At 35.0% G+C, this 112,106-nt stretch overlaps 3 protein-coding genes and 1 pseudogene across 3 annotated transcripts in view; 2 read left to right on the forward strand and 2 right to left on the reverse strand.

The window, feature by feature from the left end:
• The first annotated feature begins 1,392 nt into the window (after positions 1-1,392).
• On the forward strand, positions 1,393-65,999 carry LOC111514830 (serine protease persephone). The gene is made up of 11 exons (XM_074186782.1): positions 1,393-1,825; positions 6,509-6,712; positions 11,092-11,177; positions 29,975-30,087; positions 35,474-35,897; positions 36,893-37,067; positions 49,017-49,214; positions 50,023-50,102; positions 52,192-52,304; positions 60,124-60,544; positions 65,756-65,999. The coding sequence occupies exons 1-11, from the start codon at positions 1,747-1,749 to the stop codon at positions 65,936-65,938; spliced, it is 2,076 nt and encodes a 691-aa protein (XP_074042883.1). The 5' UTR covers positions 1,393-1,746; the 3' UTR covers positions 65,939-65,999.
• On the reverse strand, positions 14,841-16,026 carry LOC141487610 (serine/threonine-protein kinase MARK1 pseudogene; annotated as a pseudogene).
• An 18,438-nt stretch (positions 66,000-84,437) lies between the features above and the next one.
• On the reverse strand, positions 84,438-93,214 carry LOC111513095 (phenoloxidase-activating factor 2). The gene is made up of 2 exons (XM_023169254.2): positions 92,771-93,214; positions 84,438-85,451 (listed from the first exon to the last, which is right to left on the reverse strand). Exons 1-2 carry the CDS (start codon positions 93,064-93,066, stop codon positions 84,497-84,499), a joined length of 1,251 nt encoding a protein of 416 aa, XP_023025022.2. The 5' UTR covers positions 93,067-93,214; the 3' UTR covers positions 84,438-84,496.
• An 18,336-nt stretch (positions 93,215-111,550) lies between these two features.
• The window catches only part of LOC111505328 (serine protease snk), a 12,998-nt gene continuing 12,442 nt past the window's right edge, over positions 111,551-112,106 (forward strand). The window contains exon 1 of the mRNA XM_074169725.1: positions 111,551-111,824. The gene's annotated coding sequence lies outside the window, so the exon portion shown is untranslated. The remainder of the gene's footprint in view (positions 111,825-112,106) is intronic.

Raw genomic sequence — 112,106 nt, forward strand, 5'->3', positions numbered from 1 at the left:
GCCAAACTAACTGAGTTTTATAAGAAAACAAGTATAGCTGAGGCACCAGTCAATCTAATAGTAACACTGATGATCTTCAAACATGACTCAACTATCAGATCACTATTATAATCTTCATGCAGTCATTGTTGAATCTGGTCATTATTACGCATTGGTCTAAGACGAAACGGACTGGTTAAGGTTTGACGATAGTTGTTTCATTAAATATTCTAGTGATAGCTTGAATTTATTGAAGCCTCTAGAGACACCCCACGTTTTGTTTTATGAGATAAAGGACATTGGTAGACCAAGATCTTCAGATGATGTGGTGCTGCAGGTTTTTCCGGGTTTTTCTGCAGCTGAAAAAGCAAATGCGCCACTGGAATCAATGAAGTCGCCCCGGAGCGCCAATTAATTTTTATTGTTTCATAATGTCATGATTTGCATCACTTTCTTCTTTGATATCGATACGGATTTCCGCTAAACGTACTCGCTTGCGCTTAGTTCTGTTTTCAAAAACAGAAACATAAAACTTGTTTTAGTTTCGAAAACAAACCCGAATTCCACCAAACAGACAAAAATGAGTCTGAGTCGCGTATTTTGTTGTGAATTGTTTATTATAGTTTCCACTATAAGAACAGTTTTTATCATGCCTTCTGTCTAGGCTATGTTTTTTTAATGGGATGCGATTGTCAATAATCGAATATTTTGAGTGAAAGAAGCGAAAGCAAAAAAAAAATAAAATACTGGATGAAATAGGTCATTGTTCAGAAGACGAGTAGATTATGGAACGGAGAAAATTGTGGCAGATTTGATAAATGATGACATAGTAATGAATGGAACTGAAATCATCGTTTCGTAACTTTTTGAGAATGTCCCATCACGAATTTGAGAACTTGTTAATTACACTGGGACAAAAAATGTTCAAACAGAATATAAAGATATGTTATATCTGAATAGTTGCTTGTTGTTGTCGTCGACTGTTTCGACATTGCTAACTCAGTTTACAAAAACACAGACAAAACACCGACACCTTTTGATCTTTCCGCCAGCTGAAGGGACATTTCGTTGTTGACAAAAACAATCGCCCGCGATACAAAGTCTTCAAAATGTTTCTTACTCTGATAACTCAAGTTTTTGTTTTGTTAAAATGGACACAGTTGCAGTTTCCTAGTGGTTTCGTCCGTTTGATGGAAATCCGCCTTAAGATTCAAATTCGTGCTCAGGTTATGGAAAACAATAATAAAATATGCTGTTCAACCGGTTCAACCTGATTGAGAGCGAATCTAAACGTTTTGGTGTTCTGTCTGTGTTTTTGTAAACAAACGGTCGGCGACAACAACTACTCAGATATAACATATCTGTAATTTGTATTCTGTTTGAAAATTTTTGGTCCCAGTACAATTAACAAGTTCGCCGTTTCACACTTGTGGCAGCGAACTGACCAGATCCGAAAACGAACCGAGCCGAATAGAATTGCATATATGAGAAACAGCTCCAACCAACAGGCTATCGTCCGACGGCATAACGCAAAAAATTATTTAATTTATCAATTGGCTGACCTGGTGTGTACACAACACTATATCAAACAGGTTTTATATATAAACATCAGTTATGCATACTCAATTAACTTATCTATGAGCATACTGTTTCATCTGAATCTTTTTAATAATCCCATTACTAATTGGCACTCGGGAAATACCAGACGAACCACTTTTCTGGCAAAGGATAAGTTCACTTGATGAGTACGTTGATCACGATCCGAAGATGCAGTCAGTGAAGTGGAGTTTACTCAATTTGTGTCTTTTTTCAATAAGTTTGACAAAAACTATTAGTGCCTTGGAAGGTATGTATCAAATAATTCAGTTAAAATTGGAAGCATTCGTTCCTTTCAATAAGTAAATGTAGGGTATGTTATAACAAACTAATGTAGTATTCATGAATTGGGATATACAAGATCATATTTTGTCTGAATACAACAAGAAATTAATCACAGACGTAATTTATTAAAATTTCTATTGAAGAGATGTAATATAGGCCGTTTTTTTTATCATGTGGTAACATTGCTATATTCTAAACCGTAACAGATCGGGTATAGATGAAATACCTGTTTTTATTATAAAAAAAATGTTGCACATCATTATTGAAGCAGTTACATATATAGTGAATCTCTCTTTACTAACTGGTACTTTTCCAACGGTTCTGAAAGTTGGAAAAGTAATTCCTATTCAAAAAAAACAAAAAACTATCATCCATAGAGAATTTCAGACCAATCACTATTTCCCAGAGCTTCTCTAAGGTTTTCGAGTACGCGTTTTTGGATCGTTTAATGAAATTAATAAATTTTGTGATCAGCTAGTATCCAAGTTAAGCTCAGTAACTTATATGTTCAGAAATTTGAGGGTTGTTCTTAGTAAATACCAACTAATGAAGGTTCAATATGCTCAGAGGTTGGTTACGAATCCAAGTTACGTTACGGTGTTTGCTTGTGGGGCAACTCAACAATGAGCAAGAATGTTTTTATTGCACAAAAAGCAATACTTCGATGTATATTTAATATTTCTCAGAGAGATTCCTGTAAAATAATTTTTAAAAGATATATACTTTTAACTCTACTGTGTATATATATTTTTGAGTTATGCGTTTATGTGTTTACGAAGAAAACCGATTTCATCCTGAAAAGTGATATCCAAAAGGGACTAATATACACTAAGACCCCTAAATATAAAATTACTCAAAATTCTCCTAAATTAATGGGACCTAAAATTTTCAATCAATTACCAAATATAATAAAAACCACCAAAAACCCAACGAAATTCAGAAATAGACTGAAGTCGTTTCTGTTCGACCATTGTTTTTATACATTGTTTTTGTTTTTTGAATGGAACTGTTATTTCGAAAAATATCAAAAAATGGAAAAGGAAAATGGTATTGTATCCGAAGTACACTATGACGAAGTAATAATAAATATTCGATGAAACGTTTCGTATCAACATGGCCATCATCAACTTTTTTTTAAATACGAACCTGTCTTATTTATTACAAATATTAATAATGCGATAAACTCACAATTCAAGGGTATATCACAATTGATATTTTTATAGCGCCATTTTATTTACAGTCCAGGAGGCTGAGATTTTTATTCCGAATTTAACACTCGTAGGCAAGGCGACGAACATCTTTTGGGGAGTATCCATAGAAGATTGATGCCATTTGTAGCAAATAGTTTTTTGAAGAATCTTCTAACTCGGGAGAAAATATCTGCCTTGATGTTGCATAACTTATTGAAGGAACAACTCTTTCAGACTCCGATTTATTAATAAATCTGGTCAAAGTCATTCACTTGATGCCAAATCCCTTGGCGGCGGCATGTACACTTTTTCCTTCTTTGACAGCATTAGCAGCATCATTTAACTGTTGAGTTGAGTATACACCTCTTGAAGTTTTCCTTTCATACGTCCGCATTCTAAAACGAGAGAAAGTTACTATCTACTATCTACTAATATAAGTCACTATCATTTTAAATCACGGGGTAAGTTGAGCAATAGTTGCTCAACATACCCCACCCCGAGTATTTGAATTTAAAATGAAGTTATGAAGAAACTGTATTAGTTTAAACAAAATCCATAATAGATATCAAAAATACATGAAATTAATGAAACTTTAACACTCACTTGAGTGAAAATGGATAATATTTGACCTGTTCAGAAGAAGTATACACAGACATATTTTTTTTTACTTTTTGTTCGCAAAATAAACAAAGCGCTCGCGTGCTCTGTTCCCCTCCCGCGCCCTCCGCATTTCTTTCATTTGACGTGCTAGCGTCCGATGTACAGTTTCGGAGATATGTTGATTGCCCAACTTACCCCAATGCTCAACTAGCCCCGCCCTACCTTTATATTTGCTTACTCATAACATTTATTTGATTTCTCTCACTTCCAGTAACCACACATTTTCTTTTTTTTTCTGTCAAATGCACCATAGTCCCTCAAATTTCTTTCTAATAGTCTAAACATTTGGATTTCCGGAATACGACAATTCGGGTACATACCTGCCGAATTTATTGGGTTGTCTGAGTTATATTTTAAAGAAATCGAAACAATTCACAAAAGAAATAACGACAGGACCGTAATTTAAAATTGTTGTCACTGATGATGATAGTTATTTCAAATGAAACGCTATAAAAATATCAAAAGTGATATACCCTTGGACTGTAAATTTATTGCTTCATCAATATCTGTAATAATAAAGACAGGTCCGTATTTAAAAAAAGTTGATGGTGACTATGTTGACACGAAACGTTTTATCGAATATTTATCATTTCTCCGAAATAACAATTCCATTCAAAAAAACAGCATTTTTGGTTTTCCCCGTATAATTTGAGAAAGGCGAGAGTTCCCGTATTTTCTTCGACCATTCTATTGTTCCCGATGACAGTTACATTTTTTTTTCATTTTAATCGTCTTCGTATCTGTTACGGTTTAGAATATAGCAATGTTACCAATGTTACCTTATATGAAAATAAAACAAAATATATTAAACGGTTTTATTGAAAAAAAAAAGATGATAATGTTGTAGATAACGTACTGAAAGCTAAAAAATAATTCGAAAGGTCCTAGGTAGCAGTCTTTACACCACTCTCCTCAGCAATCTACGGAATTGATCAGATAAAAAATAATAGAGTCTTTGGGTGTGGTATTTATATATTTACTGAGGTTATCCTCCCCCAACGATATTATAATTTTTTTATCTGATCAATACCGTAGATTGCTGAGGAGAGTGGTGTGATGACTGCTAACTAGGACCTTCCGACTTATTCCGACCGTTTGAAATATTTTTTTTTTACTTATTTCATTTTTGTTTGTTTTGACTTGGGTGGGAGATCCATGCTTGTATGCCGATTCTGAGTTGACAAAATTCTTTGTATAGATTATATTGGATCTATATCTTTTTATAGTGTACTACTAAAGTACTAGTCAAGCCATGTCATTTGATACCCATATTAAGGTAGTTGTGGAATAATATGTAATCCGCCATTTTGTAGCTGCAGCCATCTTGAATTTGCATCTTTTTAAAAGTATGCTACAATTCTACTAGTCAAGCCCTGAGCCCATATTGAGATAGTTGTGAAAAAATATGTAATCGGCCATCTTGGATTTACAGTTATACAAAATTTATTGAATTGTATTGTCATCAAAACTAAATTTGTGTACAGATGTAAGATGGAAATGTCTTCAGTTGATATGAAAATAGAATAAATTTAAAGTTTGAGAAAAATAAAATAGAGAAGGGATGAAATTGGAAAATTCATATTTTTTTAAAGTACCTACTCATTTTTGGCAAAAATCCTGAAATAAATTGATTCATAGTTCCGAATGTTGATTATTGAGAGATTATATTACAAGTTTTCAAGAATAAATAAATATAAATTATCTAATATCTCATTTGAAATATTTTTAATCACTGATTAATGTTTCGTACAAAGTGAACAAAAGTTAGTATTTCGTTTCAGTTCATGAAATTTGTCGATAATAACAACAAACACCCAACAAGAAAAACCTGTGGAGGTGTAACATTTGATTCACAAGGTAACATACAAAAACATAATAAATGACTGAAATAAATATAATGATAATCAGTAAAACCAAACAGAGGTGGTTATACAAGATGCAATGAAGGTAGTGGTCAGTAGCCGGGCGGTTCGACATGAGTGCTCACTCTCTCAATCAACCGATGTGTGAGTCAGTGGTTCAAGACGCAGGCTGAACGATCGATTTTCACTTGCTATCGTCCAACTCGTGTTAGGAATCACACGTTAAAAGGTAAGACCTCGTTAGTCCTTAGCTCGCACATGTTTCGACTTCTGAGGATTGTCGTTCGCAGGGGTGCGACAGCTGGTTAACAGAAAAAATATTTCTTTTTTTTTTGTTGAAATTCATGGAAATATTTAAAAAAGTGTTCTTTTCAAAAAAAGAAACGTGAACAATGTTCTGGTTGTGATAAACCCTGAATGCAGGAAAGTATCATCTGTGTAGATTAACAACTCGATAAGGATAATCTCAATATCCTCATGATTTTTTGTTAAATTGTGCATCTATTCAACCAAAATTTACGTTTCGTTCTTCGAATAATCGATAAAAATTATAAAAGTGATGATGACGTAACCACCTCTATCGGAAATTCAAAGAGTGTTTAGGGGCAATTATTGATAGTCATAGGTCATTATCAAGCTAAGTATTTTTTTCGACAAAAAAAAACTTTATCAACGCATGAAATTCCTTTTCAATTCATTTCCTTCAAACTAACAAAACTTGCTTCACTTAAAATATTCTATCACACAAACGAATAGTCCCATAGCTGTGAAATTTGTACACGTGTCTTTTAATTTAATACTTGTAATGACATCTGTGTGTAATGGATGAAACAAATACCCCTACTACGAAGCAAAAAAATAGTCCGTATTATAACATACCCTTCATTACATAAATTTTATATTGTATATCAAAATATTTTATATATTTCATTGTAGATGGGGATGATTGTACGCTAGTTGATGGAAAGAGAGGAATATGTAAAAATATAAAAAATTGCACATACGCTACTACTATCCTGAAGGCCGGAAAGAAACCAGAAATTTGTGGATTTAACACGCTTGATCCAATTGTTTGTTGTCCAAATGGTTATTTGTACCTCCATGGTACTCTTATTGAAAGAAGGCGAACCAGTGATGAGAGTGAGTATTATTTTGAGAGTTCATTTTATATTCGACTAGTTGTTGCCCGCGACTTCGCCCGCGTAGAATTTAATGTGTCGCATTAAGTTTTGTGACAGACCATTTCAAACAAATAGTTACAATATTTTTTTAATAACCCAAAACTTCAGGTTTGAACACCTACTTTCTCTCTTAGGGTGGAAATTTCTGATTCCCTTTCTTGATGCTTATTTACGCTATACAAAGAACCTACCTGCATATTTAAAGATTCTGGGTTCAGTAGCTTCGGCTGTATGTTAATGTAAGAACGGGCACTTGAAAAATACAGTAACTGAAAAAATATGCAAACTGCACTAAGTAATGAAAGCTTCGCAAATCGAATCATGTTACCTGAAGAAATTTGCAACACTAACACAACCGTCAACGACGCGACGTCTTCCCTCACGCGTCTGCCGCGTTCTCGGCGATAAGGCTTCATTGCTTAGACCACTCCTCTACCCCCGCGCATCGTCCTCCGTCGTCTTACAGTAGACGCGACGCGTAATGGCTCACTGTGTTGCGTCAAGTTGATCCCATCGTGATAACTTTCAAACGATTCGTCCAAATAACTTAGTGTGAAAATAGTTTACCTATATTAAATATTTAAAACGACAATTTTATCAATTTTTTATAAGAATTTGACAGATATTCTAAATTGTGCACTGTAAAAAAAGTATCCAATTTAATCGTATTTATGGCTCAGTATTTTGCATATAGTGGCTACCACATAAGGGATAGATATATGCTCTCGTAGTTTTTTATTTAGAACTATTTGAGATAAACAATCCTACATTATCCTACATTATCTGCATGTAACTCAAACGGTATAAGCACCGTATATAAGTAAACACAAGTAAATTCACTCCCGTCGGCCTTTTTGATATTTCGGGTCGAGATTTTATTTTTTGCTTGGCATATGGCGGGGCAGGAGGGTGTAGGCAAAGAGCTGTTGTGCACCTCTGCACGAGATTCGATCAAAAAATATGTTACAATTTTCTGACTTCATCATTGCAACGAGGTGCTCCCAATAAATGTCTCATATGATTCTGAACTGTTTAGGAATTGATAAGAAATAAGACAAGGTGGTGAAATAAACGTATAATGTATATAGTAAGATAATACAATTAAGGTCAAAAACTTATGCTAATCTATTCTAAAGGTTTTTCAGAATGATTAGTTTTTGTTTTTTTTTTAACATTGGTTTTCAAATTTCTATTGGAAAATTTCAAAGTATAATACATTCTTACCCTTGTGAAAAGAGAACATCAATGATCCAAAGGAAAATTATCACAAGGGTGAAAAATGTTGATTTTTGAAAACATTGTTTGATCTGGTTGCCTATGCAATCAGTGGCACATAAATTGCTGAAATGATCAAGAAATTTTGTCTCTAGATGAATGATACATTGTAAAAATGAATCTGGAGACATATATAAACTTCCAAACTATTTGGATACTATATTACTATCTGCCTTGAAATAACTATATACATTTGTTCCATTCAATGTGGTACTAGCCGCCGTGGCAAAATTTGTACATACTTCACATGAATGTTTTCTTAAACATTTTCTCAAAAGATATCCACAAACATAGCCCAAGCTGTTGCCTTCTGGAGTGGCTAGAGTTTTATAATCATTTGTCTCTACTCTCAAAAGTTTATAGGGATTTTTTGGAACTTTCAAAAGAATCTTCATTCTATTAATGTCAGCATTTGTAAAACTAGATAGAATCTCACTTATCTCAATAACCAGTATTTGACACTGATTTATCTTCATATTTGTAAGCTTTTTCCAAACTTGGAGCTTCGTCATCTAATCCAAGTTCCATCGTCAATAGTTCCATATCAGTTTCCTCATCAAAATATTTCTCGATTATACAGATTTCTGATTCTTCTTAAAGTTCACCCTGATGTTGGGGTTTCACGTGCCCGCTTGTATGAGCATTTCCCGATATGAAAATGTGGCACTCGAAATTTCCTTGACCTTATAGATCTCAATAGTCATTAGCCCAAAAACTGTTCATATTTGGGAAGATTATCTCATATTATAATAATAGAATTATAATCTCTTGAGACTGAATTGAAGGAATTTCCAAGGTCGTTATCGTTGTTCGATTTATTGAGAACCGTTATGCTTACCTGAACAAATTGTGGGGATTGCATCTTTGTATTTCATCAGTTCGGACTTCCATTGTCTAATATTATATAAATTGATTTGAAATCCCTGAAAAAAAAATTAAAAATGAATAACCGAAAATAACAATTTTATCAAACAAAAAACTGAAATTACAAAGAAATAACATACAAGCAACAACCAAAAAATAAAAAATTGAAATATTAATAAAAGCTGAAAATTAAAAAAAATTAAAAATATTATTGACAAAAAATTAAAAATAAAAATTAAAAGATTCCAAACCAAGTTACGTCACGACGTTTCGATTGTTAGTATCCACAATCGTCTTCGGGTGATAACGATTGTGGATACTAACTATCGAAACATCGTGATAATGGAAGTTCGAACACTATGAAACATTGTCAACCACCTTCAAACAAAGATTGCATCTTTATTTAGGCGGTATTTTCTGGTTGATGTAAAATATTTCTCATCGAAGTGAATATGGACACAATCTCATGTTTTTGTGACATTTTTCCGGAAGAACATCACCAACAAACTCCACGAATTTCTTCCACTGCATGCATCTAGAAAATATATAAATATAAATAACAATAATCTTTATTGGCCCCAAGAAACATTTAGTGTGTACAGTAAGGATCTTGACCAATTGAAAAATACAAATGAATATTGGTACTAAATAGATTGAAGCAGAATTTGATGAGACAAAAAGAGGTAGTTTAGCAAACGTTTATTTCATTTTGTTTTGAATCGTTTTTCTGATTTTTTTTTTATTATTATTGGGTTGGTTGTTGTGAACCAAAACTTCAGTATCAAATACAGATTTCTTAGTTTTGGGTTGCCTAGTTTGCTAATTATAAAGTGTGTCAATCAAATGAAATTCTAATGTTTTTTGTTATTGAAGACAGAATCTAAGAAAAGACATATTTGCTATTTATAGTAGATTATCTGGAACATATAAATGGAAAGTAGGCTCTAAAAAAGTTTATTTGAATATACATTTGATACTTTGGTTTTGCAAAGATTTCAGTGGAGGTAATTGTTTTCTTACAGATACAAATAAAAACTTGATGTGGTTCAACAATTATTTTCCTTTGTGGATTTCCAGTGGAACTGGAGGCATTTACTATTCGTAAAGTTCAATTTCATCAAATTGAATTCATAATAAAAAGTCTGCATATTAATGACTTCACTATATATGGTCTATAACAATTTGTTTTATGATTTTCGTTATATGTTCATTACTCCAATCTTACATAATGAATAATAAAAAAACATACTTTTTTCCGTCAATTAGAAATCGAAAAAAATCAATACCGACATCACCCTGTACATTACAGCAACCCACAGCTCGACACTTGCTCATTTTGAAACTAGACACAAATTTTTCACCAATACAAAACCACCACTTACAACGACTCACTCTGTAATAATATTCCATGCCTCAGTTTGACTCGCTTGGTAAACGCCTTAGATTCAGTCGGTTGCGGTGTTGTTCAGCCGCACATAAAATTCGAGGTGGGAAATCTTGACCAAAATATGGTGGAGAGTGAACTTACTTGTGTTTACTTCTATACGGTGGTTAAGGCAGCGCACACCAAAATAATTCTCAGGGAGCAAGAATTTTTCCGACTTACTTAATACTTATCGTTATATTTTGACCAAAATTAAACAAAACCTTTGTGAATTGTAGCCTATTCTGATGTGTAAGCTATATTTATGTAAAGTTTCATCTGAATCCGTTCAGTCGTTTAGGCGTGAAAGAACCACAACAAACATACATACATCTATCCTCACAAACTTTCACATTTATATTAGTATAGTATAGATAGGTTAATTGACACGACATTCAATCATTCCATAATACTGATTCACTACATAAGTACATAAATAAATCTAGACATGATTTTTTGAAAACTTGGTAATTTGAGAACATTCCAAGGTCGTGTATATTTTGAAATTTGGTAGAGATTGTAAGTTCTGAATATTATTAAGTTATCATGTGCCAGTACATTTTTTAGAGATTTTTGTGTATGATTTCTGAATTAAAATATTGATATGATCGATATAAAAGTCAACGAATCAGAATTCCTTGGCCAAAATGGGCTTCTTATTGAAATTTTTTTGTCCAAATAATATTTCAATAAACAGATTTCTTTGCTACCCAAAAGTATTATTAATTTTTTTACGGGTGATAAAAAGTTATTATCAAAAATACTTGAATTTCTAGGGTGTCATAGCTTTTACCCATATCCAGTTTACGCTGTTCTGATACCAGGCGGAAAACCTGCTGGTGTTGCAGAATTCAAACACATGGTAAGTTTTCGAATTTACTGCTAGGAATCGCATGTGGAAACGTAAGACCCCATTAATTCCTAGCTCGCACAAGTTTCGACTTCTGAGGGTTGTCGTTCGTAGGGAGAGGTAGCTGGTTAACGGAAAAACATATAGATACATTTATTTGATCATGTTATGTGTAAATTACATTTATGACAAGTCAGAGAAATAAATAGTTACAAGATACAAAGTTTTGTATACATAAAAAAAACTTATGACGCATTGTTTGGAAACTTTGGTGTAGTAATGAGTATTACTGGAGTTTTTTTCCCAATACAAACCCGTTATTTCAACACCTCGGCACGTGTTTCGATAACCAAGTGATCATCTTCAAAAGAAAGATGATCACTAGGTGATCGAAACACGTGTTGAGGTGTTGAAATAATGGTTTGGTGTTGAGATAAAACTCCAGTAATATTAAAAAAAACAGTAAAATTTGTAACGGTACAGCACAACATCTCAAGCAACAAAATCTTAAAATCATTCTGTATATGTGCAGTTCATGTAATTTTTTAAATTATAAAAAAACACTTTTTTTAAGATATTTTTTCACCCTTCTCTTGAATACATCCATGCTCAACAACACGATCAGAAGGCAAATTATTGTAAAGTTTCATATCCAGTGAATTGCGCACTGACACTTCCAACTTGACCTAGGGTTGTATCAGTTTTTGTGCATGTCTGTTAGTGTAATTGTGGTTGTCTGAATGGAAAGAATATATACTTTCATTCTTGTGAATATGAAGCAGTATGTGGTAGATGAAAATACAAGGCAATGGCATGATTTTCAATTTTACAAAACGTGGTTGGCAATGTTCCTTAAGTTGGACAATTGCTGTAATCCTGAGAGCTTTTCTGCATACGAAATGCTCTGAGACGATAGGAAGACCTACCCCAAAGGAATACAGCATATGTTACGTGAGTATAGAATAGTGAATGATTAGGGTTTGGGTGCTCAGACCTCTCTTCAGCCTACGAAGTTGATAAAGTTGGCTGGATAGTTTTTTACACAAAATTTCAATGTGATTTTTCCATTTGAGTGAATCGTCGACAGTTATACCGAGCAGTTTAACATGATTTTTATTTGTTTTTCATGTTCAACTTTCGTTGAACATGAAAAAGAATATGGACACATTTTTTATTTTGATGATCTAGATGTTCAACCATATTTATCAAATAGACTTGAGCGAAATGATACGTATCATCAAATGCGATAGTGTTAACACTAGAAGAGATGTCAATGGCCTTGATACTGCATATTTCAATTTGATACGTAAAATACCTGAATAATTTACACTTATTTCATTCTTTTTCTTTCTGCCATTGATTAAAAAAAAAACACCACCTCATCAGAATCACAGATAAAGCCATTCGTTTGTTTCATGTCGTTTTGTGTTGGTGTTGTCTCGGAAATTTGTTGTTGCAATGTTTTTTATTTTTTAAATACGTATCTAATATGCCTGATGGTTTTTAAAACAGTATTATCATCAACACGAAAAAACTACTTTTCGGTGAGTAATTTAATTAAGAACTCATTATTTCTTGTAAGATTTAAACGATAATAATCGTATAAGTTTTGCGGAAGGTATATTTATGAAAATTCATTGTTACAGAGCCCTGAAGAAGAATTTAATTAAATTGGAAACGTCGGCAGGAATACAATTATTTTTTAAGAAAAAATTGATCCTGTTACCCAACCCTTTTTCAGAGAGATATAATAATATTTTGGGTTTTATCCCTATTTAGTAGTGATGTTTCGAGTCGCTGTTTTGATGGATGGAGTCGACTCGAGTCAGTTTATACGGTATTCGAATCATGACTCGATTCCCTGATTCGAGACCAGTACTCGAATTCTATGTTTGGTATTCAGCTGGACTCGAGTCTAGAAATTCGAGTCCAGAATTCGAGTCTGAAAATTCTAGTCCAGAACTAGAGTCCGATTTTAGAACAAAAGGGAAAAATGAAAAGGGGTTAACTTCAAACAGCGTGTAGGTTAGGTTAAGCATAATGACACAACAATAATAAATCAATAATTTTTAATGAAAGATAATCATAAACATTAAATGAAAAAATCGATATATGATCCTAGAGCGATCTAATATCGTTTGTATTATAATGACGTATCATAACCTCGAAGTAAGAGTTTAATTGCGTGGGGAACCCCGGTATCATCGATAAGTTATGGAGTTTTAAAAATATTGGATGCGTTCTTAAAAATACGAAAAAAGTTTAAAGCTTGTTCAAGTTTAAAAATGGTTGGATGAGTGCAATATGAAAAAAAAACAACTGTAGATTGTTAATGATTTTGTATATCGACAAATAAAATTATTCGGATATTATCTTCTCATTTTATTCTAATATTTGAAAATACCGTATATTTTGCGTACAATTAGGAATACACGATCGTACGGTGGGCAGCCCATCAAGTTGCCACAAACTGTCAAATTTTCCCAAACGGAAATCAACCTTATTATTTCGCTATAAAGTTCAAAATCAATTACAGAAATTTGACAGATTTGTATAGCTTGACGTGCTGGCGACTGTACATCATACCAAAGCCAAAAAGGTCGTATAAATACCATTTAAATAGTACGGTTAGCAACGATTGTACGAGCGAGTTAACCAAATTCGAATACGAGACTCGAGTCAGTTGGACTCGCATAAATAGAATCGAGTTAGCGAGTACGAATCGATTATTCCTGACTCGAGTACCGGAATCGACTCCGGCGTACTCGATTCAAAATAAATTGGTATTCGAGTAGGCGAGTTTCAAACCAGAAAACGAGTCTGACTCGAGTCAAGCCGTACTCGGCACATCGCTACTATTTAACTTCAACTTGTTCCGTGAGAACCATTTCTCTGCCTTTTCTTCCAGTTCTTGGTTTACTTTTAATAGCACGTCAATATCGGAACTTTCATTCAACATCGTTGTATCGTCTGCAAAGCATATTATTGTTTTGGGAAGCATAATAATAGATTCGAAATCGTCATTTATCTAGATAACAAATAATGCAGGTCCCAGATGTAACATATACACTAATTTCAGTAGAATTATTAATAAAAATCTCCAACAGAAACAAAAAATTCAACATACCATTCATGTCACGGTTCAAAATTATTCATCCTAATAATTGTCAAAACACATGGCTTTGAGTTATAGTAAAGGCTTATATAACCCTATACTGGATACTACTAATATTCAGTGAGAGGCTTAATTATGGAACAAATTCGTTAAATCACAAGCAATGTACATTTTACAAAAATCCTGAAATAGGTAACTTTTTAAATTGAAATGTCGAGCATTGATATGATATGTTTGTACTGAGTGAGCAGTAAGGGGAATAACCCCACAACTAACAAAATACAACAGTTAAATGAAATGTGCAAAATGCCATCCACCAGTCATTAGACAATGAGCACATCAACGGACATAAGAGAAAATCTAGTGGCTTCAGACCTGATTGAGACTATATCTACTCACCTATTGAAAACTAGGAAAATAGGTATGTAATTGTGATATTTCGCAAAACAAATGGTTCACAGGCAGCCAAAACATAATTTTATTACTATAATTCAGTCATTAGAAAGAGTAACGATATAATACATGATATTGAAGGCACAACGATAAATAACATCCACTAACACTGGTAACTCATTTAGCAAAAAAATTACTTGAGATTGAGAGTTTCTTCTACGGTACCTTCCCGGTCTGACTTTTTACAGGTTTCGAATTTGACTCATTTCATTTCGGAACTGTGTTCTTCGTTTCTATTAGCAAATACGTAGCGAACGCATCGTCATACTTCTGAGAATGTAGGGAGTTTTTGACATCTTGGCTTTGGAAACCTAACCTTACTAGAGCCTTCATCTTCTTCTTATCACTCATATTCTGTTTGGTCTCTACATAGGGTTCAATTTCGCCGTTTGCATATCCTTGGTTCAACCACTTATCTTTCCTGATGGTTTCTAAGCTAGCTCTCTTTGAAGGATTTTGAGCCAGAAGCTTCTTTAGGAGAGTTTCACAGTCAGTGCTTACATGAATTGGCATCCAACACTTGCCACTAAGCACTCGGATCCTCAGTTCTTGTAATGTTGAACCTCGAAAGGGTAAAGTACCCGTCACGAGCATGAATAACAAGATGCCTAATGACCAGACATCTACTGCAGGTCCATCATACTTCATTCCCAGAAATAACTCAGGTGCTGCAAAGTGTGGACTACCACAAAATGTATCTAAGTTGTTTCCTGGAGTGAATTCATTTGATAATCCGAAATCCGCGATTTTTATGTTCATATCACTATCCAATAATAAGTTTTTACCTTTTAAATCTCTGTGAATGACCCCCTTCCGGTGGCAGTAGTCTACCGCAGAGACAATTTGCCTGAACTTCGCCTTTGCTTCCTCTTCTTCCATCCTACCATGCCGGTCAATATATTCAACCACTTCGCCACCTGAGGCGTATTCCATAACCATGTAAAAAGTTGTCTCCGTTTCGACCACTTGAAATAATTTCACTATGTTCGGATGGTCTAACATTTTCATTATTCTTGCCTCTCTATATAATTTCCGTAGCGAATCAGGCGTTAGTGTAGTCTTGTCGATGATTTTAATCGCAACCTTCTTACCGGTGGGTTCGTGAATAGCCAGTTTAACTTTCGCCAAGCTTCCTGTGCCAATGGTCTCGAGTAATCTGTATTTATCAATTGGATCCTTATTCTGCATCGAGATGTCACTTGTAGATGCTGAGTCGCTCTTAGTCGATTCGACTGCACTGTTATTTCTCCAAATTGAACGAAAGTGCCTCAACACGCTCCAAGTTCTCTTCATTTCGAGATTCAATTATAACTGTACGACGTTATTTTGTACAAGAATCTTCTCTTCACTATGGACCAAATATTTTCTGCTTATACACAAACAATAATTTCATTCACACAACTGGTTGATTATATAATGAATGATAAACACTACTTCACTACTGGTAGGTACGCTGTAGCACGAGATTGAATCTGAACTAAATCTAATCATACGACCAACTACCTGCACAGGTATCTGGAACTAGGTAGTAGATACTACATGATCAGTTACCTGTAAATGGGTGGTATATCACTACCTGATCAGGTAGTAAATTCTGAAGAATTACAATTGAAAATCTCATTTCTGAAAATTTTCGCATAAATTACTGGAATACAATCTACTGTCTAATGATTGGAAACTTGCTCAAATTGAATTACACAAATTCCCTAATTATTGGCTAGTAAAATGATGGACCAAGCACATACAAGAGTTTCTGAATATCCGACGAATTTTTCAAACTTTGAAAAGATTAGTTTTTGATGTATATAGTTCGAGTGCGAAGTCAGTTGACGGACAACTGTTCACACTTGAAATCACACTTGAAATCTGACCCAAGTTTAGATAAGCCCTGCGACAATATTTTGAGTTGAAAATATCACGCTAATGCAGGCCTTCTTAAACTATGGGTCGCGGCCCCAAATGGGGTCCCGTAGCAAAATTGTAAGGTCACGAGAGATTGCAATGTCAAATATCCGCTCATGTTCAAATCTCTGTAAGGGTACGGATTTCAACTACACAACTTTATTATTACATGCAGAAGTAAGATGGTTGTCGAGAGGTCAAAGTTTAAGTATATTATTGTTATTAAAGGACGAAATCGAAATATTTTTAACCGAACGAAAATGTGAACTTGCTGCTTTTTTTCAAAATGATTAATGTATATCCAAGCTGTGTTATTTGTCAGGTGTCTTTGAGAAATTAAACGATCTTAACTTGTCTCTTCAAGGAAAAATTGCTATATATTTACTTCGGATGATAAAATTGAAAGTTATATTAAAAAGATCATCATTTTGAGAACTAGGGTAAAAAAAAATTCGTTTGAAATGTTTTCCAGTGTCGACAATTTTATAATGGTAATTTTTGGTGAATCAGTGGTATAATCCGATTATCTCCATCATTAAGGAAAATTTATTCAACTGACCATTTGCGTTCTCAAAATTCACCTAAATTAAATAAATAAAACGATTTTGTTGCTGAAAACGAGCCACAAAAGAACGAGGCAAAATACTGTAGCAATCTTCTTTGTAAGCAAGAGACCGAAAGAAACTGAAAGTTATTTCAGTAGATTCAGTAGATGCGTGTAGATGCTTGTGAAATTTTTCAAAATATAACCACTATAACTGTAATTCCAAAATAGTAGGAACTAAATTCTCAGAAATGACATTGTTGTCTTAATCCGTCTGTTGCAGTGGCGTACGTTTACAAAATGCTTAAACATGTAGCTAAAAGCCTAGGCACTGAATTCATATGGATAAAACTTCTGCCATTCAACACATGGCAAATTTAAATGCGTACCATTTGATAGTCCAGTCATTTAAGCTCAAATTACGTAAGAATCTCGGAATTCGAGATACCCAGCTGTAAGTCTGCAAATACTTATATATTGACACCCTAAAAGTTGTACGCAACTATTAAATTTCAAGGTCAAAGGTCACAAAATCGGTTTTTTGCACTTTTTTTGTAAATATTTCATTTCCTATGGGTTTTTTGCTATTCGTATTCATTGTCAATATTGTGGAATACAAAAGTATCTACAAATTTTGTTTAAAAAAATGTTTCATACGGTGAACCGTTTTCGAGATAGAGTGCGGAGAGCGCGCGGTTACAGGATCACTTCAGGTCAACCGGTGCTCCCGGTTGAAAACGCGCCATATATGGTTGATATGTAATGATTATAAATATTTGTCGATTTTTATTAACTAGTATATTATATTTTACCATTTTCTTCATGCATTAAATCTATATCTATTCAATAATACCGATAACCGTTTCCTAAAATTAAAAAATAATTAAGGGGAAAACTTAAATCATCATGTTGTATGGAGCAGAGAAGATACTTTTTCTATTATTTTTGATAAATACAGGAATTATTTACAAAGGCAGTACAGTTCCAACATAATTGTTGTATTTCACGGATATTCAGACTACAGTAAGAACGTAAAAGCTATGGAGCAGCAGAGAAGAACTGCTGCACATTCAAAAACGTATGGAGTCTGTTTGGATGAAACAATGGTTGTACCAGTTACTCAATAAAAATTCTTATCAAATAGAAACAACAAAAATATCCTCATTAATTTGTTAATTGAAAACTTACAAGCTGCAAATATTACTACTAAACAAGCCAGAGATAATGTGGATGTTCTTATTGTTGAAACTGCAATCGAAGAATCAAAGTCTGAAAAAACTGCAGTTATAATAGGACAAGATATTGACTTACTTGTCATTTCAATTGGGCGTACACTGCCTCACGAACAAGAAATTTTCTTTAAAAAAGTTGGAAAAGGAAATGTAAAAACGGAGATATACTCGAATAAAAGTTTTGATTATTATACTCACTCCAAAACACATATTTTAGTTCTGCACGCATTAAGTGGCTGTGACACAACTTCTGCGCTATTCAAAATGGGAAAAAATCATTCTTAAAAGTTTTTGAGAAACTGACAAATTTGGATGAACTAGCTGCAGCATTTGAGGAAGAAAATTGTTCGGCCCAGAAATTATTAGAGAGTGGAACTCAAACCTTATTGGCAGTCTATAATGCTCCGAAATCTGTGAAGTCTCGATCATCTTTGTTATATGCATTACGTCAAGTCTACAAAACTTAATAAACCTGTGCAGCTTTCAAATATTCCACCGACAAGTGCAGCTGCTCATCAACATTTCAAACGTATATATTATCAAGTTCAAACTTGGTTAGGGCATGATTTGGAACCCCAGGTATGGGGTTGGGCAATGCGAAACGATTTTCTGAAGCCTTATCATGACAATTTTACCACCTGCTCCAGAAGATTTGCTACAATTTTCTGCAACTGAAAGAGTGGTTGTGGTTTGCGATGCAGGAAAGCGGGTATGCGCTGCTCTTTAGCTTGTGGCCAATGTAATGAGCAAGCTTGGACCGATGCTCTACCACATCAGAGAGACATTAACGAAAATGGAACCTTTGACTCCGATATCATGGAAGAACTTGAGACAAATGTCGTTGAAGACGATAATGAGGACCAGCTTGAAATTTACCAGCAGCAGCCGGAAAACGACGATGGAGAGGAAGAAGATGATTAAAATTATAAATTGTAGTTTTTGTACCCTTCATTCCATTTTTTTACTTTTAATGAAAATAAATGTATTGAATGATATTTTTTAATAAAAAGATTTATTCATAATTTATTTGGTTTTTTTCATCATGTAAGAAGCTATTAATAAGGTTAAAATGCAAATATAATTCCTATATTTTCATTAACAATTCTGCAATTACATGGGCAGGTAAGTGTTGTTAAATAAATTAATACTGAATAAAAAGTGGATAGGTTAGGAAAAAAATGATAAAATGTAATATAATAGTTTATGAAAATTGACAAATAAGTATTTGTCATCATTGATAGTTCATCAATTATATATGGCGCGTTTTCCACCGGAGGCACCAGTTGACCTGAAGTGATCCTGTGATCGCGCGCTTTCCGCCCTCTGTCTGGAAAACGGTTCACCGTATGAAATTTTTTTTTTAATTTGTAGAGAGTTTTGTATTCTACAATATTGATAACAAATACAAATAGCAAAGAGCCCATAGGAAATGAGACATTTACAAAAAAAAGCGCAAAAAACCGATTTTTGTGACCTTTGATTTTGAAATTTAGTTGCGTTCACCCTACCATATGTAGGTTTTGAGACAACTTTTAGGGTGTCAATATACAAGTATTTACAGACTTACAGCCGGGTATCTCGAATTCCGAGGCGAACTTACTATAATGACTGGACTATGAAGGGGACGTACTCGTCTGAAAGTACGATACCACAACTCAGACAATAGGATAACACAATTGAATACATTTTATTCAAAATTACAATTACATTACAATTACATGAGACATGACATATCTGCTATTCAGTATCTTTCCCTTCCCATTCTATCCCTGCTATGGTGAGTTCGGCTTGAAAGCTCATTTTCTTCCTTGGGAGGGGGCTTCAAACTACGAGGAGAACTATCTTCACGCTCGCAATCCGTATCGGATGGACAGAAACTTTTCAGATTTTCAGGTGAACGGGTTCTCGGTTCATCGTAGGACATGGTTTTATCCCTGCCTTGACGGGTATCCTTGGAATAATCATTTTCTTCTGTGAAAAATCTTCCTGAAGTTTGAGGAGCATTGCCTTCACAAGTGCGACGCTCTTTGGGCGAAGGAGAAATTTTTGGAGAAGGTGAACGAAGATACCCCTTCCTCGAAAACATGCTTTCATCGCCGTAATAGTTTCCAGGGTAAGAAATATCCCTCTCCTTTTTAGGAGTAGGTCTAGAACTTTGTTGATAACCATCTGAATGTTCGCGATACTTTCCAGGTGGAGGTGATTTTGGACATCTCCCGAAAGTAGGTGACCGAGCAGGTCTTTTATCTCCTCCATATGAATTGCGGTTAGCCTCGTAACAGTTCCCGGGGTTAGAAAAATTATCCATCTCCTTCTTGGGAGAAGGCCTGGAACTTCGGAGATAACCGCCTGAATGTTCGCGATACTTTTCAGGTGAAGGCGATTGTCTTGGACATTTTCTGAAAGTAGGTGACCAAGCAGGCCTCTTCTCCTCTCTATGAGAAACATTTTCATCCTCGTAACATATTCCAGGATTAGAAAAAATATCCTTCTTCTGAGGAGAACGTCTGAAACTTTGGAGATAATCGCCCGAATACTTTTCAAGTGGAGGCGACCTTCTAAAAGTAGGTGACCAAGCAGGCCTTTTCTCTTTTCTATAAAAAATGCTTCCATCTCCGTAACAGTTTCCAGGGTTAGCAATATCCCTCTTCTTTTTGGGAGAACATTTGAAACTTCCGAGATAATCGTCTGAATGTTTGCGATACTTTTCAAGTGGAGGCGACCTCCTAAAAGTAGGTGACCATGCAGGTCTTTCATGTTTTCTATAAGAAATGCTCTCATTCCTGTAATAGTTCCCAGGGTTAGCAATATCCCTCTCCTTCTTGGGAGAACGTCTGAAACTTCGGAGATAATCGGTTGCATGTTTGCGATACTTCTCAGGTGGAGGCGATCTTCTTGGACATCTTCTGAAAGTAGGTGACCAAGATGGCCTTTCATCTTCTCTATAAGAAATGATTCCATCCCCGTAACAGTTCCCAGGTTTAACAATGTCCCTCCCCTTCTTGGGAGAACGTCTGGAACTTTGGAGATAATCATCTGAATGTTTGCGATACTTTTCAGGTGAAGGCGACCTTCTGAAATAAGGTGACCGAGTAGGTCTTTCCTCTTCTCTATAAGAAATGCTTCTATCCCTGTTTTGATGTCTCCTGCTCTCATGATGCTCCGATGGTCCATCAAATGCGACGGTTTCATATTTTACAGTCGACTTTAACTTGTAATGCACAAACATGTTTCTATCCTTCCTATGAACTGGACAATTGAACAGAACTCGTCAACTACATACAGTATAATGATGTCACTGAACTGTTATTGAGATGTATATGTTCAGATGGATCTTAGGTAATTTATAGCGGACGGCCGACATTACTCGATCGTTTGTAATACTCAGGTAACTTTTTGTTACCTGGGACGTTTGTAATACCCAGGTAACTTTTGGTAAATCAGACGTATATTCGGATTATGTCCATCACTGAGGAAAATGTATTCAACGGACCATTTGCGTTCTCAAAATTCGACTAAATTAAATTAATAACAGATATTTTTGCAGAAGATGTGCGGCAAAAAAGGCAAAATACTCTGCACGTTCATGTATTGTGGAACTTTGGAATGATAATAATACTATGGAAAATTGGAAAGAAGGTTCATTGATGAACTATTTGCTTCGATTCACGATCATAAAAAAAATATTCAAAACAACTATACTCATTTTTGGAAAAGAAAGTTTTTTGCTTTCTGCTACTCTATCTTGATACAAAAATGTGGGAATCTTCTAAAGAAAGGAAGGAAGCAATCAATTTTGAAAGAAGTAACTTTATATTCCCTCCAGAAGGGCTTCTTCTTTCAGTTTGTGTCTGAAATTTACTTCTTTGCATGATCTACACATCTAGGTATAAAGTTATATTTTTTTTGTATCAAAATAGAGTAGTAGAAAGCCAAAAATTCTCTTTCGTGAAGATTAGTCACTCCTAAAAATATAACCCTTTCAATTTAAACTATGCTCATGTGCTGTAGTCACGGAAAACCGAACCGAAACGTAATTCTCTATATCCCCTATATAACTGGCCTATGTGGCCAGTTATATGGGAATATAACTGGCCTATGTGGCCAGTTATATTCCCATCGTATATGCTTCATTACAAATAACTTCATTAGTAATTTCCGATCTCGATCGGGAAAATAGTCGCCTTTTCATTTACATTACAGTAAAAATTTTTAATTTCAAAATGAAATTCAAAAATTGTGTTATGGGTCACCGAATAGAAACTATTTATGAGAGTAAAATACATATTTATTGATAGTTCCCTTCCCTCTTCGAGAGAATAACTTGACTTCTAGGAAGAACTGTCTCAAGCTCTCTGGCTGTAGAAATTTTTATTAAATATTATTTGATCCGGCGTGTTTTTTCATTTTTCTGCAAGACATGATTCTATCTTTGCTAATGTCTTCTACTCAGAGACAGTAAAATATATTTCGATTTTACTGCCTTGAAACCAGAATCCATATACTTATCACTTTTAACATTTCAAGGAAAAAGTACATTGTTAACTTATAAATGTAAAATAATTAACTTGTTTCAGTAGTTGAAGACAGATCAATGTCTTCAAATATGTTTTTATGATCTCATTCTTAAAATCTATGATAGATACAAATTTCGTCATTCATAAATATGTAAAAAAAAATTTGTTTTTCCGTTAATCAGCTATAGCCCCCATACGAACGACAACTCTCAGAAGTTGAGAAACTTGTGCGAGCCAAGTACTAACGAGGTCCTAACACGTGTGATTCCTAACACGGGTTATCCATAACTGTTATTACATGAATCTGGACTTTAAACTGCACAGAACAACTAGTTAATGATAATGAAACTTTAGATACCCAAAATGTAGAGAATGTAAAATACAAAATATTAATTTCTGGAAGTGTTGAAATTCAAAATGAATTATACTTGTGTACCTTTCTTGTCGTTTCAATTACTGAGAACTATAGTCCGTTCATAATTTGTTGATAGCTCACTGCAAGTTTGACCCTCATTAGAGAACTGAAATACAGAGAGGACAGCTAATATGATATAATAACAAAAATCAAACTAAAACTGGCAGTTTAAGATGTTTTCGACTAACCCACCTTGTATCTGAAGAAATACAATACAGCTATAAAACTTTTAATCCGATTATGTAGGTATTTTGAGTGGAAATGAGTGACCAGTGTCGTAGAGTATATGATTAAAACATTAGTTACTTTAAATAAATAAATATATTAATATTCTTAAACTGTAGGTACTGTAAACTGTATTTTTATTTTAAAAAAATGTCTTTATTTTATTCAAAAATAATAAGTTACTTGCAATTTGTAAAAGATACATTTATTTAATTAATACCTATTTTTAAATGATATAAACTACGATTACTTACAAAACTATTCAAATTCAAAATAAACAGGATCATGTTCGGAATCCGAGTCGTCTTGCAGGTTAATAATTAGCGGTCGTGTCTCTACAGTTGCATCAATTATATTGTCAAGATCCCACATTTTTTGTTCTTCTTCTATTGCATGTCTTACTGCATCTCGCCAATTTTGTTCTGTAATATGTTGTAAAGACTCATATAACAATTCACGTACAGCTTGTATTTTATATGACGTATTTTTTCTAGCCACATAGCTTTTCATTTGTGCCCAAATGAGTTCAATTGGATTTAATTCGCAGTGGTAGGGTGGAAGTCTAAGGACTGTGATGTTTCGTCTTTCCGCCATTTTGTCAACTACGTATTTCTTGAAGTTAGATTTGTGTTGCCGGGCAATTTTTAAAAGTTCTGCTTTAACCATTCCATCTTCGTAAGGCAGGGACTTATTCCGCAGACAGTCAATGATATCCTGTTTCTTCCACGCAGTCGTTGGAAGTCTTTCAACTAGTCGTGAATGATAAGGTGCATTATCTAATACTATAATTGAGTTTGGTGGTATATATTCAATCATCTGCTCAAAATACTCTTCGAAAACATCAGCTGTCATCTCCTCGTGATAGTCTTTTGTGCTTTTGGATTCAAATTCCAACAAACCATGCTTAGCACATCCTTTTTCACTGCCAATGTGAGAAACTATTAATCTACTGCCTTTACCAGAGGGTGGGGAAATACCAGTAGACCAACCTTCCATAAAGGCTTGCCTGGAGCTTGATATATTTTTATCTGTCCAAATTTTTGTGAGAGTATGACCTGCGTTTACCCACGTTTCGTCCTGATAGTAAATTGGCCTTCCTTCAGCTCGAAATTTTCGTATAGATCTTAGATACTTTCTTCTCCAACATATTATCTCTTCCCGGTCAATCAAAAGTGATTTTCGGTCTGATTTCTCCCACCGGAAATTTAATTCTTTTAAAACTTGCCACAATTTGGTTCGTCCGACATGAGGCAAATCGGGTCGTCTTTAACTTCTTGTTAAATTTTGTTTAAGTTGGGTATTTCTTTTTTGTAAAAAAATTCGTGAATTTTCCTTCGAATACCATTTTTGGCAAATTCATCAATTTCAATAGGTTTTCTCCCCCTCTTTAAGTATTCGTTTGTATTTGGGTTAGCTATACCTTTTTTTTTCTTTCTGATAGGAACCTATATATTGTTGACTCCCCTACGCCCGTCATGTTGGCACAACTCTTGATTATGTTCTGAACAGTGTTTGTGGGATTCTGAGAAACCAGAGCATCGTGAACGTTCAAAACAATAGCCTTCTCTCTTGGTGAATAGACAGACTTACTGACTGTACGCAACAGTACCGGTGTAAAACTTGATGATGTTGATGATGATGATGACGAAGCCATCGCAAGCAATCAAACAAAACAAGCAGGAACGAAAGGTACGTATATGTTTGTAGGAATATGAAAAAAAGTTACTCACGCACTGCACAAAATTCGCAAAATAAATATTAGAGACGTTAATTACTGCCGTAGACGCCGAAACACCAACGAGCCGTAAATTAAATGCGATTAAAAAATGTACTAAACCAAAAATTATTTTCGTTCGTAACAACTTCACCCTTTCAAGGCAAGTTTCGAATATAAACTGAAGCTTTATATTTAATGAATAAACACCTCAGGAACCTCCGCCTATGATTTTACGAGTTTTACGACCGTTTTATGACTTGGGCCCTCATTTTGTGCTATCGACAAATTATGAACGGACTATAAATATATTCGATTTAATTCAATTCTACAATATGATGTCTTTATTTACCTGAAACAAGATTTGTATGACCTATTATTATCGTTCATTCAGCAAAATATCCTTCAATTAAAACCAAATGAAAGTTTATTCGGAGAAATTTTGTAAACACTCATAATATGCAGTTTCCTAATAGCAGGTTTTTAATCGGATTGGATTTCAAAGATGTGATTCATTATCACCTAGAAATCTGTAGCACAAAACGTAAGTAGAATGGACTATAATCCTAAAAATGTCTGCAGTCAGAAGATTGCATATCATTGTGTTTGATAACTATCCTTCAATAAGCCTTCATATAGTATCAATCGAGAGTCGATCCTCATAACATTTTTCTGGTGCTCTATAATATTTTGCTCTGTTGTGCTCTGAGTTTACAAAACGGGACTATCTTCAAACTTGATTTACAGATCAGATAAATGGAGATCATCAATTTGTTTATTTTGTTTATCTTGTGATAGACAATTGACTTATTTCATGTTTCAGTAATTAAAATTACAATAAAATCATACGAAATTCATACTTCCATGTTTCGCTAAAACATTAGCTTTTTCAAGTGATTTATACATCAAGTTGTTCTTACATTAATATTTATATACTACAGGTAACCATAATTGAGACTACCTCCAAGAAATTACCTGAACCTCTACCTAACGTACCTGTTCAATTATGATCACCTGAAGCATATTACCTCACATCTACATCAATAATAATTCTTTCTTGGTTTTTAAGAGAACAAGTTCAATAATGGTGATCTATTCAAATCTAGTTGGTCATTCATTAGAATGTTTGAATTTTTAAGTTTATTAATTTCCGTTGCTTCCAAATGATTCATTTTCAAACTTTTATTTTCTATGTGTAAAATTTCGAACTCTTCGTTGAAGATATGATTTTCTTCTAGAAGATGATTTGAATATGTTGAATTTGTTTTCTTATTCACATAGCTCGTATGATGTTCCTGGATTCGATTCCTAAAAATCCTGCAAATTTGACCAATATATACCTTAGGGCATGTTCCACACTTTAATTTATATACTCCTGATTTCTCGAATTTGGATGTTTTGTCTTCATTATTTTTAACTAACTTTCCCAACGTATTACTTGTTCTATATGCAATTTTAATATCTCGATTCCTCAAAAATGAAGCAACTTTTTCCGTTAGTTGTCCAAAATAAGTTAAAGCTCTATAATTTTGATTATCTACCTTATCAATAGGAAAAATGTCTCGAATCGCTTTTGTGTAGACTTTCTTAGCGAGTATTTTGTTTATTAATTCGGCTTTAAACCCATTGTTAACCGCAATTTGCTCGATGATATTAAGTCCTTTATCGATATTATCTATTGAAAGAGAAACATTGACTAATCTGTGAATCATGCTATTATAGGCTGCTACTTTGTGTTGATAAGGATGGGTAGAATACAATTGAACAGCAATCCACATAATTTTCAGTAAAATTTTATTATGGTAATTCTTTATACAAAGTTGATTCAAACAGTGAATTTCAAAAATAATATATATTTGAAATTGTTACAGTTATGATGGAAATATTACGACTCAAAACGTGAGAGGCAGAAAAATAGAAAAAAAGCATCATTGTAACTGTAACGGACTATTATCAAGAATGAATTCTATTACTGAATATAAATGAATCAAGAACGATCCTTTGTGAAATTTTCATTGGGACGATGTATTTTTCAGACACAAACTAGAAGAAAATACCTCTGGAAACAGCTACTTTCATATTTGTATCTATAGAGTAGGGAGGGTGAGTGTAAGCCCACATCACTTAGGCCACATGTGGATAGGTCACTGGGAGACATCTCCTTTATATAGCCAGGTGTAGGCCAAGACTCACCGAACACACACTCTTATCTTCCTGTTCACACATCCTGCATAGAGGTGTGTCCACTAGCTCCATATTATGGAGGTGTTTCCTCAATTGACAGTGGCCAGTCAGCAGACTGTCAGGTATGTCCTAAGCACTCGCTCAGGACATGCCCAACAGTCTCATCTTCCCGTTCACACGACCTGCATAGAGGTGTGTCCACTAGCCCCATATTATGAAGGTGTTTCCTTAGTTGACAGTGGCCAGTCAGAAATCCTACTGTTAAGCGTAGATTTTTCCTTGTCATCGCCAGATATTTCTTCGGCGCCAGCTTCCCAGGGTCGCCCAAGATGATCCTGGCAAGATTGTATCCTTTGATTCCATCCCTAGTTCCATGGCTAGTTCCGTAATTGTCGAAGTCATCAGACCGTAGGTGCCACTGGGTCCTAAAATTCTTAGTCCAGCCGCTTCCTTGGCTAAAGAGTCGGCAATGCGATTACCTTTACTCCTGTCGTGCCTTTTAACCCACCTCAGGATAATGTTATTAACTACCGGTGATCTGGAGTACACTCCACATCCTGAGCCTTCTTTGGTTTTTGAGCCGTCTGTATATATGCGTATTGCACTTGTAGCGTCTGACTCTTGTGTTCTGTTTTATTTGTATTTTGTAGGGTTTACTTAACACAAATATGGATTCAATTGCATCACTGGTTGCCTGCAGCAGAGGTTGCGCAGTAAGCGATTCTCGCCATAGGCCCATTAACCATGGTCATTAACGCAACCTCCATAACGTGCAGATCCAGAGGGGTCAGACCCGTAATTAATTCCATTGCCGCAGTTGGTGTTGTTCTAATGGCTCCTGTGATGTTTAAACAAGCTATTCGCTGTATTTTATACAATTTTTGGATGGCCGTTGCTTGTAGAACTCTCGGTTCTCATGCAATGGCTTCGTACGTTAACATAGGTCTTATTATTGAAGTGTAGATCCAGGTGACCACACGAGGTGACAGACCCCATGCGCGTCCCACTGTCCGACATTGCTCATAAGCCACATATGCTATTTTTGTTCTACTCTGTAGGTGAGAGTTCCATGTTAGCTTCCTGTCGAATATTGTTCTGAGGTATTTCACCTCTTCAGAGATGTTTAGTTTGCTTTTCGAAGATTTCGGGAGGTTTTGAGCCCGATAAACTCCTTTTCCTGGTGAAAAGGACCATCTCAGTCTTCTTGGGATTGATAGACAGTGACTGTTCCTCACACCATGTTTCTATTAATTTTAGCCCATCCTGCGCTCTACCGCACATGCCGGTCTGCATAGTTATCTGCTTATGTCATCTGCATATGCAATTGCATAGAATTCATTATTGTTGAGGTGATTAATTAGGGTATCCAGAAGTGGTGATAAGACCCTTTGTGGACATCTCCTCATCACCAGTCCTCTCACCGTGATTTCTTCTACATTGATACTTATGTCTCTACTAGAGAGCATCTTGAGTATCCATTCTCCTACTACCAGGAGTACATTCCTGAAGTGTAGTTGCTGGTTAATTGTTGGAAAGGTTGTTTCATCAAACGCTCCCTCAATATCTATGAATATACCCCAGAGTGGATTCTTTGTTGTTCACTTTCATATAAAAATTGAATTACAGAAAACAGTTTTCTCTATTCTGTTTGTATTCCAAACTTTCATTATGGAATCTTGTGAATGATATCTGATTCAATTCCATAATGAATGTTTGGAATACAATCTGAATAGAGAAAGGTGATTTTTGTATAATACAGTGTTCATATAAAAGTATTTTCCTTTCGTGCAATTCAATGTTTATATGAAAATAGTTGTTTCGAGAAGGCTTTTTCTTCCAGTTTGTGTTTCAAAATTACTTTTTTGCATGATCCACACATCTTTGTATAGAGTAACTTTTTTGAAATTGATTGCCTCCTTTCTTTCTTTGGAAGATTCCCACATTTTTTTTATCAAGATGGAGTAGTAGAAAGCCATAACCTCTTTCCCAAAAATTAATCTCTCTTAAACATATACCGCTTTCCATTTAGACAATGTATCGTTTTGACGCTTGCATAACCTATCTATTCAACTACCATGAATGGCATTGTTACCTATAAAGTAATACTTTCCACTAACGACTTTTGTTCCAAGTATGAGCTTCAGGTACCAGGGACCATTTAATCAAAATTCCAGACCATAAACAAGAAACTGGAAACACTGTAACAATAATAATAAATAACTGTTACAAATGACAGGGTGACTTGTCGAGAACAAAAAAAATAAGACTTGAACCTAATAAGCAACCTTGAAAGGCTCAAAACTCAAAATAAGTTTGATCGAATTCCGACGAAAAAACTTTTACAACGCAAATCACTGCTGTTCATTGCCTTAAAGTTCAACTTACAATCATTTTGTAAAATTCCATTTGAAGAACAGCGTGGAATGTACTTCCGACAAAGTTTTTCCAGACCAATATTAATTGCTTTTTTCGCACAGTATATATACATAATTTTTTTGAAAATTTCAGGCTCTCGTGGGTTATGGACGTCAGGGGAATGACATCCAGTGGCTGTGCGGTGGTTCCTTAGTGAGTCTCCAGTTTGTACTAACTGCTGCCCATTGTCTGAATGCTGGGATCTAGTAAGTATCAGCTTGGATGCATGTTAAATCGAAAATATATGTATAAAATCAGCAATACATTCGATATCGATATCCTTCAAAACGTTTCGTAGATACTCCTCAATATTCTAGTATAACTGCACTAGGTAGCAATCGAATATTGTATTAATGAAGCTTTATTTCAATAATCCCAGTTCGGGGATTTAATGTTTCCAGCACATGAAGCTTATCACATATTTCTTACTTTCTTGAGTTGTCTCTTCCAAAAATGCAATGCTGGACTCTTGAATATCATTCAACTAAAATACGGTTCGTATTTCTCTGTTTTATCAATCATAACAATTTCTTGTGACAGAACCCTTCATATTACATGAAGTAGTAGAACAAGAAATACCGATTCCTTATCTTATATTATCTCACTGTAATTCCTAGTGTGTTCTAACGTCTTCATCTGTTCTTTCTATGTGCAACCTCTCAGAATTCAATATGTGGAAAATGCCTGATACAGAATTTTTGCAAAATCCCATCACTAGAGTGAATAATTTATCCCAAAGCAGTCTCCAAAATAATAATGAAAAAGCAGTGTTTTTGAAAGAGGTAGACGTCAAAAACTTTGAAAACAATTTAAAATGACATTCTGAAGGGGAGTTCCGTTTCCGATATGGTGGTGGATGGACATGTCGATAGCGAGCGTCCCCAAAGAAGGTACGCGGACGCCTTTGTTGGAGACGGAATTCATTTCGTGTTGTGAATGTCCATCGTTATATAACGAGCCAGCATCAATTAAATAAAAAGTGTTGAGGGTTAAAATAAATATGTAGTACTCCCATTCACGCCGGTCGGAAGCCAGGGTGGACCAGATGTCCACGTGGAAGTGCTAAAGCAGTATAAATTTATATAATACCTGCTTCCATTCACGCCGGTTGAAGGCCGGGGTGGGCCGGATGTCCACGTGAGAGTGGTAAAGCGGAATAAATTCATATAATATCTGCTCCCATTCACGCCGGTTGGAGACTGGGGTGGACCGGATATCCACGTGTGAGTGCTGAAGAGGAATACATTTATATAATACCTGCTCCTATTCACGCCGGTTGGAGGCCGGGGTGGATCGGATGTCCACATGGGAGTAGGATCGCAACAATAATCTTTATGAAGCAGACAATAGTTTATATCCAAGCACAGTAGACCCTATTTAGGACACAGAATTGTGAGCTGCAAGACAGTCTTTGTCCCTCTGCACGTCGTCTTGAGTTCAATCAGGATGGAGCCCAGCTCCCTTCCCCTTTCGGCTGGCTTTTGTTGAAGAAGGGCAAATATGTTCATGACTGAGGGGATGGCGGTATATGAAGTCCTTAGACATCAGTACCGCCCTTCACGGGATACCCCTACCTGGCTGGGGTGGGATGGATGAAAAAGCTGTTCGTCCGTTAATGGGGGACATGGGGGCCTAGAGTGTCGGGGCCTTCTATTTTCGTATTGCTTGGCGCAAGCGGCGCATAACGTGAAGATACTACTCTTCATAGACCATATGACCATGTTGCAAGAGCTACCGATGAACTACGCCAAGGTAATCGAAGAAAACAGAGAGCAAAACTTTAACATTTGATAGAACTTGGAATGCTTTTATGGTCATGGCTCCTCTGGGCTCTTCCATTGGAATGATTGGATATTGGTTTCGATCTCATAACCATATACTTATGATTCGTCATCCTATGAAGCAAATCTGGATCGCAGTTGACGTGATTCAACAATTACTGAGCGATTCTCATGCGACAGTTTTTTGGTCAACCGACATGCCGATATCCTCAGCAACTCCTCTTATAGTTATTATACGATTCTCCATAACAATTCTCTTCACTTTCTCAACATTTTCTTCGATTGTTGATGTGCCAGGGCATCCAGGGCGATCGCCGTATGCCACTGTCAACATTTCAAGTGTTTTTGAGCACCGAATTCCATTTTCGACACAAAATTTGATGCAAATTCGTTGATCAATTTTTTTCGATAGCAGTGAATCGCCGAACACGCAAAACACATCTAACTTTCATGCCTCTCACCAACAAACTAAACATGTTGAACAGTTTTATTATGAACATATGTTCGAGAAGAGTGTGCCAACATAAAAAATGAAATATGCGTAGCCCACGAAATTTGAACATTGAAAAAAACCCATTGTTTTCTTGCCGACGTTTCGAATTTAATTAAATTCTTCTTCAGGGCTCGAAAAGTAGTTTTTTCGGCATGAAACAAACGTTTGTTTCATGTCGTTTTGTGTTAGTGTTGCCTCAGAAATTTGGTTGTTGGAATGTTTTTTTTTTTTTAAATCTGTATCTAATATGTCTGATGGTTTTTAAAAAATACTATTATCAACACGAAAAAACTATTTGTTTGAAGGTGATTGACAATGTTTCGTGATGAATTTCACTAGTTCGGACTTCCATTGTCTACTATATAAAATGATTTGAAATCCAAGTAAATATAATAATTGAATAAATAAATATTAAAGGAATGAAAAAAGAAAATAATAAAAAAATAAAAAAGTGTAGAGATTCCAAGTCACGTTAGTTCACGACGTTTCGATTGTTGGTATCTACAATCGTCTTCGATTGTATTGATCACCCGAAGACGATTGTAAATACCAACAATCGAAACGTCGTGAACTAACGTGACTTGGAATCTCTACACTTTTTATTTTTTTATTATTTTCTTTTTTCATTCCTTTAATATTTATTTATTCAATTATTATATTTACTTGGATTTCAAATCATTTTATATAGTAGACAATGGAAGTCCGAACTAGTGAAATTCATCACGAAAAAACTACTTTTTGAGCCCTGAAGAAGAATTTAATCAAATCCGAAACGTCGGCAAGAAAACAATTGTTTTTTAAGAAATAATTAATCCTGTTACCCAACCTTTTTTCAGATAAATCTTTTCTTTCTTCCTTTGAAAGATTCCAACATGTTTTTGTATAAAGATGGAGAAGTAGGAAGCCATAACCTTCCTTTTCCAGTATTTGTTATTTTGTTATAATGAGCGAGTACAAACATTTTGTAAATACTTCGCCCAGATCATATCTGTAGACGTTATTATACCGTATACATTTTTACATATTAACATATTCATCAGTATTATTCATCAATATTAAGTGAAGCTTTCCTCCTAAGATGAGTCTGATATTGTTATCAATTAAATTATTCTGCTCATATTTTCAATCTTGTCACTTACACGTCCTTGGCAGGATCAAACTCTCATATATGATTGGAGGTCAAGCGATATTTCTTTTCAAGGTCATTATGTTATTCAAATTTGATGAAGTAAATATTAATAAACAAGCTATACAAATCTGGAAATGAACCAAACTTTTTTTCTATTTTGTTACCAGATTTTTATTGCACAGCTAGTGTACTCGTCAACAAGAATTGCTTCATGTGCTTGTTTGAAATTTTTATTTGGAATCTTGGAATCCATTATTTTCATCTTCTGTTAAATGAGCAGAAGTGGTGCATACCTAATGTACATTTTATTCATTCAAATCCAGTGTCTCACATTATTCTGATCGGTAATATTTTGGCTTCTTATTTTACTCACTATTCTCTGTTCAACTCTCGAACAAATATCGACAATTAAACTTCACTGTGGAAAATGCGGTTATATTACAACACAGTTGTTCAGTATACAAAATGAATGCACATGTTAACTGGAAATAGTTCACTGAACTCGGTTTGGAAAGACAGGGTGGAGAAAGCATTTCATCAGTTCGGACTTCCATTGTCTAATTTAATGTAAATCGATATGAAATCCCTGAAAGAATCTGTAAAAAAAATAAAAAGAATAACTGGAAAATAACAATTTTATTGAACAAAAAACTGAAATGACAAAGAAATAACATAGAAGCAATAACAAAAAATTAAAAAAATTGATTTATCAATACAAACTGAAAATTAAAAAATTAAAAAATATCAACAAGAAATGAGAATGGAAAATTAAAAATTCCAAACAAAGTTATGTCACGACGTTTCGATTTTTAGTATCAACAATCGTCTTCGGGTGATAACTGAACTTATTCGTCCGAGATCTGACTATTTATACGTCATTCAAGTGCATTCACCTATCCCCGCTTTCCTCTCTCCGCTTCATTGGTTTTAGCGGGAGATGACCGTTTGGCGGGAGTTGGTCGTTTTCCGCTTGATTGGAGGTTTCCATACGTTACGTATCTCCACGCTAGCTTGGCTAAATGCGTTGTTGGACAACATATACGCGGCTTCTTTGATTTTTCTCCTAAACCAGTGTTCCTTGTGGATGATTTCAGCTTGAGCCTATGCTCTGCTATTCCGGATTTGCTGGTTTCTCCTCGCTGTGTGTGTTTTTTGTGCTCAGCAATGCGAACTTTCAATGGCCTCTTAGTTTCACCCATGTATGATTCTCCGCACTCGCGGGGTAACCGGTAAATGCAATTCTTGGAATCGCAGTCCGCGTTTGGTGGCCTGGTTTTCGTGAGGCTGCTACGGATAGTGTGTCCAGATCTGAAACAGGTCCTGATATTATACTTGGACCCAGTCCTTCTTATCCTTTCCGATAATCCTTTAATGTAGGGAAGTACAAGTACTGGTTATGGCGGCTTCTCTTCCTTGTGGAGCTCTTGCTGTCTTCTAGCTGAAGCGTGTTCTATCATCACCCTGGAGTAACCATTCCGTTGAAGCTCATTTTTCGACTTTGTCGATTGATGTTGGTTGGATTTCTGGTCCTGTGTGAGTGGATTTTCGATATACAGATGTTTCCCTTTTAGTGTCGGTCCTCTTCACCAATACGTGTAAAAAAGGCAATTCGTTGTGGACTTCCTTCTCCAATGTGAAAGTGATGATGTGCTTCAGGAAAATGTCTAGTTCTGCAAACCCAGGTTCCATATTATGAAGGTGTCGTCTACGTATCTCAACCAGACTCGGGGTTTCTTGTGGGCTTCTTTAATAGCCAGAGTTTCAAATCACTCCATATATATATTGGCTATAACAGGTGGAAGTGGCGATCCCATTGGAGTCCCTCGCCAGGAAGTCCTAACTGATGAAATACACCACGAAACATTGTCAACCACCTTCAAACAAATGGAGAAAGTAATCTACAAAACTTGATATTTTGGGCCACATCAATACTGACCCTACGTTGAATACAATGAAAATATCTACAGTTTCTATCATAAACCGTACAAACAGTCGAATAATTTCGAATCTTATAGATTTCACTGGTATAAAATAAGAGGATTGAATCTTAACCCATCGTAGTGATACAAATGATAATAAACTAAAATTCCACGACTTCATTTCTCAACGTCATCTATGGAAAATCGGTTTTATTTCCTTTACATTAACTCATAACTAAAAACCTTTGAGATATCACAAATCATTTTCAGTGGTCCTGCTAGATGGGTACGACTCGGAGACTTAGATATATCAACCAACACCGATGGCACAGAATATCAACAAATCCGTGTCAAGAGAGTTATACCCCATCCAAAATACAGAAGCCCCTCCAAATATCATGATATAGCATTGTTGGAGTTAGTAACCCCAGCAAAGTGGACGAATTTCGTAGCACCAGCTTGTCTGGACAGTAATCGAACTCACGACGAAACAAAAATGATAGCAACCGGTTGGGGTAAAACAAGTTTCGCAGGTGAATTCAGTAATCATCTCCTAAAAACCAACCTAGATGTGGTACCAGTTGAGCAGTGTCGGGAATCATTCAAAAATATTAACAGAAGTGAGCTGCCAAACGGAATCGATGATGAATTGCAAATATGTGCTGGTGGAGGTCCTATTCATGACACCTGCCAGGTTGGTACTATGGTATCGATGATTGTCATCTCAAGAATTGTTATCCATATCTTCCAAATAACTGGTTTTGAGTATTTTATAAGAGCAACTTGTCTAGTTCTTCAAATATTTCAACACTTTCAGTGCTTTTAGGAACTTGCGAAAAAATTAATAAGTTGAAACAACACATTTCAGATAGAACAGAACGGACAGTGAAGATCCTTCAACTACAGATGACCCAGTTTCTTTTGTTGCAGGCGAAAGTGCTAGTTCTGTTTGAAGGGTCTCTGTTATAAGTTTATGCCTCTACAGGTCCGGGTATAGTTTACAATAGTTTTGTGTGGTTGACTTCACACAATTTTTCTCATTCTTCATCAGTTCTACATTGATCATAATAATAATTCATTAATTTTTTTCGGGCAGTGAAAATCTATCAATAGGGTTGTTGAAGAAAATGCTTTTTACTTTGAAGTTGCTTATTGAAGTCGGTGTTGCTACTATTTGATCAAATTTAAGATGATTGAGAGGATAGGATTGAAAGTTACATAAACAAATGCAAATTTCAAAATGAAAATCAACGTATCCGAATATTTTTGGAAATATTTTCATCAACAATCTTATGGAATTTATACAGTACAGTGTTGAACTGTTTTTCTGTTTTTTCGGTCGTGGTCTGTAGATATTTATGATTGACAGTTCTTCTGCAATTGAGGTATATATTATCTAAGACGAAGAAGTGCTCTAGTTATCCTCACAGTACGAATCAATATGTATGATTTGATCTCACAGCACAAACTCGGCATATACATAGCTCATAGTATGATGTGCCGTCAGGCATAAAAACTTGTAGACCACGGCCACCAAACTTGGAAAATAATTTTGACAGGGTTATTTCAGGCGATGGAAATTTGCACTCTTCGATAATCCATTACTCTGCGGAAGCATTCTGTTGAACACAACAGAGTATGTTTATTGAATAACTCAGGAATACCTAGTGATACCCATATTATTTTCAGGGAGATTCTGGAGGACCGCTTCAAGTTATCAGCAAACACAAAACTGTAGAAACAGTATACGTTGTAGTAGGAGTTACTTCTTTTGGAAAGGCGTGTGGTATCTCACCAAGTCCAGGTGTTTATACACGAGTTTACAGTCATTTATCTTGGTTAGAGCAGACCATATGGCCATATGGTTAGAAAACCCACCGGAAGTAATTACAAGAAGGACGATCTTGTGATGATTTTCAAGATGGCTTTGAAAATGATATGATTTTGAATAAAGATAATTCCCGGATGATGTGATTTTATTCTTAATACCAATTCGAAATCTTTTGCAAGATTATGTGTATCTTTTAAAGGCTGAATCCTGAATATTGTTTTATATTTCGTCATAAATCGCATTTATCAAAACATTGAAAACTGCATCGATACTATATTATTTGGTTTTTTGGGTCTTTCGGTTCTGGAAGCTTTGGTTTTATCAAATTCTTCTCGGGTTTAAACCTTCTTTAATTTTTTTTCACGAATTGCTTTCAAAAAGCATTTATGGTGCCAGTACTGGTGCCAGAAAATAGTTGTGATGCCGAACTGGAATGAAATGGATTCTCACATACGAGACCTAAAGTACAACACTATAAAAACACAAAAGATGAGCAATATACAGGAATTTGATATTGTTACGAGGGATTTAAAAAATAAATCATTCAGAATTTTCCACACAAATATTCGAAGTATCTCGAAAAATATAGATGAAATTAATGTCCTTTTAGAACAATTCAATGAAAAAGTTGATTTATTGCACTCACAGAAACGTGGAAAATTCCGAACTTGAAATTATATGAAAGGCAAGGATATAAACTCTTTTATAATCAGGGAGATCTGAACCAGAATGATGGTGTAGTTATTTACTTACGGGCAGAATATGATTGTTTGACTACCACAGAGAATATAGGAAATATTAAAGTTTTGAAGTTTGTGTTGACTTTGAATAACTCAAAAACCAAAATGAAAGTCATTGTTATTCAATGACCAGTTTAATTTAGACTTGTCGAACTATCTAGAAAATCAGCAACAGGAACGAAATATTGAAACAACTATGATCATTGGAGACATGAATATTAACATCCTTTCAGATGCAGATTTTTCACAGCACTATTTGAATATAATGAGTACAAAGGGTTATAGTTCATATATTAATGGAAATACAAGAGTGAGCGAAATTAGCACTTCTTGTATCGATCATATATTCATCAAAACAAAAATTGACTCTGAAAACTTTATATCTCTTATTTTCGAAACAGAAACCACATACCACTACTCCACAATGATAAATATGAAGCTCAGTGAAAACAAAGATGATTCAGAACTTAAAAATGAATATAAGAAATATAAGACTTATTTGGATTACAAAAATCTGAAAAAAGATCTTGATAACGAAAACTGGGATATTCTTACAACAGTTCATGAAGTTGAAGAAATCGCTGAAATAATAATACAGAAAATCAAGTCAATTACAAGTAAACACACAAAACTAGTTGAATTGAAGGATTCTGATAAAAAGAAATATTGGATAACAAAGGCAATCATTGTATCGGTGAACAAAAAAAACCACCTGTGTAAACAAGCAAAACGTAATCCAAATAACGAAGATATTAAAAACACTTATAGAAAATATAGAAACAAGCTGAATCTGCTAATTAAAATGCAAAAATGCAATATTCTGATAAAGAAATACAACGGAATAAGGGATCTTCAAAAGGCCTGTGGGAAGCTGTAAAAAAATTTGTAGCGAAAATAAAAACTCTCAGACAATAGAAAAAAACATCAGATAATGTCATAATAACTGACAAAACAGGCATTTCCAATGCTTTCAATAAACACTACTTGAATGTAGGAAAAAATCTCGCGACAAAAATATCCCCTCCGGATAATTACACCGAAGATACAAACTTAATAAATGAAACAAGCTTCCTATTTCCAACTAATCCCTTTGAAGTGAAATCAATAATTTAATCCCTGAAATCAGGAAAAGCGCCTGGATACGACAGTATAACATCAGAATTACTAAAAGAAAACTGTGATAACTTATCTAAACCTCTGAGTTATCTTACTAATGAAATTTTTCAATGTGGCCAGTTTCCACAACTAAAAATTGACATAATTAAACCACTTTACAAAAATGGACATAAAGAAACTATAATTAACTATAGGCCAATTACACTTATATCTTGTATCGCCAAAGTCATCGAAAAAATCATAAAAACAGAATGGACAGCTTCTTGAAGAAAAAAATATAATATCTGATAGACAATATGGTTTTAAATTAGGCAAATCTACCCAAGACGCTATAGCTCAAGTAACAAAAATTATATAAGTACGAAAATTTAGACGATAGTAAACCAACTTTAGGTATCTTTGTCGACCTAGGTAAAGCCTTTGATATAGTTTACCATACTAGACTATTGAAAAAACTAGAGCAAGTTGGCTTTCGAGGAAGAGCACTATAGCTTATGAGAACATGTCTCACTAATCGTATACAATATGTTCAAATTGATGAGACCAGGAGTGACGCAGGGATAATAGAGCACGGCGTCCCCCAGGGCACCGTGCTGGGACAAATTTTATTTAACCTATATCTGAACAATCTACTCAATATATCTAAAAACTGTAAAATAACAAGTTTTGCAGATGCTATTATAGTTATCTACAGCGCCAACTTTTGGGAAAAATTGAAGGAAACCTCCGAGAAAGGCTTTCAGCTGATACAAAATTGGTTTGTTGCGAACATCCCCAAGGTGAATGTCGATAAAACCAAATACCTTCCGTTTACAACTTATAAAAATCAGTTACCAAATTCGACTCACTAATAATAAACAGAAACCGAAATGAAGTAGGTAATCACGCTCGAGGAAGCAGCTAGCATGAAGTACCTTGGCATTATAATAGATAGGCATTTCAGATGGAATCTGCAAATAAAATACTTGATTAACAAACTAAGGATGCTACTACCGAAGTTCAAACTTCTTAAACAATTTTTAACTTTGCCTCAACTGAAAATTCTTTATTACTCACTCATCCAATCACAGCTCAGCTACGGTATGATAAGATGAAGAAGTGTCAACAGAACTCACCTGAAGAACCTCAAAGTTTTACAGAAGTGGTTACTTAAAATTATATTTAATACACCAAAAACCTACTCGAGTGAACAACTACTTATAGCAGGAATCTGGCATGTTAGACATTAGGCAAATTTGCTGTCGATTTCTACTGATTCACCAGTTCAAAAATAAAAACGATATTCGATATGGAAAACATAGCTATGAGACAAGGAATAAAACCAAAGTAACAATGAAGAAATCCATTAAAAATTCAATAGATTCTAGAAATCATTGTTATACGGCACTAAAAGTTCATGCCCTTCTTCCATAAAACTCAAGTCATAAAATGGCTCCGTGCGACTCCCCGTATTACTATTCATCGAACGATTGAAACATAACCGGGCGCCAATCAAATTAATATCAATTCTCGAACAAATCATCTTCGTAGTCAAACCTTGTGTGTTCTTCATCCAGTGTTGGCATATGTAAAACTAAAACTTTTATTAACAATACATATCCAGGTACTCAGGAAATAAATATAACCTACCTATATATAGATACTGCATATTTAAAAAATTAATCAATACAGTTTATTGTATGATTTTCACTATAAAAAAGATGTTTACAAAAACCGCGACACGTGTTTCGCTATACAATAGCTTCTTCAAGCATAAACTGAGAGTTACTTCTAAATTACATCATTTCATACTCTAACCTATTCACCTACCTAAATAATAAATCTACCTGGAAAGGTTAGGAATGAATTCATTAACAATATCAATACATTTTTCGAAAGTATACCTGGAAATATACCTGACTATTTTTACCTGCAAATGAACAGATTCAATAATGGCGAATTATTCAATTCAGTTTGATCGTTCATGTTGAGAGTTTTTGAATTTGTTTATTTCCATACTCTCCAACCTTTCTTCTGGAAATGGAGGGGTAGAATTGGGGTCCCAATTCGAAGAGAAGAGGATAAAAGTTATGGAACCTTATCCTACTTAGGCCAACCCACTACAAATATTTCAGATTTTCTGCACAGCAAAGGTGTAAATACTTCTTTCAAACCCAAAAACAACTTAGGCATGGACATAAACAATAACAAAGATAAAAGTTAGTTTCAGAAAAATCAGGAGTATATAAATTATCGTGTGGGTCATGTTCGATATTTTAAATTGGTCAAACTGGAAGAACGGTCAAAGCCCGCATAAAGGAACACAAATATAGTTTTCAAAATGGAAAAATAAATTCCACATATGTCATTCATTTAATCTCAGAGGGATATGAGTTCAACCATGAATATAAACCCCTCCATTTCCAGAAGAAAGGTTTGAAACTTAACCTGTTGGAGAATATGGAAATAAACAAATTCAAAAACTCTCAACATCTCATGAACGATCAAACTAAATTGAATAATTCGCCATTATTGAATCTGTTCATTTGCAGATAAAAATAGTCAGGTATATTCACAGGTATACTTTCGAAAACTGTATTGATATTGTTAATGAATTCATACCTGGTCTTTTCAGGTAGATTTATTATTTAGGTAGGCGAATAGGTACTAGGTTAGAGTATGAAATGGTGTAATTTAGAAGTAACTCTCAGTTTATACTTGAAGAAGCTATTGTATAGCGTGTCGCGGTTTTTGTAAAACTCTTTTATAGTGAAAATCATACAATACTCTGTATTGATTAGTTTTTTCATATGGATTTTCATCAAGTATCTGCCAGTTCTATTCAATTATTGCATATTTGTTATTCACACATCATTAGGAACATTATATACATTATATTCAATGAAAGATATTTGCTGCAGACCTAGCATTACTCACTCACTCTCTGATGCTTACATTGTCAACTGTTTAATCTCTTTACTTTATGTATCAAGACATGTAATTACTCAAAAACCTACAAGTACTTCGTACTTTCGGTTTTCAAATAGTTTCATCGCAAACTAGACAATCATAATATGTTACCTATTCAATATTATATTGTATATTTTTGAATAAACTATTATTATATATTATACTTTATGAATTCGGTAATAATACATAATCTGGAATTCAATCAAAAATATTTGAGAAGATATTGAAGATTGGAAGATACCGTAAATCATACGGTTCTTCTCGAAACATTTCAGAGCCTGATGCTTTGGCCGATTATTCTGAAATTTTCATTTGAAAATGGAGAGATGTGCGTGAGCGTTAATTGCGAAAGAAGCGGATTCAGAAATACTGATTATGGATTACCACAAGGAATCATATAGGGGCCACTTTTTTTCTATATTTATACGAACAAACTATTGAATTCACTGACAAATGGAGACACAATTAGCTTCGCGGATGAGGCTGCAGTGTTCTGTGAATCTGAAACATGGACACACGTTGAAAGGTAAGTCCTCGTTAGTCCTTAGTTCGTACAAGTTTCGACTTATGAGAGTTATCGTTCGTGCGACAGCTGGTTAACGAAAAAACAGATTTTAAAAGATTTTTTTAACAGAACGTCGTTGACCAGGCAATCATTCTCAACGGGAAGAACTGTAGGTCGATGAAAATCAACTCCTTTTGGCCTCAGTTGGATGATCTGGACGCTACGTGCCACCCGGCTCATGCCACATGTGAACTGGCCACCAAGATCGTGCGATTTGACCCCGTTAGACTTTTTCTTGTGGGTTTTTTTCAAGTCGCAGGTGTATGGAAATAAGCGGTCCTTAAACCCAATATAACTCATGCCATCGGTCTAATTCAGCCTAATTTATGCGCCATAGTCATGGGAAAAATACAACGGCAACTCCGGCATTTGAACTATAACGAAGTTTCTGCGAAATATTTAAAATTATGCCGCTCTACTTTTCTTTGGTACATCATTCATCATATGGAATAAATACTTGGGACGGTCTCAGAAATAATCATCACGTAAATATTGAAGTGACTCAAAAATGGATTCTAGAAATATTGCTGGCTAAACCGTATCGGTACTCAAGCGATAAATTTTTCCTGAAATATGGAGCTTTCGATATTAGGCAAATATATTTTTAAGCATTACAAAAACCACAATTCAAAAATAGATACAGACAAAATAAAATTGTGCATCAGCACAACACACGATACTGGTCTGTCCGTATTACCTATGATTAGAAAAACTGTTGGCCAAAGAGGTCATATTTTTCTTGCACCAAAACTGTATAACATGCTACCGAGTGAGTTGAATTCATTTGAAATATTCAAGAATAAATAGAGAAAATGGATATCACATTTTGGAAGAAATGGAATAACGTGAATGTTAAACTTGAAGAATGATAATTGAACTTCGGTAATCTGAACGCTACTTTGCTATCACCTATGAAATTGAGAGTGAATTGATAGAAATCATATCCATCTTCGTTTTTCGAATTCTGTTTAAAAATCTGTTTTTCCGTTAACCAGCTGTCGCACCCCTACGAACGACAACCCTCAGAAGTGCGAGCTAAGGACTAACGAAGTCTTACCTATTAACGTGTGATTCCTAACACACATATATTTATTTGAAGTGGTTAACAATGTTTCATAGTGAATTTCATTAGTTCGGACTTCCATTGTCTTATATGATTTGAAATCTCTGAAATAACAAATTGAAATTGAAAAATTAAAAAAGAATAGCTGAAAATAACAATTGTATAAAGCAAAGAACCCTGAAATAAAATTACAATAAATCAAGAATTAGGCAAATAATTGAAAACTGAACAACTAAAATGAAATTTAAATAAAAAATTAATAGATTTCAAGCCGAGTTACTTCACGACGTTTCGATTGTTAGTATCCACAATCGTTTTCGGGTGATGACTTTTATTATAATTTCATTTCAGAGTTTTTTGCTTAATATAATTGTTATCATTTTCATTTGCTATTTCAGAGATTTGAAATCACATCATATTAGACGATGGAAGTCCGAACTGATAAATTCAACATACATTCAATTGAAACAACTATACCAAATTTATGATGCACTGTTTGGAACCTTTGGTGTAGTAATGAATATTACTGGAGTTTTTTCCCAACACCAAATCGTTATTTTTAACACCTCGACACGTGTTTCGATCACCAAGTGATCATCTTTAAAGAGAAAGATTAAAACTAGGAACTAGTGCGAGCTAATCCTATCGATGCAGTTTTCTTTAGATATATTTCTAATTTTCATTCCAAAGTATATGTATCTTATTTCTCATAACATAAGCCTATTGCCTCGGTCTTACAATCAACCACACTAATTAGTGATGTATCCGATAATAAAAATAATAAATAGAAATAAAATAACCTGTTCAAAAATGAAAACCCATAAAAATTAAAATATCTGTAGAAAATTAATATATGTATATATACTGTTATAAAAAGACTCAATAACAACAGTGGATGGATATATTCACAACATCTCAGGATACAGCATACATACATAAAGAAATACAGCTAGATCAACCTGTACATGTCTAAAAATGCACAGACTCGACATGAAATAAGAATGAAAGAGCGGGAAATACAAAATTCAATATTTGTGTACCAAAATGTATTGATTTTCATAAAAGAAACAACTGACAGAGATTGTAAATTAATGTCAAATGAAAACAAAATGATATCTGTAAAATAAAATTGGAAGAGACATCATAAACTTGTTGTAAATAGTTAGAAATGATGAGAAGTTTTGATATTTATTGTTGTACACCATTTCCCTAGTTACGGGCATGAAATGATGCTTATGAAAAATTTATATATTAAGCCACAAGTGAGGTTAAACATCTATCTTCATGAATGTTAAGGAAATATGTATCTAAATTTTGAAATAAGTAGCAAACTGGCAAAGGAAATAGTTTTTGAGATAATAAAGTTGGAAATTTGAAGTTACAAACATTTATAGATGGTAACTAAGGAAAGTGGAAGATTTTCATCTTTTTTATCAATAAAACATTCTTCTCGAAGCGACGAAAGTGGACACCACGAAAAATTATTTTCTCCTAGAATTGAAATCAATTTGATAGAGAAGTTAGTGAAAATTGTATAATTATATAGAATAATAATAATTGAATGAAGTTATAACAAAATTAACCTGTATAAGCCAAATCCAATCAAGAAATTCAGTACGTGGAGAATTTCCAGCACAGCAGAGAAGGATCCGGTGAATACGAAAATTTAACTGCACAACAAAACACTGAAGGAAAATAAGGTATTGACCTCTTTCAATACCGAGTATAAAATATTTGCATATATATATATATATATATATATATATATATATATATATATATATATATAAATAATGTGTCCAAGAACAAAGACTGAACAATTGAATAAAAACATTAAATCCAGAATTTGCATTGAGTATAAAACTTCTGAGTGTCAAGGAGTTTAACTGTCATTTCATAAACTGTTAGTGCCTTCCGTAATTCACGTTACTTACTTTGGTATAGCATAAAACATTTCAGAATTATTTGCTGTTTTCATTAGTTAATTTATATTTAGGAGTTAGTTTTTACATTTTATTAAACTGTTTTACATTTTCCTATATTCAGTTTTGTCTTTCCCAAATTTATTTACAAATACCTACACCTGACATTCAGATTATTTTTGGGTAAGTAATATTTGTATTTGAGCCTGAATCCACCTGAGGTGTTGAGAAAAATGTCTATACATTGGGTTATAGGGATTTCAACTCAACATAAGAGTTTAGCCGAATCAAAATTATAATTTCATTGAAGAAAAAACAACAATAAAAGCAATAATAATAACTATAATATAATAACAAATCCCACTTCACATTTCATAATAATACATATAGGAAAAGAAGTTTCACTTCAGTCGTGTGGTCTAAAACATGTTATTAAAATCTATTAAAATAAAATAACTATATTTTGAAATTACATTGGCATTTCAAATTAATATTGGAATTATCGAACTAGGAATTATTTGAAATTTTCAAACATCTTATTCAATTTTTCAAATGGTGTACCACACATGGTATATTGCTATTCGAAATAAGTTGAGAAGGGAGCTGGAGGCGTACAGAGGATTAAGTTACGAGTGTCACTTGAGCACTAATAAAAGTCCCTGAAAACTTTTTGTTACAGATCTGGTAAATTTTTTATATTTCTGTTCGTTTTGGAGAATGCCAAATTATCATTGGAAACCCCTGTTTTTAAAGGTAGGTAGTACATGTAGGTAGAAATTACGCGCAAATTCAACTAAGCTTGTTTATTTAAAGAAACTCGGATCGGTTAGACTATTGAACTCTTTGGAAATTCCGTCTTGTGAATAAAACCAGACCTGCAGGTATTCAGTATGAAAACAGGTGAGCTACACACGTACAGTGGCCCACGATCATGCGAAGTTTCTTGTTAATTACTTTCAGTCTCCTCCCCATTATAGCAAGAGGTGAGTACTAACATCACGTATCGTCTATTCACGATTTCGTCTTCGTAAAATTATATTTCAAAAAAATTCATATGGGTACTGTAAAAGGTGAGATGAATATTTAAGACATTATAATCCAAATAATCAGTTGAAAAATTAAATATAGGCCACTAAAGTGCAAGAAAAAACAAGTTACTTCAACACAAAAAATTAAAAAACATTCTCATTTTCTACATATTGGTTTTAGGACTTACTGTACTGTATTTACATTCTTTTACTAGATAATGTAATGATTGTATCCGATCATTTCAGGTGATTGAAACTACACAAGATTTAATTATCTGATCGTAGATCATGGTAATGTTTTTAGAATATAAAATGTTTCAATCTGATATTACCAACTGAGTAAAGAATGTAATACCATAAGATGGTTGACTTTGTGGGTAAGCTCATTTTTTAAGACAATTTTTCTCAAATTGGCATATTTTTCACGTACAACTATGTAACATAAGGGTAACGCCCTGTTACCTTGTTACCAAGCCCTCTAAATATGTGAGTTAGTTTATATAAATTCAATAACATTATTCAATTCAGAATCACAAATGAACACTGTACTTTCATTACACTTCATGAATATCACGCTAAGTTGACCTGTTTTGCTCTATAAGTACTCAGTTGTAGTTCTTGGTGAAATGATAGTCTCAAACCTCAAGATCATATGATGAGATGTGGAGAGTGGTCACCAAATACTATACGATATTAAAAACTCTAGACTTACAAAATGATAAAGTGTTCTCTATAATATTTTCATTTTATTAGGTTAGGTCAAAAGTGGGTGGATCTATTCGACTCTCCACCGCAAACTGCAAGGGTTTATTGTGGCTCACACAAATTCAGACTCGACCAAATAAAGCCAGCTTCTAAACGAAGGCGAAACGTTTATATGATGAGTTATCTTTCAGGTCAGATGGTTAAGAGTGCGGCTCTGCCTAACTCTGAAAACCTGATTCTGTCCGCAGTGGGGCAGGTACAAAGTATGTGCTCTGCTTTTTCATCTTTCTCCAAACAGAGGCGACATACACTGTCTTCCGACAGTCTGAATCTCGGCATCTAATGATTCAAATGATCTGTGAGAAGGTGTTTTTGATCCATCTGTGAACCAACAACTATCTACTCTTAATATTTTCTTCTCCCGGAGGATGCAGTCCTCTCTACTCGGGAACAATATTTTATAAGACAGTTCGTAGTTGACAGTTGGACGCATACAGTCAGAGATCATTTCCAGAATGCTGTGACTTCCAGTGTCAACCGACAGTCTATTGCACTGTGCATTAAATTGATTTGTGCGATTGGCAATGTGCACAAGTCTATATGCAGTCCATCTAGCCTCTCTCTCCAGAAAAATATGGAGAGGAGGTAGACCTAGAAGAATCTCCATGGCCGCTGATGGTGTGGTAGTGATGGCACTACTGATGGCCAGACAAGTCTGTCCCTGTATGCCAGAGAGCTTCGCCTGAGCCGTTTTCTGTAAAGCCTTCAGCCACCAGGCAATTGTTCCATAAGTGACAATCATTACATACATCCATTGGATTTGTTTGGAACCTAAACCCAAGTTCTATCACAAATCCTTCGACATTCCATAAGGATAGTCTGGCTTTGTGTAAAACTTTTTTCAAGTGGGCGTTCTAGGTGAGTTTTTTATCAAGGACAATTCCAAGATATTTCACCTCATTTCCAAAGGAATGACCTCATCATTGAGGGAATGTGGCGTTAAAAGGGTGGAGGGGATTATCACAGTTTTGCTGGGGTTGACAGACATCTGCTCCCTCAGGCGCCAACTGTGAACAACGTCCATCGTGCTTTGGAGCATATTACTAGCTACCCTTCCCAACGTGGACCTTGCAAAGATGTCGAGGGCATCTGCATAAGCTTGCAGATTTACTCTTCCTCTGTCGAAGGTATCAAGCAGAGCGACCACAGAAGGGGAGATAGTACCCCACCTTGAGGGCAGCCTCTGATGACCCTGAACCTAATGGTCTCGCCTATGCCAGCATGGCATAGATCCAGCCAGTTATGGTCGATTCTATACCTTTCTATACCGATTCTATACCGCAATCTCTACTGTAGTCGAACAGCTGTTTGGTTTCAACCTTCGAAGGGTGAATGAACGCCTTGGAGTAAATCAATCCTGGACTCGCCATCCAGGTGTTCAATATTTTTTTGGCAAAGCCTAAAGCGATGCCAATGTCAGGTTCTGGCCGATGAAGCTGCTTGCAGCAAACTCCTCTACAAGGGAGTCAGCATCCTCATGCCTTCCAAGCCAGTATGGCCAGGAATCCAGACCAGAGACAATCTGTTATGTCTTCCTATCGAGGAGAGTCGTTTTTGGCCATTTGCTACCAATTTAGACGTTGCTCGGTGGGAGCCAAGAGCTTTCGCAGCTGCTTAACTATACGAAAATTTTTTTATTGACTTGTGCATGAGGTTGGATTCTACCAAAATTTCCGTTCACCATTCAATAGCATAGATTTCCGCTTGAAATACAGTCGCATAGGTCCCAAGGCAGGTTGATATATCTGTCCTGGGTCCGCGACTGAAAACACCTGCACAGAACCACATTAATCAACCCAATAAAATGATCAATCATGAGTAATTTAATTTTCAGAATCAGAACCTTGCACTCTAACGACAGGCATAAATGGAAAATGTATAAGTATTCAAGAATGTGACTATGCAATATCTCTGTTACAAAGAGGACAGCGTCCTGAAATATGTGGCTTCGATGGTAACAATCCCCGTGTCTGCTGTCCCGAACTTGTATCCAACGCAGGAGGTAGAAAACCAGGGGAATTGAGTGACTTGAGTAAGTAATATACAACCGTTCATATAATGAATATACGCTGTTATTTATGAAAAATTAATTTGATAATCAATGACTAAATGTAGAAAAAAAACAATGTGAGCCAATGAAAACGAAAAATACTCATACACTCACTCAGAAATTTGTATTTTTCATTTCGAGGGGTCAATATTCTGCGCATATTTTTGCTTGTTCCAAAAAGAAGATATAAGGAAATTCACTGGGGAATAGGGATGAGGCATCGGGAAGAATGATCCCCAGAATTCTCAATAACTCAAAAACTACGATATCTAATGAAAATGTTCTCAAATTGGATCATTCTACAAAACACTCTAAAAAAAATGGTTTTCAGACCTTCTTACCAGGACCATTACTCAAAGAGAAGCGAATGGAAGAAAATGGGAAAAAAATCAAAACATTATTTTCTTCAAATCGATAAAGTAATGAAAAAATTGCAGGCTAGGCTACTCAAAACAGAATTTTACAGCGAAGAGAATATTTGTAAAGATGTACATAAAACTCTTTACAAAAAATGTAATTTGCAGCTTTTCGCCAGGACCAATACTCAAGGAGAAGCGGAGGGAAGAAAATGGGAAAAAATTCAACAGATTGTTTTTTTTATTATTTCCTTCAAACCTATGGGTATTTCATTAACTTTAATATTACCAAGAAAAATCATTTGAATGAAATAATGAAATTGAACTAAATTTTAACAGTCTTCGAGCAATAACTGAAATTCCATTGCTTCATTAGAAATTTCATTTTAAAATTGATTACATTGATTTTTTGAATAATGTCACTTCATTTCCAGAATGTCAGGAATATTATTCATATTTTGGTATAACTGTGTTTGGAGGAGAGGTTTCGAAAGCAAAAGAATTTCCACATATGGTGAGTATATCTTCGAATATAAGGTAATGTCCCCAAAAAAAGTGTGAGATGCAACCTGATGTCGTACATATGAGATTTTGTTGGTCAATCAAACTGTATTGTGCTACCTACATACCTACATGTATACTATATATCCTAGTAATAGTTAGTATCCACTCATTCTGTTCAACACAGAAGTATGGGACAGGTCACATTGTTGTCATGTATCCAATTTGATAATGAAGTTTCCGGTGTCAATGAAAGTACTGTACACAGAATTTGGAAGTAAATAGAAACACAGCTTTTCACTAGAACTGCAACTGCACGATGTCATCATTCATAAGATAATTATAACCTTGCAGATTCAGCCGATATTTTCTGTACTGTGTTCATTCGAAGGGTTCAAGGGTGATGGATTGGCTAGTGAGGTATTTTGAAACGGCCTTCTAGATCATCCGATTACAGTCAGATTTTTTTGGCTGACATCTGAAAACCACTATCTACCAAAAATTCCGAATCCGTTGAGGAAATAGTAAAAATAACTATTGAATAGTGTCGTTCAATAACGCTAAAATGTTGTCTAATGAACACAGTTGTTTTGGAGATCAACTGTATGTGGGTTGAATGAAGTCATGTAATGAAATACATCCTTTCAAAGAGTTGTCCTCCTAGGTCATCGCCCATCTTGTCCTTTCCAGACAGGTGGACAGGTCACTAGGAGACACCTCCTTTATATTGGCAGGTGTAGGCCAAGTCTCGCCAAACACACTGTCTTTGGCAACCTTGAGGTGTCTCACGGTGGAGAAGATTTTGGAAGATGGAGCGATATTACTGTCGTTGCGCGGCGTCTTCAACCTTCTTGGGGTTCCCTCCGTGTGTGTGCACAAGTGGGGAAGCTTTCCTGCAGGGGCAGCCGGTTCCTTGCCTTTATTCAAGGCGGAGCTCTTAGAGCCTGCCGCAGGAAAGCACTTGTGGAGGTGATCTGCTATATCCAGCCTCATTCCAGGCGATAGATTAGAGTATTCCAAGCGATAGATTGAAGTGGACATTTCTGTTCATCCCCAGCCACCGCCTTAGATTGAGGTGAGCACTTCTGTCCAGCCTCGGGATTAGTTTCTGTTTTTGCTGTTTCTGTTGTTTCATTCATGTGTGTTTCCACGAGTAGCAAGGGAAGAGTTGGAGACCTCTGGCAGATCCCCGCATTACCAGAGATAGACTGATTACAATGAGATTTCGCCCAGTTCCCCAAAGGGATCGTTCGTGACCGCATATCACCCTGCGGCCATTCAGCTCACATTCCTTACAACTTAGCTTGGGTAGGCTGGTCCACAGTGGAATGTTTTGCAAAGGTTTGTGGGAGGTTTTAGTTCCCCTCACCCTACTTATTTCTGCCACTGACCAGGAGTCCGGCGACCCCGTCCATAAGGCCACATTGGCTTTCCAGGCAGGGCCTCCAGTCCCCTTGCCGTTCCCCTATCCGCCACCTGGGGAGGTGCCCGATAGGTAGCCCAACTTACGGGCCGTCGACTACTTTTCCTGGTTGAAAGAAATTTGAGGTGGTGCCAGAAGATAGGGAGAGTAAGTGGAGAAAATGCTATAACATTTTCCCTCTTGACATAAGTTTGGGCTTGTATTTTCGTCTGGAAAATTCGGTAACAATTAAACAGAACAAAATTCGTGCTGGTGGCCATGTTCGAATGAAACCTGAAATGCCGAATGTGTCGTCTGCTATTGCGGCAGACATCATCAGTGGCAGGTGCTCTGACTACGTGGTGTCATTCCACCACGGCCTACCAGCTTGGATTTTATTGTACTTAATCGCGACTTCGGTCATGAATACCTATTTTCTTATTATAGTGTATTGACAGTTTTTGGAGAGTAAAATGTATGTTATGCTATTTATGAATACATGAATAACTTCCAAAACGATTATTTAATGTAATTATATTATTTATAGTTTCTAATCATTCACCCAAACCTGTTTTCAATTATAATTTATTGGGAGATTGTTCCGTTCTCTCGTGAAACAGTAACATTTATATCCATTATTCACTTCGGCAATCTATGCTTTATAAATGTTTCTGTTTTTGCATTAAACTCAATGTTTTAGGCACTCATAGGCTTCAAAGGAGATGATGGAGAAATTAAATGGCTTTGTGGCGGTTCGCTGATCAGCCCTACATTTGTTTTGACAGCAGCACACTGTTTGAATTCATTCACTTAGTGAGTATTGCATTGTTTCACGGAAAGGTTTATACAGTGTGTCAATTTTAAAACTTACAATGGGCTATATCTCACGAAGGAAAGCTGATATCGAAAAATGCTTGAAACCGTTTCTAGGATAGTGAGGGGGAACTAAAGTGACTCACCCCATCATCCCCCTGGGCCCCACCTACCAAAATTCAAAAAGTTTAAATTGCAAACCCCTACTTGTGATACATCATTGAAAATACTATACAAAATGCTATCTAATGGTATAAATAATAATTGTACAGGGCGAAGCAATAATTGTGAAACTTTGGTTTAAATGGAATATTTAATGAGGTTTTTGTTGAACTAAAAATTTATTAAAAATATCAATTAAGTAAATATTCAAAGTGGGTTCCGTTGTTGTGTAAACAATGATACAGCCTTTGTCAAAGTCTGCACGAACTTTAATATCAGCCGGCTTACTATGACTTTTTTATTTGTAATGATACCTCCGGACTATTATTTTAAATGATAAGTGTCCGTCGATACTTTTTTGTTAAATAAAAACTTAATTTGCCGTTTTTGCAAAACAAGTTGGAAAGATATGTTTTTTGGGTTCTACCAGAGTCAAAAATTTTTGGTTTGTTTGAGACTTTTGAATGTCATTAGTTTTCATCATTTTTACGATCTGTACTGTCATTCAGCTGTAGTTGTCACGATGGTTTACTCTATACCTGAGCGCGTGGAGATAATTTTCATATTTGCCTCCCAGAACCAGTGTTATTTAAAAACTGCTCAAATAGTTCATGAAAGGCATCCGGACAAAAATGTAAGTCACGTGTACATCCGTTTCAGTGATGATGTACTTTCATGCTGAATGGTAATGTGAAAAACAAAACTGTCGGTACTGGAGTGATGCGCATCGATTCAGAGAAGGTCACACTCAATATCCTGAAAAACTGAATGTTTGGGCAGGAATATTAGGCGATGTTATAATTGGTCCCTTGTTCATACCAGACAATTTAAGTGGCGACATTTATCTAAATATGCTGGAAAACACCATCGAACCTTTAATTGTGCATAAATTAGAGAACCAAAGGGACGTCCAAGGCAACCTAGCTGTAGACGAAGATTTGCTGCACTTCCAACAAGACGGAGCACCTCCTCTCTATGCAGCTCCAGTTAGGAACTGGTTGGATACTAATTATCCGAATAAATGGATTGGAAGGAGAGGTCTCATTGAATGGTCACCGAGGTCACCTGACTTTTTTCTGTGGGGTCACCTCAAGTCAGTTGTTTATAAAACTCAACCTGCATCACTTGGGGAATTGCGAGAAAGAATTACGCAAGCATTTCGCGCCATTACTAGAACAACATTTGACAAAGTTCGTGCAGAATTTGAAAATAGTCTGTATTATTGTTTACAAAACAACGGAACCCACTTTGAACATTTACTTAACTGACATTTTTAATAAATTTGCAGTTCAACAAAAACCTCATTAAAAATTCATTCAAGCCAAAGTTTCACAATTATTGCTTCACCCTGTACAATTATTATTTATAGATAGATAGATTTATTCGACTGTTTTACAATAAGTTTACATCATGTCATATATCAAAAATGGTCATAGAGAGACGTGGTATATATAAATCAATAAAAAACTTTTTGTTGCATTTAGTTTAAAAAGGACAGCACAATATGGTATAGCGTACACATTAAAAATATGTTGTAAAGTAACATACTTCACAAATATGAATATGTCAGTGAAGGATTATTGTTCAATAGATTATTAGCTACTTGAAAATTTATTAATACAATAAAAACAGTAGCCTAAAAGTACATTTCTAATAGCCCTTTTGAATTCAGAATTTTTCAGTGATCGCATCTCTGAAGGCAACTTGTTGAAAAGTTTTCAAATTTATGGAGTTCGTTTTGGATTTTGTTAAACGGAATCTCGGCAACGCTATTCTTTTATTTTCGTGTATTTCACAGACAGTTTGTAAAATGTAAATACATGGAAGCGTCATTATTCTCAGTTTCATAAATAAGTCACGGCAGTCCTCTCTAGGACCTACTCCGGTTATCAGGCGTATGGCCTTTTTTTGTGACCTGAAAATTTTTGCGGCATGGCAGGAATTACCCCATAATATTGTGCCATAACTAATTCGGGAGTGAAATAAACCAAAATATGTATTTCTCAAAATGTCTGGATTGACAATACATCGTAGCCTTCTTAGAAAAAACAAGATACTGAATAGACCTTTATTTAAATTTTCTGTATGCATGTACCACCAATTGAAAGAGTCATCAATTGTAATACCAAGAAGTTTACAATATACACCTGTTGTATAGTTGTTGTTTTTTGAAATGATTAATTTTTGAGTCTTCTGATCATTTAATTGCATGAAGTTGGCGGAAAACCAATCTTTTACATTGTGAATGGATTCATCTGCCATTTGTAAAAGTGTAGATAGATTTGTAGAGGTGTTGATAAAATAAGTATCGTCAGCAAAGAGAATAGTAGAAGTATTATTAGTAGTATGTAGACAGATGTCGTCTATATATATGATGAACAATAACGGTCCAAGTACCGAGCCTTGGGGAACTCCATATTTGGTGGTTCGAAGATCAGAAAAATTTGTACCTATTTTTACTAGCTGTTGTCTGTTATTTAGATAGGATGATAATAGTTTGAGAGGTACACCTCTGATACCGTGACGCTCTAACTTAAGCAACAGAAGGTCATGTGAGACGCAGTCGAACGCCTTGGTCAAATCGCACATGGTGATAATTGCATGTTGCTTGATCTCAAGACCTTCGACAATATCTCCATTGATCTTCAGTAAAGCCCTTATTGTTGATTTGTTCTTTCGGAAACCATATTGGGTGTTTGATATAAACTTATTTTTTTCGAAATAATCTGTCAGCCTATCTTCCAACAATACCTCGACTATTTTTGAAAAAATATTTATGATTGAAATTGGGTGAAAGTTGTTAAAAATATTGGGATCATCTTTTTTAAATATCGGTAACACTCTAGATATTTTAAATATGTCAGGAAAAACTCCTGAGGTGAAGCACTAATTGACTAGAAGTGTTAAAAGTTCAAGCAGTAATTCCGATGTCTACTTAACGAGCAATGCATTCATTTCATTGGATAGCATTTTTTATAGTCTTTTCAATGATGTATCACAAGTAGGGGTTTGCAATTCAAACTTTTTGTGTTTTGGTGGGTGGGGCCCTAGGGGGTTGATGGGGGTGAGTTCTCTTTCATGTCACTTTAGTTCCCCCTACTATCCTAGAAACGGTTTCAAGCATTTCTCGATATCAGCTTTCGTTCGTAAGATATAGCCCATTGTAAGTTTTAAAATTGACACACTGTAATTCAACAACAAGGCAAAATAATGCTGAATTTCACGAAATAAACGTTCGGACCACATACCAATCCCAGAAATGATAGTTTAGTTATAGGACGTTATAGGACGAAAATATTCTGATGAGTTGAGTCAGTAATATCAAAATACACCCCCTGCATTGGCATCAATGAAAGAAATGAGCATTCACTACAATTTCTTATAAAAGGTGAAACTGAAAACTGCGGCGTGGAATAAATCCAAAAACAAATACTTTTCCCAATCAGCTGAACTTCAATACTTTTTTTGAAGTGCGTTTCACCGATAAAGTTGGCGTCTTCAAGAGATGAATGAATCCCTCGAAGTTCTGTTGATTGAAGAGTTTTTCGACAGTTTCTTATGGTAAACAATTCATACATTTCAACATTAGGTAATACATAAAATAAGTTACTACGTTCAGAAATGGGGCGTGTCTAATGAGGAAAGTTGTTTGGATCATCGGCACTTTGAAATCGGTGAGTCACATACCTCGAGTCACATACAGGACGTTCCAATGAAAACTTGACTCCCCCCCTGTAAGTCAGAAACGGACGTGTAATCGAAAATTTCAAAGAACACGTCACTTTTTATTTCTAGGGGGACTAATTCTGATGTGGAGATCATACCCGAAACTTCACCCCTGCGATCAGCAACTACCCCCCTATTTTTTTCAACGGCATGGGGGGTCGAGTGATACATCATTTGAAAGATCTTTTGGCCACCTATTACTTCGGTAATTTTCTTCGAAATTGGTTCATTCGTTATTGAGAAATTGAATGTTGAACGTTTAATTTAAGAAAAAACAGAAAATTTACTGTCGTTCATTTTAATTAGGAAATCAACAACAAATAATATCAGTGGAAACAGAATCAACGGATGAATTGTTGATAACCTAGTTACGAAGTAGAGTACACTTTCGACTTCAGGTGTCCCTACAGAAAGAAGTCCATCGGTGTGTACCTGAGGTGATCTAGCTGGCCACATAACTGGACCCCTTCTGCCGATCCAAGGCATTTGTGAAATTATAGGATTTACCTACACAGTCTTGTGATAGATCCAAGTATGTATCTTCATTGTGATAACTTTCAATGAAGAATGGTCCAACAATATGATTACCAAGAATGCCGACCCAGACATTCAATTTTTGTGGAGTTTGTGAATGTCTTTCCATCACCAAATGCGGATTCACATCGCTCCAGTAACGACAATTATGTCTTTTCACTTCACCATTCAACATGAAGAAACTTTTGTCTGAAAAACATGTATTGTATAATGGGTTGGGGTTATTGGTCACTTTCTCGCTAATCACCTCATAAAACTGAAATAGACGATCAGAATCATCTTCGTTTAATTCCTGAACTAGCCTTATTTTGAAAGGATGGAATTGGTTGGCTTTCAAAATCCGGAAAAAATTAAGTACCTAATACACCAGACGCTCTAACTACTTGTCTGATAGATTGTCGATTATTCATTTGTACATGTCCTAAAACTGCAACTTCAACTCCGTAATTTCTGACAGGACGGGATACTTCATGGTTTCTGTTTTGAACAGAACCCGAAGTTCGTATAGAACTGTTCAACGTATAGATGGCTCACGTTGTGGTCTGGATGATTCGTATTATAAATTCTGGCAGCAGCTTCAGCACATTCATTATTTCGATAATAGGTTGCAGCAGTGGCCAACTATCTACTTTTTGTTCTGCGACAACTAGATTCAACAAAAACTACCAGTGCAGAAAAAACTAACAGTGTCGTCCATTTCAAAACGTTTACTACTAATTAAATGAATCCTACAAATCTAGAAGATCTGCGATAGAGAATTGTTCGGGAATGCCGATTTCTGACTCCGGACATTTCCAATACTGTAAGGAACGCTTTCAAGAGTAGACTGTATTATTGTATGGAACTAGATGGAGGTCATTTTGAACACTTCATCCGTTGATTGTGTTGTCATTAATATTACTTTTGTTGATTTCCTCAATAAAATGAGCGACAGCGAATTTTTTGTTTTTTCTTAAATAAAACGTTCAACATTTGATTTCTCAATAACGAATGAACCAATTTCGAAAAAATACAGAAATAATAGAGGGACAAAAGACCTTTCAAATGATGTATCACTCAAACCCCCATGCCATTGAAAGAAATAGGGGGGGATAGTTACTTACCGCAGGGGAGTAAAGTTTCGGGTATGATTTCCATATTAGAATTAGTCCTCCTAGAAATGAAAAATGACGTGTTCTTTGGAATTTTCGATTACACGTCCGTTTCTGACTTACAGGGGAGGTCAAATTTTCGTTGGAACGCCCTGTATGATGGAATTGGCCGATAATTGATGAAAATCCATGACTAACGTATTCAAGAAACACTTTATTTTGAAATTTTCACTGAAGACTAAACAGTGAAAATCTCACAATAAAGTGCCATTTGAATACTCGAGTCACATAAATGAAAAACAAACGAGATAGTCTATAAGTCAGACTTGAAAACTTGTTTAGACCGAAAGAGTTTCAAAATAGATAATATACATACTAAAAGTTGGCAGCAGACCGATTACTGGGGACTATTATCCATACAATGAATATTTTCCCATAGTCAACCAGGAATTTTCCTTGGTGAATTGAAGATTTGGCATGGATAATGAAACAAACTAGAAAATCCTTTGAAAATGCGAGAAAATTAAGTATATGGGATTAATACAGAAGGTCTCCAAGTGGCATGAAGGTTTACTGGTCAAACTTTGATGCTATGGCTTGTCGGATCATTTCTGTGTATGTCTCTTCAGCTTCCTGAAAGAACGTTCCCTGCAAATGGCCGTCGATGGATATCTCTCGAATACTTTCACCGTCAACACTGGTGTTCCCCAGGGATCCATATTGTCTCTAGTCCTCTTTTTATTGTTGGGATTGAAATGGACACCAATATGTCTTGGCACAATCATGTCGCTCATCGTTTTGATGTTCAACTCGGTACACCTCTAACTTCACTGTTTAAGAACTTTATCTGGAGAACTGCGTTTATGAGAAATAAACTTCCTGGGAACGTTTTCCCAAAAAGATTTAATCTCCAGCGATTCCAATCGCTGCGATGTGAATCGCTACTTTCGCACAAGCACCGCTCTGAGAGCGCCTTAAGAATTTTCCTGTAGTGCTTGTGTTTTGTCCTTAAAAAAAAGTTAATACAACAAGGCTCTGAAAAAATACAAGAGGAATACATAGGGAAGACTGCGAGGAGTTCGAATAGTCCCAGTATGCGCCAATCTCTATAAGATTCTCTCGAAAGGATCTCAGGATCTCAAAATTAAATACCGAAGAGTACACAAAAACAGGAAAAGAGAATTCAAAAGAGTTTTTTCGGGTGTACTTTCCCGCGTCAGAAATTATAAAAACACCGGAGTCCAGCACAAACTCAGATCTAAAGCCCCTAACCGGGCGTTCTGGGATGATTGGCTGTTCTGAAATTGAGTGACATATTTGGAGAAAATTGAATGGGCCGTAAATTAATTCCAATCAGATAGGACGCAGGAAGTAAATGATATTCATCCAGTAATGTTACAAATAGGACTGTAACGTCAATAAAAAAATTATAGTCCTCAGAGCACGTTCGGCTCTTTGATACATACTGGAAATATGGAGACTGATTTGGGCCACCTTCATTTCGAAACCAGGTGTTATCTACCCAAAGGTTGTAAGCATGAACCATCGGGCGTCACTTCAGCATCTTTCCGATTTGCATGTTGTACAGTGTTTGGAGGACTATCGTTGTAGTTAGATCAGATTAGATTGTTGGGGAGCTAGCCCATGGCCTGATTCACTGCGGCCTTTTCAGATCTATTGTGATGCTTCTTGGTTGTTAAAGCTCATTGTCTAGCTTGATATTTTTGTTGAGACTCCATAGCCTTGACACTGACCCCTTCATATAGCTGGCAGCCTCTGGTTTCTCTTCCCCGCATCTTGCGTGTCTCAGCCTTGCCATCGCTTCGCATTTACAGAGCACATGCAGTGCGGTTTCTTCCTCTTCTCCACAGAACCTGCATTGGATTTCTTCTGTCAGACTCATGTTGCTCGTACGTTTCTTGAGTCAGCTATGCCCCGTTAGTAGACCCACCACTACCATTACAACCTTACGATTGTTGTTTAGCAGGTCTTCCGTGAATCTGGGCGATGGTTTCTGTCGTTGTAGTTAGTACGAGTTGTTACTCATGTGTATAGTTGTTGAGTTAGAAATGAAAAACCACCAGGAAAAAATGGACAGTACTCGGAGAAAACTGAAATCAGTCTCAAGTTTTCGCACTAAAGACTTGACAGGCTCAATTTTTTTCATGTTTCAATCTTGCCTAATTTTTAGTTATTCAGTTTCTTTCAGTAATCAATTCAATTTACTTTTCCTTTCATTACGCCTACTGTACTTATACAGCCCAATAACTTGAATATTCACTATTACCAACATCAAATTCTTTCAGTGGATCTCCGAAACACGTTAGACTTGGTGACTTGGACCTCTCGACTGACACTGATGAGGCAGATCCCCAACAATTCACAATAAAAAGAAGCATTCCTCATCCAAGGTATGAACCTCCGTCGAAATACCACGACATTGGTCTAGTTGAACTGGATAGGCCAATAAACAAAACGGAATACGTATCCATGGCGTGTCTGCTCACTGAGAGACAACACGAGGAAAACGTCATGTTAGCTACCGGATGGGGAAAAGTGGAATTCCAAGGAGATTCAAGTAATATTCTCTTGAAAGCTAATTTGACAATTGCACCACATGATAAGTGTCAAGCTGCCTATAAGTCTTCCAATAAACTTCTTTTGGCTAGAGGGATTGTGGATGATATGATGATTTGCGCTGGGGATAATCAAACTGACACTTGCCAGGTAATATGCATTTGTATTTGGCACAATTTTAACATTTCCAACGATAAAACCAAAATATAGCGTGATACTGGATTTATTTAAAACAAAAATGAAGTAACTGTGAACATGCCCACCATAACAAAAATGCTGTAAAAGTTAGTTTCTCTGTTCAGATATCGCTGCAAAAAATATCGATTTCAAAAGAAAAATTTCAATTTTGTCACGAACGAATTTTATTTTATGGAGCTTGATTTGAAAACAAGCAAGTTTCAAAATTATTTCAATCAGTTTTCGATCATTTATAGCCAATTCTTTTTTTGGAATTGACTCAAACTGAAAACTGTTTCTCCAGTAAATCATCACCAATATCACTTTCTTCAAAAAATTAATCTTTAGAATTTGGATTATAAAATCACCTATGAACAATAATTCAGAAGAACTGTCAGAAAATTTCTATTTTTATTTCATACAAAGGCTTCAAGTAATTTCAGAAATAAATGAGTTACTCTATAATAATAACAAAATGTTGATAACCCAAAATTGACTGAGATAAGGTAAACTTGCATTTCTTTAATGTCCCCCTCTTCTATTTTTTGAACGGGTCAATCAAAAAATTAAAATTTGAGATAATGAAATTAATGCTTGAATACTTTACTTTAAAGTGAAATTGACAGATATCGCCCAGTCGCCATCGGGGAAAAAAATTAAATGGAAAGGGGGTTCTTGTGACATATATTTTTGAAGCTCCTGACAAATGCTTCACAACCCTAGAATATAATGTCAATATCTTCAATTACTACAAAATGGCGGAACTTTAAATAATTGCCTGAAAACATTGACATTTAACTACATATTATGAGGTAATAAGCTTGAGGTCAGTTCAGAAGATGCTCGAAATGGTTGCCTTGAACTTATTGATATCTGATATTTCACGCCGAACATCTTCGAACACAGTAACGTCAATATCTCTACAAATAATCATTATTCTCTACTGTATATCCGATATTGAAGCAGGTTCAGTTTGTGGGGATTCAAATAGTCACATAAAAAAATCCAAAGGTGTCAATTCTGGCGAGCGGACTGGCGATTCTGTACGACCTCGACGGCCAATCCAACGACCGGAAAAAGTAGTATCCAAATAGTTTTTTACTTATCTGGAGTAATGTGGTGGTACTCCATCTTGTTGGAATACAATATCTATATCGAGTTCATTAGGATTCGCTTCGACGATTTCAGTGATGAGAGGGTCAACAGTAGTTTCCGGTATACTCAAATACAGTTTTCCTGTTGAATTTTGAGCAATAAATAGAAGTCCTACAATATGGTTTCTCAATATTTCTGTCCAAACGTTAATTTTTTCTGGATATTGGGTATGTATTTCCCGGAAAACGTGAGGGTTGGTGTCATTCGTCACTGAAACAAATATTTTGGAGATAGGTAGGATGCCTTGCAATGGTATCTGTCATGATTTCACAGAATTCTGTTTTCCGATCAGGGTCATATTCAGTTAATTGGTGTACCATTTTAATTTTGTATGAATGATATCTAATCCTCTTCAAAAGTCTCCACACACTAGAAGGGGACACCTCACAAACATTCGCGACAGAATAAGTAAACTGTTCAGGATTTACTACCGTTTCACCAATTATTTGCACTTGCTTTTCTTCCGGAATGGATGGACGTTGTGAATTTGGATACTAATAGGACGATTCGGAAAACGTTTATTGAGAATCCTTTCGGTCTCGTGAAAGTTATGCATCGCACCGTAAATAAAAATCGCTTCAATTTTTTCTTCCAATGGACGAGAATTTGCCATTTTAGAGATTGTTGACGTGGTACCTTTCTACTAGTGAAACCGAAAACTAAATGAGAACATTCCAATGATGTCCATTGTCGTACTGACATTTCTTATCGTTTTTATAATGAAAAAATAATTTAACAAACCTTATCGGGTCGTTGTAATTGCCATATGGCAGATAAAAAGGAATATTTCTAGAAATATTAATATTGATGTGTTTGCCTTCAGAAAATTATTAAATGTTTCGCCATTTTATAGTAGGTGAAGATATTGACTTCAAATTCTAGGGTTGTGAGGTATTCGACAGGAGATTCAAAATGATGTCACAAGACACCCTTTCCATTTAATTTTTTTTCCTAGATGGTATCCAGTCGCCATTTCGAAAGCTTCATCTGTCAATTTCACTTCAAAATAAAGTATTCATGCATTAATTACATTATCCCAAGTTTTAATTTTTTTTGAGTTGACCTGTTCAAAAACTAAAAGAGGGTGTGAGATTAAAGAAATGCACTGGAAAGACAAGAAATGAAAATAGCATAAAAGATATGGAAGTAACCTCGATGGGAGTGTCAAGTCAAAAGATAACTGATTCTTCCGGAGGAGAATAACGATACTCCCTCCTCGTGATCGAAAGCTTTCTGTGGACATTCTACGAAGACATGAAGGAATAATTCCGATAATGATAATAACGGTTTATTTCTCCAAGAAACGCTCATGTTTGTAGTAGGGACAGAAAACAATAATTCGGAACTATAACCTAACAAAATACGAAATGAATGCCATAAAAGATGAATTGGAACTGATAGATGATTGAATATACTTACTGGATCAACTGTTAAATTATTGAAATAGAGTGACTAGAGTCACAGGATAAAGAAAAGTTAAAAGGTTGGTTACCTTATCATTGAGGTTTCCTGATTTGGACAAAAATAACTCAAGATTAGTAGGTACTCCAGACAGTGGTCTGGCTGCACCACCAAAACTGCAGAATACTTGTTTCGCGAAAGACAAGGTCTCTTTTATATGTATGATGGAATTGGCCGATGCTTGATGAAAATCCATAACTAACATATTCAAAAAATACTTTATTGTGTGATAGTCACTTAATGATTTCACAATAACGCAACAGGTCTTTCGCCATACAATGGCTTCTTCGGGCGTGTCTTTACTAATTCTACATATTCAATGCCTAATATACCTTATTTTACAATTTGAAGTACCTACATTTCAAGTACCTGAGTCTTCGAATGCCAGGTACAACCCCCAAGTTTTCAATTGGGAAGTATAGGTTTGTGATATATCGTTTCAAAGGTATCTTCATTCTCTATTGAAAAATGTTATCGCTCTCAAGTTTATTGAAACAATTAAGATAATATAAATTAAAATCATGTGTTTACCGAAATTCAATAAAATACAGTCAAAAACTCAAATGTAATGCAAAACGTAATGAAATGTAGAATACGAAAGAGAACTATGGATGTTAACGAGGCAGATGTTCAAAATGTTCACCGCGAACGTCTTGGCAACATTCTAATCTCAAATAAAACTGTCTTCTAACAGTATTTAACATATCAGGCGTGACCGACCTATTGGTCGGTCATTCAAATCTGAAGGTTTGGTTTTGTACACATTGCCTATCCACCGATTGGGAAATGTTGTATCGAGGTATTGCCTGACATAAACTTGGTAATGTGGTGGTGCTCCACTCTGCTGAAACCATATCGTATTCACTGGAACATGAGGGTTTCCTGGATCAGGATATAAATTTGCTAAACTTGGAGTGACTTCATTTTGAAGTAGTGGCAAATAATTATCGTTATTCAAGTTGCCCTCAATGAATAAGGATCAATGATGTAGTTTTCTACAATCCCTGCCCAAACATTAACCTTTTGAGGGTATTGCGTGTGTTCTTCTCTCATCCAGGATGAATTTTCCGTTGACCGGTATCGGCAGTTTTGCCGATAAGCATGACCGTTAAGAGACAAAATACACTCATCAGAAAACATAACGTCTTCTAATTAGATGATATTGTTATCTGACATGTCCATCATTTGCTGACAAAAATAAGTTCTTCAATAAAAATCGTCTTCCATGAGCTCCTGAGTACTGAGTAGTTATCATTTTATAGGGATGCATTTTATTTTCTTTTAATATGTTTACTATCTATGTATGGCTAACATTGAATGTAGTAGATGCCTGTCTACTCGATATATGTGGGTTTTCCTCAAACTCAAGCATCACATCTAATTTTGGTTCATCACTCATTGCATTGGCAGCTGCTTTTTTCATCTGCCCCACATGACCAAGCTCGCGGAACTGCTTCTCTATTTTGCTTATTGTTCCTTGAGATATGGGCGGTGAATTAGGAAATTACTCATGAAATAGGCGAGCTACTTCCTGTTGTGTTCAGGTTTTATCTCCGTAACCAATCATTTGTAAAATTGTTATTTTATGCATTTCCGTTAATCTAAGCATTTGTCAGACTTGAAGTTAACGAACTTCAAACTTGAATTGAAATAACAACAACTATTGTTGTAACATACAAAACAAGTTGACAAGGCGTTTCAAACTAACGTTGCCACGGAAATTATTTACAGTTTTTTAAAGGATACCATCTAAAAAAACATTGCTATGGTTTTGGCTCACTTTCTTATTATCAATACCTCAACATAAAATAAGTTTTGAGTAAATTGCAATAAGTTTTGAGTATATTTTATCGAATTTCGGTAACCACATGATTTCAATTCATTTTATTGTTATAATAAACTTTAAAGCGGCAACATTTTTGAACAGAAAATGAAGAAATCTTTTGAAAGACATATCACAAGCTTTTACTTCCCGTTCAAAATATTGGGGGTTGTACCTGTCATTCGACGGGGTTTGAAGGTAGGGGTAGCATTTTTCCGTTGAAGTATGTCAAATTATAATTTAACCGTAACCGAAATAATGAATTTATTCCATTTGGCTTTTACACACTGTATAACAGTAGTTACAGAACTTAATTAGTAAATAATGAGAGTTCTGGTCGAATATGCAGATTTCGAGAATAAATGAGTACCATACAATACTAATTCTAGGTAAACAGGTAAAAAGTGGTTATTAGAGAATAATTCTCGAAATTTTAATGAAACTAAGTTTCCTGTTTTCGTAAGAATTTTTTCTAGGTGTATTTTGACAAGAAAGAAACGGTTGCCTTACTAGGCACACGTCTAAATCAAATCCAGGAGAATCAATCACCTCCTTGAATTAAGACAACCGTTTTTGATTTGTCGATAGTTCAATAAAGATTTGACATATTAATGTCCAAAATGTTTTTAATATAATTTCAGGACACTGCCAGAATTGATCTGTTTCTAGTATGTGAGGACTATGTATTTCAAAATTCACACCAAGTTTTTATTTATTTTTTTAATATTAGTATCTTTATATTTTAGGGAGATTCCGGAGGACCTTTGCAGCTTCCGAATCGAGTTGTTCGTACTAAAATAAAAGTTTATAACATAATCGGTGTTACATCGTTCGGGAAAGTATGTGGAATCTCGAATTCACCAGGAGTATACACCAGAGTATTTCACTATCTGGATTGGATTGAAAAGACTGCTTGGCCCAACGAATAAATAGTTTCAACTTGAAAATGTCACAAATTCAACTTTTAATAATAATACACATTTTTTCGAATGAGTTATTTCACTTCGAGATTTTCCTGCATGAATGAAATAAGCTACACTTGGATCGGAAACAATATATAGACTCAACTGAGGGGTAATTTGTTCTATCGGTAGTTCTAATAACAAAAAAACAAGCCCAAAGTGAGTTTTTCATCATAGTTTTTTCTGATTGACTCGGCCGTTACTTGATGAAGGTCCATAGTAATTTCACAAACTACACCATAAATGATTTGATCTCCACAAACTTCATTTCTAAAAACATCACACCTACAGCTCCAACTGATCACTAATTCCTGTCTAGGTGTGGCGTAATTCCGTGAGTAATATTAGGGTGAATATTATCTTGCAATAAAATCAACTCGAATTTTGTGAACTTGTGTAATATTTATTGAAAATTGTTTCGATGAAAATGATCTAGAAATAGAGGTGCTGTTTCAATTTGCCAAAGATCATCAGTACTTCGCTGGTTCGTGAACTGACCTGTTTTTAATAAGAACAATCAATCTTATGTGGAAAGTTAAAAAGACGATTTCTCTCAGAAGGATGTCAATCGTCGAAATAAAATTCAAACCTCTTTCAACGACTAACAAAGGTCAGAAGGGCTTTATGATTTTGGTATTATCCAGTTGCCTGTGAAGTGAGAGTTGCAGAAATAATGCGCTTTTACTCCTGTGTATTCTATGTGTATTCTGAAGTTATAAACGATAAAATTAAATGTATTTCATTGGTTCAGACTTCCATTGTGTGATTGGATATAAATTGATTTGAAATCCCTGAAAGAATCTATAAAAAATTGAAAATTAGCTGAAAAAATAACAATTATATTAAGCAAAAACTGAAATTACAATGGAAGAAAATTCAAGCAACAATCAAAAAATTATTATCAACAAGAAATGGAAATTAAAAGATTTCAAGCCAAATTAAATCAGAAAGTTTCGATTGTTGGTATTCACAACACTTATTTATAGGTCATTCGAGTACGTTCACATATCCCCTCTTTCTTATCTCCGCTACATTGGTTTTAGCGGGAGCTGACCGTTTGGCGGGATTGATCGTGTTCCGCTTGATTATAAGTTTCCATGTGTTGCGTATCTCTACGCAATCTTGGCTAAATGCGTTGTTGGGTAACATATACGTGGCTTCTTTGAATTTTCTCCTAAACCACTATTCCTCCTTGTGGATGATTTCAGCTTTAAATTTCAGTCCAAACATGCTGTGCTATTCCTGATTTGCTGGTTTCTCCTCGCTGTGTGTGTTTCTTGTGCTCGGCAATGCGAACATTCAATGGCCTCTTAGTTTCATCGATGTATGATTCTCCGCCCTCGCAGAGTATCCGGTAAATGCAATTCTTTGAATCGCTCGTGTGCGTTTGATGGCCTGGTTTTCGTGAGGCTGCTACGGATAGTGTTCCCAGATCTGAAGCAGGTTCTTATGTTATACTTGGATCCAATTCTTCTTATACTTTCCGGCAATCCTCTGATGTAGGGAAATACAAGTACCTACTGGTTGCGACGGCTTCTCTTCCTTGTGATGCTTTTGCTGTCTTCTAGTTAAAACCTGTTCCACCATCACTTTGGAGTAACCATTCCATTGAAGATCATTATTGATGATGCCTAGTTCCTTTTTGAGACCTTCCTTTGTATTACAGCGCCCGAAAGCACAGTCTGCTAGTCTTGATAATTCCTCTCGTAGTTGGTTGATGGTGGTTGGATTCTTGGTTCAAATACTGTCATGTGTGAGTGGGTTTTCAATATATAGATGTTTCCCATTTAGTGTCGGTCCTCTTCAACAAAACGTCTAAGAATGGCAATTCGTTGTGGACTTCCTTCTCCATAAAATCTTGAATGGCACAATAATTTCTGAAATGTTAACAAAAATGGAGCATTTTCTTGTTTATCTGAATTGTTTATAATTTTTGAGCTATTCGTTCGCGCAACTTGTAAATTACTAATATATTACTAATCGAATACCACCTCGATCAAAACCTCAAGAAAAACACAAATTTTGCAATTCGAGATTTTGATCAATCTCATAGATAATGTCTTCAAAACAAATCGTTTCACGCCTACTTCTTTATTCAAATTTAGCAATTAGATAACAAACTATCTAAAATAAATGGTAGGTATTTTTTTTACCAAAACAATAATACGGTTTCAATGAACATTATACAGGGTGTAACTAAATAAGCGTAAAACATTTCAGGATGTGATTTCACATCGAAAAAAAGATAGGATCTTTCATACAAAGAAATTTCATTGGACCATCCCTTGTTAAGATACAGCCCCTTAAAGGGGGTACATTAAATTTGTATAACAAATTTTTTCACAAGCACTAAAAAAGTTACAATATTGAAATTAACCTGACGTTTTGTACTACCAAAAAGACACTTAGCCAGAAATTTGTTTGGTTTGGCCCATGGTTGTAAGGGGTGGAAAACGCAACCCCTAAAATTTATTTCCAATGTAACTATTTGTCTTTTTATTTGTTCACCATTCAAAAGCCTGTTTTATTCTAAACAAAAAATGTCTCTTGGGTTTTTTGCCCAAAATAAACCAGTTCGCAGTAAAAAATTATTTTAGGAACAACTACATCGTCATGAATGCGAAAATACGAAACTAATCTATCTAGTAGGTCGCTATTAGCGATAGTGATCATTAAATTGGTATGACGCTGTCGGTTTATGAATTTTCGAAATTGAATCAATACTGATTGTGTGTTGTTGTTCTGTTCTTAATTTGTTACTTCAATAATTGACTTGTTATTAAGATGGCATACACAAATGAAGAAATGGCTGATATGCATTACGAGAATATGGTTCATTTGACAAAAGAACGCAGGATTGTGGTTGCCATCGAGGAGTACGAACACCATAGCTTGAGGAAGCAGTACTTAATTTGATTGAAGAACAACCTACTACCAGTACTAGAAAGATTGCTTTCCAGCTAAATAATGATCATATGATGGTATTTCGAATTTTAAAGGAACAACTCTTATACCCTCACCACCTGCAACGAGTACAGGCACTGTTACCGCGAGACTTTCCGAACCGTCTAGAATTTTGCAATTGGATGCTGGAAATGATTAGAAGAAATTGTGACTTTCTGAAGACGATAGAATTCATAGACGAATGTAGTTTTTCTCGGGACAAGATTATTAATTTTCATAATTACCACATATGGGCTGATGAAAACCCTCACGCTATTGTCGAAACTAACCATCAAGAACAGTTTTCTCTAAACGTGTGGCTCGGAGTTATTGGGGATGATTTAATTGGGCCCCATTTTCTATCTCCTCGATTAGATGGTGAGGCATACGTTCAATTTTTATGAGAAGTGCATCCAGTACTGCTGGAGGAAGTTCCTTTGGGCGTCAGAAGGGATATGTTTTTTATGTATGATGGGGCTCCCGCCCATTTTAATCAAGTAGCACGTCAGCATTTAACTCAAACATATGCACAAATCAGTGGATAGGTCGAGGAGGACCACAGCATTTGGTTTATCGTAGTCCTGTTCGCGATGTAGAGGCAAAAGAAACCGCATCATCGATGCATGCAGGGTGATTAAAGAGACTCCAGGAATATTTGAGCGAATACGTGGCTCAATTCGCCGACGTCTAGACGCATGCGTAATGTTTGAAGGTAGACATATTGAACATTTACTATGATTTCTACATGTTGTGTGTTTTGTTATTGATAAATCAGTTTTGTTTATTACCCTTTAATCGTTTAATGCAGGTACTAACTACAAAATAACAATAAATCCAGTTCGCATTTATGACGATGTATCTCTGTAGTTGTTCGTAAAATCATTTTTTGCTGCGAACTGGTTTATATGATGCAAAAAAGCCCAAGAGACATTTTTTGTTTAGAATGAAACAGGCTATCGGTAATGAATTTTCAAATGGTAAACAAATAATAAGACAAAAAGTTACATTGGAAATAAATTTTAGGGGTTGTGTTTTCCACCCCTTACAACCATGGAGTAAACCAAATAAATTACTGGCTAAGTGTCTTTTTGGTAGTACAAAACGTCAGGTTAATTTCAATATTGTAACTTTTTCAGTGCTTGTGAAAAAAATTGTTATACAAATTTTATGTACCCCTTGAAGAGGCTGTATCTTAACAAGGAATGCTCCAATGCAATTTCTTTATATGAAAGACCCTATCTTTTTTTTCGATAAGGAATCACCTCCTCAAATGTTTTACAGTTATTCAGTTACACTCTGTATATTACACGCTATATTATATATAAACATATGAAGAAAAACAAAATATAGTTATATAACAGAGTATATAGAAGAGTTATCTATATTCAGTTGTTTCCAAGGACGCATAGGTGTCTGCTGTTGAAGCAGACTGAAGCCTCTGGCGTAGAATTAATAAAAAAACCAGCACTTTTCCCAATCATCAGAACTTTTTTCTTCATTTCCTGGAGATGCCAACTTGGTTGGTGAAACGCGCTTCAAGAAAAGTATTGAAGTTCTGGCATCTTCAGGAGACGAATAAAAAAAGTTTTGTTCATTTCCCGAAAACGTCAACTCGATTGGTGAAACGCGTATCGAGAAAATTATTGAAGTTCTGGTGACTGAGAAAAGTGTTTGTTTTTCAGATAACTATGATCAATTATTGACCTAATAGGGCGTGTAATTTTTCTTGAGGGCATTATCCTTTAACCAAATGTTGAGGTGGTGTTTTTTATTCTGTTAATTATTTAGAGTATTGTGTTTTCATCTCCAAACCAGTGTGAATAATTCGAGAGATATGAAGGCCACTTTTTCCAGATGCCTTTTTTGATGTTTCATGAACACGAATTTCTATGGTTTTCATTTCCTTATCACGATGGGAGTACTACTAATTAGTTTCAAGGACTTTAACATTAATCCATCGAATCCCACAATTCATCTTTTTCAACTTCTTTGACTGCTACTGCTTTCAAAATATATACAAATAAAGTGGCAAGTCGATCACTTGAAAAATGTTTCTTGTGATTTCCACTCTGGTAAGTCGAATAATATTTTGCAAGGTGACTTGCGAAGATGGTTGGTGTTTTTTTTTCTTCTATAGAATCAGTGATGCTCAAACAAAACAGTATTACTGATTCAATGAACATTTTATATGACCAGCTAGGTCATTTTTGATTTGGATACAATTATACTGAGTCAGTTTTATATTGTAATGAATCTGAAGCCGCCCCTGACTGGTAGGTCAGCCGACTCATGGAACAAACACATGACCTCACCTCAAAAAAATGCAGTCGGGAATCGCCGGTAAAATTCCAGCACCGAACCGACTACAGAATTCTCGAAAGGACCTTTACCGATATAAGCCCGTCTTCCCGACCCAAGAGGGCAGTTCAGAAAGTGAATCGAGCGGCTAAACAAGAAATTCAAATAGTAGAAATAAATTAAGTGTTAGTTGCTAAGTGTTGTAATAAATAAATTAGTTTGTGATTAGTGAAATATTGTTGGAAATAAATTTGTTTAAGACAATTTATTGATTTGTTGCAATATATAAGTTAATAAATCGTCATGTCACATAACACAGTAAGAAAAACAATTTCAAAATACAGTTTAATTAGAGAGTAGAAGAGTTATCTATAAATCTCATATCATTTCGGAAAATTATTCAATCATTAATCACAATTTTTCGAGAAATGATGATAATTATATCAGTGAACTGCTCGGATAGTCGATGATGACTTGCTTATTCTTCTCTTTTTCTGCAGCATACTTCGAAGGGATCAGTACAGTATCCCATGTTTCCCACATCCCTGAAAGATTGAAAGATTATTATTCGAACAATTCTGATTCCTTGGGAATGTATTAGGAAGTAAAGAGGCTGCTGAATCAGAATTTAACAAAATTGCGTCATATTACTACAAGTATAATCTTGAGACACAACAAATTTACTTCTGTTTTTTTATTTGAATTAAAACCAACTAGATTACAAGTCGGGAAAAAACTAAACTTTTATGCCTAGTGCCTGATATACTATTCAAATAAACAGAACGAATATTTCAAAATTTATCTAAAATACTCATATCTGCTGTTTTTTGAGAGCTCATAAACATTCGAATTGGTAACAAAAACCGAAAAAAAAATCAATTTGCTATTTTCATTTTTTTTTTGAGAAATCCACGTTTTTTATTATGCTCGTTTTCCGGATTTGTTTTGTTTTTCTTCAGCGACGTGAAATCTGAAGAAACAATCATGGGATAAAGAAAAAGTGACAATGTTACTATGCAATTTGGTTTTGTATATTTTTTCGTATAAATAAAGGTAGAAAAACAAATTGAAACCTTATTCTAAATTTTTTGTTTACTTGAAGGAACAAATAATAATTTAAGATTGTTTCTCAGTGTACTTTGTCTATGTAGATAACTCCACAGCCAATTGGTTTGACACGTGCCAATTTGAATGTCACCTAATTAATATTTATGATAATAATAATAATAATAATAATAATAATAATAATGACCACTCCCCACGGTGTGGGGAGTGGTCATTGGTTGATTATGCTGGCGCGCCCTCCCGAATGTATCGGGGCTTCGGGGGATAGGGCCTGACCAGCGCACACTACGGTGGAAAAAAAAATAATAAAAAAAAAAAAATAAGTCTCATAAAAAAGCCGCAGAGATCACCTACTTCTGTGGCAACACAAGGATAAGCTAATGCATGAGTTCTTCTTCAATAACATTGAAGATCTGACTTTAGCTTTCCCCAGATCGAAAACTGAGGGGTTCTTCATGGCATGCCAGGATGGTGTCTTTATCACCTTAGTCTACCGCAATCGCGTGATGGGTATGGAGGTTCCTGACACAAGGTGCAGGGCCTGCCGAGAGGCATCCGAGACCCTAATGCACTTGCTATCAGCATGTCCAGCATATGCGGTCTCGGCTCATATCTGTCCACATAACTCGGCCTTGAGAGTTCTTTATTATTACCTACGACAATTCAATGGTATTGTCGAGAACAGCGCAAGTTTGAAGAAAATAATAATAGAAACACTGGTGTTGCCCTACGCTTCGGGGGATTTCGAATCCGTTGTGTGAAAGACAATATCCGTCGATGAAAGGCGTCAGGCTCATATTGAATTATTTTCCAGATCTACCTAAAATTTTAAATTACTGAGGAAAACACCTTTAAATTCAGGATACGCTTCAGGTAGGTACTGTCAAAATCAAGAGTTCACACAAAGGTTATAGACTCATGGCTGTAATTCACAGTTTTTTTTCACATCTTGAAAAAATAAAATTGAAAAGAAATTATCCGCCTAAATTGAAAGGGCTATATTTTTTCGAGTGACTAATTTTTTGGGAAAGAAAGTTTTTGGCTTTCTACTAGTCCATCGTGATACAAATAAATGTAGGAATCTTCCAAAGAACGGAAGGAAGCAATCAATTATAAAAGAAGTTACTTTATACATGTGTAGATCACGCAAAGAAGTAACTTTCAGACACGAACTGGAATAAAAAATCCTCCTGAAACAGTTACTTTCATATAAACATTGAATTACACGAAAGAAAAATTCTTTCGAAACAAATACTTTCATACGAACACTGAATTATACAGAAACATTCGTTATGAAATTAAATCAGATATCATACACAGGATTTCTACACAATAAACTAAATGAAAGGTAAAAATTTCAATTACATGGAATATTGTCATCCTCACTGGATTCATTGTGTGTTTTTCCGTATAATGTTATCCAGATTGGCACTGAAGAGCTCAATGGCAAATGTTTTACGGCTCGGCGTCTACACCTGAGGATGAAAGTGAAATTTTTACCTTTTATTTAGTATATTGTCTAGAGATCCTCTGAATGATATCTGATTTAATTCCATAACGAATGCTTGGAATACAAACTTAGTTCAGAAAAGTGTTTTCTGTATAATTCAGTGATCATTTAAAAGTATTTGCCTCGAACAAAATGTTCTTTCGTGTAATTCGAGGTTTATATGAAAGTAGCTATTTCAGGAGGGTTTTAGTATGTGTCTGAAAGTTACTCCTTTGCATGATCTACACATCTATGTATAAAGTTACTTTTTTTAAAATTGATTGCTTTATTCCTTTCTTTGGAAGATTCTCACATTTTTTTGTATCAAGATGAAGTAGTAGAAAGCCAACAACTTTCTTTCACAAAAAATTACCCACTTTCTTGAAACTTCGGAGTTCTTTTTGATAAATTTCAAGAAAATTAAGGTTAAAGAACGCAATATTTACCAGCGATATACAAATTATTGCAGAATAACAAAACATTTTTGGAAAAGGTTTAAAAATTATTGAAGTCTTAATTGTCACAGCTACCCAGTAACATTTTTGGAAACCTGACTGTATACCTTTCAACTCCATCCTGGAAGACCAATTTACTCAGAGAATTTCAAGAATCCAAGAAAGAACAGGGAGCAGTGTTACTATCCTCAAAAGTCATACAGTTCAAATGCTCATCAACTATTTCAACCAGATCTCTCATTTTATCTGTTCATGTTCCTCAACAGATTATATGTATCTTCCTAACATATAAGAATATCAAACGACAACTTCAATTTTGTACTATCCTGTTATCAACTGATGCAGTTCCATTAATGATAGAACCGTTTTCTCAAAGATATTATTTGACACACTGGTATTGACAAATTTCTATTGGAACTGGATTGATATCTAATAGGAGTCTGGCTTCTGCAATGGGCTTGTTTCATGCTATGGAAAATGATACTAGTTTGCATATAGACTGATCGAGTTAGGGGTTATACTTATCAAGCCTAATCGGTCCCAAAATCTCTTTATATTTGCAGAAAAAACAATAATTCGGAAAGCAAGAATTTAAATTGGCCGCGTGTCTGTTGACCAATAAAATTGATCGTGTCTAGAGCGGAGTTGCCAAGTGTATTGGTTTTTAATATCCAATCACAGATCTGATGATCCAATTTGACAGACACCATTTTTGTTGTTATTGTTGTCAACTCGGTTGAATAAAACTGTTACAATTATCTAATTAAAGAACGTTTTTTTGTAAATGGTAGGTCTCGGCGGGTGCCTATTTTGCTGCATATTCCGTGTCATTAGTTTACATTCCGAAAAATATTTTTTCAGGTAATTTTTGGATTCATATGTTCTGGAGTAATTCTACATTTCACTGTACATATTTTTGCTTCTCTTTTCAGTCACCATACTGCTCCTTGGCAGAGATCAAATAAAAATAAAATCAAAACTTTCCATCCCTCTATAAAAGACAAAGTCTGAAATGAATATCATATATATAAAAGGGACTTACATAATATGCCATCTACCGTTTCAATTTTTCATTCTTCATTTCGGTACCAAATGCAAATTTTTCAAATAAAATTCATCGATCATTTCAAAATCGACTCTTGGTAAGTTGTCAAGAGTCAGCTTTAACAAAACTATGCTCAACATTCATTTTGAAATTATTTTAACAAGAATACGAAGTTTGTGAAAACCGTTAACATTAGAAAGAGCACACTGTCAGAAGACACTGGATGACAATATGGCTAATATACCAATAACGTTGAATTTCTTATTTTTGGTGAGTAGCATGAATGCATAAATGATTTATTTTATTAGGGTTCATGAGCATTCGAAAACCATTGGAAAATACAACTCGTTTAATTCTATTTAGAATCATATTTAGATATTACTTGTACTATATCAGTTATCAGGGCAAATGTTATTGTCCATTTTTATGCTTAATTCGTGGATTCAAGCCATCTTATTACTGTATATTCATTTGTTTACTGGCTTTATTCTTAAAAAAATGAATGAATAATTACAGAAAATGGAGTACCCATATCAAAATTTTTGATTTATTCGGATCCATTCTGCTTATTTTTGCAACATTTAGTTTCAACTTTTTCTTAGCTGACAGCTCTCGTAGGAACAATTCGTTTTTTTTCATCGAGTTTAGTTTGTGTGTGTTTTAAAAGTGTTTTAGAAATATATTTGAATTTCAATATGGTGCATTCTTGTGCTGATTTCAATTGTGCAGAAAGGCACAAGAAAACAGAAAGCGCATTGGTTTATAGAAGAGTTATTTCATATAACGAGTTTAGGTTCCTGAAGGATAAAATGATTAGAAAAATAATCGGTGAAAGTATTGAAAAGAAACCACTACAATCCTTCTATTTTCCCATGATTTAGAAATCATTTAAAAATTGACTATAAATGAAAGGGAGACGAAAATATTGAATTTAATGACACGGTTTTTTATTTCAACTGCAAGTATTCTCCACAGAAAGTATTATCTGGAGTTAATCCTGTTACTGAAAGTATGAAACAAAATTAATTGATTTTTATGATATGATTAATGGTATTATTACCTCAGAAGCTTTTGTTGGATCAGTTTAAGTACAATCAATTCTGTCTATACTTGACCTCATTCAACCTTCCTCTCAAGTTTTGGAAGATTCAACAGATTACCTACCCAAGCGAGCCTATAACGCTTGAATTTAGTAGCTATATTAAAAAGAGGTATGTATGTAGGAATCGTTTTTTTTTATAATAAATTGCAGTTGTACAGATTGAGGATTGTAGAATAAATTGAAGATTTGAAATGATTATTTGATCCAGTTTGCTATATTTCTTGATTTTCATAACTGTATATTTGGAATTTTTGGAATTTTTAATTCGAGATTAATTTTCACAAACAAATTCACAACGTATACAGATTACAAATATAAAAAAAGGGATACCTATCACAACACAAGCGCATTTGCGCTTAGGTGAAAGGTCCCAATATATAAAAGGGAATAAGAAATATTTATATATTATTATTAATTTTGTATTATTATTAATTTGTAATTATTATTTGTAATTATTATTTGTAATATGATTTGTAATCTGTATATTATTAAATAATGCATAAAATCATAGTTTAGGTAAATATTTTGTGATCTATCGACTTTGTGTACTGATTTTAGATATAGAACTCATTTGCAAACATGATTTTTCGTGTACATTTTATTCCATGTGGAGAATTTTTCATTAATTGAAACGTCAATGAGTTTATATACACTTCCATAATTAAATTGATAATTATAGGCTCCGTAAATTTTACGATTTGTCAATGTTGATTATTTCTATTGTTTCTATTGGTCAATCGAACAAGAAGTGGTAATAGGGTCGTGACATCACCACCCTATCACATTCGATTTTTAATAATTAATTACGGAAAAACTACGGTATTCAGAGAGATGAAACAAAGTGCACTGTTTTTCAATTTGAAATTTCTATCAAGTGAACTATAAACCAAAAATCATGAAAAGAACTGCGTAAATAAGGAAGATTGTGTACCTGTCAGCATAGTCATCCTCCAGAGTTTTGCGTTTATTTAAATTCTCAAACGCATATTTATGCGTTATTTTATATCAGTCGGGTCAATTGAGAAAGATTTATTTACAAGATTGAACAGAAGTCATTACCCTTAAGGCGTATTGTGCGTGCATTCAAGGCTACGAAGAACCTGTTGAAAATCCCGATTTGTGTTGCTTATGATGTATTTCTCATGGGAACATAGGCGGGTATTATCAAAATAGATTTCAACATAAAAATCACGAAAGTGAGTCTGAGATAAAATTGAACTCTCCAACATTTTTTTTTTCGGGGTCTTTATATAATATACGATATAATTTCATAGAAGGTTTTTTCCCCAAAGTTATTGTGACACCATTCATTCTTAGTACTGATTTTCATTATCTTTGAAATTATTGCTATCAATAATCTTTGGGCTAATACCTTTTCATAAATCCCAAGGGATTTATGAAAAGGTAATGGGGCCCAAACCGATTGTCATTTATTTGGTCGCGTAATTTCCAGTTCAAAATGAACCTGAAAACAGGATAACTCAAAACAGAATGAATAATTTGTGTTGATGAATGTTCATATATTATGGTAGGTTAGGTTAGGTTAGGTCCAAAGTAAGTGGGTCTATTCGACCCTCTACCGCAACCCGCAAAGGTTTATTGTGAGTCACACCTATTCACACTCGACCAGCTTCTTAACGAAGCCGATTAGTTTGTATGGTGAATGGTTTCATACATAGTAAGGGAACTTCTGGTTTAGAACGTGTCCCTTCATAATAATTTCTTGGTAGTTCTGATTTGGTTGTTGAAACCGTTGTCAGGAAAGCATTTTCCAGTGTTTTTGATGGGATGATTGATGCTGAATCATGCATTCGACTCAGAGATTTTCATTTCTGTGTTGGAACTATTATTTTTCTTTTTTTCTTGTTCAAAAAAAGGAAAATTTCTAAAGCATCTACGGATTCTCTTGCATAGGTAAAACAACTTCACAATTCGTTGAATATTCTTAATCATCATACGTTTACCTGACGAAATCTAAATTCAGCAGGAACTTGACGGTTAGACCTTTTCGACCTGATCAACTCAATTGAAATCTGTTTAAAATCTGTTTTTCCGTTAACCAGCTGTCGCACCCCTACGAACGACAACCTTCAGAAGTCGAACCATGTGCGAGCTAAGTGGTGAATGTCCGTTCTTACGGTCTTATACACTCATAGGATGCCCATTATGACAAATTTTTGGAGTGGAAAGGGCGTCCAAAGTCTAAAGATTATACCATTTCTAATTTTTTCTATGAAGTTACCTAAAATAACCCGAGTTCCTAAAACTCAACCAGCGTCAATGATGAGCTTGAAGATCACGCCAGTTCCATTCTCGAACTCACGACGATCGCAATACTACCTGACGTTATGACCGAACGCATTTGCTAAGGGATATAATTATACGTAGTGCTAAGGTAGTACTGATCCCCAAAAAAAGAGGGTTTACGGCAAGAATACTCTGTGATATGAAACCCATATTTTTTTCTCAAAATTAAGATATCATCCATTAGAAATGTAATGTTTCAGAAGTTTTGAAAACTGAGAGGTGTGAACCGTGAATACTGGTGGACTCAGTATTGATCCGGAGGTACACATCTCAAAGAATCGATCAATTTCAATGATCTTAAATTTACTTTAGGAACGTTCGTAAAGATTTGTTTTGATTAGTCAGTTATTGGGATCATGGAAAAAACATATCCAATGGAGAACATTTAACAACAGATCATGAATATTTCTGTCAAAGGCTTTTGAGTAAACATGGAATATTGAAACACAAACGTTTTCATAGAATAGAATAGGATAGAATAGGATAAAATAGGATAGAATAGGATAGGATAGAATAGAATAGAATAGAATAGAATAGAATAGAATAGAATAGAATAGAATAGAATAGAATAGAATAGAATAGAATAGAATAGAATAGAATAGAATAGAATAGAATAGAATAGAATAGAATAGAATAGAATAGAATAGAATAGAATAGAATAGAATAGAATAGAATAGAATAGAATAGAATAGAATAGAATAGAATAGAATAGAATAGAATAGAATAGAATAGAATAGAATAGAATAGAATAGAATAGAATAGAATAGAATAGAATAGAATAGAATAGAATAGAATAGAATAGAATAGAATAGAATAGAATAGAATAGAATAGAATAGAATAGAATAGAATAGAATAGAATAGAATAGAATAGAATAGAATAGAATAGAATAGAATAGAATAGAATAGAATAGAATAGAATAGAATAGAATAGAATAGAATAGAATAGAATAGAATAGAATAGAATATAATATAAATATAATAGAATAGAATAGAATAGAATAGAATAGAATAGAATAGAATAGAATAGAATAGAATAGAATAGAATAGAATAGAATAGAATAGAATAGAATAGAATAGAATAGAATAGAATAGAATAGAATAGAATAGAATAGAATAGAATAGAATAGAATAGAATAGAATAGAATAGAATAGAATAGAATAGAATAGAATAAAATGGAAATTTACTTATACTGAACAACGAACAGAATGTTTTCCACTTACATGATGTACAGTTTTTTTGAAAGTTCCTTACATATAGTATTCATTGAGTACCATTGATACAGTTAAAATCGATATGAAATATAACAATATAAAACAATAAATAATAAAATGACCGAAAAAAGATTCAGACACATTTGAGCATTCGTAGGAGTTGTCCCTCTGTTATACTGAATATATCCATTTCATAGTTCCTTGCCATTTTGTTAACTGTTTCGAGACATTGTTGAAGAGGATACAAATTGTTTGAGATATGAAACAGATTGTCTCTTATAATTTGAAAGCGAGAGAAAAATTTTTGAGAAGGAAAGGTATTGGCTTTCTACTACTCCATATTCGTACAAACACGTGGGAACCTGCCAAAGAATAGAAGAAAGGGATCAATGTCAACATCAATCCTTTACAAAGAGGTGTAGATCATGAAAAGAAGTAACTTCCAGACAGAATCTGGAAAGAAAAGCCCTCTCGGAACAACTACTTCTATATGAATATTGAATTACACGAAAGAAAAAATATTCTCGAAACAACTACTTTCAAATGAACATTGAATTATTCAAAAACAATTTTCCTATTCAGTTTGGACAGAAAAAAATCGTTATAGAATCGAAGCAGATAACACTGTCATCCCCAATCGCGGACATCGATGTTTCGGAATAAGACACTCGCCTTATTGCCTCTTCAGCACCAATCTAGATAAGATTACAAAATGAAGTACCTGTTTAATTCGAGAGTGGTATGCTTTGAGAAGAGATTGCTTCGCTTGAACGGTATTTTTTCCAATGAAGAAGCAGTGTAAAATTCAACAGAAAATAATGTTTGATCCATTGTTTTGAAAATAACAAAAGTATTGCCACTCTTAGCACAATAACTCACTAACTCATGAGTAGAATATCATGAAATTTCAACAGCTTTTTTGAAGATTAGTTCTAAGTAAAAAGCGGTGAATGTAATAAGTCTAACACTATCTATGTTTTAGGCCAGAGGCTTTTGGGCAGAGGTATTACTTACTTGATATCGAATGTAGATCCATTTTCACAGAGATAGTACGGCACACATTGGTATTCACAAGTTTCTGGTTTGTTTTCTACTGGAGATGGACTGGATTCGAAAATTTGTTTCAGAATTTCATCAATATCAGTTTGGTTAACTGTACCTAATGCATTTTGAGTCGAAGCTGCTTCTGGGTTTCGAAGGAACGTGAAAATGAAGTAGAAGTATATTTGTGACAGGACAACCATTGTTCAGAGTTCAATCACTATTTTTTCCAATATCAAATGTCTAGTATTAAATAATGTGTATTCTCAAGATTAAACCTGAAACGATGCACTGTTGAGCAAAGAAGTTTGTATTTGAAAACTTGTTGCGAAACCTCATTTATAACCCTCATGAAGTTTTTCTATTCTAAAACATAGGCGGGTATGACAAAACTAAATAGGTGTTTTGAAGATAACTTAATAAATTGGTTTCAGTAACCTCTTCAATCACCAGTGAAACTGCCGCCCATTCACTAACAAAATGATGAATGATGAAAATAAAAGCAAAATCGATGACATATTTTTTCTATGACATATAAATTCCATAGTAGTAATTACGTTATCGATACTCTGTAGGCAGATTACTATCTCAGTGTAGTCAGACCTTCTTGAAGGTCGGCGAAACGTCGAACAACTCAAACCACCAGACGCGGTTTAACCCGAATATTAGATTATAAACTTGCTGACCGAGGAAACCTTCCCAACAACTGATTTTTTTTTTCGGGTTTCGCTCCATTATTTGCGTTTTTGATCCTCACAAGGCAAAGTCTCATTTGCCATCTTCTGGTGATGTATTCCAATCCTATGCGCTATGAGCAAATAGACCAAAACCTATCATTGGAAATGAGTAAAATGAATTCCTTATTATGGAAATCAATAATAGAAAACCCTCATACAAGTCATCGTAAGCAGACGAGGCATTTATAGGGTAATAAAAAAATGCAAATTTCACCCGTACGATATTCAGATGCACCAGAAATTATATGAAATAGACTTCCATCGACTAATCGTCTGTAGGTTCTGTAAAAGTTTAGTGGAAATAATTTTTTGGATTCCATTTTATTTTCTGATAAATCTACTTTTCATAAAAATGGTTTAGTGAACAGACACAACTTTCATTATTATAGTGATATGCATCCTCATTTTTTCCGGACTCTGAATCACCATAATAGGTGGTCTGTTAACGTGTGGAGAGGAATCATAGGTACTTAAGTTATAGGACCATATTTTTTTTATGGGAACTTGAATGGTCGCTTAATATCAGACAACGAATGTGTTTACAACCGATAAAGCAACGGCACACTTCAAATTCACAGTTTTTGTATGTGTGCTTTCCTAATAAATTTATTGATAGGGGAAGACCACAAAATTGGCCTACGGCATCACCAGATTTGACTTTGCTCGATTTTTTCCTATACTTGATATTTGAAGAATGAGGTTTACGACACTACTCCAACAACACTGGAAAATATGAAGGAGAGCATAATGACTACTTTTCGAAGAGTGACGCCTCAAATGTTATATGATGGAATCGGCCGAGACTTGATGAAAATCCATAATACGTTGGCCTCAAATGTTATCAAATGTTTAGCATTCTTTCATAGATATAGTGGATTCAACAGGATGGTTGTCATTTCGAGCACATACTTTCAATTGAATATTTTGTTGTTGTTTCAGGTGAATAATAAAAAAATTGTATAGTCTGTTTAATGGACTACTGTCAGAGTATGAATGTGAACAGTAAATATTTTCGATAAAGTGAAATATAACAAATATCAATGAGAATTCTGTAAGCGAATCAAATGAATGAATTTCACTAGTTCGGACTTCCATTGTCTACTATATGAAATGATTTGAAATCCCTGAAACAAGTAAAAAAAAAATCAGGAAATAGCAGACCATGTTTGGACCCATCAACACAACATCGAGTGGTCCCAAGCTGAGATCTTGCACAGATAGGAACATTGGTTCAGGAGAAAATTTAAGGAAGCCGCATACATGTTGTCCAACAACGTATTCAGCCAGGCCAGCGTAGATATACGAAACATATGGAAACCCATCATCAAACGGAAAATGACCAACTCCCGCCAAATCGGTCATCTCTCACGGAATCAGTGAAGCGGAAAATAGAAAGTAGAGAAAGTGAAAGTATTTCAACGACCTATAAAATAGTCATCTCTCGGAGGAATCAGTCCAGTCATCACCCGAAGACGATTGTAGATACCAACAATCGAAACGTCGTGAACTAACGTGACTTGGAATCTCTACACTTTTTTATTTTTTTATTTTTTATTTTTTTATTAATTCCTTTTTGCATTTCTTTAATTTTTATTTATTCAATTATTATATTTTTACTTGTAGGTTACTTCACTATCATTTCATTTCAGGTTTATTGTTGCTTAATATAATTGTTATTTTCAACTATTCTTTTTCAATTATTCTTTTTTTACTTGTTTCAGGGATTTCAAATCATTTCATATAGTAGACAATGGAAGTCCGAACTAGTGAAATTCATCACGAAACATTGTCAATCACCTTCAAACAAACGAATCAAATGAATGTTGTTTCAAAGCTACCTTGATTCAAATAAAGTACTATTTCAAAAAGTCAATATCTGAAAAACTATTCAGGATAGGTGTATCAAACCCCTAAATGAAATAAAAGATAATTGAATTCAATATTGTTCAGACGAAAAAAATACAGGGTGTTCTATTCAAAATAACAAAGTTATCTCTGTACTAAATTATGAACATTCTATATATGCTTGGTCAGAATTCGAAGGGATTATTTATATATATTTCGATGTTACTTAGTTTCCAATTTTATCTAGCATTTTAATAAAAAATCAATAACTGAAGAACTGTTATAGTTAAGTACATAGTACCCCACTTGAAGTCTATTATTTTTTCCTGACCTATTCAAAAGTGTTACTGAATACAGGATATTCTAATTAAAAAACACAACTTTGATGAGTCAAATTTTTTTAGCCACCCTGTAGACTCCAAAATACTTTCCTTCAGCAGCCTAAATCAATAAACACATAATGAAATTCCCGAAAAAATCAATGGTTCAGTTTACAGGAACAGTGTCGTATTGAGTGTCCCAACCTGTATATATTTTATATATATTATTATCATAATCATTTTACTTCAGACACCGTAGAAACTTTCAATGCTTCGTGAAAGTTGAATTGAACAAATAGTGAAATATTGTCATATGTCCTAAGCTTCTAACCAAAGAATGCCCTGAAGCTGTTTTATTGAAACCAAAAAAATCTATTGGTTAATCCAACTAGGTTGTTTTTTTATTGGTTACATAAGAAGGTTTTCACGACAGAAGTAATGATTATAGAGAAAAAAATATTTACCGCTATGCCGTGGTCGAATGAAATGTGTACTACCAAATAGTTTATCAGCTACTGCCATTCTACCACGTCTTACAAACCCAAACTTAATTTTTTCTAATTATTTATGGATTTTTTTTCATATTTCCTAAAATTTAGTAGTTTCAATCGCAGAAAATATTTGTTAAATGTTGAAAGGGTCTTCATTCACAAAATGTATCCTCTTCAAATAAGAGCAGCCTGATAATGTGAAATATCAAGTCCATAAAGGCGCATTTGCTCATCAATCCAGTCTCTGAATGAGGCAACATTCACGTAAACCCCTGGCACATTTTTCACCCCACAACCAATACCCCAGGCGACTATTCCCGCGTGGTAGTACCTTCCCTCTTGTCCCTCGATGGGGCAGACCAAAGGGCTACCACCGTCACCATCACAGGCATCTTTCCCCTCCTCGCCACCAGCACATACGAAACTTTCGTGTAGTATGAAGTGTTTTCCGAGTCTAGTTTCCCTCAAGTTACTCTGGCAGGTGTCTCTCCGAACCAGTGAGAGGTCAATCTTTTTCATAATGATGTGAAACACGCCATCCTCACCGAATCTGTCTTTTCCCCAACCCATGGAGTAACATCTTCCCGAACTAGTTTCTTGAATTTGGTTTTGTGCTGGTAAACAGAGAACATCAATATTTTGTGTGATGTTCACAGGTGATTGCAGGTAGAGAAATGCAATATCATTGTACAATGCTCCGGAGTAAAATTGTGGATGCAAGGTAATGTTCTGAACAGCAACATCCTGGTGCGGGTATGGTTCGACGTTTTTGTTGATATCCCACTCGCCTGCTCTGATGATATACTTGTCGGTTTTGCTCGAAACACAGTGAGCAGCAGTTATCACTATCTGTGGGTGAATCAGAGTTCCTCCACATTTCGGTCTCGGCTGAGGTTCTAACGAACCTGTATCTCTGATTATTGCTACCATCCACGGAAATTCGCCGAACTGTGCTTCATTCTCCTTATCTCCAGTGATTTTGAAGCCTACTCCATCGGGGTTCCGGTAACCACAGCCTTTTGGTCTGGGTGAAGGTGATGGAGTTGTTGTTAGAGGTGTTTCTGACTTATCTTCTGGTTTGCAGCACACTTGGAAGACATTGCTACAAGGCAGGTTACCAGGTTTCTCCCTGAAATGATAAATCATTGGTTGACTATATACATATCGAGAAAACTTTTCAAACATATATATATATATATATATATATATATATATATATATATATATATATATACATATAGAGAGAAAAAAAGGTAGTATTTTTTGGACATGAGAGGACATGAGAGAAACAATATTTGGGTGTACAGCAGGCCAAAACAGTGAACTCTTGTAACACAGATTCCTAGCTTTCGACAATCTTCATTATCATCATCAAGCATTTTATTATCATCATCAGGGATGCTACAATATGGATAAGAGAACAGATTAGATCTATAAAAAGAAATCATTCAAAAACACAACTCACCGTGTATATGAGGTTAGGCGGAAGGAAGAATAAAATGTGGACACAACATGTATTGGTGTAGATACCAAAAAATAACCTCAGGAAGTTAAAGGCAAATACAATTAATTCACATCACAAATGATATATCCTTTTTTAAAAAAGAAAACCACCTGTTGTTTTTTGAAGAGGACCATGTGGAAATATCAAATTTTGAAGTTGACATATGACATGTCGTACATGTGCAGTACCAGCCAATGACAAAGCTCGAGTTGAAATCGACATTCGAAATCAACAAATATATGATATAATATAATGATGTCAGATCAGACAATTCCAATTTCCTCTTCGATAAGTTTGTTGATGGGTTAAAATTGACACCAATATGTCTTGGCACAATTATGTCGCTGGAATTGCGAACGCTGCTTCTCAAAAGCTTGGAACACTGTTCCGAACCAGAACTTTTTTGGAGTATTGTTCTTATATATGGAGCTCTGCCCTCAAGCATACCCAAGAGTTGCTGGATTCCATCCAGAAAAGAGCCATCCACCTAATTGGAAACGCGAACATCACATGCAACTTTGATAGCCTGGAACATCGAAAAAAGGTTGGAGATGTTTCTCTTCTAAAGATACTTTCACGGGAAGTGTTCAAGTGGCTTGACACATTTGATTCCACAAAGAGCGGTACATATCAGAAATACGCGACGGTCTGTGGCTGCTCATCGTTTTGAGGTTCAACTCCGTGCACTTCGAACTTCACTGTTTAAGCACTCTTTTATCTGGAGAACTGCGTTTATGTGGAATAAACTTCCTGAGATTAAAAAAAAAAAGATTTGGAAAAGTGAATACATTTATTTGAATTAATGAATCGAAGAGGTTTTTGTATTAAAGTGTATAATTTTTAAAATTCTTGCAAAGCGCTTTCGACTTTCGTCATCAACAGTACTCACCTGAAAGTAAGTGATCTAATTGAAAAGGAAGTTTAGTGAGACTTAAAGTTGTAAAATTTTTAAGGTTGAGAAATTTGGAAAAATTGTTTGAGATTACTTACTTGTCAGGCAACAGGAAGTATCAAATTAAGTACATTGCACATTTGTAATATTTGACTTATATAGAACAAAATAGGCGTATAGCCAAGAAAATACATTTTTGGATTGAGGCCATGTGGTTGGGACAGAATATGTCAAGTGTCATGTTAAAATAATGGTACCAACTTGAGGAGTAATCCATTATTGATTTTGATTTAGTATGTAGAGGAAAAATATTGAATAATTTGTATTAGTAAAATGTAATATATTAATAATTCATAATCCTTTTATGAAGGGGAAGGAAATCTCTGTTTAAGTTCACTTGAGTATTCAAACAATGATCATTATTGGAAAGTTATTTAGAAATCTCCAACTCTTCAAATAAGTCGAGTCTAAGGAAATTTTTTTTATCTATTTTATGTAATATTTTGGAATTTCTATTGGGACTAAAGTTGTGATTGTGAAATTTTATGTGGTGATGAGATTGTTTTTCAAAATGCATTTAATCTCCAGCGATTCAAATCCAATGTGACTTTCCTGTAATGCTTATGTTTTGTCCCTAAAAAAAAATTATCTGTAACCTGAACCATAGCCTAGCTGCCAGATAACTTGGGTGTTGCTTGGCTGTGGCTACCACATACTTAGGTATGATTACACTTTGAAACTAATGTGACATCTGAATGAATAGAGTAAATTAATGACAAATGGATTGAGTGAAGTACAACAATTCGAAAATTATCATATTGAATTTTCTGTATAACAAGTTTAACAAACTACTTATATGATGTATCTGGTATCTGTAGAGTAGGGAGGGCGAGTGTAGACTCACAGCACTTGGGCCACATGTGACCCATTGTACATCCTCCCGAGGAGTTGTCCTCCTAGGTGATCGTCCATCCTGTCCTTTTTAGGAAGGAGGGCAGGTCACTAGGAGACATCTCCTTTATATTGGCAAGTGTAAGCCAAGACTCTCTTTGGCAACCTTGAGATTTCTCACGGTGGCCTCCACGAAGATTTTGGAAGGTGCAGCGACATTACTGTAGTGCAGCTTCTTCAATCTTCTCGGGTTCCCTTCGTGGAAGTACACAAATGAGGGAGCTTTCTTGCAGGGGTAGCCGGTTCCTTGCCTTTATTCAAGACGAAGCTATTGGCGCCCGCCGCAGGAAGTGCTCTTGCTATTGGAGGTTCAGCTTCATTCTAAGCGGTAGATTGGGTTGGACATTTCTGTCCATCTCCAGCCACCGCCTTAGATTGAGGTGAGCACTTCTGTCCAGCCTCGGGATTGGTTTTTATTTTTGTTGTTTCTGTTTTTGTGTTGTTTCATTTATGTGTGTTCCCAAGTGTAGCAAGGGAAGAGTTGGTCACCTCTGGCAGAGCCCCGCATTACCAGAGGTAGGCTGATTACAATAAGGTTTCGCCCAGTTTCCCAAGAGGATCGTTTGTGACCGCATATCACCCTGCGGTCATTCAGCTGTCGGCACGATTCCTTACACCTTAGCTTGGGTGGTTTGCCACATGCCAAATATATAGTGGTGCCATAGGTGGTTCCACTTATGTTTCGCTTGCGTTTACGCAGCTATTTTTATCAAGTACTTTCTTGGTTTTTCTCATTTTGTCTTCAATTATTTATATATATATATATATATATATATATATATATATATATATATATATATATATATATATATATATATATACAGTGTGACCCATTTAAAATGGAACCACCCCTGTAGAATGTGCATTTTTCAATCAATCTCAATTTTTTTTAATTGAAATATTAAGCATGAAAAACTGTATCTTGACACTAACTTTCACAATTTTAGTTTCATTTCCAAGGCACTCTATAGTTTTTTTTGTTTGTCAAAAACGGCAAAAGTTTATTAGGCAATTTTTGTTTTCAAATTTGACTACACCACTGGATTCGTAGTCATTATAAATCAAAACTGTCGAATTTTCATTAAAAAATATTTGTTAACAACGAAGTTACAACATCTTCAATTTTGGAAACAAAGTATTTGTTTGTAATTTTTATTCAGATTATAGACATATTTGAGATCTGACAACACTGTCATCACCAAGTAGAACACCAGTGAATTCGTACAGTGAAAATCCGAAGTCAACAGCTCAATGCGTTCTACAGTTATAACTCCTGAAAATATGGTAATGTGAGAGATTTGTGGTGCAAGCGTTTTGTAATAAAAATCTGACTACGCCACTGGATTTGTGGATAATATTCCCTTAAAATCATTCATTTGAGTGTAGGTTACGAGAAGTGAAAATTAAAATAAAAATTGAATAATTGAATAACAGAAAATTAAAAGTTCATTTTCAAGTTACGCAGTAGTAGACCAAGTTCATAATCTCATGTCATGGGATCTCCCAATTGCGCTTTTACCAAATCTTGATAGAATCTTGAAGTATTAATGGTCATACTTGTAAGCTTTTTGGAAGTTTCTCAATAATAAATAATAGTACTTTTGTAACAGCGCACCTGGAAAATCACATTTTATGAGATTCTGAACTTACTCTACCTTCTTCTATAGCTGATGAAAACAAAATGTATACAAACAAGTTTCAAAGTATTCATTCAACAATTAATTGCCATTAAGAAAAAACTGATACTAAAATAAACATTGATTTAAAACTAAACATTCAAATTTTTGTGGCTTCTACCAAACCTCCATTAAGTTCAATACATTTATCGTATCTCTTCCGAATATTGTTTACACTATTTCTTATTTCTTGAACTGTAATTTCGGCACAAGCTTGTCGTATCCTTTGCATGAGTTCAGCTCGATTCGTTGGTCTTGTTCTGTATACTTTTTGTGTCAGAATACCCCACAGAAAAAAGTCTAATATTGTTAGATCAGGCGATCTAGGTGGCCATTCAATTAAGTCACTACCTCGTCCTATCCAATGATTTGGAAACTGGTTATTTAGCCACTCCTTAACAATCCTCGAATTGTGCACGGAACAGCCGTCGAGCTGAAAATATAAATTCACTTGTTCCGCAAGAGGCATTTCATCTATTTCGTCCGATAATTGGTTATTTAGAAATTCCAAAAAATTTTGCCCGTTTATGTTTCCATCAAAAAAATATGGACCTATTATTCTATTTTGTACTATACCACACCAAACGTTAACTTTTTCGGAATATTGACTTTTACAATTTATGATCCAGTGCGGATTTTCCGTAGCCCAATACCGAGCATTTTGCGATGAAACTACCCCATTGGTGCTGAAAGAAGCTTCATCACTAAACATTATGCAGTTTAAAAAATTTCTTGTATTCAGGTACTCGCCTTGTGCCCACAAACAAAATTCCATACGTTTCACTTCATCACCTGCCTTTAAAGAGTGAAGAAATTTAGGTTTAAATGCTCTCATTTTGTTTTGTTTAAGACATCGTCGAATAGTCTCTCTCGGTAAGTTTAAATCCAAACTGGCGACTCGTAAACTTCTGTTTGGGTGGTTTCTAAAATAATCTAAAACAGCACCTTCGTTTAAATTTCTTCTTCGGTGATTATTTTTTAAAATATGTTTGCTGACTGCACCGGTTTCTTTAAATGTTTTGTTAATTTTACTGACGGTGCTTCTGTCAATGGGAAGTCGATTTGGATGTTTGTGATTAAATATCCTAGCTGCTTCTCTTTCACTATGATAATTGTCCCCAGAAATTCTCACAATTTCAATTCTTTCTTCTAATGATAATTGCAAAGCCATTATTAAATGCACGTAACTAACAACTATTATTTTATTTATGATTAACTGTCAAAATCACAGCCTACTGTTGATTTATTATAAAACCTTTGCAAATTATTGATATCTCCTCTAGAAGATTGTTTTAGCTGAGTTATGAAGAATTTACAGGGAACAATTTTTGTCCTGCTCTCTGTTTTATTATTGAATAAATGATTTCCATGCTTTAAGTCATTATGATTTTAGCGGCTATGCTGAAGAATGTACTAAGTACTGCATAACTTGAAAATGAATTTTTAATTTTCTGTTATTCTAGAATACACTTCTCGTAACCTACACTCAAATGAATGATTTTAAGGGAATATTATCCACAAATCCAGTGGCGTAGTCAGATTTTTATTACAAAACGCTTGCACCACAAATCTCTCACATTACCATATTTTCAGGAGTTATAACTGTAGAACGCATTGAGCTGTTGACTTCGGATTTTCACTGTACAAATTCACTGGTGTTCTACTTGGTGATGACAGTGTTGTCAGATCTCAAATATGTCTATAATCTGAATAAAAATTACAAACAAATACTTTGTTTCCAAAATTGAAGTTGTTGTAACTTCGTTGTTAACAAATATTTTTTAATGAAAATTTGACAGTTTTGATTTATAACGACTACGAATCCAGTGGTGTAGTCAAATTTGAAAACAAAAATTGCCTAATAAACTTTTGCCGTTTTTGACAAACAAAAAAACCATAGAGTGCCTTGGAAATGAAACTAAAATTGTGAAAGTTAGTGTCAAGATACAGTTTTTCATGCTTAATATTTCAATTAAAAAAAATTGAGATTGATTGAAAAATGCACATTCTACAGGGGTGGTTCCATTTTAAATGGGTCACACTGTATATAGTCTAGTTCTAAACTCCACACATCACCAGTAGATGGCAAAATAACCCTTGTGAGGATTCTCTCACGGACAAAGTGTGATGAGCTGTTTTTCTGAATTCGCTGTGTTTTTGATCCTCACAAGTGTTATTTTGCTATCTACTGGTGATGTGTGGAGTTTAGAACTAGACTAGTTCCACATCCACAAGGTACTGTGAGATAACTTTTTTTAACTGGGGTAGCTAATTAAAAAAAGTTTATTACTCTTAACAGCTTTTGCAACATATTTGTCCTAACTATCAACTTGGACGTCATATTTATTTTGTTGAATCGACCTTTAGGAACACTACATATCTCAATAAATTGGGATATGTATATTGTATATGTCTACCTACGTGGTTGGAAATCATAATGAAGAAAAGAGAAATGAAACCACTTGTAAAAGTGATAAAAAACATAGAAAGTTTCATTTCTCTTTTCTTCATTACATATCACAATTTTTCAAGTGTACAAAGTTGATTTTCAAATATGAGGTTTTATTAATTCCACTTCCCAGACGACCTGGAAAACTGAGAAGTAATCATCTTATTGAATTGAACTCCAGGACTAACACATATTCCAATATAAAATTATATTTTCTACATGTATTTCAATGTTCATATGAAAGTAGCTGTTTCGAGAGAGCTTTTCTTCCAGTTTGTGTCTGAAAGTTACTTCTTTGCATGATCTACACATATTTGTATAGAGTTACTTTTTTGAAATTGATGGTTTCCTTCCTTTTTTTTGGAAGGTTCCCATTCCATATTTTTTTGTATCAAGGTGGAGAAGTAGAAAGCCTAAACTTTATTTCCCGAAAAATTAACCTCTCCAAAAAATATAAGTCAGCCCGGAACACTAGAAGGTATCACCATTATTCTACTAAATCAATCAATTAGCATATTACATTGAAAAATCAATGTGCAAATGGAAAAAATATTATTTCAATATTTTTCCTAGTGTAGTTTATGGACTGAAAAATTTCCGGGAAAGCTTCTCATCAATTCACTTCTATTTTGAAACACCGAAATTTTTCAGTTAGCAAATAGCTATAAAAGCAAATAAAACATAAGGTGAAAAAACGTTTATGAAAACCAAGTCTTGAGGAATCAACGTGCCTAAAACTCATTACCTGTTCACAACACCTAACTTATTGTTCCTCGATTAGACCCACAACTTCAAATACCACAAGTAATTTTGAACTGTTTTTACCTTTCACTTCATTGTCGACACTTCAATATGAAACATCAAACTATAAAACCACATCCTCCTGCATTTTTAGATAAAATGATACGTTCTAATGAAATTATCAGTCATACAATACATCGATATAAACTAGAAAACCACAAAATTTTTAACCAACCTGATGTTGATAATTCCCTCTCCATTCGTGTTGATAGATCCATTTCGGCAAAGGTAAAAAGGAACGCAATCAAATCCACAAGAATTATTCTGGACTTCTCCGAAATGGGGATCAAGATCAAGATTTGGGGTGACCGGGGGGAAAGGGTCCAAATTTGACACAGGTGGAATCAGGTTGCCAGAACTTAAATCCTCCCCACTACTTAATTTGTCATCTGAATTATTTTGCGGAGCCGCTGATGAAGTATGAACGAACACGAAAATTAAAAACAGTAATGTATATTTTGACCGATTCATTTTCGTAGGTTTATAAGTATTTTCCTGTATATTGTCTGAACACTAACCGAGTATTTACTCCTTCATGTCTGGTATTTTCAAAAAACGAAGTCACAAGATTTTTACAGAGCCCGATACCACTGACCGCTGAGTATGTATTTCAGACCGCGTCAAGGTCTTGGTCTTTAAGAACTGCTACAAGTTGTGAACCCTCATTTATGACCATGTTTTGATATGGACATAGGCGGGTATACATGGATATTTCTAAAAACCCCACTTCCCTTATGCTACGAATTTGTTATTTCATCTATATTGGGTTTATAACAAAAATTATACGAACACTTTAATATAAGACTAACATCCCATTAATAATACAGGGGGTCAATTTGAAAACTTCCCATCCTTAATATCATCCTTCCAATAAAGAATGTGAGGAATCGAAAAAACAGGTCAATTTCTTGTCAAGGAGGACACTTTCAAGGAATATTTATGGCCTCGTGGTTCAACATCCAAGGAGGGGTAGATGTTACCTTTAGAATGAGCAGTTTCCGAAAAATAACGTCCTGAGAAGCTATATTGTATTAACTCCTTTTAATAAAAATTACAGGAATAAATTACGCGTAGGATTTATCTCTTCGTAATTGTCCGTTTATAAAATAAAATTCAGTATGCGACAAAAAATTTCAAACATCTACTTACGCTCATCTTATAAACTGTTCGAAATGTCGTCCATTTTGCTCTAAACGGTAATAAAGTCTGTTTTCGAACTCCCCTCTAACATTATGCAAAACTTCATTAGGAATTGACTGGCATGCTGCTGTAATTCGTCGTTTAAGTTCTTCAATATCAGAAGGTTGTGTTTTATAAACAACGGATTTGAGATGCCCCCAAGGAAAAAAATCTAAGGATGTTAAATCCGGTGATCTCAGGGGCCATTCAACTACTCCCCTTCGGTCAATCCATCTATCCGGAAATCTCTCGTTTAACAACTGTCTGATGGGAAGGAGATAATGAGGTGGGGCATCGTCCTGCTGGAAATGTAACAGATCCTCCTGCAAAAGTTCATTACCTTCCGCATCCATTTGGGTTTCTAACTCGTTATAAGAGGATCGATAGTTTCTTCAAGCATTTCTTGGTACGGATTGCCAGTCAGTCACGTTTTCTTCCAGAAATAATGGATCAATAATGGCATTTTCAAAAATACCGTCCCAAACATTAACTTTTTGTGGGTGTTGTGTATTGCTTTGAATTGATTTGAAGTAGTAATAAATTTAAGTGTAAAGCAAAGAATTGAAATACTTATGATGATTGGCTATGGAGACAGATCGCGAACTCAGATGGAAGTGTGTAACTTATCTAATGAAAAATATCCAGAAAGAAGCATAACGCAGTCAGCAGTAAGGAAATAATGAGGTGGAGCACCGTCCTGCTGGAAATGTAACAGATCTTCCTGCAAAAGTTCATTAGCTTCCGCATTCATTTGGGTTTCTTACTCGTGAGTTATAAGAGGATCGATAGTTTCTTCAAGCATTTCAAAGTGCAGATTGCCAGTCAAGTTTTCTTCCAGAAATAATGGATCAATAATGACATTTTCAAAAATACCAGCCCAAACATTAACTTTTTGTGGGTGTTGTGTATGCCCTTTCTGAAAAATATCTGGGTTTTCGTCACTACAATTGCGACAACTTTGTCTATTAACATTGCCATTCAGAAAAAACGAACACTCATCGTTAAATAGATGTTTAATACAAGATTAAGGATGGTACTGACTCGATGAGACACACAAAACTCTATTCTTCTATCATAATCATCCTCGTAGAGCTCTTGAAATATCTGCATTTTATAAGGATGAAATGTATGCGTTTTCAATGCTCTTCCTACAATCTCGCGTAATATTCTTGTCCGTTCTGATACTGATCATACGGAGCTCGTGGGCTCTGCAGCAAATGTTACCAAAACGTCAATTTGAGCTGCTTTATCTAGTACTCTGTAGTTATTTCTTTTTTATTTGTCACTGAACCAGTTTCGTGTCATTATCCTCATTGGATCTATAAAACACGAAATTTGGTGAGAAAACCTTTGATGGGTTGATCCATAGCTCTCACTTGTATACTGACTAGTGCTGGACACTTAAACTTCAACATAATGTATTTTCAGAATTGTTGAAAGGGCAAATGCGTATATAGCGGTAATAGTATCATAATTTATCTCTTTTGTATAACAATTATATTTTCCAAAAACGCTTGGTTCACCAGAAATTGGCCCAATTATTGGCTTGTGAATTAATCAATGACTTGAAATCATCCTGATTTTCTAAGAGGAAATTGGAGCGGTTTGATCGAATCATAAATTACAGTCTATAATTCACAGGATTCTCATTGTATCTTATTTTTGATAAATTCAGAATTTTCCTAATTGGAATAACATAATATACATTGTCTATATTTCAACAATCACGATGATAGTCAATATGAGTTTCAGTGAGTCGAATTATGTGCAACCGAAATTCATTTCTACACCACTGTCTTATGAATATGTAGACCTAATGTGATCAGAAAAACCGGTGATTTAATTATTGGGAATTTATACTTGTCGTAAATCTGGATTTCTAACAACCTTACTTGGGCTGATAACGTGAATCATTGAATATTTTTTGCAATTCTAATAGTTTCAAAAATGCATAACATCTTGAAAATTCGCTTTTGTTGAACTTTTCTGTGGTAGACACATATAAATTTATTTATTCCATGAAAATATGAATTCAGTTGAAATTTTCTCAATTCATGTTCGGCTCGTTGAATTTCGTACAAGTGATATTAGGTAACAACTTAAATAAGTAATTTTATGATCAATATTTTTGAAAACACATCAATAATATTCAAAAGAAGGATCTACACCTACTCAAATAAACACCTCACCTATTTTAAGTATTTTTAAGGTGCAATTAATATTTTTAAAATAAGGGTTTTTTATGTTGATTATCAATAAGTAAAAATGTCGAAGACTGCATAACGTTGTGATTTAAAGATTAAAAAATGAAGAATAACTGATTAAAATAACATTTTCTTCATTTTTCCTCAAAACATAATCCTTGTAAGGAAGTTTCGGTTTCGGCCGAAACTGAGACCGTTGCCGAAATTCGTTTTCGGTTTCGGTCGTAAAAACCAGTTTCGGTCGGACACTAAAAATATTGAACTTGTGTTGTGATTAAATATTACTGGAGTTTTTTCCCAACACCAAATCGTTATTTTTAACACCTCGACAGGTGTTTCGATCACCAAGTGATCATATTCAAAGAGGAAAATTAATCTTCCTCTTCCAGAAGGAAGGAAGTGTTGTTTCTCTATTTGGACCCATTTACAGCATTTGGTTTATCGTACTCCTGTTCGCGATGTGGAGAACTTAAGAAATTGCATCATCGATGCGTGCAGGGTAATCAGAGAGACTCCAGCCACGTATTCGCTCAAATAATACGTGGCTCATGCATGCGTAATGTCTGAAGGTAGACATATTGAACATTCACTATGATTTCTATATGTTGTGTGTTTTGTTATCAATACATTAGTTTTGTTCATTACCCTTTGATCGTTTAATGCAGGTACTAACTACAAAATAACAATAAATCCAGTTCGCATTTATGACGATGTATCTCTGTAATTGTTCGTGAAATAATTTTTTGCTGCGAACTGGTTTATTTTGGGCAAAAACCCATGAGACATTTTTTGTTGAGAATGAAACAGTCTATCAGAAATGAAATTTTAAATGGTGAACAAATGATAAGACAAAAAGTTACATTGGAAATACATTTTAGGGGTTGCGTTTTCCACCCCTTACAACCATGGGGTAAACCAAATAAATTACTGGCTAAGTGTCTTTTTGGTAGTACAAAACGTCAGGTTTATTTCAATATTGTAACTTTTTCAGTGCTTGTGAAAAAAATTGTTATACAAATTTTATGTACCCCTTTTAAGGGCTGTATCTTAACAAGGGATGCTCCAATGAAGTTTCTTTCTTTCCTTTCCCTTTTTTTCTATGAGGAATCACCTCCTCAAATGTTTTACACTTATTCAGGAAGATGTGCCCTGTATAGTGTGTCCGCAAAGTATAGAATAAATTCGATATTTCCAAAACCAAAGGTCCTTTTACAAAAACCTGAAACACGTCGAGTTTTACTTTTGATATTGTACATTTCACAACAAAATTTCATTATACAGGGTGATCCATATTAATGTGATGACGTCATCGGCTTTAAATGCAACACCCTGTATTTGGAGTCAGTATTAGATGATATGTAACGAGCTGATTCCGAAAAGGTATGATATTTGGGATCTAACGGACAGAATTTGAAAGATGTGCGCTTAGAAAATAAATTTCATCGATATCTAATAAAAATAGAAATTAATTAATTATTTAATATTTTTTTCTAATGAATAATTTAACAATGGGAAAGTAATCCAGTAATAAATACATGACTTTATTTTAAATGTTTGAACTGTAGTCCTTGCTGTAGTTGATAGTAACCATGCTAACAAGTATTTCTTATTAATTTCAAAAAACTAGGCGGCTAGTTTTTTTGCATTAATGTCAAAAGTCCTTATTTCGATTGACGTTCAGTAACTGTTAAATAGGACAGTAGTTGTTGTATTGATTCGTGAATTTTCTGTAGTATTGCTTCGAATAAATTTGAAGTAGTAATGAATTTAAGTGTAAAGCAAAGAATTGAAATACTTATGATGATTGGCTATGGAGACAGATCGCGAACTCAGATGGAAGTGTGTAACTTATCTAATGAAAAATATCCAGAAAGAAGCATAACGCAGTCAGCAGTAAGTAAGATTGAAAAGGAATTTCGACAAACTGGTATAGTTGAAAATGCACGCAAATCAGGTCGTCCTTCTGTAAATGATGATACTAAACTAGATGTTCTACTTGCTTTTGAAAAAGATGTGCACACTTCTGTTCGTAGGGTAAGTCGTGAGTAGTCTTCAGTAAAATAACTGTACACAAAATATAATAATTGGAAAAAGGGATTCCTTTAAAATCAAACTTCTACAGGAATTAAACGAGGATGATCCAGATAGAAGAATATAATTTTGTGAAGCCATGATGGATAACTGTCACCGTGACGGTCTCCTAGTAAAAAATATATTTTTTTTCTGATGAAGCCACTTTTACATTAAATGGTGGGGTCAACCATCAGAGTTGTAGGTACTGACCGAAGAAACCCCCCACAAATTGTTTGAAATGTAAAAATGTCAAGTTAAACAAAGAAAACAGGTTTGTTTTCCAGTAACACGTCATTATGAGATTTTCACTGAACAGTTCACAAAACTGCAACACGTGTTTCACTATACAGTAACTTCTTTGGGAATACTGACTAAATTCTGCATAATTGATGATTCATACAACAAATGATTTAATGTGAATGACCTGCTCAAGAATGATCCAACCTAAATTTGAGTATATTGAAACATTATAAAATAAATTGTACCAACTCATTAACTGAACATGTGATAAACTAATTACCAATTTCCAAATCAGAAAACAGATTCAGAAAAGTGAAAGAAACTTTGAGAAACTTCAAAGCTATTAATTTTCAGGCATTCCAAAAGATTGGATGGTGATTGAACTCATGCCTCACTGGCAGTATGCAATTGGAAGAAATTACTCCTATGTTCTCTTATTCTTCATAAAAAAATTCATTTAATTTGGCCAATATAAAGTTTTGAGGGAGAACCGCAAGTCAACCTATGTGTACTCCTGATCTATCCGCCACTGAAGTTTTGTCTTTATTGTTTTCAATGAATTTGTTTGAATTATTATAATGAGATTGATATAAATGAAATCTTCATGAATTGGTGAAAGATTCCAATTCATGAAATCAATTTTGAAAGTTGAGCACATTTTGTTTTTTGTTTGTAACAATATTGAAAGAGAAAGTGATTATGCCACCATAATGAATTTGGAGAAGATGGCCCCTCCACCACCATTTTGAAAAGTGACAGTGTTTTATCTTATCAAATGGTCTGATAGAAACTGTTGAAAAAAATGTTTTCCGTAAACCAGCTGCCGTTCCCCTATGAACGACTGAGATAAGACCTTGTTAATCGTGAGTTCTCACACGTTTCTGCTTCTGAGGGTTATCGTTCATTGGAGGGCAACAGTTAGTTAACGGAAATACAGATATTTTTGAAAAACATACCAATTGAGACTGGTGCATGAACCCACCCTTATATGATATCATGAGGCCATCTTTTGGAAAATTATATCGAAATTCATCGATGTAAAGAAGCATCTCCACTGGATTTAAAATAAAAATATTCAGCAGTCAAGTTGAGCAACAACTTCTCACTGGCCACAGATAACGTCAAAACAAGACACAAATCATTAAAGCTGGTCAGGACTTTCTTTAATCTCGGGAGTCCAATGACTTTCAGATGCAGACCGGTGTGTTGATCGTCGGCCTGTAATATTTTTGTTTTGTTTAGTTTTCGAAAGAATCGTGACCTTATCGTCATTTATTTGTTCGGTGACCGACTGAGACTCGTTGATCAACTCTGAAGAAGTTATAATATCAATCCCAAAGGCAAATTCTCGAATTTTCAAGTGACACAAAAACACGGGAAAAAATTCAACCATATTAGAATTTTTCTGGCTTAAATGAATGCATGCACATATAAAATGTATGACAGTCAAACAGAATGAACTCGATAATAAATAAATGCGAGCTTATTCAAAAAACGCTTAGACACGTCAACTATAGGTAACTTTTTATATAGAATGTATCATTCAACAGAGACCAATATTAACTATCCTATTTTAAATACAGTTCTTTGTATATTATTCAATTATTGTGTTCGTCTGGTAAGCAAAAATCATTGAAAAAACCGGGCTTTATTACCACTATTATTACCAAAATGTTAGAGATCTTAGAACTAAACTAACCGACCTCATTTCAAATGTTAGCAATTGTTCTCACGATATCATGATCTTCAATGAAACCGGGTTCACACCTGAATTCACCGACGCCGAACTTGAGCTTTCCAACTACAACGTATATAGAACTGACTGCTTTAGTGAATCCAGTGACTTCAGCAGAAGTGGTGGTGTACTAACAGCTATAAAAACTCATTTTTTGTTTATCTAATTCAGTCTAATCCTTCGATCGAACAATTGTCTGTTCTCTTCAATAACATTTCTATTATTGGTACGGTATATTCCCCACCTAAATCTTAAACAACTTTATACCAATCTTACTTCGATCAGCTAATTACCTTGAACATTGAGCATTATAGTAATGCAAACATTTTTATAATTCGCGATTTTATTAATCTTCCATCAGCATTATGGGAGGTAGAGGATTATTGCTCTGTTGCTTCTCCTCTGCCTTTATCTACTCAATCTGAGATAGATTCTATTGAAACGATATTCAACATGTGTGCTTTTCTCAATCTTTTGCCGTCCTACGAAATATTCAACAATAGAGGAGTTACTCTTGATCTCATGTTATCACAAGTAGACCTTACGGTACTGAAGGCTGTCGACATCTTAATTCCTGAAGACTGGCATCATCCTCAGCTTGAATGTAATTTTCCACTCAAAATCTCAAACGAATATTCATCTGGTGAAGAGTATTACTATGACTTTCTTCTCGCTGACAATGCATCGATAAATTCGTCCCTTGAAGCAATCGATTGGAATGGTACATTAAATGAAAAGGAGCTTTCTGATATGATTTCAATATGTTACGACATTCTTTATTCTATCATTGATGGCTTCATTCCTCAAAAAAAAATCCGTGAAAGGAGATTTCCATGCTGGCACTCCCCTGAGCTGAACAAACTACTTTATGAAAAGAAATTAGCTCACAAGATCTACAAGAGCGCAAGGTGTCCAGAAAGTTACGCAGCATTTAGCAATTTAAGATCTAGATGTGAATCCTTAGCTAGACAATGTTATACAGATTACATTCGACGCACTGAAAATTTGAAAATTGGTAAGCAGTAAAAGGGAAAATTACACTATACCTAACACAATGACATTTGGTAATCGTACTGATACCAATGGGATCGATACTGCCAACCTTTTTGCTAATCAATTGCCTTCCGTATATACAAATCAATCTTTACATCCTTATGATACCAATATTACATCCACGGTTAATGTGTCCAATTATCACATTTAAATCTCTAAAATTTACGAAAAACTGTCCGAACTTAATATCAACAAAGGCCCCGGTCCTAATGGAATTCCTCCAACTTTTCTTAAATCATTCATATTCATTTTAGCTCGATCACTTTTCTATATATTTAATAATTCCCTATCATCTGGCAAATTCCCGGACTATTGGAAAATCTCATATGTCACTCCAACATATAAATCAGGTCGAAAATCCGACGTGTGTAATTATCGTCCAGTTTCTATTCTTAGAGCAATCCCTGAAGTTTTTGAGAGCATCATTTTTGATTACCTTACTTATGACTGCTCCAAAATTGTAGGCACCCAACAATTCGAATTTACATACAAAAAGTCAGCTGAACTTGGTTTGATTACCTACGTTGATTTTCTGTTTGGTGCTCTGTCTAAAGATTTGCAAGTTGACTCTGTGTACACCGATAAATAAATGAATGAATAAAGAATGTATACATATACCTATACTAATCTAATCGGGATGAAATATTTAGTGTTTTCAAAATTTATTACAAGAATTAACTTTAAAAACATATATATGATTGCAAATATTCACTATAACACATTCAAAATCAATAGGTAATATTTTTCATTTCTTGATAATATGAAAACCAAAAAACATCAATGTCAATGTAGGAGATGTATTAACATTGTCAATTTAGTGGCTAGTGGCCGTTGACACCAAAAGGTATGAAAGATATCACTGATTTTTGCAGATGTTACGAGTTGGTAATGAATATACAGGAGAAAGGTTCAACAAACAAGTCGTTAGTAAGTCCTAATTAAATATCATATATCCGATATTGTCGCGGTACCTGTGTTAGGAGTAAATGGAGATAACAAAAATTACCTGACTCGTTTATTGTTCGAATAAATATCAATCAGAATTTTAAAACCAAGCGGATTTTTAAAAAAGATAGATATCAATTCAATAGATATTGTAACATCGCTGACCAACTAATGTACACCTCTGAAGTAGTGGTCAATCTTCTGATAACGGGCATATACAAGATTGTTCAAATGTGGTATATATACGAAAGTACCGAAAGAGGGAGCCTTCATCAACGAGAGAAGAAATATACGGCAAGCGATACGTGACACAACTGTCACATCAGATACTATGTTACTAAATATGTGGACTATGGACGAAATAATAATATTCCACAATCTGAAACTGATTCGGAGCTATCTCCACGGAGCAAATCACTGGTCTTTAACATAGAGAGACTAGCTGTCTATAATGATAAGCATTCTCCAAGGTGCCCAGGCTCTGCTTTCAATTCATTTATGTATAATTACTGAACGATTTGAGATTTCGACTATTGTCACAGTTACTTTCCCATCAACTGCACATTACACATGGGGACAATTTGAAAACTCACCATGGGTATATCGGAGCAACCGAATAAAATAGAAGAAATTTGTGAAAACAACTTCGATAATAGGGAAGGGGAAACAAAATGATGTAATAGCTAACTTATCTTCACTTACCCCCTCGCCCCCAGCCACCCCAACTTCATAGTTTTAAATGACAACCCTCTACTAATGATATTTTAACAAAAAGCTCTTGAAATATGCTCTTCAATGTTACCCTACAAAGCTACATTCGATGTAGTAGTTTTTAGTTCATTGAATAAAATACTAATCATTCAAATTAAAATTTTATTTTCTGTTATCAATTTAAGAAATGTTAAAAATGAATTCGATTCTTTTCAAGGCAATAATAGAGTCTATTTTCAAACTCTTGAAATACATTGCAAATGTTTCTCTTGAAATAGCTCGGCATTCTTAGATTATTCTTTCCTTCATTTGCTCTATTGAGTTGGGTTGCCTCTTTGAAACAAGAAATTTCGGGTGGCCCTAGAGGAAGAAATCAAGAGGAGATATGTCTAGGGATTTAGGAGACCTTTCAATAGGACCTCCTCTTCCAATCCATTGGGTAGCATAATTATTATCTAACTATTGTCTAACTGGAACTACTTAATGAGGAGGTGCCCTATACTGTTGAAAATGTAATACATTTTCTTCTAAAGGTAAATTACCGTGTATGTCTCTCTTCATTGATGAACTGTCCGAGGTTCGATAGATCATTAATTTTTTTTTCTGATTGATTCGGCCGTTATTTGATGAAAATCCATAGTAATTTCATAAACTACACCTTACGATTTGACCTCCACAAACTTCATTTGAGAAATATATCACATGTTTCGCTAACACAGTAACTTCTTCAACAGTGATTTGAATACTGTATTCAAATCACTGTTGAAGAAGCTACTGTGTTAGCGAAACATGTGATATATCTCTCAAATAATAAAGTTTGTGGAGATCAAATCGTAAGGTGTAGTTTATGAAGTTCGATAGATCTTTCTAGCATGTGATCATACATACATTTCGCCATTTGAATATCCTTCTATAGATATTTTAAAAATTTGTTTTTTTTTTTAAATCTGTTTTTCGGGTAATCAACTGTCGCCCCCATACGAACGACAACTATCAGAAGTTGAGAAACTTGTGCGAGCTAAAGACTAATGAGGTCTTACCTTTCAGCAAGTGATTTCTAACACAGTTGCAGAATTATCCCAGCTTCAACCAGATAAATTCTCTCGAGAAAAATATCTGGTCGAGGCGGAAATCGAACCCACGGTTTTCCGATCGTGAGTCGGGCGCACTACCACCGCGGCCAATTCCACAACAATAATTGCATCTCCCAATATACCAGCCCAAACATTAACTTTTTGGGGTATTGTGTATGCCCTTCACTAAATAGTCGTGGGTTCTCGTCACTCCAGTAACGACAGTTTGTTTACTTGCGTGCCCATTCAAAGGTTCCGTGATAATTCTAGCTGTCATAATTTCACAAAATTCAATTCTTCTGTCGGGGTCATCGTCACCAAGTTCTTGAAGGATTTACATTTTATATGGATGAAATTAATGTAATTATTCAAGTACTTTCCTTACAGATTCACGGCATAATCCGTTTGTTATAGCTGTCTGACGAGTCGATAGCTATATATATATATATGAGATATGATTCATTGTAAACTGTCCGAGTAGGTACTTCAATTTCCGTTGCTTCGATCAGTAATCTTCGTTGATGCCTTTTTCATTCGTGACAGTACCAATTTCATGAAATTTTGCTATTAGTTGGCGAATGTACACGTGACTTATATTTCTCTCCGGGTGCCTCTGGAATCGCTGGAAATTAAATCCATTGGGAAAAACGTTCTCAGGAAGTTTATTCCACATAAACGCAGTTCTCCAGATGAAAGATTTCTTAAACATTGACGTTCGAGGTGTACTGAGTTGAACCTCAAAACGAGTGGCAGCCACAGTCCGTCGCGTATTTCGGATATGTAACGCTCTTGGTGGAATCAAATGTGCCAAGTTACTTGAACACCATCCGTGCTAGTGCCTATGGAAGGGAAACAAATCTCCAACCTTTCTTCGATGTTCCAGACTATCAAGGTTGCACGTGATGTTATCGTCTCCAATCAGGCGGATGACTCTTTTCTGGGTGGAATTCAGCTACTTCAGGGTATGTTTGGGGGCAGAGTTCCATACATGAGAACAATACTCCAAAGAAGGTCTGATCTGAGCTTTATAAAGCATCAAAAGTTGCTGAGGTGTCTCTGTATCTGTATCTGTAGAGTAAGGAGGGTGAATGTAAGCCCACAGCACTTAGGCCACATGTGACCTATTGTACATCCTCGCGAGGAGTTGTCCTCCTAGGTCATCTTACATCCTGTCCTTTCCAGGCAGATGGACAGGTCACTGGAGACATCTCCTTGATATCGGCAGATGTAGGTCAAGACTCGCCAAACACACAATCTCTTATTGACGATAACCCGGGCACTCGCACAGGACATGTCTGACAGTCTCATCTTCCTGTTCACATATCCTGCATAGAGGTGTGTCCACTAGCCCCATATTATAGAGGTGTTTCCTTAGTTGACAGTGGCCAGTCAGAAATCCTACTATTAGGCGTAGATTTTTTCTGGTCGTTGCCAGATATTTCTTCGGCGCCAGCTTCCCAGGGTCGCCCAAGGTGATCCTGGCAAGATTATATCCTTTGATTCCATCCCATCTCTTTAAGGATTGAGCATGGGTGTAACATTTGACTAGTTCCGCAATTGTCGAAGTCATCAGGCCGTAGGTGGAACTGAGTCCAAAAATTCTTAGTCCAGCCGCTTTCTTGGCTAGAGTCGGCAATGCGTGCCCTGTCGTGCCCTTTAACCCACCTCAGGATAATGTCATCATCTACTGAGGCTTTGGATAAATCTTGGTGACACTCGAGTACTAGCCCTGAGGTTATACGTTGTCTGTTCAAGGCTAATAGGGCTTGTCTGCTGTCAGTGCAAATTGTTATGTTTTTGCCAGAAATTCCTTTCTTGGTTATTTCTTTTGTGGCGATTGAGATACCAGCCAGTTCTGTTTGGACCACGCTGGTATTTTCTCCCATTCCCCACTTAATTCTTAGGCTTAGTGATCTGGAGTACACTCCATACCCTGAGCCTTCTCTGGTTTTTGAGCCGTCTGTATATTGCATTTATATCATCTGACTCTATGTTCTGCTTGATTTGTATTTTGTAGGGTTTATTAAACTCTCTGTTCTGCTTGATTTGTATTTTGTAGGGTTTATTAAACACAAACCTGGGTTCAATTGCATCGCTTTTTGCCTGCAGCAGAGGTTGCGCATTAGGCGCTTCCCGCCATAGGCCCAGCCTCAATTGACCCATTCCTACTTCAAAGTTTACACCAGCCGTGCATAATCGTACCATGGCCATTAACGCAACGTACAGATCCAGAGGGGTCAGACCCGTGATTAATTCCATTGCCGCGGTTGGTGTTGTTATCATGGCTCCTGTAATGTTTAAACAAGCCAATCACTGTATTTGATATCATTTTTGGATGGCCGTTGCTTGTAGAACTTTCGGTCCCCATGCAATGGTTTCATACGTTAACATAGGTCTTTTTATTGCAGTGTAGACCCAGGTGACCACACGGGGTGAAAAACCCCATGCGCGTCCCACTGTCCTCCAGCATTGCTCATAAGCCACGTATGCTCTATTTGCTCTACTCTGTAGATGAGAGTTCCATGTAAGCTTTCTGTCGAGGATAGTACCTCTTCAGAGAAGTTTAGTTTGCTTTTGAAGATTTCGGGAGGTTTTAAGCCCGTTAAACTTCTTTTCCTGGTGAAAAGGACCATCTCAGTATTCTTGGGATTGATCGACAGTGAGTGGTCATTACACCATGTTTCTATCAATTTGAGCCCATCCTGCGCTCTATCGCACAGTGTGTTTACAAATTTGCCGGTCTGCAAGATAACTATGTCATCTGAGTATGCAATTGTGTAGAATCCTTTTCTGCTAAGGTGAATAATCAGGGTATCCAGAACTATGTTCCAGAGAAGGGGTGATAAGATCCCTCCTGTGGACATCCCTTCATGACCAGTCCTTTCACTGTGAGGTCCTTTCACTGCTGAAGTGTGTACAGTTTTCTGGTTCGTAACAGTGTTCCAAGCTTTTCAGAAACAGCATTTGCAATTCCAGCAACATGATTGTACTAAGACATATTGGTGTTCATTTTAACCCCCAACAAACTTATCGAAGCAGAAAGCGGAATTGTCTGACCTGACATTATTATATCCGGTTCGGATGATAGTAAGAATGTGATTAAACATTTCCTCAATTGATAATAGATGTTAAACTTCCAATTTATATAAATAGCGTTTTTTTTAATGAACTAAAACATACTTAATCGAATGTAGCTTTGTAGGATACCATTGAAGAGCATTTCTTAAGAGCTTTTAGATGAGATATCACAAATAGAGGGTTGCCATGAAATAATAAAAAGTTGGGTGGTTGGAGGCGGGGGGTGAAAAAAACCAAGTTAGCTAAGTTAGCTATTACATCATTTTCTTTTCGTTTTCCTATTATGGAAGTTGTTTTCAGTGATTTATGTTATGGTAGCTCACATCTCATCAGATCAACAGTGATTTGTAATACGATATATGATTCTGTTGACTTTTTGGTCGGGACTACAAGCTTAAAAAAATCATTTGAAACCTATATATAGTTTGTACTGATTAGGATTTCTCTATTGAACATCGAAAATTATGACATATATATGACACATATATGCCAGTTTTTTATCTTTCATATTTATCCATACTGAGTATTTATAGACACCACGATAAACATATTATTTGAAATGTGATTAAGATTCTGCTCAGTCTTTTTCTCGCAAATATGTCACTGACTTTTATTTTCAGTCTTCTATAGAAGAACTGGTTGCAACCGTGAACGTATAATTGGCATTCCTTCAAAAGCAGTCACAGTATTCTCATAATGATGCATAATTTGAAGATAAAAGTACTGGCCACACTTCAGTATGCTTATCTTCTGTGTAGTGTTATTTTCCTGTTTTACCTCCTCGGTAACTCTTGATGAAGGTAAGATTTTTTCATTTTTAGATTTCGATATGAAATTATTATCAATTTTGAACTTTTGATGTCATATTCCTGGAAAGCAATGATCACAATTCTTATTGAAACAGTTGTATACAGTATTAAGAAGTATTCATTAATGAAGTTATACAGTGTGTGCAATTTCAAACCGCAACACCCTGTTATTTTGGAACTCATGCACCGATTTTGAAAAATGACAAATTCAAATTATGGTACTCGACGAGCTCTATCCAAATGTGTTGACAGACAATAATTATTCTCATTCTCAAGGCTTACTATCTGCAAAATGAGTCGAAATTTCGAGGACCATTAGGAATTTTTTCATCGAAAAAGTGGATACCCCAATCGATTTGGGCATATTTCGAACATCTAGATTCCAAACTTCAGCACGATATCTCATACAAGGTGTTATTTATATGATGACAAATTTACAAATCCATGATTTTTTTACTGACCCTGTATGAAAGTCTATGAACTTTACAGAAAAGATGAAGTAACTATTCAACGAAATAATACTTCGCATACTCAGCTACGGACTTACATAGGTTGCAATCGTGTCATGGAGTTATCTCTAGTTTAATTAAAATCAACAAATCAAAAGTTGAAAACGTGTTTTCAATTTTAGAAAAATTACCAACAACAGAAATAAATTACATGATAAATGGAACAGTTTTTAAGATATTGGAGTTTTCAATATATCTTTCTTCAAGCTGTATACATTTTTCATAACGTCGTCTCAAATTCTGGCGGGTCTTTTTCGATTGGCCTGGTGTTATTTCACCACACTTTGGCCTTATCCTCTCCTTCAATTCGTTCAAATTTCGTAGTCTACTTCTATAAACGCTTTCTTTCAAATATCCCCACAGAAAAAAATCTCATGGAGTCAGGACTGGTGATCGAGAGGGCCAACAGGGCTGTTCCTTCCAATTCATCTTTCTCGAAATTTTTCGTCAAGATATTGCCGCACAGCAATCACATTGTGAATTTAGTCACCGTCTAGCTGGAATATAACTTTCTTCAATGCTTAGTTCTTCAATGAATTCCAAGAGTTTTGGTGTCAAAAAATTATAAAATCCCTCACCATTTAGTGTGTTTTCAAAAAACACTGAGCCTTATTATACGGTTTTTGAATAATCCTACCCAGACATTGATTGTTTTGTGAATATTGTCATTTTGGATTTATCATCCAGAGTTGATTATCCCTTGCACAGTACCTGGAATTCTGAGTGGACATTGTGCCGTTAGTGGTAAATGTTCACCTTGGCAGAATAAACAGAGGGCCAACATTGGTTCCTCATCGTCTCTTTCTAACATGTGCATGATTTTCGGTTTGAAGCAAAATAACTTTTTTTTTCAAACTTATAGCTTTTTTAGATATACTAACGTGTAAATTTGGTGAAATCCGCCGCAAGCTATCTCTATATTCCCTCGTTGTCTCGGTACATGTTTCATTTACTCTCCCGGTTCTATTGAATAACGTATTGCTCCTGCAGTTGAGTCTGTTGTATGATGAATTGGTTCACTGGATATCTTCTTTTGAATTCTTCCGCGGCCACCCTCCTCGATCGAGCATCATCACCAACTGAACGCACAATATCAATTCTCTCAACTAATTTGAGATTTGCCATTTTGAAAACTCTCAAAACCATTTTATAACTCTCTCCACCATACTTGTGGAAAGCGTTTAAGGATACGTATCTGTCAAAATTACAAAATTATAACAAAGAAAAAAGAACAACTATTTTCAAAGCCTGTTATGAAAAACAGTGCCTGGCTTATTGATCTAATCATATGAATATGCCGTATGAAATGAAATCATGATGATTTTGTTATACAGTTTGTTATACAGGTCAGTCAAAAAATTATGAATTTGGGAATTTGTCATCATATAACTAACGCCCTGTATGAGATATTGGGCTGAAACTTGGTACATAGGGGTTTGAAATATACCCGCATCGAATGGGATATCTACTTTTCCGATGAAAAAAAATACTCAATGGCCCTTCTCGATATTTCTACCAATTGGGGAGGTCATACTGAAATTAATTAAATTAATTGAAAATAAGAAAAATCCATTTCAAACAACATCTTTGAGAGCTATAATTTGAATTTTCCTTTTTCAAAATCAGTTCATTGGTTCCTTGGGTTGCGGTTTGAAATCGCACACACTGTATATAAAAAATACTGATGGTGATTTTGAATCGATTTTCTGTCGCAGCTCCTGAGAATTTGCATAAGAGGTGTTGAAAGCATCGGGGAAGATGCTTTCTATGCGGGCTATTTCACTAGATCACTTCGCCAATGCACCACCTGTGAAAAATTAGTTTGTTAATATTTTTTTTTCAATTTTATAAACTTGAGTTTCAGATACATCCCTTCAGTTGTAATTCTAGTTTGGAAACACCCGATTTTTCAAAGTAATATTATTCTGAAGAACTTTCTTGACTTTTTCCTCCATCATCGTATAAAAAGTGAGGACCTTAATCATGCACATGTATCTTTCAGATACAAAAGAAAAAAACATCTGAAAGTGCTACCGCTGATTATGAGATTATGAGCTCATTTTTTCTGTAGTTCGATAGAGAAGTAGAAAGTCTAAAAGTCCTGATTTGAAAGGGTTATATTTTTAGGAGTGATTAATTTTTTGGGAAAGAAAGTTTTTGGCTTTCTACTACTCCATCTGATACAACATTGTGTATTACTTTTATATCCATTTTTTTTGTATCAGATGGAGTAGTAGAAAGCCAAAAACTTTCTTTTCTAAAAGTCCTGTTTCTCAAGAAGTTTTTTTTGTTTGCGGCATCAACTGCTAGTTTGCCGCGTACTCGTATGTGCTATTTGTTCTTCAAATTTCATCTATTATATCTGCAGCTTTCAAAAATGTCATCAGGTTGCTCAACGTTCGTCTATCATCACAGAATTTCTTTCATTGCCCCAGTTATAATGTCTCATATTTTCCTCATATTCTGGGCATTCTACGAGTATATGTTGAACTGTTAGTACTGTTTGGCATGTAATACATGAAGATTGTCGTTCTCCTAGGAGCAAGTAGAGGTGTGTCATTTTTGTATGGCCGATTCGCAGACGTGTGAGAACAACTTGTTCTTTTCTGGTCAATTTCAATGGTGAGATTCGCTTATTCACACTTAGTTTTGAGCATTTCAGTTTCGCGTCAGTTTCATTCCGAAGAGTCTGCCAGTCAGATTCTTCTTTGGTTTTGTTATAATTCTTCAGATCTCCTAAGTGGAGTGGTTCATCTTCATGTTCGTTGGAGTTAGCAACCATTCTAGCTGCCTTATCCACATCCTTATTGTTTTTTATGCCACAATGACTAGGCACCCACATGAGGCTGACAGTTCTACCGCTTTCCTTCATAATATCAGTTCTGAGAAGAGTAATCTTCACAAGTGGGTCAAGGGTAAATTTATTTTGAAACGATCTTATGGAACTCAACGTGTTGGTACAAATTAGAAAATTAGTTTCGTATCGAGCAAATTCACAGAATAATAAAGATTGGTATATAGCGTATAATTCTGCTGTATATACGCTGGTCGTTGAGTGCATCGATCAGCTATGGAGGTGTCCATCTACAAGGAATGCACAGCCCACCCCATACTCGCTCTTTGATCCATCAGTATATATTTTGCAGTAGTTAAGAAATTTACTGACGTAATTGTAGTAGTTTAGTTTATGTTGTGAGTTCAATTCTGACTTTTTCATTTCACCACCCGAAACACTGCAATGTATATCAGCTAGTTTCCATGGAGGGAACTCCGGGAAAGCAAGCATGAACATTATCAAATCTGGGATAATACGTTGCTCTCTTATGCGTGTACCTGTTGGTCTGGTTGCCGTTGATTTTTATAGGAATAAATCATCTCAAGAAGTACTGATATTTCTATCAAAAAATTACCTGATTTATTTTCAGATTGCGAAACGAGAGGACAACAGGGATCATGCAAACATATCAGAAGTTGTCAATATGCTCAAGATTTGTTGAACAGACAGCAGCAACCTGATATTTGTGACTTTGAAGGATTAGATGCCATTGTATGTTGCCCGTTTAGTGAAACGACAAAGAAATCAGCTTCACCCAGCAATCACAAATCTTTGAGTGAAATAAGTAAGTCATAGGTATTCATTGTACATATTGACATACCGTCTATCTCAAAGTTCAAAATTCATGCAAAACTGTGTAAGTTCGATGCAAAATCTGGTTGTGGATAATATTGATTTTTTTTCAATTCATTAACTTTAGTGAAGATGAAATACTTTGCACATATAGTCAGTGGGCATACTTGAAGACATGTTATAAATCAAATGGCTAATACCACGAAGGGTGTTGGAGTATATCCGAAAGGTATTAGTGCAGGATTCTTCACTGAAGTTATTCGTGTATATTCTG

Source organism: Leptinotarsa decemlineata, unplaced genomic scaffold (assembly GCF_025532065.1).
Source record: "Leptinotarsa decemlineata unplaced genomic scaffold, Ldec_3_MD MMD2_P_RNA_scaffold_5, whole genome shotgun sequence".
In the NCBI taxonomy this organism is placed as follows: Eukaryota; Metazoa; Arthropoda; class Insecta; order Coleoptera; family Chrysomelidae; genus Leptinotarsa; species Leptinotarsa decemlineata.

What these genes read in the sequence shown, in the direction of transcription:
- LOC111514830 (XM_074186782.1), top strand. Translation starts at nt 1,747, where the DNA reads ATGCAGTCAGTGAAGTGGAGTTTACTCAATTTGTGTCTTTTTTCAATA. An exon ending in AAGGCGAACCAGTGATGAGA is followed by an intron (nt 6,713 to 11,091) that starts GTGAGTATTATT and finishes TTGAATTTCTAG; the next exon opens with GGTGTCATAGCTTTTACCCA. An exon ending in CAAAAGAATTTCCACATATG is followed by an intron (nt 50,103 to 52,191) that starts GTGAGTATATCT and finishes TCAATGTTTTAG; the next exon opens with GCACTCATAGGCTTCAAAGG.
- LOC111513095 (XM_023169254.2), bottom strand. Translation starts at nt 93,066, where the DNA reads ATGAATCGGTCAAAATATACATTACTGTTTTTAATTTTCGTGTTCGTT. An exon ending in GAGGGAATTATCAACATCAG is followed by an intron (nt 85,452 to 92,770) that starts GTTGGTTAAAAA and finishes TTATCATTTCAG; the next exon opens with GGAGAAACCTGGTAACCTGC.